The sequence below is a fragment of the Dicentrarchus labrax genome, unplaced genomic scaffold (assembly GCF_905237075.1).
Source record: "Dicentrarchus labrax unplaced genomic scaffold, dlabrax2021, whole genome shotgun sequence".
Taxonomy (NCBI): Eukaryota; Metazoa; Chordata; class Actinopteri; family Moronidae; genus Dicentrarchus; species Dicentrarchus labrax.
Genome location: NW_026136704.1, coordinates 7,204,323 through 7,348,501, shown reverse-complemented (window position 1 = coordinate 7,348,501; position 144,179 = coordinate 7,204,323). Strand labels below are relative to the sequence as shown.

At 40.5% G+C, this 144,179-nt stretch overlaps 7 protein-coding genes across 16 annotated transcripts; 1 reads left to right on the top strand and 6 right to left on the bottom strand.

Annotated features, from left to right (window-relative positions):
- Window positions 1-25,792: 25,792 nt before the first annotated feature.
- Window positions 25,793-30,703, bottom strand: dhrs13b.2 (dehydrogenase/reductase (SDR family) member 13b.2). Its single transcript, XM_051397593.1, has 8 exons — window positions 30,558-30,703; window positions 29,892-30,068; window positions 29,535-29,810; window positions 29,093-29,422; window positions 27,968-28,315; window positions 27,757-27,849; window positions 27,185-27,204; window positions 25,793-27,050 (listed from the first exon to the last, which is right to left on the bottom strand). Exons 1-8 carry the CDS (start codon window positions 30,601-30,603, stop codon window positions 27,036-27,038), a joined length of 1,305 nt encoding a protein of 434 aa, XP_051253553.1. The 5' UTR covers window positions 30,604-30,703; the 3' UTR covers window positions 25,793-27,035.
- A 118-nt stretch (window positions 30,704-30,821) lies between these two features.
- gemin4 (gem (nuclear organelle) associated protein 4) lies at window positions 30,822-38,028 on the top strand. The gene is made up of 6 exons (XM_051397574.1): window positions 30,822-31,349; window positions 32,149-34,194; window positions 34,695-34,851; window positions 34,965-35,235; window positions 36,663-37,421; window positions 37,636-38,028. The coding sequence occupies exons 1-6, from the start codon at window positions 31,340-31,342 to the stop codon at window positions 37,855-37,857; spliced, it is 3,465 nt and encodes a 1,154-aa protein (XP_051253534.1). The 5' UTR covers window positions 30,822-31,339; the 3' UTR covers window positions 37,858-38,028.
- Window positions 38,029-38,267: 239 nt separating this feature from the next.
- On the bottom strand, window positions 38,268-41,348 carry LOC127362179 (TLC domain-containing protein 3A-like). The gene is made up of 5 exons (XM_051397605.1): window positions 41,108-41,348; window positions 40,528-40,611; window positions 40,148-40,367; window positions 39,927-40,022; window positions 38,268-39,125 (listed from the first exon to the last, which is right to left on the bottom strand). Exons 1-5 carry the CDS (start codon window positions 41,227-41,229, stop codon window positions 38,829-38,831), a joined length of 819 nt encoding a protein of 272 aa, XP_051253565.1. The 5' UTR covers window positions 41,230-41,348; the 3' UTR covers window positions 38,268-38,828.
- A 2,090-nt stretch (window positions 41,349-43,438) lies between these two features.
- Window positions 43,439-46,163, bottom strand: LOC127362173 (GTPase IMAP family member 8-like). 2 transcript variants are annotated; one of them, XR_007884391.1, is made up of 6 exons: window positions 46,016-46,163; window positions 45,780-45,934; window positions 45,457-45,697; window positions 44,520-44,855; window positions 43,554-44,436; window positions 43,439-43,503 (listed from the first exon to the last, which is right to left on the bottom strand). XR_007884391.1 is itself a non-coding variant. In XM_051397592.1 (5 exons), the coding sequence occupies exons 1-5, from the start codon at window positions 46,029-46,031 to the stop codon at window positions 43,868-43,870; spliced, it is 1,317 nt and encodes a 438-aa protein (XP_051253552.1). In that variant the 5' UTR covers window positions 46,032-46,163; the 3' UTR covers window positions 43,439-43,867. The 2 variants fall into 2 exon arrangements, 1 of the variants encoding a protein (XP_051253552.1); XM_051397592.1 differs by having other exon boundaries at window positions 43,439-44,436.
- Window positions 46,164-51,617: 5,454 nt separating this feature from the next.
- On the bottom strand, window positions 51,618-95,937 carry usp2a (ubiquitin specific peptidase 2a). Of its 7 annotated transcripts, none has more exons than XM_051397577.1 (14): window positions 95,699-95,937; window positions 93,137-93,256; window positions 83,572-84,424; window positions 60,443-60,493; window positions 58,880-59,003; window positions 58,425-58,536; window positions 58,181-58,291; window positions 56,958-57,022; window positions 56,675-56,778; window positions 56,376-56,456; window positions 56,155-56,233; window positions 55,487-55,591; window positions 54,972-55,092; window positions 51,618-53,050 (listed from the first exon to the last, which is right to left on the bottom strand). In XM_051397577.1, exons 3-14 carry the CDS (start codon window positions 84,358-84,360, stop codon window positions 52,966-52,968), a joined length of 1,827 nt encoding a protein of 608 aa, XP_051253537.1. In that variant the 5' UTR covers window positions 84,361-84,424; window positions 93,137-93,256; window positions 95,699-95,937; the 3' UTR covers window positions 51,618-52,965. The 7 variants fall into 7 exon arrangements, with proteins under 7 accessions (XP_051253537.1, XP_051253541.1, XP_051253538.1 ...); XM_051397581.1 differs by having other exon boundaries at window positions 56,376-56,453; XM_051397578.1 differs by lacking the exon at window positions 95,699-95,937 and adding an exon at window positions 94,042-94,153.
- A 1,017-nt stretch (window positions 95,938-96,954) lies between these two features.
- LOC127362175 (tubulin-specific chaperone cofactor E-like protein) lies at window positions 96,955-115,336 on the bottom strand. 3 transcript variants are annotated; one of them, XM_051397597.1, is made up of 11 exons: window positions 115,262-115,284; window positions 114,127-114,253; window positions 113,889-113,959; window positions 112,281-113,618; window positions 111,143-111,282; window positions 110,798-110,979; window positions 109,059-109,315; window positions 106,704-106,830; window positions 106,430-106,546; window positions 106,209-106,320; window positions 96,955-104,244 (listed from the first exon to the last, which is right to left on the bottom strand). In XM_051397597.1, the coding sequence occupies exons 4-11, from the start codon at window positions 112,426-112,428 to the stop codon at window positions 104,038-104,040; spliced, it is 1,290 nt and encodes a 429-aa protein (XP_051253557.1). In that variant the 5' UTR covers window positions 112,429-113,618; window positions 113,889-113,959; window positions 114,127-114,253; window positions 115,262-115,284; the 3' UTR covers window positions 96,955-104,037. The 3 variants fall into 3 exon arrangements, with proteins under 3 accessions (XP_051253557.1, XP_051253554.1, XP_051253556.1); XM_051397594.1 differs by having other exon boundaries at window positions 112,281-112,460; XM_051397596.1 differs by having other exon boundaries at window positions 112,281-113,959; window positions 114,127-114,204; window positions 115,262-115,336.
- Window positions 115,337-121,749: 6,413 nt separating this feature from the next.
- Window positions 121,750-142,735, bottom strand: LOC127362163 (alpha-2-macroglobulin-like). Its single transcript, XM_051397571.1, has 36 exons — window positions 142,571-142,735; window positions 142,287-142,467; window positions 141,925-142,081; window positions 141,346-141,398; window positions 140,491-140,511; window positions 139,400-139,565; window positions 139,236-139,320; window positions 138,973-139,123; window positions 138,001-138,118; window positions 137,787-137,896; window positions 137,530-137,697; window positions 136,731-136,958; window positions 135,653-135,716; window positions 135,377-135,522; window positions 133,956-134,105; window positions 132,450-132,602; window positions 132,251-132,341; window positions 131,965-132,133; window positions 131,297-131,522; window positions 130,846-130,972; window positions 130,532-130,653; window positions 130,369-130,420; window positions 129,857-129,940; window positions 129,419-129,595; window positions 128,927-129,002; window positions 127,977-128,133; window positions 127,566-127,640; window positions 126,712-126,874; window positions 126,428-126,615; window positions 125,577-125,789; window positions 124,571-124,695; window positions 122,848-122,938; window positions 122,686-122,754; window positions 122,497-122,602; window positions 122,255-122,296; window positions 121,750-122,079 (listed from the first exon to the last, which is right to left on the bottom strand). The coding sequence occupies exons 1-36, from the start codon at window positions 142,654-142,656 to the stop codon at window positions 122,075-122,077; spliced, it is 4,395 nt and encodes a 1,464-aa protein (XP_051253531.1). The 5' UTR covers window positions 142,657-142,735; the 3' UTR covers window positions 121,750-122,074.
- Window positions 142,736-144,179: the final 1,444 nt, after the last annotated feature.

Below are 144,179 nucleotides of genomic sequence, written 5' to 3'. Positions count from 1 at the left end.
CAATCACTAGTTTCAGTCTTCTTCCATACTGCATGATGTTCATTTAGTAAATTATGGTCCAGTTTAAAAGTGAAATAGATGATAAAGCGTTGATTCCGCTGGCTGCCAAAACCCACATATCGACGACCATAATGCCACCTCAAGGCTTTAAAACGGTACTCCACAAACTAATGGGTGATGTCATGATAGGTTTACACTTGGTTGGCAGCAGTCCCTCAGCAGGTCGCTCATTTGTGTTTTCCGCCATCTAGGGGTGCCACCATTACTGCGGTGGCAAGTCGTAGTGACTCTGTGACTGCTGCTGCCTGCTGAGAGACATTTTACTTATTAGTTGGACATTTGTTATGATTTTAGCCAGTAACAGAGAAATATGGACCACTTGACTCATCCGCCACATTTCCAGTAACTAGCTAGCATAACTAATCATTTAATCATCACAGACCAGTTATATTAGTAAAAGATTAATACACATGAATAAGAGCTTTTTCATATGTATTCAAGATGATTTAATGAATTGCCTGGCATGTGAACATGGAATCTATGTAGTGTCTGGTCTCAGACAGGGCCACTCTTCATCAAGTAAAGGCTTGTGTGTTTCGCATTCAGTTTTCTTTCCAAAGTTAAAGATTGTCACTACTGTTGGAGCTGCTGATAACTGCACAGCTTCTTCCTGATTTCCTAGACATCATTATAAATGTGATGTTACATAAAAAGGGAAAAGTAGAAAATTGTACACTTCTTTGAATAGCTTGCATCCAAACGTGACTTCTGGTGCTATAACCAATCTGAACACACCCCTGACCTTTCTCCTTTCTTCCCCCGATCCCTCCATCTCTCTCTGGTCTCTTTTCTCTGTGTCTCATTATCTTTCCATCCCCTCACTCTAATGGCATTTTGCTAAGATAAGAAATGCAACTGGTGGTTTTGTACACAGAAATGCAGCGTTGAATAAAGATATAAAGTCTGGTCAGTGATCATCATGTGGCAAACAGCCACAGGTCGACACAATAGTCAACTCTATTACAGAAAAGTGTTATTGTTCAATTTCCACAAAGACTGCATCTTCATATATCGCTACTTATTTAACACATATACTACAGATACACACCACATTTAGACAGACAGACACTGTATCCCTAGATGCACTCTTTACATTTTTCTATTATGCTCTGTTCTATTGTAATTGAGTTTGATGGCAGGACGAGACAGACAGACAGACAGACCGCCACCCTCCCCCTTGTAACTGGACCCCAGCAGAGCAAACATTCGACACCAGATAGTGATTTGTGTGTGTGTGTGTGTGTGTGTGTGTGTGTGTGTCTGTCTCTCTGTGTGTGGGTGTGTGTGTGTGTGTGTGTGTGTGTATGTGTGTGTATGTGTGTGTGTGTGTGTGTGTGTGTGTGTCTGTCTGTCTGTGTGTCCATGCAACAGGGAGACTCATACAAATACTTTGACATTCCACCCTCCTGCTTACTGTCAACAGTGTGTGTGTGTGTGTGTGTGTGTGTGTGTGTTAAGAAGTGTGTGAGAGACAGAGGTGCAAGAGGGAGCGTTGGGAGACGAGGAGGGGGCCTGGTGAGGTGATTTACTGGAAGATTGTCCCCCCCACCTTTCTCTCACTCTCTCTGTCTCACACACACATACTCAACACCCCCTAAGGGTTTTATGTGAGCCTGCTGGGGGCAGTACAAGACACAGACGGCAACAAACCATTGCAGAGGTCAGAGGTCATGGGCGTCAGCATCATCAGTCATCGGAGGTTGACGGAGATGGCTGCTGTGTCTTAGATTATGTCCACATTACTGCTGATGAATCTGTGAATCTTTTCCTTTATTCACACAGTTTTTCAAATGTTCTCACATGGGGCTGTATGCTTGTATGGGAAGTCTTTGGGTGGAGAGATATTTCCATCAATGCTGAATGTTCTGACTGGATAAAAAGATTTAACATGATGCTGTACTCAAATAAAAAATAAATAAAGTTAGCAACTAGCTACCAAACCAGCCTGGTCTCACTCCCAGGTCTTTAAATACTGCTGCTTGGTCAGTGGGCATAGTATGAAGAGAAGCATATAGAGCTGGAGTAGCGTACATAAGTTAACTTACGAAACATACTTAACGTAACTTACGATCTTTTCCTAACCAAGAAGTTCTTGTGCCTAATCCTGACCAAACAGCAACCCTTACACTGTCAACCATGCAAGCTTTGTTTTAAAACCCTAACCGTATTCCATATGTATTGTGTCTAACTTGACCGGAAGTTGCGGACATTGAATATTTATTCTGGCTAACTTCTTAACTGAGGTGCCCTGACGCAAGAGTGATACCTATAGTGTCATATTTCGAAGCGGAGGGCCACTGACGAGTTGAGAGTGAGAACATGTTCGACACAACAAAGTTGTCAAAGTAATGAGCAGCTAAAGGACCAGATATTTTTCTCAAGAGTTGGTGTAGACCAAAACTGAGCTAAAAGAAGAGTGAATACTGGACAGAAATAAGACTACAAATCAACGCTAATGTTGCTTCACTGCTGTTTGCTATCACGTTCCCTATATCAGCTTTATAAGGTGATATGTCAATCTTGCGTTTACTGCTTGTTCCCTAAGTGGCAAAAAAAAGAAGAAATCTACTAATACTGCTGTGTCAAATACTTTTCTTGTACTTTTCTTTGTGTAGCAAAATGATTTTTTTTTTTTTACATTGGAATGAAACAATTCTTCATTTTGGCATTCTGAAAGTCTCTGCGGCCCCAGTGTGGGGCCCTGGACCCCACTTTGAGACCCACTGCTTTCCAGTAATAGTGAGTCAGCAGGTAATGTGGTATGACCTGCGTGAATCAGAGTGGTATGAAATGAAAAACTTCAGCTCTCGTCACAACAATAGATAGACTCTCTCTCTCTCTCTCTCTCTCTCTCTCTCTCTCTCTCTCTCTCCCTGCCTCCCTTTTTCACTGTTTTGATAATGACTGAATATGTTTTACTTCTGTGACGCTGGCTCCCTCTGCACAGAGCTGAGGTTGTAAACGTCCACTGTGATTACTGAGGAGGAGAGGTCGCACACTTTGATTTCTTTCTCATCTGGTCTTCAGCCAGTAAAACTGTGTGTTGATACTGAAGAGACATTTGCAAGCACACTTCTTCCTCTGTGCAGGGCGTCTGCCTCCACTGATTAAGTGTGGATTAGGTCATGCAACAGGCTGGTAGACATTTGGGGCTTGTGATATACAGCACACTTATGGACACAAATATATCACTGTTGTCAAGAGCCGAACATCTGCAAAAGGTAAAAAGCAAGAAGTGAAGTAAGCCATTGTTATTTCCTCACTGGTGCATTTGTATTTTTTTTAAATAACTTCCGAACAGATCTAACGCCAAACAGGTTCTGAACTACAGAAGCAGACTGTGAGCAGAAAGTCACCCTTACGTAAATCCAAAAACCAGTTGGAGTACATAAAGGATATTCTACCATGCCGCAAAATGTACTGCCCAAGTGCTCACAAGTAAGGCACTGGAGTGGAAACAAGTTGTACTGGAAGGATCCTTGACGTGAAGCTCAGTTTTATCTTTAGTCTTGCTTTAATGGGAAAGAAAAAGTGATAAAGCTCGGGGAATGATTGTGTTCATGATCACTTTCCTAATCAGCTTTAAGTTTAAAGCTGCACTAAACAATATTTTTATATTAACAATGGACTAAACGACTAATGTCAAAGAGGTCACATAAAGAGGTTGACAAAGTCAAACGATTATCACCCCACTCTGCAGATGGCCTCAGCTTAAACAGAGAATTTTAACACCTTTCAGCCAATTGTTTTGTTTTTTAACCGCCTGCAACTTTATGTTTTGGTTTCCAGCAGCAGCAGACAGCTCTTTACAGTGACACAAATCTCAGAAAACCCCACCGTACTCTACACAGCAACTAGCAACACACAGCGGACACAAAACGTTAGCAGCTAACTAGCTTACTTCAAGCACGCACATATTGATTTAATGTAAGTGTTGTGTAAGTTGTACATCATATCAAACTCGTAGTTCATATAACATATTAGAAATGAATGTGTGACATATGTTCAGAGCTTAGAAGGATTCTGTCCCACTATTTGTAAGCTAGCTTGCTTCCCTGCTAAAATCAAGCAGCCTTTGTTGTTTTTGTTCCCACATTTGTTTCCCATTTTCATTACTGTTATGTCTATTAGTCATTGTCACGTCATTTAAGCAGCAAATCTCCCATGAAAGACTAACATGAGCTGACAGAACTCCATGGAGAGTTGAAATCCTGACGTCACGTCTGGGCTAGCTTCTGTTCGACTTGCTTCTGTAACTCGGTGCAAACTCTTATTAAGCATTTTGATCAGAAGCCATTTTGAAAATATGAAGGACCAGTGTGTAGCTTTCAATGAAGTTGCAGATTGCAGACATTTGAATACAGCTCAGCCAGCGTCAACTAGACAATGTAGGTTCTAGGTAAGATGGAGGTTCAACATGGCGGACTCCTTAGAAGAGGACCTGTTCGCTCTGTAGATACAAACTGCTCAGTCTGAGGTAACGAAAACACAATGATTCTACTTTTCAAGTGATTATACACTAATGAAAACATACATATGATTACTATACTTCATTTATTCCAATAGATCCTGCTAAATGTTACACACTGGGCCTTTCAAACCACCCAGCTTCCAGTGCAGTACTTTTCTTTAGGAAGTTGAATCCTTTTTGTTACATAATGATTAATTTGTTAAAAACTACAGCTCCCATTATAATTGATCCACACAAGAATTATGCTGTTCATACTGCTGTTTACTTGATTTAAATTTTACATGTCCCATACTACCTAGAAGTAGGTCAATACTCTCTGACTGCAGACCTTTAAAACAACATTACAGCCACATTACAACAACATTACATCAGTGAAACAAAAGTGAAAGAACACTGATCTAATCAGTCACAACACAGATCTCTTATTCAGATAACTGACTTCAGGTGAACGAAACGTTGCACAATAAGTCAAAACAATGAGAGACAAACACCGGTCGAACTGATGACACATTGTGATGTAGTGAAGGTTCTCACACTGTTCTCTGTGGCTTTTACAGGAAGACATGATGACTGCATGATACAGTCCATAAAATGTCAACATGTATAGACAAAACAAATTGGAAGCAGGTTTTTGTATTCACAGGAAAATGTGATGAATCTGAATCTCTTCATGATTCAACATTCATATTGTTTTTTATTTTAAAAAGTCCACAATTACTCCTGTGCCAGTGCTAGTGTTGTTCATTTTAATATGCTGTATACAGTTTGTACATTTGCCTTGTCATTGAACTCACTAATTTACATCTTTTCAGGAAGCAGGTAAATGCCACATTTAAATCTTATTCAAATCAGTTTTTGGAAAGAGAACTATTCTCTAAAACACCAACACAGCTTCTGTCTCCTGTTTTTACAGTGTCACCAGTGGTTTTATTTCAACACATATTTTGGCATCAGTTTACAGCGGACAAGATGAAAGGAGAATTCAGTGCTGTATTTAAGTGAATAATGTTTGATAGATGGTCATTAGGGAATAAGTTGTTTATAATTAAGCTGTTAATTATAGGTATGTTAGTATGAACATAGTGAAACTGTAAAGATGCCAAACCCAACCACATTCCGCCGTGGTCCTCTCTAATTTCCCCTCCTTCATCCTCCACATCCCCCTATACAGTATCTCTGTAAAGGGGTTTTGGGTACACGCACACAAAACACATACACACAAACACATACACACTCAAACACAAATATACTCAAACACACAAACACTTACAATACCCTCTCTGCGTCAGCATTATCCTCATATCACCAAAATCAATCTAATTTACACACACGTGCACACATGCATACACACGCACACACACGCACACACACACACACACACACACACACACACACGCACACACCCTCTGTGACTGCTGGTTACAGACTGTAAACATTAACAAGAGGGCTCTGAGTTCACCCACAGAGAACGGTATACGTCACCGAAGCTTTAAACAGAACACAAATATGTCCATGCTCCCCCAAACTCCCATAAACACACGCATGCACTCTTACAGATGCAAACGCTGGCTGCAGAAGGCAAACTGCCAAACTGATCTGGGATATGTTTACACCTCGCATTAACATGCGTCTTGGGTGATCCCATCACAAGTGGACAGCTCTAAGTACAGGTGTGAATGCACCCAAGACGCAATGAGAGCCAATCACTCAGACTCATTCGAAGGTGGTCTGGGCCTCATATGGCCACATCCTTTTAGCAGTGTGTATGCTAGTGTGTCCACAACCACAATGAAAGACCACCTACTCAATTAACTTCCTCTGTGTAAGAGGAAGTACATTACATACTCATTTGTGTGCCAGTGGTGTCATATTAAAGTGCAAAACAATAAGAGGAAGCCACAAGAGGCTAAATGGATTCTCGTATATGGAGTAGAAAACACATTGTCCCATTTCCATTTGGGCAGAAGAGTCAGTAACTGAAACTGGATGATTCATATTGCTACCAGAAATGATGTACCAATCTCCATATAAAATGGGGAAGATTATAGAAGTTCCTTCAGTTGATTAGAGCCACTCCAGGTCATGGTGTTTATATTGACAATGGATTGACCAGTTACTCAGTGGCTGCACTTATAGATATATTGTAGGTATATTTTTAACCACTATTTGAGAATTTCTATTTTATCCTAATGTGTAGCCTACACATTTCAGAGTAAAGTATTGTACCTTTTACTATAAGATATAACATATGATGCATTATTATAGATTAATGTACCCACCAGTAAAGTAGCTAATGGAGGTATCAACCAACTACATATGTAGTTTTTATACCATTAATGACTTTGGATTAGTTATTTAAACAAAGGTCCTTATATCTCTTTGGGCTTCAGTGCTTACTAAACACATTGGCAGTTTTATCAGCATAACTGCGGAGTTGGTGATCATTCTCGATGGGTTCATCACTATGTACGACACCCTTTACATTAAACATTCATTCATTTGAACCATTGCTTATATACAAATATAAATTAGTGCAGTAAAAATCTGCTAAAACTACTACGTAACTTTATAATGTAGTATTGAACCATTAGTTACACAAAGGATCTGCATACCTCTTCAACCACTATCTTACTTAAGGCAGGTATTCATGGATGCTTAGTACTGTAGAAGAGTTGTCCATGACTTCTCTCACAGTCACTCATGGAAATTCATTAGTAAACCTTTGGCTATGTAGCTTCAGTTTAGCCTTTGTGAGGTATGAATCAGCAGGACAAAAAACAAGTTGAAAACAGAGGGAATTTTGTGGAAATTGTTTATCTGGCAATATTGTGAAGATACAGGAGTTGCATGCATTCTTTGACAAGTTTTTTGTTTTTCTGTTGTGGCTACTGCTTTTAGATGCTCTCTATCCCTGAACATCATCCAACATTCCAGGCTACAGGACATGAAAACACAAACATTATGCATTTTTGAGGATAAGATATTCACAGCTTCTAGCTACATGGTATGAAATCAACAAGTTTCACATCAGCTTGTCAACAACCTGCAAGTTAACACAGACAAAACATGTTGGCTCATAGCTATTAGCGCAAAAAAAAAAGAGTCATGTATTGTTATGTAGCATATCAGAAATACTTTTTTAAGGAATAGTTTGAAATTGTATACACTTGTTTGCCTTGTTGATTAGAGTCAGATCCCAAAATTGATATTACTTTCTTGTCTTGTTATGTACACATTTACAAATTAGATACATGTTAATCAGTGAGCCAGGCTAGCTGTTTCCCCCTGCTTCCAGTCTTTGCACTTTGAAAGGGTAGATGTTTGATCTATTTATGGCAGTTTCTTTCAGTGGGAGCACTTTCCCAAGGAATCCAGCCAGGGCATTTCTTTCTACATCAGTCTTTAATTCACACTCTGTAAATTCAGGACAACTTGGCTCTGATATTTCTCCCTGAAATCCAACAGTGAGACTCAATAGATTGTGCCAGTCAGTCCGTTGCACGAGTCCCCAGGTTGACAGGCTACCTGTTGGCTTTGATCCCAGTCTGCTGACACACAGCACTGTTCCTGTCTGTCTGTGTGTTAACACACATAACATTTCACCTGCAAACAGGCCTGAAACATCATCTACTCCAACTCGCCTTGCCTCGACCCCCCCATCATGACATCAGAGTTTCCATGGGAACCTGTCATGCCTAAACAGGGCTATGGGGATGGCAGCCAAGTCATGATGTCATTAACACTTTAAAGCGTAACTTTAATTAACTGCATATGGAGCTGAGAGAGGGAAAGTGAAAGAGAAAGAAATGCGTTGTTTTTGAGTGGAATTTGTACAATTTTCCAAAAGTGTTTTGGCAAAGTAGACTCAGTGCTAGTAAGGCCACCCAGATACAGATAATATCAACAGTCCCTTTTCTATACCTCTAATATGCAGTGACAATAACAAGTCTGAATAAAATGAGACTGGAAGGGGATGCTGCTGTGAAAGTGTTCAGTTGACCATTCGCTAAACCCCAGTCCCAAACAGAAAATGTCCAATCACAGCTTATCAATACTAACTTGGTGTGCATGGGCCTGTAGTGTAAGTGACTCTTTTTAGGTATCTAAAGAATTTGGAGAGTGGTCTCTTTCTTTAATCACACACAACTGAGGGCCAATATAGACACAGTTCTGCTCCCCTGATCCAGTGATAGTGTTATTGATTATATTTACATACACCCAGTCTAATATTTGGTTATTTTGATCCAGTTACAATGTCATATTTATATTTCTGTTGGGTCATAAATCCAACCACAAAGGGCAGTTACCTTTACCCAGTGTAATTTTATTTAAATTTTTATTGGATCAACTAAACCAATAAAAAGAGTAATTGTTTGACCCAGCGTTTTTTTTGTATTTCTATTGGGTTATTGACCCATAATAATAATATAATAATATTCTATAATACTTAAAATGTTGTGTTGTTTTGACAAAAATATTTTCAAAATATGAACATTAAAGCCTAAATTTAACCACTGTGTTGCTAGCTAAAGTTTTTTTTATGTTACAACAAATAACATTTTTACTTTACTTTACTGTACAGTAACACTAGCACTAAAAATCTCTACCCTGCAACAATGCTGCTCGCTATTTCATGTCTGTGGACATCAAATGGTCAGGATGCTGACTTTATGCCCAGGTAATGCAGCTCTAGCCTCAGTTTTATATATCCTGTACAGTCCACATACGTATTTAAGTTGTCTCACTTTAAAACAAGTTTTAAACATAAAAAAGTCAGTTGGAGTCTGTGTGTTTCTGTAGCTAGCTCAAGCTGATCGAATCTGCTGGCGACAGTTGTCATTATAGCTAACAAAGTGGGTCGTTGTCTAGAAACGAGAATTGTAAACTGCACAAGAATAAACTAAAGGGGGCGGGGCTTAGCGACTGGCCAGCTGACTCTTCCCTGGGATGGAAGGTTGCATTATTAAATGACAGGGGAATGGGTAAATGGAGGAGGATAACGTGAAGAAAGGTGAGGGATGTAGTGTGGGAGTTCCTGGGAAACTTTGGGGAGGAAGGAGGACGGTTGACGCTGCGCAGACGAAGGGAGGCGGAGGAGTGATGATAGAACTTGAGATTTGAACTGATCCAGGCAGAGCGCTGGGGAGGAGAAGGTGTGCCTGATATACATTTCTGGGAGGGTTAAAGAGAGAAACAGGATGGGATTTGTGTGTATCAGAAATATCAAACAACCAGGCAGATTCACTTTCAGTGTCAGCGTTTGGTTTATTTTCCAGCATCGTGCGTCTTTGCCTTCAAAAGGACAAAGAATCCTCTGCTCTCCGCTGATGTCTGTTTCACGTTAATCAGCCTGTCTAAGCTCGAGAGGCTTTTATTACTTTATTGTTTTAACAAGAGATGTGGATGAAATTACTGAACATGAGCTATCGCCATCTCCGCCGTGTGTGGATCACACTGTACATGAAACTGAAGCCAGCAATAAAATATTTTATGCTACAACTGTTTCCAAGAAACTCTTTTTTTCTATTTTCTTATCAGACTGCAAGTGTTCCCTGAGCCAGACTTTGAGTATTATTATAGTGTACAAAATGTAATAGGGAAGATGGGAGGAAGATGTGGGACAGACAGTAATAGGACATTAACAAGGAGGAGGAGTGAGGGCTTTAAGAGCAGGGGAGGAAGAGATGGAGGAAGAAGAGGTCCACATTCTGCAGACTGTGGAAAACCTCCTGAGATCTTCTCATAATTATGACTAGTTTAAGACTGCACGTCTGCCCACATACACACAGGCACATACAGTAGTCTATCCTTTAAAGAGCTTTATTTTCAATATCTTTTCAAGTGATTCCTTGCACCTAACCCCCTGCTCTCAGGCGTTACCCAGAAGACACACTAGGGAGGATTTTTATGAACAGCTAAAATCTCAAACTGTGCTGAAAATGGAGGAAAACTGGTTGTCCTTTCCACCGCTGTTTAACTGAGAGAAAATGTATTCACTTTTTCCATTTTGGAAAGTGATGACTAAATGAGCTTATCAAGTAATAGTAGGGGCGTGGGTTCCGTACGATGCAATTTATTGTGGAACAATTTGGTTAAATTTAAAGCGATTTTATTCAATGACATACGATGCAGTCTGATACAGTTCCTAACATTTGTTTAATGTAGACATTTATTTTCAATTCTAATTTAAAATAAGCCAATTCTATAATAGTGACATTGCTTACCTTCAAATACACATTATATATCGCATCTATGACATTAAAACTGATTTCTGACTCGTCTGGGTAAATCTTTACACCACTAACCTTTAGTCATGCAAACTAAGTGAATCCTTGAAGCTATTGTGGAAAACTGGAAACTATTTACTCCCAGAGTTTTGGTCACACTGGGAAAATGTATAAAGTGCAGCAGATTTTTATTTAGTGGCAACACGAAAGACCTTTCAACCCAAGTTTACGTGCTCTCCAGAGAGGAGCGTGATATCAGAGAGACAGTGAGCAGACTGAGGGAGACACACAGTGAATGAGTGGGGACTGGGTGTCCTCTGTGGGACGGCGTCAGGATAAGATAGGTGTGGAAGTGGACAGGCCCCTAATGTCAACAGTAGAGAGGATACTGGGGACTGCTGTGAGGATGTGACCTCAAGAACTGGATGGACACACACGGACCAACATGTGCACACTTAGATTTGATTTTACAGCACCAGTATTTCTTCGGATTGCAACTGCAAACATTTTTGCTTGTGCATGACGTCCTTACCTTGGACCATTTGAGCCAACAACAAAAAGGTTTTCCCTCATACACCTTCTACCATGTAGTTAATGACTAAAGTAAGAATAAACACACACACACACACACACACACACACACACACACACACACACACACACACACACACACACACACACACACACACACACACACACACACACGCAGTGTGAGAAAGTCATATACTTTTTCCCAGGAGCCAATGAACTTTGAACACACACTGATAAATGATGACTGATTCTCAGAATCAGAATGTGTATGTGTGTGTATCTATGTGTAAGTGTAAGATGATGTCATTCACGCACACTGAGCCAAAATACATCTCAGTCATATCCATCAATTGTTCCTTCTCTGCAATCTGCACACACACACACACACACACACACACACACACACACACCCACTCTGCCGTATCAAAACCTTGTTACCAGATCAGGCGTTCGGTTGGCAGCGAGTCCCTGATTCAGCATTACATCACCCTTTCCTCAGCCAGGCCCTGGAGCCGAACGCACACACAATCAACCACACGCGCTCACGTATACACGAACAGGGCCAATTAGCAAGGTTATTCAAGAACATCCATCATGCCGAGCCATTTTTTTCTCAAAGCTGAAGTTTGGAAAGTCAACATCATTAGCAGCAGAGTAACATGTAATCTGTGAGCACTTCTGAAAACACAGGAGGAGATTTGTCAAAGCTGCTGATTTCAAACAGACGTCAAGCGCTGCACCGCCACTGCTGCGAGAACAAAGGCCAACATTTTGTGTTCTATTAAAATACAAAGAACATAGCTCAGGACACATGGTGGTTATGAAAAGAAAATATTGTTGGATGTGAAATAGCTGCGTGTAATGAGAACAGGTGAAACAAAAACACACAGTGACGTCAGAGTGCAGTATGGGAAAAAGTGCTCTCATATGAAAAACAACACGTGTACAAAAAGAGTTTTGAACTGAAAGGTTGTAACATGTCGAATTTTCCAACACGCTCAGGTCATCAAATACCAACTCGGCTTTGTCACGCCCCATGACGTCTACGCACAAGGTATCCTTAGTGGTCTGGGCTGCGTATTACCACATTCAGTTAGCAGTGTTGTTTTTAACAGGTTAAGGTTAATATGGTTAAACACTTTCTTCTAACTACTTGGTTAGGTTTAGGAAAAGATAATGGTTTGTTTTAAAGTAAGTACATTACGTGACATACTGTATGTAAAGTTATGTAACTTAAAACATTGAACAAGTTCAGTCTCCTGAGTGAAATTCCTGAGTTTGTTTGACCCATCCATCCACCTCATCCTCCTATCATTGCAGACTTTGTTGCTCTTTATATTACATCACCTGACACAACTGGGTTACACTAGAGTTAGTTAAAGGCCAGATGCATCTCATACAGACACTAAGGGTACCTTGTGCGTCCTGCGCGAAGGCCGTAATAAAACATTGGTATTTGACACAGTGCTGTAATACTGGAATCTGGTCTTGGACTCATCTTGGACTCGTTGGTATTTGGACTCGGACCTGGCCATTAGTCACTTGCAATCATGTGCCTTGCTGCCAAAACTTATCTCACTGACAATGGCAAAAGCATTTTTTTCTGTCTTGGTCTTGTCTCTGTCTCTCTCAGTTGGACTTGCTCTTGACTTGGACTCAAACCCCTTTGGACTCAGTCAACTCGGTCTCGACTAGTCCTGGACTTGGACTTGGTGGACGAAGGTGAAACACAAAGGCAGGACTTTCCAGTAACACACATCACACTTAATACGCATAATTTCTGTTGTAAAACATAAATGAATGAACATCTGTGTAACTGCTGGTCAAAATGCCCTGCTAGAATCAGTTCAGTTTATAAGGTTAACCAATAAATATGCAGTATATTACCAGACAGTGGCGTGCACAGACTTTTTGATGGTCAGGGGCGGAAAGAAAAAAAAAGGCACATATAGCGCGTCCTCTCCACTGTAGAGGGCACTTTAGACACGTTTTATATGTTATGCAAATGGCACATTATATAGCCTTAAAACAGACTAACTAGACAGACTACTCAGGTTAGTTTGCTGTTAGGATCAGCATCCAAGAGAACTGTGTGGATTTCAACGTTGGACTGTGAACAACACACAGCGTCATGGATGTATGAAGGACATAAATACCTAGGGGGTCTGGGGGTCTTCCCCCAGAACATTTTCAATTAAGTAGATGCCATTTCCTGTATTCTAGTGCATTTTAACACCATATTAGCACCAGATAATCCAAACTGGTTCTGTGAGATATAGTTCTGGCTCAATATAGATCAACAAAGGGCCCAACATAAAAGTCATTGTAACAGTAATGTGTCATAGAGAATCAGACAATGTGCACTTTCCTCAACAGCAACAAAAGAAACTGAATTAAAATAAAACAATATCAAAGCTTAAGCCATAGCTGTTGAAAAGGTCTGAGACACATTTACTGCTCCGTGGAATAAATTGGGGCTCATTCATGTCCCTAAAATTAGCTAGCCTAAATGTATCTAGCCTTCACAAAATTCAGGAAATCTGCTTTGCACAGATGACTGCATTATCTATTTTTATTGTAAAGTGTATCCTAATATACACTAAAGCTACATTCACAGTTTATAATGCTCACCCAGCTCTGTTCTACTTAGCTGATCATCACACTGGTCTCTCTCTCTCTCTCTCAACTAGCTGCTAGCATTAGCCACTAGCCTACTCAATAGCATTAGCCTACTAACAAGACTTTCTGTCCTTAACTTACAAGCTGAAGTTTAAAAGGCATTTTCAAGAAAGCATTTTTAAAAATTATCCCAGATGCTTAGTCCGGCGGGGAGTCAACTTAAACCTGGCAGAAACCCTGATATGCAATGCTAACCCAACTTTTAACTTTACCTGCTAGCTTTGAAAAGCTATTCCCACAAGATGTAGTGAGGTAGCTCCTCCTTAAACATGCAATAGGCATCTCTACCTAATAATAGAACTTAGAAGAGGGCAGTTGAGTGTTTTTTCCACCCAAGAGGGTAATTTGGTGTATTTTGCCTCCCAAGAGGGCACTTTAGCACGTGTTTTTCAACAATTGGGCCATGACGGGGGGCGCCCTGCCCCCCCTTATGCCCGCCACTGTTACCAGATACTGACGGTCTGTCTTCAAGAGGGTCCCTGTTTGTTGATTATGTGTTTGATATATTCCCAAGTTAATTTGTGCTTAATGAAATTACCGCAACACAAACCTGTGTTGAGAGTGGGAGTAATGAGGGTTAATAGGGGCCCAGTAAAACATTTCTGCCCCTGGGCTCCCAGGCAGGTCAATCCATGCATCCATACAGTAGAAGCATTCAGGAACCCTGTGACATTTCTCTGAACTGATATCTGTCTCATCTTAAGCTGCTGCTCTTTATCTCTCTCTCTATCTGTACATTTTATTCCCATGTCCACATAAACTCCTGAGTCAAGCTGTACACACTTTACCGCCCCTTCACTGTCCACTACCTGCTAATTACCTTTATTACCTCCAACCAGAATAAATCTTCCCCATATGAGAGGCTGAACATGTGAGGAAGACAGAGTAAGTAACAGTTAGTATATGTGACATTTCTCTTCTACGATATATCTATTTTTATATGTATTTCATGACAGCTGCCATAGTAGCAACTAAATGCATGCACATGTACAACTACGCCACACACAACTGCGCACAGCATAACAAAATATGCTTACGTTCACTCTTATTGTCTATCTAAATGTTTTGTCAGGGTTGAACATGTCAGGGTTGAATATGTGTTTTCCTGAGACCAGCCAAATCCTGCACTCGCCCAGGCAAGATCATAAGTAACGTTGCGTCACATCACTTTGTTTCTAATATAATCCAGTGACTCACGGTGGGATCTGTAAACTGTGGAGGTTGGAAGACTCCTGGATCAACCCTTCGCTGACCCTCGGTCCTCTGCAGGCTGCTGCCGCTCACTGATTTATACCTCAGCTTAATGGGGAAGAGGAGAGGAGAGAGGCCAGTTATATAAGAGAAAACATATATAAATGCGTAAAAAAGGTCTGTCTATCAATCTATGTTATGTTATCATGTAAAACATCTTGTGGGGCCTTTCGCATTGTCTGCTTGTGTTGTCTGACATTTTTGGCCTCCAGTCAATTGTAGAGAAATTGTCCAACTTGGGTAATTTCAATCTTTGGAGTGGAAAATACAAAAATTCTGACCTTGCTGTGCTCTTCTTGGGCTGCTACATGTAATTTTGTTCAAAAACACAGTGTTGAGATGCATTATTTCAGCGATTTCACCACATTGTTACAATGTTTCGAGGTGTGCTTGCATGTATTTGGTCAGCCCATCAACACCAGAAAAACGGCCACATAGGTAATTTGTGGACGCAGTAAATTATGACCCAAACTTACGTTTATTGTTGGGCGGCTATCTCTAGTGGCTGTAGTAATTATGACAAAGAAGGAAGTCAGGTGACATAGTAGAAAGAGTGACTAAGTCCATGTATGGAGAAGGTGTTGGGTCAAAAACAACCAGACTTTCATTCAGGAGAAGCTTGTGTCACGTGTGAAACCAGACGTCAACGTTGACTTATTTTAAGTTAACTTACATAACTTACTTAACGTAAATAGCGTAAGTTAACATACTTATTTTAACCCAAACATGATCTTTTCCTAAACCTAACCTAGGAGTTTTGGTGACCATAACCAAACTGCAACCATTTCACAACAAAGGTCTGATCATTTATGTTTTGTAAGTCATTGGCAATGGACCATTTTACTTGTTGAGGCATGAGGGACTACTGGATTGGCCAATGCAGCGCCTTGCATTGCAGCAAATAATGAGCCTGGTTTATGTGGTTTTACTGAACAAAACTGCATCCTCTTCCAATTAACATTTCCTTTGGTTTCTTTGGTTTCTTTTAACATTTCTCTTATCTTAACCAAGTAGTTTTACTTGCTGAACCTTTATCATAGCAGTGACAGATCAGAAAATGTTCATATGAATCTGTTTTGTGAAGGTCATACAGGCTGCTGAGACATGCACTTTAGGACATATTGAAAATTATAGCTACTGCTAAAGGCTGAACTTTTCAAACAAAACTAAAATACTACATTAGCAGCAGTTAAGCTTCACTGCGGTCTTAAACAATCGCTTGGTTTAGGAGCGTTGTGTATGGAACTACAGTCGCAGGTCTAGGTCTTAAATGTTGAGCAGGGATTTGACCAGGACCAGTGGTCCAAAAGTCAAACTCAGGTTGGACATGACTTTGACATTCTAAGTTTTCAAGAAAATGTAAGTGTGTGTCTGAGAATATCTTCAAAAAAGTTTATTTTTAAGTAATTTATTCACCCATTCGTTTGAATGGGTGAATAAATGACACAAATAGAAACCACACTAACCAGAGATGGGTGTGAAGACATAAAACAGGAAAAAACAGAGGAGACAAACATGAGTGAAAGAGGACAATAAGTTGAGTCATTTCTAATTAACCAAAACACCAAGTGTTGCAAAAGAAAACACCTACACACACACACACACACACACCTTCACAAAACACACACACACACACACACACACACACACACACACACACACACACACGCACCCACACACACGAGCGCACACACACGCGCACACACACACACACACACACACACACACACACACACACAGTGGTTGACTGTCTGTTCCATCTTCTAGCAGTACAAATGAGGTCATTCAGGATGAGTTTTATCAGTTTTATCAGGGCCCCAGAGAGCCAATAAATCAGGAGTGTGTTGTCTTTACACCACGTGTGTCCATGTATTTGTGTGTGTGAGTGTGAGTGTGAAACAGAGACACACTGAGAGAGAGACTGATATGCAGAGAGAAAGCTCAACGGTTGTATTTCCCTGAACGTCCCTGTTTAACAGTCTGGGAATCTGTCCTGCTGACCTTTCCCGTATTGCGCTGTTGGGGCACTGCTCTGACTGTGACATCAAAACACACACACACACACACCACACACACACACACACACACACACACACACACACACACACACACACACACACACACACACACACACATCTGGCCTCCTCATTACAAATTACACTGTCAGCAAGGCTTACAGTGTGGTTGCTACACGCTGTATCACCACAAAGTACGCTTTCTGCTCTGAACCTCCTACCCTTCAGTTACTTAAATCATCTCGGATCCATCCTGAATACCACCTACTCATAAAATCAGCGATGGATTCCACTTAAGTAGTATTTCGACGTCTGCTTTTAAATTATACTGTACAACGTGCGGAAAGATGTTGTTTGGAAATGAGAAGACCATCTTTCAACCTCGTCTTTTTTTTGGACATCAGTCTTCCTGCTGACGGGGCTACTTTGATCATTTAATCAGAGAAATGTTGGATTGAACTGGTTGGAGTTTGGGAGGTTTCCATACAAGTCTTGGAAAACGTATACTGGAGATCTCTTTATGTCAGAGCAGAACTATGCACATACAGATGGAGGACGTACCCTCGGATAAGTGAAGAAGAAGGTCTGTTTGTCCATAATTAGAAGAGGCCTGACATATAGTCGATGTTTTTCAGCTGGAAAGGAGACAGACCTGATTTACTGAGCTGGAAGAGCTGGTAGTTATGGAAACCGTTGAATAACTCAGAGAAACATCAAGAACTATGGGGTTCCTTAATGCAGAAATATTGTTCATATAGCTTGTAAAAAATAAAAAAAGCATGTAGCATCAAAGTGATGGAAAATGCAATGCTTTCATTTAATTGGGAAACTCTGATCCTTTAAAAAGACACTTAAAAAATTATATACTATACTGCATATGAAACTCACTTGCCACTACATGTTGCACCAGCATCTCAGTCAGTGGGCTTTATGGCAGGCATGTGTGGTATTCAGTGGCATCCAGCCGTGTAGTTTCAGATTGTAACTTCCTCGCTTCACCTTCCCTTCCAAGCGTGAAAGAGGAACTACGGTGGCCAAAACCATCTCTCCCTATGTAGAAAGAAACGGCCCATTGTAAGACAACGATTCCTGATTTCAGGTGGCACTGCACTAAATAAAACATACCTACGGTTATATTGATGATGATTATATAGCCAAAATTTTACATACTGGACCTTTAATTCAAAGAGTTACATGAAAAAATAGCCTCAAAACGGGTTGCTATGGCTGCCATGTAATGTTAGCGAGCTAATCTTTGGGGACAAATGCGCCTGTCAAAGTCAATCCACTAAAAGTGCTTATTTTTGCCGCTGAAAGACTCAGATTATTATTCTCACAATATTATGGAAAGGATCCCGTCAGAGAAAGACCTTTTGTTAAACCAGAAACAGACATAATATCGCTATGACCTGCAACCAGACTCCATAGACAAAAACATAATTTTATCTCACGTATCATCATAACATTATCACTGAATTAGAGTGGACAGAAACAAAATAAAACTCAGCAAAACAAATTTAGTTTGTTTTTCCGCAGCAATTGCCAACTCAAAAGTCCAACATAGATGAGAAAAACAGCAGTTTCAGTCGCTCTACTCAGACCGGCTTTTAAACAAAGCACAGACAGGCTGGGATAACCACACAGGTGAATGTGACGTCATTCTCTCCCCAGGACACCATGACTCTCCTTTATCTTTACATAGCAAATAGTTGTTTTCTGATATATTAAAGTTTTAAATACCATATATATATATAACATTAAAATGATCCCCAGATTGGTCCTACTTTGGGCGGAAACAAGCACAACAACACAACACTGATACATTATCACCTGCAAGTTGATGTGATGAAACAGCTGTCTAGTTACACATCCAGCAGATACAGAGCAACATTAGCATTCATTTATTTAGACTCATCATATACCTGGCCAATTGGTAAGTCTAATATTAATTATCCTTTAGCTCTGTTTTGGTCTCCACCGTCTCCTGAGGGGAAAATATCTGGCTCACGAGTGAACGCAAATGTTATTCAATTCCACTTGACATCAGAGAGATCTAATGTCCCCTCAGAGTATAAGAGCTACGCTGAGAGACAGCTGGCATAATAACAGGCAACTCTGAGTTCAGTTTTCAAATGTTGATGACCAACATGCGCGGTAGCCATGGTTCCTCTTCGTTGTCTGACCTATTGCTGTTTCCCTCAGTGGGCGCCAGCCTTTTCAAACTATCCATGACACTGTGAAACCCAGTCCTACCCTGAGAGTGTTTACCCCATGTGCCCTGCAAGTGTGTGTGAGTGAATGTGGTTAACACCCACTCAAACTTGCAGCTGGAAGCAACCATTGAATGGTATGGCACACAATGGAGACATTTAAAACTCCACTGAGAAGCATATACACGGGGCAGTTAGACACTGTAAACAGGCACACACACTGACACACGGTCTCTGAGGTCCACTATCAATTACAGTTATTCCCCTTCAGTTACCATGTAAACACAAACAGAGGGAGGAATAAAAGTTAAAAATACTCAGTGTCATTAATCTCAATATGAAGCAAAACAGTTCCCAATCACATCCCACTTTGCCGCCCAATAAGTCGCCAATACTTATCTCCATCATGTCACCACATAAATCGAACTGCTTTGTTGTTGTGATAGCGCTACACAAACAGTTTCCCGAAAAACACAACCAAGAAATTCCCCTGTGTACTGATCCGGCTATTTTCCTCCAACATTTTCATGAGGCTCGCTGCATAGCTATGCAATGACACATCCTCGTTTTATGATCTGACTTAAATGTTGGTTTGCGGCATGCCCTATAAATCATATTTCACTCTCTTTCTCCCTCTCTTATGCAACTGTGGTGTTTCAACATGAAAACCCAGAGCGTCCAAAAGCTGCTGGCTGATAGCGGCGTGCCGTCAGCCAGGCCAGAAACTGCATGCATGAGCTCATCGCCTCCAAGCTGCTGCATGTATTTTTATTTTTTTTATCACTTGCTGATACTTCATGCAACCTGACCTCACAAGAGAAACTGGCAGGCCTGAGAGCTGAGTTTGAATATAAACTGAATGAGTCAAGGTCTGTCAGCGAGAACAGTGATGGCAATTAGCTGCTTTGCTTTTCCAAACACCCTTTGTGTTGGAAATCAGTCTGCTGTTATTCCAGATCTGTCACAACAGCTCAGGAGAGGAGAGCCAGACGGTGGGTCCATCATTACAGCTGTTTATTATTCAGACATCACAGGAGTGCTACGCCGCGAGCCCCGAGCTGAAGTCAAGAGACAGAAACAGCGAACGGCGAGAAAGAAATTAAACGGGGGCATTTGTGGTGAGGAGGAAATAGGAAAAAGGAGATGGGGAGAAAAGAGAAAAGAGGGGAGCTGTAGCCACAGACAGATGAAAGACCATGACACGCGCACTCTCAAAACACACTCAGGCAGTGAATTTTCCACTAGCTCTACATGGATCTTCATTATGCATGCAGTAGTTAAGTGTGTGGCCAGCAGTTTGGTCACTGGGTCTTGTGAGCTACACACACACACACACACACACACACACACACACACACACACACACACACACACACACTAATAGGACCTTCATTGCTCTTGACATGAAATTTCCACTGAGTTTAAGTTACCAGTTTATTGCTGGGACATAGCGGGATCAGAAGGTCAGTCTAGACACACACTGTGACACAGCCACCCTTAATAAACTATCCACTAACTGACACACCGGCCAATAGGAATAAACATGTGGTCCAAGCTGGTACAGAGGGAGAAGAAGAACCAGGCATGCTGACATAAGCATTTAGCTCAAATCATCGCTAATATAGCATCAAAAAGAGTGATGCAGTCCAAAAACCTGTAAATGAGTTTGCATTTTTGTCCCTCCGGTTCCCTCGCCTCAAAGTCAGTGTTTATTTTGGTTAGATACCTGAAATAGGGTCTGTGATTAACACAAGCTTAATACGTGTTTCAACATTTGTTTAACGACATAAAATACATCAGTAAATACCCCACTTGTGAATTTGGAGCTTTGCTATAGAGCTTATTTAAAATATAAAAATCCAAAAACACAATGTGTCATGGTGCACCATATTTTTAAGGTTGTACTTTTACGACAGGAGGTCCTTCTAAAAAGATGTAACACTGATCTTTCAATATTTATTCATGTAACTTTTCATCCTGCGTAGTACAGAGGTTGGTGAAGGTACTTTTGAACACAGGAACTATAACCGGAGAGATATTTAGATTCGGTCAAATATAAATGTCATAGTTAAATCATAAAAAAGACTTGTGGTTCTTTATTTATCCAGAACACTCAGACACGTCCTCACTTACCAGGTTATCTGTAACAGCACACCTGGGGACAAAAGATCATTGATAAGAATCCCGCAGTCAAACAGCAAGCAGGATAGCAGCATTAAATCATCTACAGCCTCCTGCAATATGCTGAGCTAATTGTTCTCTGTACAGTTACAACATCCAGGGATCAGAGTGTGTGTGTTTCACTGTATCAAACATCCTCCAGCACTGGCCCCGGCTTGCCTCCTGTCTTACAAACCGGCTTATCGTCTTAAGATCTGTGACTGGAGAAAGTAACTGTAATCATACCGAACTGATGAAACATGTAATGTCCCAACTGTCATGCTCAAATGTTTCCAACCAACAGTTGTTGTTTCACCCTGGCGTCGACCTACTTGACCAGCATGATCTATTTCTTTGCTTGGTGAAGTGAAGTTTTCCCAGCAGAGCTTTACGCTGTAACTGTAAACCTCTGTTCAGCCGTCAGGACCAACCAGCCCCACAGAGGACTGATATCAGTGTTTCTTTCCACTGAAGCTGCCACAGCCAACATTTCTGCTTGTTTTCATTATTTCTAAATTACACTATATTTCAGTATTGTCAGTATGGAAAAACCTCTCCAGTGTCGTGTACATCACAGGAAGCGACATGATCTGTGTAGCACAATTCAGTCTTCTGAAGTATTCTTATTGAATAACAGCATATTATTTAAATGTGTAACTCCATTCGTCTTTGTGTGCCATTTTGGATAAATGTGAAAAGCAGGTTTTTGTATAGTCTTTTTCTCAGGGATAATGTGTCATATTTAGATGTTGTGCAATGCAACACAGTGACAAAAGAGGCTCTGACTGTTCAACCATCAAATCACTTTGTGTGGTGTTAATCTGAGACTTTAGTACAGTTACTATATAATAGAGACACCATTGTCAAGAAGATTGCGTAATCATGTAATGATGATAATGTGTCATGTCACCCATAAGTTTCTGAAGCAGGCTTAAAGCTTGGGTTTGGTTTGCTCACTTTGTCATCTTTAGTTACTTTTTTGTTGGTTAACTTGAATGAAACAGGAGGAAGTCTGGATGAATATAGTTCTGTTTCAATTTTAATATTTTCTTAAAGCTGAACTAATCTATATTTTCATAATAACAATGAATCAACTGAATACTTGTAATGTTAAAGGGGTCACTTGTAGGGATGAACCATTGACAGTATAAATAGTGGAACGATGTTTGGGAAGTGAAGTCAACAAATTAGTGTCTTAAACCTGCATTCTGTGTAATGGTCAGCAGGGGGCAGCTCCATTGGCTGCAATAAACACTGATACTGTTTACTTTTATGGAAAATGGTTTGTTTAGGTTCACTGTGTGTGCTGGACGCAACAATCCACTGTATGACTGAGAATATGTCAATGTTGTGTTTACTGCTTGTAGTGCCACCACCAAGTGGCCAAAGATCTATTCATTCTGCTTTACTACGACTATGACTCTTAGAAAGAAGGGAAGTTAACTTCGGAGAGACACATATCTTGCGGGAGAAATGTGTTGATGCATTTTTATTCGGTATTCTGAGAGAAAAGCCAAGGCCTTTATGAATAGAGTGGCATCCGAAGGCCATTTGTGGTAGTGAATATAACATGCACTTTCTGCTTTTGACTGCGTCTAAGGTTGTGGCCACTGTTTTAATAGTTTCATTTGATTGATTCCAGTGCAGCAATAGACTTTATGGTAAAATTGTTTAATTTTAAACTTTGAGATATACTACAGCACTGATAATGGCCAACTTCAAGCTCAGAACAAAATTGTATTGTTGGCAGTATCTGTTCACACAACCAGCTCTGTTGATTTTGATTGTTTGAATGTGTCTTTGCAGTGATGTCCTGGTATCAGGGATGATCCAGGGCATATTTTAATGGATCAGCGGCTGAACAAAATCTGATCCCTTCTGTACTGTTTAGTTTATGTTGTCCGCCTCAGCCAGCTGGTGTTGTAGCACTTCAAATGTCAAACAATCCTGATTGTTTTTGTAGTCCCTCGTCTTCTCTCTAGCAGGTAGCCAGGAGTCGCATTCGGAAACTTAAAGTCATATCATGATAACTTTAAATCAGTGGTTGCCAAATGGTGTGATGTGGGATTTTCTACGACTATTTATTAATATTACAATATAAAACTACAAGAAGTCATGAGTTCATTTTTAATTTGCTATATCACCACTTTTAAAATAAAGTTTTAAATTATATAGTTAAAGGTCCAGTGTGTAACATTTAGAAGACTCTATTGGCAGAAATGGAATATAATATTCATAGGTATGTTTTCATTAGTGTATAATCACCTGAATATACAAACCAAACACTGGCTCTGGATAGGGGTTTATGCCTTTCGCATCCACCATAGTTTCTGCAACTACACCATTAGATGCCACTAAATCATACACACTGGACCTTTTATAGATGTATTATGAGTAATAGTGTGTCTAATTCTATTTGGCATTAGTAAATAAAAATGTTTGAGGGATAAAAGTGATAACACGTGTTATAGAGGCTATTTTGCACAGATATGAATACAGGTGTGACTTGAGATTCTGGCCTGCCTTTTAGTGTGCCTAGGGCACAAAACATTTGAAAAGCACTGGCTTTAATTATAGCTTATCAGCTTTATAGTTTTGAATCAGGACATTCAGTATTTGGATCAAGTAGCTCATGAAAAATAAGGTGTGCCGAGTTTAGAAGGCTACAGATGTTGTTTCAGTGTGGCAGATACATATTTAATCAATGTGTAGGTATATAGAGGTATTGGAGCGGACCCAGTACTTAAGGCCCAAAAAACTCGATTGGGACATCCCCTAGGCTTAAGGTGCATCTGAACTTTAAGGGCCGCCTTTTTGTTCTTTTCTCTTCTGTTTTGTCAGGACGTTTATTTAAAAAACATCCAAAGTCAAATATGTTGTCTTTTCTTTCTCCTTTTTCCTCACTGTACTCTCCTTTATGTCCTCTGTACCTCCCAGACATATATAATGCAAATCAAACCTAGGCCACACACACACACATACACGTACACACAAGAATGCACGCACTTACACACACACACTTCCCCCTTAGGACACAGGCTGCTGGCAGCACACATACAAACACACATCTGGTATCAGTCTAAGCAAGGCTCTGTTTATCCCAGTAAATGGACTCAGACCTGACTGACCAGTCTAGGTGTCCTCTGTATGGACTCCATCTTTAAGTTCCTCTTTATCACTGCTCTTCAAAGCTGACGGCTGACATATACGAGCAGTGAGATTCAGTATGTTTTACAAGAATGGCTTTTGTGCGTGTGTGTTTCTAATGAGAGAGCACAGAGAGAGTATGTAATACAAAAGCAGAGCATTTCTAGAGTTCATCTGGAAGTTTTACAAGAAGCTTTGATTTTACTTGTGTGTGTATGCAGAGCTGAGTGTGGGATTGACAGGAAGCAACAGAAAGAGAACTCATTAGGCCATTGTGGTCTGTGTTTTAAGGCCTATATTTATCGAAGTCCCAAGCATTAGACTTAAGAATGCTTTAAAGGGCTGATTCAGAATTAAGAAAGTTCTTTGCTTCAAGTGAATATACATTAAATACATTTATCAAGACCCAATCAGACAAAAGAATTAGTCTTTCTTTACCCTCACTGTTTGTTCTTTTAAAACATCTGTTTTCTCAGTGATTTAGTATTGTGCAATTTATTTATAGTTTTTATGTTTTTATGAACGATTTATTACCTCCAGTATCAATTGACACATTAAATTAATATATAAATATGGGAAAAATAAAAAAAACTTGAAAACTATGGAAGAAATTCTGGTACTTTTAGAAATAGGTATGTCAGAGAAAACAGAAAATTAGGGTAATTTAGAACCACGACAGGAAGTTCAGACAATAAAGATATATGGGCAGTGTGGCAGCTATCTGTTCTCTTTTTGTTTTTACAACCGAGGTTTGAATAAATATAAATATGGTGCAGTGAAAGTGTGTTTGGACATTACAGCTTACAAGGAAGCAGCAACTGCAAATATTCCCCCAAATTATTCAAATTGCATCAGAAATGTTCTGCGTATTCCAAAACATGTCTGTCAGTGAACGTCTATTGAAAGCTTTCACCATTCAGTAGAAGTAAAAGTGACAGATTTTTAATTGTAGCTTTTCACAGATTTTCACTCGGCAGTTGGACAGATAATGGCCCAGATCTCCTGAGAAATGAAAACTGGAGGAAAGGACATTTCAGACAATTTCTTACTCCAAGAACCTTTAATGTTCAATCATGTTGGCAAAAATGATGTAGCAACCGACAATATAATATGTTTTCAAATCATTGCAAGATAATAATAACAATAAAAGGTACCAAAGTTAATTATTTAAATATGAATTTTAACCCATTCATTCAATAGCTGGTGGGTGTATTATACTTCAGTGGTTATGGTTATTAACCTTATTATTACATTGTTGAACAATAAACCAGCTGTTTGTCTCACATTAAAGGCTCGCTGCAGCTACATTTCATTAAAGACAACCTGTGGAGTTTTCTTATAAATAAACAACAATTCTTGTTACATTCAGTGTTTCTCACTAAAACACACTGTTTGTGTCCTTGAGGTCAAACAAATGTGTTGAATATATTCGCTTCCTCATTAAAATGTTGATAAGATATAGTCTCACACACCTCCGTCTGATAAGACTTAGTTCTTCTATAACTGTCTCTACTGTACATTGGCCAGTTGAAGAGTGTGAAACCTATAAACAGTCATTCTTATACACTCATTGGGCTGCAGACATTTTATAATAAAACATTTTAAAAAACATATTAGAGCCTTATAATTCTAATTTCTTGCCGCAGATCAGTAAGCCAGCAGCAAACTAAACTGTCCATGCACTATTAAATTCTTTCTTTTCTTTTTTGGATTTGGAATTCATAGCTAACCTAGCAAGAGAGAAGAGTAGCCACCGCTATTGAGGTTTATAAAAATAGGTCAGGTCACGTAACGTTTGATGCATAAATTATTCATGAAACGTTAAAACATTTTCTAAAATTCTGTGTATAATGGATAAATTACAACTTGGTAAAAATCACTTTAGGCCCACACGGAGCCACTGCAGAGGGGCCTATAGAGCCACAGGTTGCTTTACCCTGCGCTAACCTCTAGTCAGTGAAATAATAGTGAAATTAAAATATTCCCTGTTTTTCTGGGGTCCTCCTGAAACACCTTCAAGGACCCATTGGTGTCCCCGGTCCCTGGGTCGAGAACCACTGGCCTAGGAGACCAATCATTTACTTCAACATCAAGTTTTTAGCCTGAGCAAAATCAAAGCAAAATGGAAGCCACATTCAGTTTCACAGAAACCCAAATTCATTGTAAATAAACCCCGAACCGAAATCAAACATCTGAGACATTCTAAAATAAAAAATGAGCAAGGGAGATGGAGTGAGACTCTTCACTGGTGCTTTCAGCTGATCTGCTCTGCTTCCAAGGCTGCTCAGTATGGTTTCTTCTGCTCAGACACACACACACACACACACACACACACACACACACACATATGCAGACAGAGAGATTAAATATTGGTTTCCATTGATGGTGATTGTTAAATCAAAAGATAAAGAACAACAGTTCATACAATCTTACCTGCACTGACTGTTTTCTTGCTGTGGAGAGAATAAATGATAACAATCAATCAACACTTTATATGTCAAAGGGAAATAATGAACATTGATTTGCATTGTCTGTTATTTTGTCTGCACTGCATGTTACGCCATTGTTGTACTGAGAGTGATACCTCTAATGAACCCTTCTTGTACATTCTTTAATCTCCCTTTCAAGGTACCGTGTTTAAATCAAAATGGACAGCACTTAAAGAATGCCTTTCTAGTCTTTCTAGCACTCAAACCATTTTACACTTTATACACCACTTCTCACATTTACCCATTCACACAGTGATGGCAGTGCCAGCTGCTCACCAGAAGCAGAAACTAATCCCACTCACACATCACCAATTTGAGAGGCTTTTTTTGGCAGTATCAAGGACACTTTGACATGCAGAAGGAGGAGTCAGGGATTGAACCGCCAACCTTCCTATTACTTGATGACCAACTCTACCTCCACCCATCATGACAGAAGCTAGGACTCCTCACACTCCAGGATCCTCATGTTCACACATACGTTTATCAGCCTGTCTCTGTGAGGGTCTCCACACTCACCTTGGTGCAGGAAGGACAGCATCACATACAGGATGACCAGCAGCACGAGCACAATGATGCCAACAGTGAGGGTGAACATCCAGCTGCTCGGCTCTAAGGAGAGAAAACAGACAACAAGTGTGAGGTTACAGTAGGTGTCAGATGTGTTCCTCTGCTGCCACTGTGTGGTAGCTTGTAATACTGCAGTGCGAAAAGTGTGGCCTTTTCTCACCTTCAACAGTGAGGATGAAGCTCTTCTTGATGGGCACTCTTAGTGACTTATGGGAGACGCTGCATGTAAACTGTTTGCCTGAGTCCCTGAGCGAAGCCTGGAGGTAGAAGAAAGCCGACAGCGAGTAGGTCTTGTCCTGGTTGTGTCTGTGGCTGGACAACAGGATGTTATCGAGCACCTTGGGGAGTGGAGCGCCCACCCTCTGGCCTGCTAACGCTGGGTCCTGCTCATACCAAACTATGTCCACATCCAGAGGGTAGTAACTCTCCACATCACAGACAACCTTCTGCTCTCCGCCCTCCTGCAGCGAGAGAGTGGGTCCAATGTTGAGGGAGACACGGGGAGCCTCTGAGGAGACAGCAAAACTTTCATGAGTTTGACTCCAGCTGCCAACATCAGTGATCTTTATAACAGAGAGAGTCACTTCTGTTGTCTGCTGGTCACACACTTTCTGACATTATTTAGAGCAATTAGTATCACATCTTGTCATCACAGTTTAGCTCCTAACTAATCATGGATATAAGCAGGTGCTGTGTGCAGCTACATAGCAGGCTGATATTGAAACAAAATATTACAGGAAAGACTACTGTTTTAAATTACATTTTGCCCATTTCATAGTATTTTCACTCCGAATTTAGCAGTATTTTAATAGTATTATATGTTTTTGAATTAATTCTGCATACCAGTGGAAAGCAGTCAAGGAGTGTGGCCTCGATGAAGCAGCAAATTTGTCTTTGTCTTTTTAAATGTTGATTGAACTACAGCTAAACACTATTAAGGGAATAGTTTTAGGAAAAACACTTATTCAGTCTTGCCTCTAGAGGTAGATGAGAAGACTGATAGCACTCTTATGTCCGTATGTTCAATATAAAGCTGGAGACTGTTTGGCTTAGCTTAGCACAAAGTAACGAGAGGAACAGCCAGCCTGGCTCTGTCACAAGATGGCAACATCTGCCCCACGTTATATCTTGTATTTGTACAAAAAAACAAAGTGTGAAAATGACAAGTTGTGGTTTAAGGGTTGTGTAACAGACTATTTCCTGGCTGGGCCAGTGATTCTGGAGACTCCTGTTAAAACAAGCACTGACATTTAATACTACTATCCTCTCTCTGGCACTTCCTCACCTTCGATATGCAGAGTTATGTCCAGACTGGAGAACAAAGGCATCACTGACACCGAACAAATGTACGTCCCTTCACTGCTCATCTTGGTGAAGGGGACGGTATAGGAAGCGTCTCCGCCAGCGAGGCTCTTCAGCCCAACGCCGGTCCCGTGGGTCTGCCCTGACCGGCTGGTATGGCTGAAGAGTCTGTTTCTCTCTCCACGATGCTGCCAGTACCACTCCACAGTCATGTTGGGCCCTTTGTGGTCAATAGCAAACTGGCAGTGGAGCTTTTGTTGGGACCCCAGGGCTGCTTTCACCGATGGAGATTGTGTTTTCATGACCATGACAACTATAGAAACAGTGGCAAGACAGAGATACATTTTAGTTCTTAGACATGAACACAGACTGGGATTAAACTCAGATATGGGACTGATATTAATACAGACTGTGGTGAGAGTTACCTGATGTGGTGAGTATCTCTCTGTCCGCGATAGCAGGCCAGCTCCGGTAGTCCTGCTTCCCTGAAGGGGGTTGGTCAGATGGGTGTCTGAGGAACCCGATGACAGTGGACAGGCCCTTGCTGTGTTTGAGGGTGCAGCTGAACCAGCGGTTGTACTCACTGGGCCCCTGGACCGGCCAGCGGACATGAATGCCTTCTGTACTGTACCTGCGCAGCTCACACTCCAGATGCTCTGCTTCCACTCCCTCTACGTACCGCCGCAGGTCCACCTTAGATCCTAGAACAGAGCAGAATACAATAGAACACCATAGGATACAACAGCGTTCAGTCTGTTACTCCTCCAGGCGACAGGTCTTACCGGTGACTAGGAAAGTAATGGCTTGTGGGTTAACAGGAGCGTCTCCTTTTTGACCAAACTGCAGCATGGCCTCTCTGTGGATGAGCTCAGTCTCAATGTGACCCTCTTTATTGGAAAACACATGTTCATCAGTGAACTTACAGGGCAGCCATGGCATCTGATGGACACACTGCACACCTGAGACACACAGCATCAAACAACACAGTCAGCTAACATATAGCATGGTATACTGTAGTAAAGTACAGTTACAGTGCATTATAGTATTACATATTACAGCACAGTGTAGTGTAGTATATTATAGTACAGTAATACTTTAGTATAGTACAGTATAGTATAATGTAATACAGTGTAGTAAATAGCATACTGCAGTATAGTAGGCCTATGTTACAGTGTAGTATAGTACAGCTCAGTACAGTACAGTATTTATAGTAATACTGTAGTATAGTACAGTATATCACAGTATACTGTAATGTATAGTCTAGTATGGAATATTACAGTGTAGTATATTACAGCACATAGAATAGTGTAGTATACTAAAGTATATCGCAGTAGTACATTACAGTAAAGTGGTGGCCATTTCATTCACGTCTTATGAGTTAATTCAATCCGACACAGAACCCGACAAAACCTCCACCGTGAGTAACACAGCTGCAGACAGTAACTCACCTGCACACAGGTACGAGTAAATGAGTATCTTTAGGATCAGACCCATGGTGATTTATCGGTACAAATATCTCCTCGCAGCTGGAGACCCACACCGAGTTGTTCAGTTGCAGGTTTACTTTCACTTTCATTTTAAGAGAAAAAAAACTTGCTTGGCCTGCCCCTCGCGCGCATCACGTGTTAGGCAGATGGTGTATCACTGACAAAACATTTTAAATATAGGCTGTACAATAGCCTATATGTTACGAAATTGTAAAAGATACAACGAGTGTTATAGATACTGTTAAATTAGTTATTTCTATGCAACATGTTCAGTGTACACTAGTGTATGTGTATACACTTTATGTTCCTCATAAAACCAGGAAAGACAAAACTTTCCATTCGCAGCTGCAGACATTTAGCGACTGTTCATGACGGAGTGAACCTAAAGGCGGCTTCGTTTTTACGCCGTCCACCCTGCAGTACTCACTCCGCCCTGTGGTGGCGCTGTGTAGACGGAACAGAGAGCAGCGGGTCCCTCTTGTGGTTGGACACGCTGACACGGAACAGCGGAAGCGCTCCATATGAAATTGTGAGCATGCAGCTGAGCTGTCGTCGGACTTTATCTGTTTGACAGGCCACGTTCCGTTTATTGTGGAATATTTAGGCTTTAGAGGACTGGAGAGACTGTTTGGGGCGGAACAGCTCTTGAATGGGAGTTAACCACCGGACTGAAAGCAGTGAGCTAAGTTAACTAGCTCACTGCGTTTAGCTAACGTTATACACAGCAGCAGCTCTGACTGACGATGAACAAAGGTAATGGACACTCTCTGTCTCTCACACTTTCTGTCTCTGACACTCTCTGTCTCTCACACTTTCTGTCTCTCACACTTTCTGTCTCTGACACTTTCTTACATGGGACATGGGACGCTACAGTAATTTAAAGTTATCTTTAATTATCGGTATGTCAGTCTATGACACTGCGTTGAGTTTGGAACAGTTGGTGAAGCTTTACTTCCTCCAGTAGTTGACACACACACCACACACACACACACACACACACACACACACACACACACACACTGCTCTCTGTCGGGCTCCAGCATTCATTTGTGGTGGGAAAAAAAATGCAACTGCAAGAAAAACAAAACCAAACATCTTGACAGATTATAAAACAACTTGAAACCAGATTTTTTTAAAATTCTTATTTATTAAATTCTGATACTCTAATAAACCAATGAAGATGGGTTTATTGATCGGTTAGTGGATTGACAGAAACTATACTGGGCTATTAAAACTCCCTCTGATTTCAACTTCATATATCAGAGGACGCTTTAATTCCTGTTCTTATTTCAGGATTATATAATTACTACTACATTTGTCATATATGATAGTACATTAAATATCCGGCTCTGGGGAATTAGAATGGACATTTAACACCATTATATGACATTTTATAGATGAAACCATTAGCCAAATGAATTGATAAGAATATCTTTCAGTTGCAGTTCCTCCTGACCTCTTATGGTTAGTTGCTCTACTTGTGTACTGTTTCTTTGAATGAATGAAATATTGTCTTTGCTTAGTTTGGACGTCTGCTCTCTTGTGCTTTCAGATTCAGCCGTTATTCAGGGTGCCTTCCTCCTGGCTGATAAACTATGTCTCCCCTCGTCCCTGTCGTCCATTCAGAAAGCTGACTGGAGCAGGGTGGGACATCCGGTCCTGGAGGCGGTCAGAGAAATCTGCGGACAACATGATCATCCTACCACAGCGTCCGACAGCTGGACGAAGAAAGTAGTTTGTGTTGTGTGGCTGAAGCTGTTGTGCAGGGAGACTGGCGAGGACGTAGAGATGGGCTGGAGGGAGAACCCTTTCTTCCCCCTCCAGAACGGCCTCCCTGAGGTCAACCATGTTGTCCTGCTGGAAGTGGTGAAGTCGATGGCAGCTGCTCAGACATTTGCCAATTTCCTCTTGTGTCTTCCTCAAAGTCAGATCTGTACTCAGCTTGAAAAGCTGGTGCAACACGTGAGCAGCAGCCCTACCAGAGAGGAGGATGTCCGACTTTTTCTGGAGGTGTGGTGGGAACTGTGGAAGGGCCGGGATGAGCAGAAAGCGGGAGGAGAGGATAGCATAGAGACGAAGTTCGCTAGACAATTTGCTCGTCTCTCATCCACATCTTCCAGTCTGTCCGCCCAGGCTGCAAAGAGGTTAAAGCTAGACCCATTAAATGTACCAGCATCGTCACCAACCACAGACATCCTGTACATTCTCCTTCATGCACTTAAAGATATAAAAGATCACATATCTACAACGGACCATGGCCTTCAGGCCCTCTCCATTTCTCTGGATGCTCTTTACACATCATTCCTGATAGAACAAGCAGTCGTACTTTCACCCAAAGAGAAGATGCACATCCTGTCTAAAGTTGTCAGCATCAGAGAAAAGAATGAAGAGAAACTGAGTCCTGAACTTATTTGGGAGGCTCAGAGAGATCTACTTGCTTCTCACGCACCATCTCAGTTTCAGCCCAGCAGGATGACGCTTAGAGAAGCCTTGAAGATAATTACAGAGCTTGTTCAGTTCTGGCAAAACAGTGGGCTCCTGAAGGCGTGTGACAGCACTAGTCCTAGCTACTCAGCATTCAAACTAGAACAAAGTGTCCAGAGAGTCCTCACAGCTCTACAGAGAGTGACTGAAATGGCCGATCAAGAGGCTGAGAAGAATATACTGAGAGGTTTACTGGAGTCACTGGCTTTCCCTGCGATAGAGAGCACCCCCGAGGTGACTGCGAGGGTCACCTCCATCATCATCAGTCACCGCCTGGATGACTATCAGAACTTTGCGGTGTTATTTGCCGGCGAGAAGAGCTGGGCTGCCTGCGACGAGCTATGGATGGACTGCCTGGAAAAGAACCGGGTAGCCTTCCAGCAGTGTGACACGCTCATCAAACTGACCTCCACCCTCATGAGTAAACTCCACAGCCAGAGCATGAGTGTGAGCCAGTGCAGGAAGCTGATGAAAGTCATCACAGACATTTTCTCTGCGCTGTCCTTAGAAGACAAGAACAAAGCGTTGGCTGCCATGCTGAGACTGTCCAGCAGGGGGTTCTTCGGGTGTTCCGTCCCCTCTGCTGTGACCGACGGCTTTGAACAGGAGCTCAACATGGCCTTCAATTGCATCATCCAAGGAGGAGGTGGAGCGTCGGCATCAGTGTCGCAGGGCAATCTGAACACAGCAGTGTCTTTGGTCGCGAGAGTTGCGTTTCAGAACCCCGAGGCTGCTCTGAGGTCTTGTTGTCATTCAGCCGTTTTCAATAAAGGTGCTTTCTCTCTTATGGCTAAGATCCTGCAGCAGCTTCCTGGACTCAGAGGACAGAAGGAAATAAAAGAAGAAGCTCAAAGTGATGAAGAAGAAGAAGAAGAGGAGGAAAGTATAGATGAAGGAAAGGATGCTTTGAATGGTAGCGGTCTACTCTGTAGGTGTCTGCAGGAGATAATCAAGACCAAATCATTGTCAGCCAATGAGAAGGAGCAGTTCCTCAAGTGTCTGGGTCTGCTGATGATGCCAGTCATGACAGTTGAGGGAGAAGAAAGGAGGCAAAGCTTTCTGCCACCTCAGGAGGTTGTGAACAACTTCGTCCTGCCTAACCTCTCCACTGTGGGTGAGTATCCTGTGGTATTCATGCTATAAAACTAATATATGTCTTTCCAGGATCAAATGTTGGTTGAGGAATCGTCTCTGTTTAAAAAGTGTTAATCAGACAGAAAGACCAGTATGATGCTGATATTTTCCTCTGTAAAGAATGAATAAGATATTGTGATGTTGTTATGACGGCTATCATCAGCTTCACTCCAGAAGTATCAGCATTGGTTTGACAAGATAATCTGTAACTCAGAGTCCACTCATTAGCTTTTTCTAGAGCTTTCAACCACGTCTCACCGCCTGTAGCTGTCCTGGAGGTTGGTCCAAGGTTACAGTGTGATTATTCTGTGGGCAGACACCATCACACTTAAAGCAGTATTTACAGATGTCTTTTCAGCCTACAATACAACAGTGACATATTATCAGTGTAAACAGTTGTGTATTTACACATCCAGCAGATGCACAGCCTCCCTACAGGCGTCACTTTTGTTCCAACATACCTTTCTGTTTTCCCTCCAGGTCACAGCTCCTTTGATATAGAACTGAGTCTGCAACTTCTCCACACCGCTTTGTCTGTGGACATCCAGGAGCCAGACTCATGTCCTCACTGGGTGTTGGACTGCTCTCCCTTTCCCCTTCTCTACATCCTGGCCCAGCTGCACAGCCAGACTCTCAGGTTTGCATGATGAGTGTTTTTATGGCCTACAATCCAGATCCACATACTTTCTTATTATTCTATAATAGTGACAACTTTAACTGTAACGTTCAACACATCAAAATCTCTGCCAGGTGTTGGGAGCAGACAGCAGAGGGCACTGTCTACCACTTGTCCATGGACACCAAGGAGCTGCTGCTGTCCGTGCTGACCATGCTGGGGCAGGTGGTGGGTGCAGAGGTGGCGGCAGCCCCCAGCAGCTGGTCCAGAGCTCTGTTCTGGCTCTACAACAAGATGGAGGAACTGGACTGGACTGTTCGTTTCCACCTGAAGCCCGTTTGGGGGGACCATTTTAAAAATGAGGTGCCCTCGTCTCTGCTGACCGTGTGTAATCTACCTGAGCAGGTAAGAACTCCTTTTAATTAATCTTGAGTTTCTTTCCAGGGGCAGTAAAATGCACAAAGACATCAAGGTATCATCCTCCATGCATAGACACATTACTAATTGCATGAAGTCCTTTGACACAGTGCATGCTGGGAAGTTTTCCCACATCTCTTCTTCTGGGTAGAGCTGGAAGGATTATTTGAGTCAATAATTTCCTTGATTAATCGATTAGTTGTTGTTGATCCTAAAGAGCAAAGGTGACGTCCTGAAAGATATTCACATTTGAGAAGCTGAAATTGTAGAATTTTTTTCTTGAAAAACTACACAAAAATGATTCATTATTGAATAATCAATTATTAAAATAGTTTACCTCTAATTGATTAATTAAATAATTGCTGCAGCTCTACTCCCTGGACACAGGCAGTAATGGCAGTATTTTAGCATCATTGTCTGTGATCACAGCAAGAAGAATCTGGGTTTAAACCTGGAGGCTGACTGCCGTCTGTCTTTGTGTTGTGAGTCTTCCTCTGCCTTTTTATAGACAAAATAATTAATTAGTTAATCAACAAAATTGTGTGCAGAGGACGAGACAGTTTCCAAGAGCCAACACACCAGCTCCAGACAGCAATACTCATAACACTCTTGCTACTAGAGCTAATATCTTCACTAACTAGAAATAGGCTGAATGTCAGTGGGCAAGTAATTTAACATTACCTGACACATAAATCCTGGCTGGAATAACAAGTTAATGTTGTGTGGCTCGGTCCGATCCACTTTGTTTGTTTCCTGTTACAGAGCCAGAGCTGTGCACAAACACCAGCAGTCTGTGAGGAGATATTTGCTGAATTAATCGCTGACCCCACCATTAATTAATAATAGGAATAATCATCTGTTGAAGCTCTTGAGCCTGTACATGCACAAGCAGGTCTTTTGAGGAATACCAACTTTATTGTTCTACTCATGCTATGATAAAGGAGTTGTAAAGTGCATGTAAACATGCATTGTTTCAGCAGGTCTGAATCTGGACTCTTAAAACAAAGTGACATCTGTCAGTGGCTCCATTGTAGACCCATGATCTTGTCCAGCCAAGGTCTTCTGTCCCCTACAGAAAGCAATAAAATAATCTTTAAAAAGTTCATAATAAGCTGTGTGAACTTTGAGCTGGACCAGACAGCCAGCAGGACTGTGTGCCAAGTTCAGTACAGCCTTGTTTTTGTTTCTCTCTGTATTTAAACCATTCCTGCTAATATGTATGCTGCCATTGCCAAGTGCTTGCTCATGGTGGGAACTGCTGGGTCTCTGTAAATAATTTTATAAGGAGTACGGTCTAGACCTGCTCTCTAAACTTGTCCTGAAATAACTTGTTATGAATTGGTGCTCTACAAATAAAACGGAATTGAATATCTTTGTTTATATCCTCTCTGGTCCCGTCTCCCCCTCCTCTGTAGGAGTGGTCTGGTTTGGACCTGCCTCAGTATGGCCAGGGTACAGGTCTTTTGGCATGGATGGAGTGCTGCTCTATATCCGACTCCCTGCAGTCCACCATGTTGTCCTGTCTCTCTCTGGACAAGCGCCGGCTGGACCACGTCAACATGTTCAGCAAAGGCCTGTTGGTGGCTCTGACCCAGACCCTGCCCTGGTGCTCCGTCTCCCAGTGGACCCGACTGATGAGAGTCTTGAGGGAGCTGATCGCCTCAGGCTGCCTCCACGTTCCCTTCTCGCTCGAGTACGTGGACTATCTGCCCCTTCTGGATCTGAGGAGGTTCTCATGTGACCTCCGCCTGTCTGTCCTCCTGCTTCGAGTCCTTCAGCTGCTCTGCGGGTCCAGCTGCTCCCACTGGCTGTCAGTGGACGGCTGGGCGCACGTTGGCAGGTTATACGCCCTTGCTGTGAGGGAGATGATGAACTCGGTTAGAGCCAAGCTTCCTCTCCCTTCATCTGGCGCTTTGACTGCGTCTCCTAAAACACCAGCATCTAAAGGCTCCAATCCTGTCTGCACTTCAGGCGCATCTCCTAAAATGTCCAAAGACTCTCTGGAAGACTGTAAACTAGCAGAAGGCTCTCCACTGCAATCAAAAGATTCACACATGGAGGAGGAGGAGGAGGAGGAGGAGGAGGTGGAGGCGGTGGTGGCGGCAGCGGCAGTTCCCAGCCAGGAAGTCCTTTTTGTACTCAGCCAGCTCTTCTGCCACGTTCAGCACATCCAGGTATGGACTATTAACACAACCATGGACACTGCTGTAGGTGTTTGTTTACAGTTCTAAATCAATGCACCACTATTGAACTGTAAGTAAAGACAACAAAAAACTACTAGTTGAGAACCACCCAAATATAAGTTGTTGTGTTAGAATGGACTCCTCTGATGTTTTAATTTGTTTGAATCTGGATTAAAGAGTCAGTGGTTACATGTCTCTCTCCCAGGTGATGATGCCAGGAGGTCAGTGTGAACCGTTGTTCCTGTCCAGTCTGGAGATCCTCAGCCACTACGAGGCCATCATGGCTGCTTTCCCAGACAGCAGCAGCGTGCTGGAGAGCGACAACACCCGACATTTCTTTTCCACCATCACAGACAACCTGGAGAACCAGGAGATGAAGGCTGTACTGCAGCAGAAGATCGCTCAGCTTGTGTCATCGGCAGCTTAACACACTGATTGTCACGTTTTCCCCAGGAGAATGAGGCTTCTCTCTGTACATTCAGAGCACGTTTGCTGATAAAATAAGGACATCTTTTCAGTTTTTCAATGTCATATGCTGTACTAATTTACAGATAGGTAAGGACCCTGAATGAATAAAAATCTAATATTTCACAGCAGATGTCTGTTTGTGCTGCCTCAGTCATTTCTACTGTGAAATTTAACTGTGAGAGTTTCTTGAGCGATACGTGGAGGCTGAGATAGTATGCTAATTTGAACTAGAGGAAAAATTTGCAATTTAATTAACAAACGTATCTACTGTACACCTGGGGCACCCTGTGTTTGAGACATGCATACTTTAGCAATTCATGTCTCCTCGCTGTCATCAAACCCTTAAGGAGCTCACAATTACTATCACGATGTAATTTAATATGTTTATTCATTAAAAAGTCACTTATATTTATACAAAAATATTCTCTGCAAATAGTGAATCTTTAATAATGTACTGTACTAGCTATAAGATTATGTAGTGCAAGACACTCTGAGGTGTCTCTATGACGGTATATTAGGGCCACAGTTATGGGGAAAAATAAAGTCCAAATATTTTGATGAAAAGCCATAATATTCTGAAAATAAAGTTGACCAGAAAAAAAGTTTAAAAAAGTAGAATCCGTTGGTTTAGAGAAAGAAGGAAATCGTAACTGAGAACAAAGTTTATACGAAAAAAAAGTATTTCAACAATAAAGTTGAGAATGTACAACAAAAAAATATATTAAAATATATATTTATCAGAAAAACATTAAAGTGAAAAATATAGAATTTCTGAAATTTTTTCTTGTAATTAAGACATTTTTGAACAATTTTAAATTACCACTATATTAGAAAAACAACTTAATTCTCAAAATATTATGAATTATTTTTCAGAACAGTGGCCTTAATACTGTCGTATCTATAGTCTCAGTGTAAAACCAGGTGGACTCTTCAGTCCGTTTTCGGCCTGTCTTTGTTTCCCTCCCCCTTCCCTCTCTTCTGTCGCAGGTAGAGTCTGTTAGCTTTCCTCAGCAGCAGGATAAACCAGTATATCTGTGGAGCCAGGATCACCAGATTCCCCACATTGCACTGCAGAGGCAGGTGGAAGGCCACTCTGTGCAGGGGAATCCCAAACTGCCGGCCGTACATCCAGTACATGAAGGGGAAGATGAGAATCCGGCACACGAAGAAGCTCAAGATGACAATGATGCCGTTGATTCTGTGCAGCCTGGTGTCATCGAGGCCCAGCTGGTTGTCAGGGGACGTGTTGGGGGTGAAACAGGAGAGAAGGAAAGAAGGAGAACAGGAATCTTCATTATAACACACACTGATGGCTGTCAAAGATAACATGCAGATGTTTCCTTTCAGATCTCAACCCAACTGAACATCTATGGGAGATTTTGAAGTAAGCATCTTTTTTAACTTGGAAAATCACAATGTGACATTAAAATGCTGTTTACACGTGAATGCATCAGTAGGAAAAAAAATCTCATATATATAAAAATACACCAACAGGTTCCAGTTCTGAACACTTATTATATACTTATTCATTACATTTCATACTTTAAGTACATTTATGATAATACTTTTATTTTTATCTAACAGTATCTTTATTGCTACTATAACTGAAGTAAATCTGAATACTGCTGTGCTCTGGAAGGTATGGCTAAATGGCTTTACATAACACTTATCCAAAGCACTTTACAGTTTGCCTCCAAGTCACATGCCGATGGCTGCGAGCTACCATTCACTGTGCTGACACTTCCAGCACATGGAAATCAAACCTCGAACTCTGATTAGTGGACAATCTGCTATACCTCCTGAGCCGCAGCTGCCAATTTTCCAAAGTTCAACTGGTGTTGAGTCACTGATGGGAAATGTGCCCACTGGAAAGGTCTTGTCAAAACATAAGAGGGAAATACTGTCCCTGCCCCACAGAAAAAGCTGGAATGTGCCACTAGGGGCTGTGTACCAGCTTTATGGTTGTAAATCTTACCCCAACGGTGTGAAATCAGTGGCTGTCTTTGTAGGGAGATTACGAAGGTTTACCTGGATGAGAATCTTTCCTATAGAGACGAAAGGAGTGCTGAACTCTGTTGTGAACATGGAGCCGATGAAGAAATCCCCCAGTCCTCTCCTGAAAAACTACAAATCAAACACAGTGCGCAGTCAGCACACTCCGTACCAGGCAGCCAGTGTGTGTTACCAAACAGATCAATCACATCAATAATCACACTGCGAGTATGACAGGGATTCCTCGCCATACTCACAAGAGCGATGGGCATGAAGATGAGAAGCAGGACCAGGTGGTGGAGGACCAACATCCTGTCCTTCACGAGGAAAGCCTTCACTGTCTGAAGAGAGTGGCTGCTGTATGACCCAGAATCCCCTCTGACCCTCTGAGTGTGAAAGTGGCTCAGATACATGGCGTAGATGTCGTAGGCCATATAGGGAGCTCCGAACATAACAAACCCATTGACCAGCCAGTGACTGTGTGAGACAGCAACAATAACATACAGACAATAAACAGGGTGTGAAGAGTAAAGTAACTGTAATGTATTGTGTGTTGGTCTGCCACAAAAAGACTTTAATCACGTTAGTATGAGATCACTGAGTGTAAATGCTGTTTGTGGGAACAGGTGACTCTTACCTGTCATTCATGGTGTCCCTGCAGGATGTCACAACTGTGACTCCAGCTGCTGTAGCCAGAGATGCATGGATGGCAGAGACCAGCCTGGAGAAAGAGAGTCGGCCAATGGCAATACTTTATTGTCATACACAAACTTAAAACTGGAAATAGACTGCACAAACAGTTACACCAAACTTCATTTAAGTACACGCTAGTTTATTTGTTTTCTTGCTTATAGGCAGCAATGTATACATCATAAAAGATTACTTAAATACCTAACCCTCTCAGAGGTAGAATTTATCTTCGGCCGACATATTGCGCACATATGACCCAATAATTGAGGGAAATTTCAGCCTTTCATACGGCTCATAACACCGCCTCCAATGTGTTTGAGGAAGAGAACGACTTTCTTTAAAAAAACTACTGAAACAAGTTCATTCTATCAATGCCGAATTGACCATGTCTTTTTATAAACTAATAGAAAATACTAAATGGACCTCCACAACGTATGTAAATTGATAAGAAAAGCAAGACAACATTAAAGTGCCGTAAGTCTTAAAGGAGTTCGGTGAGGTGAGCGGCTCGTGTCGGTGCTGCTGACCTCTCACTGACAGAAACCACGTCGGCATCAGTCCAATGAGTGAACGTGTGTTTCAGTATCCTCCTGAAGCTGTAGAAAAGACCCGGGAACACCACAGCTCCGCACACCAAGGCAGTGAGCATTATCTTGGCCGACCTCTTCCTCAGTCAATAAAGGTTACACAGCTCCAGTTACAACAGGAGCTAATGTGGCTAACGACAGCCGACAGCGACGTTAAACGGATAGATTCATGGAGGGTTGGACGAGGGCCGCTTTGGACCAATAGCAACGATTGACCTAAAATAACCTTCCATTGTTTTCATATTGAATTCATATAATATATAACTGTATTGTTGTAATTACACCTTATTGGGAATATTGATGAACAGGTATCTATTGACTATTTAATTTTACTTTATCATGTTAGAGTTTATGCTTTTAATCTAATGGCAGGTTCTGTTGCAGTAGGTTTCCCTCCCACTTCCTGTGTTTTTATATTTGCCCGTTGTTTATATTGTTTTATTGTGCTCTTTTACTAATACATGTTAATCTTACCTCCATGGAATAATGGTCCGTGTATGTTTTGGTCATTGGATTTTCCTTTCAGAAACGGGTATTAAAAGACAGAAAACGAGTGGTTATTTGAATTTCGTTTTAAAATACAAAAATTAAAATTGAAATACAAGGCGTTTTTCTTTTTCATGGTCAGAAAGGGGATGAGTGAAATTAAAAAAATGATTCGATTTTCATTTTCTATTTCATATAACAAAAAATAAAATCACTAGAAAACAGAAACGGAAAAAAGGCCTGTTTTTTCATATTCTGAGACCGGATGTTGTCATTTACAGGACGGTGCTGTGTAGAAGAAACAGTAGAGCAGTAGACTGCGGTCAATCCAGCCGTGAGTCCGATCTCCGTGGTCAAATCAGCCGCACTTAAATTTAGTGTACAAGTATTCTCAGCATTATGGTAAATGCGGAGAAACAGCGTATTTACTTCCGGTTTTCAAAATAAAGGTATTAAGAACAGTAAGCTATAATTAAAATATGTTACATTAAAGTGTTTCATGCGCCTCTGATGGATAAAAAACACGTTATATCAAGTATCTTTACTGCACCAGTGCTCAATATTTCCAGGCTATGGGTGAAGCATTTTCATTATACTTCAATAATGATGCAGTAATCATGACAAAAATCGTCTTATTTTGCAGCTCTACAGCTGTCACACTGAATCTGTAAAAGGGAAAAAGAATTAGTTTTAACTTCAAAACACCATTGTACCTACTGTCTCTTCCTCATATATTATTTTTCCCTTTTACAGATTCAGTGTGACAGCTGTTGCAGGTGGTTCCACATACAGTGCCTACAAATGGACACAGCAGAGCTGCAAAATAAGAAGAATGTGGACTGGCATTGCATTTTGTGTGAAAAGTAAACAAATTAGAATTGTGTAGGATTTTGTCATGATTACTGTATCATTATTGAAGTATAATGAAAATGCTTCACCCATAGCCTGGAATTATTGAGCAACGTGTTTTTACAGTAACTCAAATATATGAAAATACCACATGGAGGTACAAATATGGACGACTTTTATTGTTGAATTTCTCCAAATTGGTACAGTAAAAATGCTTGATATTAAGTATGCTTGTAGTCTCATATGTGTAAAAGTCAAATATACCATCAGTAGCCAGGAAACACTGAGCAATATGTTTTTACAGTACCTCAAATATGGTCAAATATGCAATCTCTGGAGGCATAAATATGAGGCTTTTATTTTGGCATTTCTCCACACTGGTGCAGTAAAGATACTTGATATAAAGTGTTTTTTTTTCATCAGGGGCGCATGAAACACTTTAATGTAACATATTTTAATTATAGCTTACGGCTCTAAATACCATTATTTTGAAAACCGGAAGTAAATACGCTGTTTCTCCGCATTTACCATAATGCTGAGAATACTTGTACACTCTAAATTTAAGTGCGGCTGATTTGACCACGGAGATCGGACTCACGGCTGGATTGACCGCAGTCTACTAGTCTACTGTTTCTTCTACACAGCACCGTCCTGTAAATGACAACATCCGGTCTCAGAATATGAAACAACAGGCCTTTTTTCTGTTTCTGTTTTCTAGTGATTTTATTTTTTGTTATATGAAATAGAAAATGAAAATCGAATTTTCATCCTTTTGAAAAGAAAAACTATTTCAATTTTAATTTTTGTATTTTAAACGAAATCAAATAACCACTGTTTTCTGTTTTTTACTTTTGAAAGGAAAATCCAATGACCAAAAAAACCACCTTGTATTTCAATTTAAATTTTTGTATTTTAAAACGAAAATCAAATAACCACTCGTTTTCTGTTTTTTAATACCCGTTTCTGAAAGGAAAATCCAATGACCAAAACATACACGGACCCTGGTTTCCTAGCAGGTTAATTTGACAATTCGATAAACCAAACCTGGAACCTGTTGCTGTGAGGCCACAGTGCTAACCAGCATCAACGTCCTCCATGGACAAATATGAACTGCATAATTTAAATCATTCAGTCATAAAACAGTATTGTACAGTAGAAATGTGAACTGCATAAGTCAGTGACAAGTACAAGACATATTCCAATAGATTGGAATCAACAATAATTGTAATAAAAACAGATACATATGAGAAATTGTCTAACAAATGGCTAGAGGTGGGCTAGAAAAGTGCAAGTAAATATAATATCTCACCACACTTTATTTCTTTATTGTCTATGATATTTCATATAATGATATTTCTATCATTTCTAAAGGTGCTCCACCATCTCCAGTAGCTGATTTACTTGAGTATCATCTCCTGTATTTGTATCAAACACATGATGCCGGTGGCCACATCTGTCCAGCACCCACTGCAGAGGCTCTCCCTTCTCCTCGATGTGTCTCTCCACTGTCCTTCCTCTCAGCTCCTCTCCGTAGGTGAACAGCACCACAGTTCTTGTCCACACATCGACCCCCAAAGTGCTGAGGTACGTCTCCACAGCTCTCCTGTCTCTCTTTGTGAACGAGCCCACCGGCACAGCCAGCAGGAAACACACTTTGCTCCTCGCAGGGCAGAGGGAAGGGCTCCGGCTGATCTCCGTCCTGACCTGCTCGGGGTTGGCCAGGCCAAACAGACTCCACCCGGGGGTGTCCACCACCGTGACGGGCCGCCCGGATACTTTTCCATGGCCGACAGAGCACCTGGTGGTCTTAAGGGTGATCTGAAACTCTTCTCTGTCCAGGATCATGTTGCCTGCTGAGCTCTTCCCTGACTTCCTCCTTCCCAGCAGGATGAGGCTGAGAGCAGGATTAAAACCAACCTGCCCTGCTGGGGATCCTGCAATTTTTTTATATTTTTAAAAAACACATATTATATGTCAGTTGTTGACATTATTGTGGGCAAAATGAATTCCTACCTACCTTGGGACATATGCATCCATCCTGAGGCCACTTGCTTCCTTTCTCTTGTCCTCCCATCATGCAGCACTGTCAATTCTATCTCCTCTTGTCTTCCCTGCCACCTTCTCTCCCCGTTCATGCTCAGATCTCGTCTCAGTTGGGTGTACATCCTGTCCTGGATCTCTCTGGGACGTTTGTTAGTCTCCATCATCCTTTGGATCTTCTCAAAGAGCTCTGTAACCTGAGCCTCTGAGGCCCTGGGGTTGGTCATAACCTGGTACCTGTTCCCACATCGCTCCAGCAGCCAGTTGAGGGTCCGACCTTGTTGCCTTATGTGCTCCTGGATCGGCAGGCCTCCTGTGGCAGAAATAACCTTACTGGTTGAGTTACACCTCAATGGATGGCGCCAAAGAGCCATCATTTTAGTAGTAAGTGAACAACAGCTAAATGCTAACATCAGCATGCTAACATGCTCACAATGACAATGCTAACATGTTGATGTTTCCAGCCAGTATTATGTTTTACCATGTTCACTGTAGTTTAGTGTGTTAGCATGCTAACATTTGCTGATTAGCACTAAAAACAAAGTACAGCTGAGGCCGATGGGAATTTTATTACTTTTGTAATTAGTATATGTTTTGAATCATCTTGTGATGATGTGAATTTTTTAAAATGTATTTTGGGGCTTTATCCTTTAATTGATAGTGACAGCTGAAGACAGGAAAGGGGGGAGAGAGAGGGGGATGACACGCAGCAAGGGGCCACAGGTCAGATTCGAACCCATGGCCGCTGCAGCAAGGACTCAGCCTCGGTTACATGGGGTCACCAGCTCTACTAAAGTTACCAGGGAGCCCCTGACCCCTTAACATTAACTTGGGGGCCCTCTCCTGGAGTGCCGAACCCCAGGTTGGAAACCACTGAGAACACATCAGACAGGAGTAAATGATCATCAGTTTACCTAACTTGTCTCCATGGGTGAAGAGGACCATAGCTCGCTGCCAGATGGGGGTTTGGAGCAGTCTGAGCTGGGCCTCCATGGCCTTCCACTCCTCTTGGCCGAAGGTGGAGGAGATGGGCAGCACCAGCAGGATGACATGAGGCTCTGGGTGGCAGAGGCTCAGACCTCTGCAGAGCTGCTTAGACACGCTGTCTGGAGTGGTGGAGTGGGACAGCCACCCTGGGGTGTCCACCACTGTCACCTGGTTTATGAAATGTGGTCAAAGTGAGTAAAGACAAGATTTAAAGTTGAAGTAAATCCAAACTGTAAACCTGTATACTCACTTGTATTCCAGAGACAGTGCCGTTCTCCTTGGAGCTGCGAGTGGTTTTCTTGTGAAAGGCTGGTTTTCCCAGGATGCTGTTTCCTGCAGAGCTCTTCCCACTTTGTTTCTTACCCAGTAACAGCACAACCACTTGGGACGGGCTTGGCTCTGGACCTGCCAAGCATTCATGATCTCCAATTCATACACACTCAAATACGGCTTTTAAGTCTTTTTAAACTGCTTAAAATAACTTACCATATGAGGCTGCCATGTTAAGGTACCCGTTGTTTATAATAATCCACAGATGGAGTGTGGGTCAAAGCTTCAGTCTGAGTGCTCTCTCAACAAGCCTCTTTCAGTTCTGCATTTACCTCCTGCTGCTGATTCAGTGTTGTTCTGTGGAACTGAATCTGTTACTGCACGTGCTTATAAAGGTTGGGCCAGTCCACATGGTTATCTCAGTGTTTGTTTCAAAGTTCACAACAGAAACCGTTCCATGGAAGTGGTTTTGGCCAATAAAATGACTCACACATGCCAAACACACATAAATAAGCTGAAGATAGAAAATATATTTACACACACACACTCACACATAAAAGTTATTCTATAGCTCTGGAGCCATCTTGTTTGGTGATTGTAGTGATGTCAGTAAAACTGAGATCAAACTCAGTCCAAATATGGAACTTTTCTCTCAAATTTAACATCACATCAGTAAATCTACTTTTTAAAGGTCCAGTGTGGAGGATTTAGTGGCATCTATTGGTGTAGTTGCAGATTACAACTCACTCCGTTCACTCTCCCCTTCCAAGTGCAAAGAAACTACAAAGGCTGCAGAATTGCTTATGGTGCTAAAATTAGTGGAGGAAACTTAACATAAAGTGCTGAATTTTAATTCTGAATCATTTCCCATTAATTCCCTGGAAAGACGTATGTAAATTGGTACTCGTGTTTGGGAATCCCGCAACTGTGTTTGGTTGGTATTGTCATGGCAAACAGAAAACCTATTGTGTCTAGTTGGGTGAGCTGAAGAGCAATATCTGTCTTTGTCTCTTATTCCAAAGGATTATTCCTTGAAAGAGCCACTGTGTGTACACTGTGAGACTGAAGAGAAACTGGTTATATTGCAGCTTATGCTCTCAGTCATTCTTTGTTACAAACGGGTGCATTATACTTCATTATGTTTTGGCAGCCACAAGCACAAAACCATTTTAATGGCAACAGTTTCCATAAGAGTTTGTTCCAATTAATAGCTAACTTAAGAGTCTTTTACTCAGAGCACAGCGGCTCAGCTGAAAATTTGTCAACAGGCTATCAAACAATTTGATTGTTCAGGAAAATACAATAAAGTACGGAAGCCCAAAAATGCCACCAGAGATCACAGATTCATTAATCTTGTTATCTCAAGAGAACCGAAGGCAGATATAGTGAGATCATTTCTCATGAAAAAAGAACTGGAGATCAGGGATAATTATGGAGAACTTGAAAATGAGTGTTTGCTTCATTTGATCACATCTGATTTCAGCCTTCAAGATCACTGGCATGGGGAGGAATCACCACTGAACTGAAAAGAGTTGTTACCAGAATGTGACAACTGAGAGTTCATTGAAGATATTAGTGTCCTGGTAATGCGATACAGCACTGGCAAAATATATCAGGAGACTGAGATTAATTAAAGGAGCTCAAAGATCCATGCACTTTTATCTGGCTGGTCAGTATGAAGGTGATTATTAACTGGTATTAACCTATGTCTTTCCTCCATACATTGTCCATTATGAGTATGAACCAATACTAAATCTATAATATGACACTCCTGATCTCTGATATACATTAGAAGTAATAAGGGGAAACAAGCTTGTTTTCTTGAAAAAAACTAGTACATTTTGTCATTATCCCGGGACAATGAGGCTTGTTTTTTCAAGATAACAAACTCATTTATTCAGTTCAATTAAATTTTATTTGTATAGCGCCAATTCATAACAGAAGTTATCTCAGGACACTTTTCAAATAGAGCAGGTCTAGACCGAACTCTTTAAAACATTAATTACAGAGACCCAACAGTACCACCATGAGCAAGCACTTGGCGACAAGGGCAAGGAAAAACTGCCTGTTAAAAGGCAGAAACCTAGGACAGATCCTTCGGCTCTAGGTGGGTGGTCGTCTGTCTAGACCAGTTGGGGTGAGAGAGAGAGACAGAGAGACAGACAGGCAGACAGACAGAGAGACAGACAGACAGGTGCACAGCAACAACAGTATTGGCAATGGCAATCTAGCAGGACCATGGCAGGAGGCTCCACCAGGATCGATAAGAACCTGCGAGACGAGAAAGCACAAGAACGCCGGGGAAGAAGTGAAGTTAGTAATATGCATTAATGGGACATGAATGAGTGCAGAAAGAGAGAGGAAGGGAGGAGCTCAGTGCACCATGGGAAATCCCCCGATAGGTACTATGAGCTCTTTAAGATATGAAGGGGCCTGACCATGAAGAGCTTTATAGGTAAGGAGGAGGATTTTAAATTCTACATTTTACAGGGAGCCAATGCAGAGAAGCTATTACAGGAGAGATGTGATCTCTTTTTCTAGTTCCTGTCAGTACTAGTGCTGCAGCGTTCTGAATTAATTGGAGCGTTTTAATGGACTTATTGAGGCAACCTGATAATAAAGAGTTGCAGTAATCCAGCCTCGAAGTAACAAATGCATGGATTAGTTTTTCTGCATCTGTCTGTGATAGTATGTGTCTAATTTTTGTAATATTACGTAAATGAAAGAAGGCAGTCCTGGAGGTCTGCTTTATGTGGGAGTTAAAAGACAAATCCTGATCACAGATAACTCCAAGATTCCTGACAGTGATGCTAGAGGCCAAGTTAATGCCATCTAGAGTAACTATATCTTTAGACAGTGAGTCTCTAAGGTTTTTGGGGCCAAGAACAAGAATTTCGTTTTTTTCTGAGTTTAACATCAGAAAATTGCAGGTCATCCAGGATTTTATGTCCTTAAGACATGTTTGTAATTTAGATAATTGATTAATTTCATTGGGTTTGATTGATAGATATAACTGCGTATCATCTGCATAACAGTGAAAGTTAATGGAGTGATTCCTAATAATGTTGCCTAAAGGGAGCATATATAAAGTAAATAGTATTGGTCCAAGTACAGAACCTTGTGGAACTCCATGACTAACTGTAGTATTTATTGAAGATTCATCGTTAACATGTACAAACTGCGAACGATCTGATAAGTATGACTTAAACCAGCTTAGTGGGGTTCCTTTAATGCCAATTTGATGCTCAAGTCTCTGTAAAAGAATATCATGGTCAATGGTGTCAAATGCAGCACTAAGATCTAATAATACAAGTACAGAGACAAGTCCATTGTCAGAAGCAATCAGAAGGTCATTATTAACTTTAACCAGAGCTGTCTCTGTGCTATGATGAACTCTAAATCCTGACTGAAAATGAGGAAGGGGAGGTTAGAAATCGGTCTATAGTTGGCTAAAACCCCTGGGTCAAGAGTGGGCTTTTTAAGAAGGGGTTTAATTACAGCTACTTTAAAGGACTGTGGTACATATCCTGATAATAAAGAAAGATTAATCATATCCAGTAAAGAAGTGCCAATTAAGGGAACAACTTCTTTAAGCAGCCTAGTTGGGATGGGGTCTAAAAGACAGGTTGATGGCTTCGATGAAGAAATGATTAAAGTTAACTGATGAAGATCGATAGCAGAAAAACAGTCTAAATATATATCTAAGTTTACATTAGCAAAAGTCCCTGAACTTGGAGAGCCACTGATAACTGTTGATGGCAGTTGGTGATTAATTTTCTCTCTAATAGTAATAATTTTATTATAGAAGAAGCTCATGAAGTCATTGCTACTTAAGTTTATGGGGATATGTGGCTCAATAGAGTTGTGACTCTCTGTCAGCCTGGCTACAGTGCTGAAGAGGAACCTAGGGTTGTTCTTATTTTCTTCTATTAGTGCTGAGTAATAGGCTCCTCTGGCATTACGGAGGGCCTTTCTATAAGTTTTAAGATTATCTTGCCAAATTGAGCAATATTCTGATAATTTACTCATGATCTTAAGATAACGACTATTAAAAAAATACAAAACATGGCCTTTCTTGGCTTCTGTGATAAAATATAAATCTTTGCAACTGACTGATTACTGAGTGGGTTTGCTGACAACTTGTACATGAGCTGTTCTTCTTTGAAGTATTCCGGTTTCATTTGTTCGAATGTGAGGACAAAGAAGAGAGCTCCACCTGAACCAGGAAGTTAATTCCCTTTGGTGTGTCACACTGAACTCCCAATCAGCTGAGCTCCTTTAATATCTGCTGTTGCACGTTGGCTCCTGTGGAATCAGACGCAATAAAGATACAGAGTGTAAAATTGAGAGAGAGAGAGAGAGAGAGAGAGAGAGAGAGAGAGAGAGAGTTTTAAAAACTATCCTAGCAGTGTTATGCAAAATTAAGCACTGCTACTTCCAATTTTGCAGATTGTGTGCCGCTAAGTGATGTGACACCAATACTTCAGTCTGATGATGTGATGGATGTTCCTCCCTGAACACCAACTAATCCATATTGAGAGAGTGTTTCACTGCTTGTCCACATGTATTCCTTGTTTTTTATTTTCAGATGTCTGAGCGAATGAGTTCTTTCAGTGCAATGTGGGAGCCTCCAGGGTGTCAGCCTATGGAACTATTCCTGGCTGCTGCTGGACCTTTTCATGGCATCAGATCACACTATGAGGCCGCAAAACCTCGGACCGCAGAAATAGGCCACGTACGGATAATGGAGCAGCAGGAAGTAGGCCAGGCCGCAGCACTTCCATAACGATTACTGAGCGATCCATCAAAAGAAAATGGTGTGTGTCTCTGCGGTGTTAAGCTGATAAGAGAGCTGGTTGAGCTGTCTCTACCCAAGATGGATTATATCACTAAAGTGTGATTCTACTATGTGCTGTAGTTCAGTTTCATTACAAAAGATTCGGCAGCCAAATGACACTCTCAGCTAGAATAAGACTTGTATGAATTTCTACAGGATAACATTTGGATTACAGTTAAAGAGGTAGTTATTATTCATATTAAGTAGGGCAAAACATGGCTCTGTATTAGTATTCAATGCTTCCCCTGCCTTAGTGTCTGAACCAAACTGTATTAAGACCTTTAGTGATACTTTCTACATCTATCTACTGCACTCACCTCCAAATTACTACCTGTTAGAGGAAAGGCTCACAGTCTGGTACCCACATGTACATTGGCCATCATCCCTTCCTAATGTGCTTCCAATATAAATGATCAGAGAAAGTTCTTTCTTTTTAGTATAAATTCTGTTTCCTGCAATGCAAGGATAGCAACAAAAAGAGAGAACTTTGTAATTAAACACTCACACTGTCGACGCTTCGAGTAACTTACGTTAAAATACATTATGATAAAAAATGAGGATGGTGGATTTTGTCCCCCATCACTGGAAGCGTATTAGAAAGGGCATTTAGAGATAATGGCTAGTATGAACAGGAGGAATTAATGTGTGTGCTGTTTTAACTCAAAGCTAAGGTGGGTAGTGTATCTCAGAAGCATTTATTGGTTTATTGGTTGAAATTCTTGACAATCGATAAATCAAATCTTCTGAACAAAAAGAAAAAAATCTGCTATCTAGCATTCACAGGCCTGTAATAAGGTTATTATTTTAATTGTTGGCGTCCTTTTCGGTTGAATACTTTCAAAATCTAGCTGTCTCCTGGTAGTTACCTTCCCATGTTTTACCCCCTGCCTTCTGGTGCACACAGGGCATCTGTTACTGTCACAGTGTCTTTACATTGCAGATTCTCCACCATAAAAGCTAAAAAAAGACAAAGAAGTAAAATCACTGTTTTGTTAACTTTTATTCATATATATATATTTATATACTCATGTGTTTGACTGCCACTGTTAAAAAGTGTGACTCATCACATTTTCACCTGTAAGCATAAATAATAACTTTTTTTTCTCTCTTGAAACCTGGGAAATAAACCAACTGAAAACAGTTATGGGTCATTTTCAGCACCATTGAATAGTACATTCTCTGTATTGCATCAGGATATAAAAATATACAGATATAGTGTGTTATAGTTTCTTCTTTAAAACATTCTTTCCGTGTTGTTCAATGGCATGAAACAAGAGAGGAAGAAAAGACCTCATGCTGACGATGAGGATTGTTACCATTATTATCGTCTATATTATTAATCCTTAGCAGATCGTCCATTCATCCATTCACAGCACTTTGAAAACATCAGTAGCAGCCACACGTGGGGGAAACAAATGTAAATAAAACACATGTTAGAGGGTCGTCCTCTGAAACATGTAGCGCTCACAGTGCCACCGGCCTCCCAACCACTGTTCAGACAAAGGAAGAGAGAGAAGATGTCGACAGAGACATGGGAGTGTTGTAGTGCAGTGGGAGGGCAAGCTGCGAAGCAGGCCGGTGGGCTGTAAGCTCCTTGTAACCATGACCAGTCCTGTTACAGTCACACACTAAGCACAATCTACCCACAGTCCAAAGTGGTGGTGGTGATGATGATGCTTGCGTTGCTGGGGTAATAAGCCCCCGCCCCGACAAAAAAACTAAACAAAACAAACAGAAAAAAAACCAGCATAAAAACAACATGAATTCAAAGCAGAAAAAATTGCAACAAGTCAGTTTTAATGGTTTGAGGCAAACGAGACGAGAAGATCGACAGTCCGAAGAAATAAAGAAGTGAAGGCGCGGTCAGGATGACAGTTCGGTTTGCAGTGCATAGAGAGGGACTTCTGAGATGGAGACGGTTTCACCGGTCGGATGGTCGGATGGGATTATTGCCCTGTGTCAGCCTTGTACACTCACACACACAAACAAACACACACACAACAAACACACACCTCCACCCAGAGTGAGCAAGACACGAGAGTAAAGACAGAGAGGGAGAGAAAGCAGGGCTGGTTGATCAGGTTCCTGTGGTTTCCAGAGTGTTCCCCTCTCCAGCTCTCTCTGCGGAGAGAAGCAGCCTCAAGGCTGGTGGGAGTGTGCGCCTTTGTGTGTGTGTGTGTGTGTGTGTGTGTGTGCGTGTGTGTGTGTGTGTGTGATATATGTCCAAATACAAGTCCAAAATAGGCCTGGCTCCACCAACACTCTTATTTTTCCATCCATCTGTCTGTCAGTCAGAGTGGTGCTGTGGCCCGCCGTCCTCCAGGAGGCTTCACATCCGTGAGGAGGAAGCCAGCTCGTAGAACAAGACGTAGGCGTCGCTGCTGCGCACTTGGCTGGAGGACATTGGCGTTACTCTGGAAAGAAAGACGAGATAGGTTGCATGGTGAGAAACAACAGAGTCAAGACAAAGAAGCCCATTATTTATCCCTGATATATGCTGTTAGAGAGACTATCCAAACTACATTTCAAATTCTGTGTGTTTAAGCCTCTGGACATCAACACTGGGATACTGTTGCACATTTCCAACTCCCTTTACTTCCAGACTGATGTTGTAATCACTACCTGTGTTTGGTGGTACTACACACTAGTTTTAAACACACCACACTCCTCCTCTTATTATTGTTTCCATTATTTGACACCAGGGTACCCATCATCCTTTTGTTGATGTGAACAGGAACTATAATGATGCCATGTGAGTCAGTCGGCATGTCCCAATCCTACTAATCAAATTAGTTTTTTGTTTTTCAAAGATCTTTCTGGAGATGTCTCATCAACACCCATCATTTATTCCCTTTTGTTAGCTGTGAGCAGTGCCTCCATTTCCAATGCAATGCGGGATAATAGTGTGCATCAAGAACATTTAGCATACATTCTGTCTATATTACATACCCAAACCCTGCTTACAATCATTATGTAGTCTGGATATGGGACACGAGCTGGGGGCTGCAGCTGAGTCCTTTTAGCTTAGCTATTACTTTACATCTTGATCAAGTGTACAACAAATAAAATATATGAAAAGAAAACAAGGAAAACAAAAACCAAAAACCCTCTGGGTTAACTTTGAAATGTCTAAATAATCTAATCCAGTTGGTATCTTTAAAAGAATCAAAGGAGGGTAATCTTTTAAGCCATATCCCTGTCAAGGATGTCAATCAAGTTAATTGTGTGTTTCATCTGCAGAGAAATTGGGACTTTTAAATCCTATTTTTATACGATATTTAAGTTACTAAGTGGAGAGTAGCACTGATTGTAGTACCTTATTCAGTTTTGAAAAGGTTTTCAGTGTACACAGCACACAGTATATAGCGTTTAGTCATTATTACAAACAGCTGGAGAAGCAGGCACAGGATGTGTGCAGTCATGTCAACATGGTGATGTACTGAAGCTCTGCTCCACTGTTACACTGGGGTACAATAACAGCGAGAGAGTGGGGAAACGCATTAGACCTGTAATATGTATAGTTCAGTAAGAAGTAAAGTGGCGTGTTCTGAGTGACTGCAGCGCAGCAGTAGGAAGCCCGGAGGGAGCGACTGGATGCTCACGAGGGAGCAGAGGAGATAAAGGAGGCGAGGAGGATTATCTGCACCTTCTACAATTATTCCTTCCTTTAATACTCTGCCGCTGTTTCACTCACTGCAGTCTGACTGGCTTATCTGCCGATCCACAGTGTGGTCATGGTAACTACTCATGTGGTCAGGTCACTGAATACAGACTGTACCACGATGTGGTAAAAAGTAACTAATATGTGACTCAGATCCAATACTATATAAGGTTGTTTATGAATAGTTTGAGGAGGTTTCATTAAGTTTGCATGAACAGCTGCTGTACAGTGACATTTAGTGATATATAGCAGCTACATGTTTTTGTTTGTTTGAAGTTACTTTGTAATAAATCATACTGTTGTATCATTATTCACATTTTAAATGGCTCTGAGGGTATTTCCTGTAGCAGAATTTTCTACCATCAATAATTCACAGGAAATCAACTTGGAAGATGTTTTATTACAAACACAACTCCAATGAAAAGCTATTTTATAGCAGTTTATTATTATACAGAAGGCAGCTGATACAACTAGAAAGCCAGACACTGGAGATCAAATTAGAAAAAGTCTGGGAAGAAGTAGCAATATTGTGCTGGTTGTAGTCCCAGTTTGTAATGATTATTTATCCATTGACATATATTTGGTGTATCTTTTTATCATGATGTAAACTACATTCATAAACTCAGATCTTATTGATGATGATGATGATGATGATAATGGGTGTTCACACCTACCTGGAGTCATTAAATGTGTACCATTCTCCCGAGTTGGGGTTGCGACAGTAGGCTGTGTAGTGACCGCCCATAGTGGTGCCTGAGTGGTTGGACACTGCATACAGGTTGTACACTGCGTTTACTACAACAGGACAGAAGCAAAACACAAACTTAAAGCCTGCAGTCACTTCTGTTTTTAACAAAAAAGAGGTCACAGTTTCTCTCAAGTAGACCTGTCACAGTAATTACCTTATTGACTTAACGTTGATTCTTAAGAAATTAAAGTTCATTGCTCTTTGAAAGGGTCTACTTATCCTTATATAAGTTGTTAACAATATTGTTTATGGCAATTATTTCTGAGACAAATGTATCATCCAACAAACAGACATACTCTCAAGTCAACTCAACAATATTTTTACATTACTGTCTCCACTGTTTCTTCATTATCCAAAGCATTGTAAGACTTCCAAAACATGAAATATATATTATACCCATATCAGTTACAAACCATCCTGGATCTTAGAATCAGTACTTACTGCTGTTTTCGGAGGCAAACTCCCTCAGGTCAAGATCCTTCATGGGGAAGTTAACAAAGGTGGACAGTTTGCTGGTTCTTCGTGCCTCAGAGAAGCGTTTCAGGTCTGGACAGGAGGGACAGTCAAGGAGCAACTGCTCTGTATGTACCTTTCAATACATTCAGCCAAGATTCTGTACAATTGACCCTTCATAAGTCGCACCCCTTTTTGCTCTGTGCTCCAATGACAGTTGAGTAAGCCTTGATCAACTTTCTCCTCCCTGTGCTTACATATGCCATGTGCTAGGTTCGTCTGTGTTAAAGACAAACTGATAGCAGTGCTTTTACATTGTCAGTGCAGCAGGTTAAAGGAGCTACCATACAGGCACTTAACTGGATGCTTTTAATTCTACATGGATGTGTGTGTGATGGGAAATTTCCACAAATTGTTCGCAAACTACACAAAGTTGTATTTATTCATATTATTCATCGCTCTGACAAGTCTAATGTGATTGCACATCCATGTAAATTCATGCAAAACAGTAATGACTCACTTGTTTCATGGCTCTCATAGTAATTTTTGATCTGTGTACTACGGTGTTGCCATAATCCATACACACTATCCCACAGACACCTTCATGCTCTCACAGCTACAGGCTCTCAGACCCTGACGTCCAGAGGAAAGGATACGCAGCACTAAGATCTTGGGGAACTTCTGTATTGTGAACTTCTTAGTGCATCTCCTCCTGGCTTTACACCTGTAGCACGTCTGCAGAGGAAACACAGAGTTAGTCCCCTCACGGTTTACAGGCTGCCAGTTTTAATCCAGCAGAGACCTACATATACAACATTAGTATTCAAGATGGATAGAAAAAACTATGCTCTTTAGGAAGGATTCTGTTGGTTCTTACTGGCTTCTCATCCCCGTCGAGGACGTCTTCTTTGGTGAAGAGCCGCATGCAGTCCATCAGACTCACCTCACCGTAGCCCTTCTGAGCATAAACATAGATGCATTCACATTAGCATGCACACAAACAAACCACACACACCACACACATAAAGCAAAGCACATACAGAGACAGGGAGGAAACCAAAAGCTCATGTTAGGAGCTGTGGACAGATGTTTACTATTTTCAGCTCCAATTTGGAGACCATTCAGAGGATGACCAACATCCAGCTGTCTATGTGACACCTGTGTGTGTTTCCTAACCTTGGCGATAGGTAGAGAGAGATCCCAAAAAGGGTCGAAGACAGTGGAGCAGAACCCGCAGTGGCTACAGGTCAGAGAGCTCTTCAGCTGCCCTACGAACAGGTCTAAAGGAGTGGGGAAAGATTACATGAAAAAAAACTATTATTACTTAAAAAGGTACGAAAATATATCTATTGTATTCTTCTTTATGCTAATCATTTGACAATTCCATCTTTGTTTTCAGACTAGACATAAGTTTGTTGTGTAAAACAAATATCAGCTATAAACCTATAAATCCACTTACCAACTATCTTACTGTCTTCTCTCTCTAAATATTTACTCCACATCTTCTTCCCTTTCTCTTCATCCCTGAACATGGAGACACAGAACACATATTAGACTGTTATCCATCCAAGATGGACAAGACATACTGATGAAAACACTCTGTTCTGGTTCAGTAAAAGGGCTGATAACGTAATGGGTAACAGCAGAGAACAGACACCATTTAGTGACCTGACCTACTTAAGTATAGGTGGCAGAATATGGGAATAAGGGATTAAAAAGACACTTTTCTACCCTGACACACATTTTCAAGCTGGAAATAAATAAATGTCTGCATTGTTTTTGAATGGACCCGTTTTGAGAGTAATACTTGAAAGTTGCAGAGATTAACTCTGACCCTTAAACAAGCTATGGTTAGATAACTGATAATTATGTCCAAGAAGAATTGGAGCATTAAGCTGATCTGGGCCCCAGAGAGGCAACAACTCGACCCAGGAGCTGAAACTGTTGTTAATTGAAAGCTTCATAAAGCTTAATGGTTCATGTTGCCTTGGCCTGGGCGTATACCATACATAACACATACAAGGCTTTTACTATGGCATGGATGTTTTTCCATTATTGTTTTCAAATGTGCCTCATTCTGCTCTTTCCTGTTGATCTTTAACCACTCAGAAAGGTTATTCGTGGTTATAAAACATCAATACAACATTCCTAGTGTCACCCAAACACATTCCTCAGTTTAGGATTCACTTTTCAAGATGCTAATTCAGCAATTTCATAATGTTTCTGTCTATTTCGAGGTACATCAGATCTGCTGATCCTGGCTACTGGTAGGAAACGTCCATTTGGTCAAATATGTGAACACAGCAAGCATGAAGAGGTGCATATGTTTATTGAGACTGGGATGTCTACATGACTGTGAGTTTGTATTGTAGTAACTATTCTGAACTTCTTAAATCTTGACCCTGACAAGTACCCTACCTATATTATAAAATAGAACAAACATTACAACTAACACTGAAGCTAACACAAACTGAACTAAAACTAAACATTTTTAAACAATAAAAATTTAACTGAAACGAACAAACTCATTCTCGAAACAAAAACAAAAAACAGAAGAAAAATAAAAACTAATGAAAAATCCCCAACTGTAATAACTCTGGTGCAGACAGATGTCAGTGGACGTACACACACACACACACACACACACACACACACTGTCTGTCTGTCAGGCAGGTTACTTACGGCAGGTGGTCAAAGTCCTCTACAGTGCCTCTCGGCCTGACGGTGACCCTGTTGACCTCGTTGTGCAGGCCGTCCAGGAGGAAACGCAGGAACTCCTGAGCATCCTGTTGGCTGCAAGACACAGAAACAAGTCAGTCAGAAGCAGAAATATCAGATGTTACTGCATTGGGACATATCTCTGCAGTTATATCATTATCAGACAGGGGCCACGGTAAGTGCTGCTAAAGGATGTAAGGCAGCTTACTTGTATCCCACAAATCTGGGAGCGTATCTCTGGATCTGAGTTTTGAATTCAGACGGGCTAACCGCCTCACTGCTGGACGACGTCCACATGGTCTGTATGAGCTTGGCAAATTCTACCAGGACAGAAACACTCAAGTTACTCACACACTGGGACATAAATGCACTTTGTGAATTCTACAAATGTAACAGTGTATTCAGGTGAATGGTGAACTGAACTCATTTTCTCATCCTGTGTCAGATTTTGTAAATCCCAAACACTTAGAAGACCTAGAAAAACATCCTCAGTGTCTCTGTAGGCCTACAAAACAAGAACCAGTTTGCCTCCTTTCCTAACACGTGTTCTGAAAGATGCAAATCTAATCCAGAGGCAAAGAGACAAACGAGTGTGTTACTTCCGAGCTGCTGGAAGAGGTGTTTGTTTTGGACTCTAGGGGGCCTGTGTGACACGTCTCTCACCTTCCATGAGGGCTGTGTTGGTGCGGCTGTTGTTGTTAAGGTCTCTGCGGTGCGAGTTGTGCAGGCAGTAGTCTCGCAGGCTGTGTGTGTTGCTGAGACACTGCAGAATACTGTTCATGAAACACTGCAAGGAAAAACATCACCAACAGTTTGATTCTCGTACAGATGAAATAACATCAAGCTCCATCCTTCCTCATTCACTGATGACTGTCATTTGCTTAAAAATCTCCCTTTGCACTTCAACAGAATTAACAGTTGTCTTGTAAACTGTCATATTTAATTTTCTTTGTCACATACTCAATAAAATATCTGATCTATAGAAATATCTACATATTTCTTTTGACATACATGGTTTACATTGTTAAAAGCTGACACAATCAACCAATATCCTTACAATCCCATTATAAATATGAATTGTCACTGTTTGACCTGCTTGTTCCCTTTATAACTCTTTATAACCCTTTATAAAGTCTGGCAATTAAAGCAACTGTTCATCACATTCTTGCCGATAGTTAGATGAGACGATTGCTGCCATTTCCATGTCTGTACAGTAAATATGAAGCTGCAGGACTGTTTCTTGGCTTAGCACTGTAACTTCTTGGAGTCTTCGCTGGTTGCCTGGTAACCTCACTGTGAGGCTCCAAGAAGTCACTACACCAATCTAAGAACTAGTCCTGCACACAACCTCCCATAAAACCACAATGTGCTGTTTTTAGACTTTACTTCTTGTGTGACTAAAAAACAAGAAGATGTTTCTCCCTGTTTACAGTCTTTATGCTGAACTAAGCTAAGTGGCTACTGACTCCAACCTCATATTTACAGTTCATTCATACTCATCAAACTCTCGGCAAGAAAGCAAAGAACCTTATCTCCTAAAAAGGGTGACTTTTAGATAGAGAGATGTACAATATGTGATCAAAATTTATATAGTATGGTGCAGTAAGAAGTATGTGTTTTAGATCTGATTTTTAAAAGCTTATAAGTTAAGGTGAAAGACCCCGGGTATGATTACTGGGTATAAAGAAGTATCACATGCAGACATGTTGTCACGGACAGTGCTGTGTATATACACTGCTCCCATCATGTGTCCACATGAGACACGTGCAAATTGGTGAGATCAAACCAGTCAGAGAGAGAGAGAACGAGTCCTCTCTGGTCCATAGTTCAGAGCTCTCTGATTACGTTACTGTACACACACACACACACACACACACACACACACACACACACACACACACACACACACTCATACCCCCCCACACACACACACTGACAGCTACACACACACACACCACAGCACACACTGACAGCTACACACACACACACCACAGCACACATCGTTTATTTTTGGGAGCCGTCCTTCTGCCTGTTGCCTGGTAGATACATGCTCTGCTGGACCACCACTCTTGTGTGGACTCCACCTGATATCAACAAACTGCTATCAGTGTAACCAACGGGATTATGGGAATTTAGAGAGAGCTTCTCCCTCCCTCCTAGTAAAGAATAAGATGCCACTATTTCTAGACAGATGTAATTAGATGTATATGTGGCTGCTGTACTTACAGTATTTCCTAGGTTCTTTAGTCCCACAAGGCCTTGGGCACTCTTTGAATTCTGAAAGACAAAAGACACAATATTTAAGGCATGAAAACTAGATTTATGTATTTAAATTCACCCAATAACAAAGAAATGTTAATCTGGTCAAAACATATTCTTCCAGCCATAATTAGGTTGCGTGTATTTATTGTTGTCTTTGGTGTACTGCTGTACATATGGTTTTGTTGGTATGTATTGTATTTAAGTTGACTACGGCTGTGTGTAGCACTCCATAAGCCAAATTTCCCACGGGTACAATAAAGTATATCTAATCTAATAATTAACAGTGAAAACCTTTAAATGTACCAAGCCTGGTTTTTATTCCAGAAGCCATAAGACATGTGAACAGTAAAAATCTACAACTTTAAACAGAGAGAGTGTTGCATTATGGTGTGTGATTAACTTGTTCCTGTGTATGAATAATACCAAAACTTTTAGTCTTTGTCTGCAGTGTTGATCAGTAAGATTGATCAGTAAGAGGGGAAACATTTTTTTCAACTGATCTGAAATACATAAAAGTCCAAATAGAATCTGTGATGCATACTTGCAAGTAGTGACTTCTGTTTTAATGAGAGACTTCCAGGACAAACCCCAGAGTACTGATGGGTACTGCTTTTATCTAGCTGTGACTAGAGTGTAGTCACAGAGTTAGGTTTTGGTGAGGCATTACCCCCCTTAATAACTTGTAAAGTAAACAATCTGTAGCACATACATCACTACATTTCTGATTACTGAAAGATAAAGAATGAATTAAAAAAACATAACAGAAAGATATTCTCATATAAATACTGAAATCACTGATTGTTCAACCACCGGATACATATATTCAGCACTATGTTGTTCCTTCAGGCTGTATTTGTACCTTAATGATATCCCAAGGAAGCTTGAGAAAGAGCAACATATGACAAAGATGTGATCTATGTACACTTTGCGGTTGAATCTGTGTGCTGTGTCCGTCTAGGAATGACAAGATAGGAGGCTTTTCTTGGTGAGCATTATTTTTAGAGAGGAACTTGTTTTTGTTATCTCGTAGTCAGTTCCTCTCCTGGTAATCACTCCCAGATGGCAAAGATCTGATCAACAACAGTAGATAACACGGAATCACCGCACCTTAAGGAGTTTCTGCACTGTAGCTTTTACTGTCGCACATTCTCAGGGCATCAAACCATGAAACACTGCACACACATTTTATCTCAGTGAAACAGATGGCGCAGCATATTATCATCATTTCAAAATCTTAAAATGGTACAAAATGCTTTGCAGAACTTATGACATCGCTTGCTGCTGTTAAATTTCATTATATAAGTTGAGTGGTTATATAATTGAGTAGCTGGAGGAAGAACTAACAAAGAACACGGGGGTGGATAAGGAATGCACTTGTGCCCTCGACTAAGGAGCAGAGGCTGCAGACAATTATGCTTTAGAAAACATAAGCTGTGCCAAATTTAATTCATTTTTCACATCATTCTATCCACCAGCGTCACTGAGCCAACTTCATGCCCTGTCAAAGGGCACATCATATCGGCCATGTTATTTAATTTTTTTGTAATTGTGATATTTCACAAGCTATTTCAAGATCAAACTACTGCCAAAAAATTTGTCGCAACCCTCATAATACAGTATTTATAGAGTGATCGGCTTCAGTTTTAATATAAAAACAAGCTGACTAGTGGCCAAGCAGAGAAGCTAACAGCATCGTAACTTGAGCTTGTATTTTCTAGGCAGAGAGCAACTCTGCAGGGCCGGCAGCTTAAAACCAGTCACCTGATCTCACTGGCAGTTGAAATCTATCTTACCCACATGCCCCTGTTCCCCCTTACCTGTGGTGAAGCTGGGGCACACTCACTGAGAGCACTATGTATCAGGACCACCATGAAAGCTGTCCAAATCCAAGGCGAGGCTACAGTCATTTAACTGTTCACTAGCTATATCAAACAGAGCGTGTAAAGATGAAGGGGAATTGGTTTTTAAAGTGTTAAAGCCCTAATTAGGGAAAAGGGACTGTATATAAAAAGTGGTTGTGATAACTTGTGATCTTAGTATGAGTGTGTTCCTACCAAAGTCCTCATCTCCTGGTTTGTAGTTAGATGATGTAAATAGCATACAATGCATGCTAGAGAGGTTGGACCCAGCTCATGCATACTGAGTCGTGTGGTCAGCAGCCTCACCACACCCCACATGTGACCTGACAACCAGCACTGTTCAAAAGGACACAGACTCATCATAAAGTGCGACTGACCACAGTCTGTACACTTGATGACCTCGCTGACCCAAAGGAGTAGTCTTCTGTGATCACACCATTCAAAAAGGTAATCTAATAGTCTAATAGTCTCAGAAGGTGTCATGTGAGTGTGCTGGGAAACTCTCTGTATTGTTACAGAATCCTCATCCTGCTGTGCATCAACATGAATTACAGGGTTGGGCTGATCTGGAGATGAGGTGAGGGAGATGAGGTGATATTAGGCTAAACATCATTTCTGTTGAGCAAAATGTTTAATATGAAGCTGTGAGATGAGTAAAAGCGGGTGGCCATAGTGTATGGATCAACATAACGTAGCAGCTCTATTTTTGGTCCCCACCAACTCCAGAGGGAAATATCTGTCTCCAGCTGCTGTATGTTCCACTGTGTTCACCAGGTAACTGCTGCCTTAGTCTTAGTCTGCTGTTTGGTGATTTTGGTGATTGGCTTTTCCTAAGTCCTGCCCCTTTTTGCTCTGTGCTCCAACAGTTGAGCGAGCCTCGGTCGGAACCGTGGTCAACTTTCTCCTTTCCTGTACTGAGATATGCTATGTGCTGATGTTTAACTAACATTGCCTTTATCTTTTAACCATCTTCAAAATGTGGTTGTTTTTTCAACATAGATAGGCCTAGCACATAGCATATCTAAGAACAGGAAAGGAGAAAGTTGACTGAGGTTCTGACCAAGACTTGCTCCATAGTCAGTGGAGCTCAGAGGGAAAAGGGGAGGGGCTTATCAAGGGCCAATTCTTTGTGGGTCACTATGAGCAATAATTAATATAAAGATAATAACATTTTGTTTCTACACGGAAGATCTTCAGCTGCATCGCAGGTTTGGACAAAGGACACTGAATGTGACAGCAGATATCAAAGCGAGTAGTCCTGTCCTCCTGCTGTTAGCCTTCTGGAGGTACACATAATTGGGAGCATGTTCGTTTGTTCATCAGTAACGTGAGCCTGCAGCTTATCTAGTTATGAGCACTGATAGAGGAAGGGCTTTTTACTATTATATAAACAACCTCTGCCGTCTGTCTCTTATTCAGGAGAGAGAGGCAGTACAGTATGCGCAAGGGAAAAAATCTACAGCTTAATTAACTATGGCTTATCTAAATCCTCCTTTCTGTAAATTCCACTGTAGTGAATGGAACACTTTATTTGCCACGACCATATAACATAAATACACAAACAGACACTTCCTGTTGTGTGACAAGCTCCACTAACTCAGTGATGCAGAACGCAGGACAAATCCTCTCTGGTCACCTCAAATTTTATTTCATGACAGAGACGCACACACACACACACACACACACACACACACACACACACACACACACACACACACACACACACACACACACACCTCTTGTCCCCACCGTTGGAATGTGTATGTCTGACTTTGCTGCACTCTGCTGAGTAATGCCACGGCCAGTCCCAAAAATAGCAGCTTTGCTTTTAATAACGCCTGCTTGTCCACTCGCAATTGGCTGATCCTTCGGCCAGCCTGGCTAACGTCACGGCGATGAAACAACGCGCCGGCTCTGTCTCCGTAGCAACGCTATTCTTATTTTTTTTTGCGGGATGGAAAGTTAGAGGACATGGTGACATCACGGTGACGAGGCTAAGCGTGAAGGGAGTGTGTGTGACTCAGTGTGTGAGAGAGTTGAGAGTGTGAAGAATTGGGAGTGAATGACTTGGAGCAGATGTGACTTTTAGACTCATTATCCCACGTCAACAGAAAGATTGATTCAGTTTTGAAATCAAAATTCCTCGTCCTTAAAAGAAGCCTTCAAAGCTTCATGGGGCACTAAAACTCTCCACTAAAAGCCACAGTAATGACAAATTTTTTTTGGTGAGTTAACAGCTCCTTAGGGCAGCTTTTATTGCAGCTTTTACAAACTGTTGAGGAAAATCTCCCACAGCACACTGAAGGGAATCGATTATGGGGATAATGGTTACTACATCAGGAAGCAATGGTCAGGGATGAGCATTGTTTATACTGGAAGGAAATGACAACAAAATTTAAAAAATGACATTATTTGTAAAATAGCAATCTATTGTGTATAAATGAAATGATTTGTCTCTTATTTATTCCTACTACCTCTACTCATTTGCCAGCCACTGTGTAAACTGCAATTATAATCTAAGTCATTAAGTCCTCATTTCTAAAGCGGTGTGTCGAACAGGATTCTTTAATGTATGTGTGACGATCCATGAAATACTAGCTCAAGCTCTGATCCCAGCCTGTAGCATGACTATAATGACAGCTAATTCCGTTATGCAAATTCTGCTGTGATTCCTCTGTATAAGTGTGTATGTGGGATTAAAGTCATGTACTAACAGTAAAGCTGGACCAGTGTAACATTTTCAATGACTAAGGACGGAATGATGTAATTCATGACTGATCAGTAAGCACCATAGCTGCTTCACTCATAGCACGCTCCATTATCAAGAGATATGATATGTTGTTTATGAGCCATGCCGTATCCTCTTAGTGTGATTTCTGATTAATGCATTTAAGTGAAACTATTGCTGTTGATAAAACAATAGCGATATATATTGCTACTGTTTAATTACCCAGGCCTAAAGATGTTTTTACTGTATTTTAACTTAAAGATAAATATCAAAGATCTGAAACCAAGTTTTCAGGGGTCTTAAAGTCAACACTACATATTCCAAAGGCTCTTTCATACTCTTATCCAGTAACAGTTAGCCTGGGACCTTCAAATCACCATCCCACCAAGTACCATCTTAATGTTATGTGAACTAAATATGACCATTCAGACACCACCACTAGAACCAAAACGCTGAAGATCCTGTGACTGCAGTGTCACATGCTCCTGGGATACATTCCCACCATTTTTCTCGCATTTCTACAACTGACTACTTCCCTACGGTGTAAAATACTAAAATTACTATTAAAAAAAATCCTATATATGTTGAATGAAACTGTTAAAAGATCTTTCAACAACAACAAAAAAGCAAAAGCAGAAAGATTTCTGTTCTGTTCTTGTGAATGTAACCCATAGCAAATGCAGCTACTGATTACTGATTATTTATCATGGATCACTTCAAATTCAGGTATTTAACAATAATAATATGGACTAATAATTATATCACTGCCTCATGTGACAAATTCATTCATCATTGGATCTGTGTTTTCACATGCAGTTATCCATCAGTTTTTAAAGCAGCCAGAAGAATCACTGTGTGCTAGAAAATCAGTTTTGCTTTTTGGTGGAGGAAGAGATGAAAGGTTGGGAAAACTAAAGAGAGGGGAGGAGTAGAGAGGGATAAATCAAACCAACAGTCACAAGAGGGAACATACATTAACTGTTCATATTCCCAGTGGTTCCATGTGAGTGGACTGATACGCACTGTACACAAAAGAGGCAGCCCAGGGGGATAACTTTGCATAAATGCTCTATTCATAAATGTCAGGAGCAGCTCGGGCAACTAGCGAGCTACTTTTGAAACCCTACTCTTTTGAGGCTAAAAAGCATGGCGAACAGAGAGGCCCCATTAAAAAGCATTCCACCGGCCAGGTTGAACTGCTTCCTAAAGCCGGGAATAAGAGACAGCGGAAATGTCCCTTTGGCGGGTACCCAGCTGGGTGGAAAGTAAAATCTGTCCATCCACTGTGCTCAATTAATTCAAAGATGTGGGACTGCTGGTCTGAGGGATGGAGGGTGGTGTTGGAGCAGAGGAAATGGGTCAAAGCAAGGTGAGGAGCCTGGAAGAAATGGATAATCCCTGATTAAGCTTTGCTTTCTAGAGTGACTTCCTAGGAAAACAACAAAGAGGACAACAACAAACTATATTAAGAAAGAGAAAAAGAGAGATTGAAATTCTGCATTTGTGCTCCTTAGACAGAAATCTTGCCACTCAATGAACTTTGGCCCCCAGCAGGGAGGTTAAACTGTCATAGCACGCATTCTGTGTTTACATCATACATAATCTAAGGAATGTAAAGTGTAATAAATGCCTTTCAAATGCCTTCAGCGCGGGACATCAGCTGATATTGATCAGAAGGTGACAACAAAAACGACAGGCTCCACTGACTGAAAGCTTTTTAAGGCCACATTCCTGTCATAAGGAAATAACTGTGAGGGAACGATGAATTTAGTGTGTTCATGCATTTGTCTGACGCCATCACAACGCTGATTAAAGGTATTTTTCTTCTTGATACCCTCGCACTTGATTAGTACAGTTTGTGAGACCCAATTGCCCTTGACTGTTTCATGAAGAAGATTCCCACATTTATTTATTATTGACATCTGAATTCAGGAAGGTTTTCTAATGTGAAAGCTGAGGCGAACATCATTTCTAAATGAGAAGCTCCAATCTATTGTCTTTTGTGTATGATGTGAATGCAGCATTAAAGGTACCCTGTGGAGTTTTTGACCACTGGTAGCACTACGGAGCACTGATTTTATAGGTGGGTCTCCATTTTGTTTGTTTGTGCAAACACACATAAAAACACAACTTTTTGTGGTTTACAATGAAGACTCTCTTAATTGCTAATTTAACAGAAAGGTTTCAGCAGAAGTGTCTGAATGATTTAGAACTCTGAATCCTATGCTAAAAAACTTTTAATGCATTGGCTGGTAAAATGTAATGTATTGTGAATTTGGGGACGTATTAGTTGCTAGGGCCAGTGGACAAAACATTTCTTCCTGTTTAAACTGAAGTAAAGTGAATATTAGACCTAACATTTTAAAGAGACTACCTTTAAACAACCTACTGCACGCACTTGTTGCTGCAGCAGCCTCTTAGTAATCTTAACTGTGTGGAGACTGGACACGGTGTGGAAAAACAACGAGCCCAAAGTACAAGTGATATAGCCCAATGAAATTCCAGAGGGGAGCTTATTCCAATCTATAAATGAGTGCACAGGAACATTCTGGTGATCTCTGTACCATTTGTGAATTGTCTATGAATTTTAACTACAGAGAATGCAGAGTTTGGTCAATTAAAAAACAGAAATGTGTGGACAGCTATACTATATATACAATATAATAATATTTTGGATTGAGACTGCTGATACTTCTACCAAGACCAATATCTTTAAATGACATTAGAAGTGGGGAATACCGATCATCGACTCTTCATATAGTGTCATGTAGTATGTTTTGGAAAAATCTGTGTAGAAAAAGGATGAAATAGCAAGCTAGTAATGTCTGCTTTTTGAATCAAGCAAATTAAATACCTGGCAAAGCAGGTATCTCATTACATTGACTGAAACATCATAGAAACATCTAATATTGCCATAAAGCATTCCTGCTCATTGAGCTTAACTGATCCAGAGAAATTAAATGGATAGATAAGATGCTATAAACAGTATAAATATTTACAGACATATACTTATCATAGACATATTTATATTATCTTATACTATGTACCGCAATATTGTCCAACACATCATTCAATTCTCAGAATTACAACGATTTTAAAACGCCGCTTTTCAATCATCACTGGACAATAAAACGCTCCAGTGAAACAAAATGTTAAAACACTATATCCATGCACAACCTGGGAACTCAAAAAGATGATTTAAAATCAATGTGGATGAATAATATCTATGTGCAGTATCAATGCTCTAATAATATGCCTCCGACACCAAAGCAATAACAAGTGACAACCCCCCCCCGCTCTGCTTGTGTCTCTGGGGCTGTAAACTAAACTTCACACTACCAGCAGCAGGATGCCTGGGTCCACCTGGCAGTGCAGAACGCCAACTGCTGATTGGCTGGCATACCAGCGTGAGAGAGCGAGCAGCAGAACAGTCTGTTCTGACCTGTCTCTCTATTTGGCAGATCATCATAAACAATCTCTCTCTCACTCCCTGTGAGCTACCTCTCTTGTCACTGTCCAGCTTCTCCCATGTGAGCAGAAGTGACACTTTCACGCTCACACACTAGCTTATGTGTGTGCGAGTGCGCACACACTCACGTTGGCACCTGATAGGGAAAGAGAGACTATTTATTTCTCTCTTCTAAAAAGCATGCAGAGGGATGAAATCAGTCATCAGAGCTTGCCTTGCCAGTGTTCGGTGAGGATCTCATTCACACACGCTTACATGCAAACAAGTAAACAGTGAGATCCTCTTACTGAGAAGAATGGCTGTCTTTCAGAGAAATACACATAAATATAGCCTATGATCCTATGAACTGGCCCCTTGGTTGCATTTCATTGGATCAAAGACTGTGAGAAGACACTCTCCACATGCCGTCTTCACCCACCGGGGGTGTCACACTAGGATCCAATATTGTATAGATAACAGCCTGAGAACATGTGACCATAAAGCCATGCATTTGCTTCTTATGTAACAGCTCTTGCCATCTTCACACATCTCCACTGGTATGCATGTCTCTACCAGGAAGAAAACTCAGCCTCAGTAACAGAAACGTTAACTACTAGCTAACAGACTGGTGTTTATATTATACTGAAGCCTCAGCCCCGGGGCCTGTGTCTCATCCAGCATACTACAGTGGAAGATCACACCACAGGCAATGACAAATAGACGGAAAATAACCAAATACTAATGTGTAACACCTCAGAATTGTATACTGTATAAATACCACACATGATATCCTCATATGAAAGATCTACTGCCAAGTTACTCCCACTGAAGTTGGTGCCAGTATGGTAAACTCAGGCTCTTGTCTTTGGTATGAAGAAATCACAACGGGTAGCATTCCATCTCTGAGAAGACTTATAACAAACTACAGACAAGAATCATAAGTGAATAAGCAAAATTTAAATCAAGTCTGAACATGAATTTATTGATGATCATTTTATGATGGACAACATGTGTTTTTCCACATATAAATTATTATTGTTATTATATTATTCAATTCAATTCAAATAAATTTTACAGCGTCAAATCATAACAGAAGTTATCTCAGGACACTTTTTTAAAATAGAGCATTGTCAAATTATTGTCATTATAAATTAAAAAGTTGGTTATTTTTAGCCATACCAGTTAGCCCTCCAGTTTATAAAACATTCAAAATAGTGAAAAGTGCACAAGTTTCAAATGTATTGTTTTTGTCTGACAATTTTCAGCACAAAGTTGAATTTGCTTAATATAATGCATGACAGCGTAACACAGTTCACTGCAAAGGATGCTAATTTAACATACATCCACTGTATCACATATGCTGAAAACATTAATAACAAACAACAAATTCATTTTGTTCTATTGAATGTAACCATATTGCTAAACTTACAGACATTATTTATTGATAAATGACTTAAATGATTAATCAATGATTAGAGTTATTGGCAAATGATTTTCTGTCAATCATCTAATCGATTCATCATTTAAGCATTGGCTTTAATACTACTGAGCAATTGTAGAGGAGCGTTTAAAGCAACCTTTAACCTTACAGCTGTCAGTGCTGGTGTGCTGTGAGCCTGCTGTGCAGAAACATGTGCATGATCACAGAGAACCACACACACACACACACACACACACTGATGTAAGTTCACTAGTACACACACTATCAGGCTCAACTTTACATATGCAATCACTAAAGAGAAAGACAGAGCACCATTCTTTGCCATGCATGCGGTGGTCTGCAGGGAGGGAGGGAGTAGAGGACAGATGATGAGCAAGAGCGGAAGGAGAAGGACAGGACAGGAGGAGCAGGTGGACGGTGACAACAAAACAGAAAGCGTGCCAAGCTGCCAGGCCTGGCCAGCACTAAAGTGTATTCTAATGTGATTTCTCATTACATAACAGAAGCTGGCACACAGCAGCTCCATTCCACGCTGTAGCTTGGAAACATACACACATATACAAACACACACACAACTGCAGCACCAAGACTCTGGTGATCACAAACTAAAAAGAGCTGTTCCTGTTTATCTTCTTATATTAAGACGAATGCTGACAAGTAGGTCTTTATATCTTATGTCACCCAACAATGCATGTGTAATTTTAACCTACAATCTACATGAGGTGTGAAGAGTCTCGACAGCTTTAAGCCAAAGAATACACACCTTTTCTCCAGCTGGCAGTGGGCTACAGGCTAACCACTGGACCCATTTCCAACCTCATCAGTACACTGTTTAGGATATTGGTTTGCTGCAATGAGTCGAACACTTCTGAAATCATTTATGCAGTGAATATATTTTTATAGTTTTTTGTTCATTTTTTACTCTTAATTACAGAAATTATTCCAGTGTGGGAGGACTTAACTCAGTGTAAAATGTAGAGTAAAATCAGCCTCCCCTTACTTCTTGGCTTTTGGATTTCTGGAGAATTGTAATGGTATTATAAATTATACATTATTACAATAATTTCACACAGGGAAAATCCTTATATACCTCTAACCTGTGAAGATATATGAACTTGTAAACAATTTCAGCACAAAACATCAACGGTAACTTCCAATTAAAGAGACTGCCATCATGTCTTTATGGAAAGCCAATGATTCTCTGTACATTGTGTACTTAGACCTACATTTATGTGTATATGTGTCCATATGGAAACAGCCAGAGGCAGCATTCATATCCTAGATATTTTTTAGTGCATAAAGAAAGCCCTGTCACAATGGGTTATGTCTTTATTCATTTCCATTAAAGCCTACAGTGGGATATGCAAGAGCAGTATAGTAAGAGCAGCTGTAGTGTATGAGGGGGATTAAACGGTGGTTATATAACCAGTGACCTGTCAGTGCAGGCCTACTGATCCTGGTACAGCGGAGTACAGCGGCTTAAAAGAGCGGCTTACCTCTGAAAATGACTCACTTCAACGTTCAACTGACATCATCTTTGACAAGATACATAACGCTGTCAGTGAAATAACCATCTGTGCCCTCTTTATAATGACCAAAGCCCATATTTCTGCCTGCAAGGAACCATAGAAGTCTCTTACAAAACCTGTGAACCGTAGTCCCAATTCTTGTTCACAGTTACACAGTAAGCTCGTATAACATGAAATATAACCTTTCAAACTGTATAAAGTAATGAGCTTTTCATAAATTCAGCATATTACAGCACATAAAGCAGCACTTTAATGTTTCTTATTTGTACTGTACGTTTACAGCGCTTGTTACCACCCACCGAGTACTGTGGTGACAGAAGATAGTGGATACCACACACGCACATATTCCTGAACACTGATACCTGCTATTTGGTATATTATACATGCCTCATTTCATAGTTAATGCCAGCCAATTCACAGAGCATGTTAACATGTAATAACGCGATATAAACATTAAATAGGCTGATTCATCAATGGAGTTTGGTGTGACGTCCTCTCTGAAGCAGAGATCACGGACCGCGGCGGGCACCATTTCTTACCTTGGCTTGGTTTATGAGGAGCCCTACGAAAGTTGACACCAGCACCGAGCCGGACATGCTGCCTTTTCTCCGCATCTCCTGCTTCAGGAACGGGAAAGCAGCCGCCGGTGGCTCCTCAGGTACGGTCACCGTGTACGACTGTCGCATGCTCGGCATGCTGGTGAACGAATGAAGCCGACGACCGGGTGCGAGTTATTCAGACTCGAAGCGTTGCTGAGCGCTCGTGCTCTTTTGTTGTTCAGTCGTTTCCTTTTGCAGGAAGGCGATATGTAGATGTCTCAGTCCGTTTCTGATAGGCTCCCTGCCTGTTGTCATTCATTCATTCATATAACGGCACCAAGCTCACAAATCACGCCGAACAGAAGACCTGTGGCTTTCCCTTTAAATCACTCTACGCACTGTGAAATAGCCTACGGGAAGCGATAAAGCACGAGTGAAACCGATAAAAAAAGAGTACAGTGACTAAAGAGCTACTGGCTGCTGTATCATTCCACGCAGGTGTCCGGACTGTAGAGTGGCTCTGTAAATGGTGATAACCGTATATTGTGTTCCCACTCCGTTTCACAGGACTGGAGGTCCGCCTCTTTTGGCTCGGGTAAAAGTCGGCCTACAACAAACGTCAGCGACCGCCTCCAGCCGTGCTGTCTACGTCAGAGTCCATCCTTCTCCACACCGCTGGAGCAATCTGAAGGACTAATGCTGTGCTCCAAGGAGACTACTCATCTCCATAATGACCATCGTGACAGAAAACTAACCTAAATCGTCCCAGTCATCGCTCATATGCCACAATATATTGCTATTAAATGCCATCTAACAGCATGGAAATAGCCACAAATGGCACACTGCTGTATAAATGTGACAACAGGGGTGTGCATTTACTAGTCTGACCTAGTGGTTCTAAAATTAGATTGTGCAGTTCTAAAAAGGGTGTTTAACGAGGTTCTGGTGATTCACTAGCAACACAAACAATCAGTTTTATTAGTAATTAGTTTCACTGTCACAATAAGAGGGTGAAGAAGAAGGGCTGCTGCAATTCTAGATTTAACCAGCATTACCCTAGTGCCGACAGCTACACTTGTAGTGTGTTAAATGGACCTGTACTTGTATAGCGCCTTTCTAGTCTTCCGACCACTCAAAGCGCTTTTACACTATGTTCACTCACACAGTGATTGCAAACTCCCATCAAACAGAAACTACCTCATTCATACACATTCACACACCGATGACAGCATCAGGAGCAATTTGGGGTTCAGTATCTTGCTCAAGGATACTTCGAGATGCAGCAGGAGGAGCCAGGGATCGAACCAACAACCTTCCAATTAGTGACCCGCGCTACCTCTGAGCCACAGCTTGTCAGATTGTCAATGGGTAAAAGCAACAATAAAGATCCTCCATGTGGGGTCTCTGGTAAAACATCAAATAGGGTTCATAATTAGCAGCCAATGATTTCTTCTAAGATATTGTTGTTACCTTACGTAAAAGTAAGTACGTAAAGCTCACACATCCATTTCACACTGCACAGTGTTCAACACAGTAAAGTGTTACAAAATCCTTTTAAATATGACCAATCATAAATGATGACTAAGGCCTGCATTTATTAATTTTAATCTTTATCTTAAACATGCATTCATTGTTTTTGGGCAGCAGAAACAAGCTGTGAATACAAAACGGACATATTATCACCTTTTCAGTTAATATGATAAAGTTGTTAGCATGTAGTAGATTATTTATGTACCCAGCAGTTATGGAAACTACACTGATTAGACTGAACCTAAATAAAGTTGCAGGCCAGAAAAACAAAACAGTCAGCTGAACTGCTCCATAGAGCTGGGTGATGGAGTACACTTAAAGGTTGAGTATCCACTTATTTCTCAATGCTTTACTCAGAAATGAGTAATAGGGAATAATGAGCACTGATAGGGATAATTCTTGCATCAATCAAAATAACAGACGGCTAAATAAAGACATGACACCAGTGGCAACAACTAAAAAAATATTGAATTTTGAGGGACATAACGATAACTTGTTGTTTCCTCTCAGTGCTAGAACAAAATAATCTCTCTCTCTTTAAACACATCTTGTTTCTTGCTAGAGCACCCGGAAGCAAAAATTGGACAACATACAGGTGTTGCATCAGTGTTTTTTAATTCAGTGACCACGGTCATGTGACAGGTGAATCCGGCTGAGCCAGGAGCACTTGGCAATGTGCTGTTATATCCGTTTTTAGTAAATGAGGGATATATTTCCACATTTCGGATAGTCCAAAATAAAACTCCTGAGGAAATATTAGGTGGAGCATGTTATGGTACTGCTGATGGTTACACAAGGCTGTTGACTACAAGCATGACGCTGTTATAGGTCTTGATGACAAATGGTCTGAGACTGGGCGTTTTAGCCATTTTTAAAGAGAAAGTAATGCAGTTAACTGGTAAGAAAGACAACAGAACATGCTGTACTTCACCTCCTGCTTACGGGCAGCGCAGTTCAGGGTCACCAAATTACCAAACTGTCAAAATTATGTAAAAACAGTGGCAGCCCTGCTATCTGTCCTGTCTTGTCATGAAAGTCGGCCCTTTGTTTCCTTTACCTTAAAGTAACAGCTACTGACCATGTCAACACATGAATTTCGGATATGTTAGAGGCGCTATTTTAAAAGAGGTGCAACATGTCCTCAGTAGCAATCTCATGACCCAGGCTCAAGCATGTGTACACAACAAATAGCCAAGGAGTACATTCCATCACCAGGCTAAACTGTGTGTGTGTGTGTGTGTGTGTGTGTGTGTGTGTATGTGTGTGTCTGAATGTCTAAATCCTTGAGGTGGAAAACTACAATGTGAGAGAAGGGGGCAAAGAGTCAATGTTTGCTTTCTGATATCTGATGCAAAGAGCTAAGCAGTCTCCCCTTAATAAAAATGGGACAAAAGTAGTCTCTGAGCAATGTTATCTAGGAGAAGTCAGAGTACAATTACCTAGGGATAGCTGTTCTATTCCCTAAGCTAAATTAGGCACATTAGACTGACAATCTCAAGTGTTTAAATTTAACCTAGGTGCAACCGACTCCTTTGGAGGGCAATTAAAACAATTCGCTGTTGTTGATGGCAGACCTGCGCCCTTCTTTCACATTCCTACAAGGTACATAGCATTCTTTTACTTGCTAGCACTGATGCTAAATGCTGACGTCACCTTATTCATAGTATGCGGGAGAGTTCAGGAGATTATGTGGGAGAGTTCCAGAACAGAATGAAGCCTTGTGTCAATGTTCCAGAACAGAATGAAGTCTTCTGTACAGTCACAGTAAGCTGGATATCAGGTCAAGTCTGAATGAAGTTGGCTATAAAATTATTAAGCTTGCAAGATGAACAAGCTATTCCTGGGTCTAACTGACTTTTATAGTTAATTAGACTAGATATCTGATCAGTTCATTATTAGGACTAGGTCTAAATCAGAGGTTTTCAGACTCTGACACTGTGGGCCCGACCTCAGACAAAACTGGGACAACTGACTGTGTTCAGATTTTACTGAATTATGACCCCTTCAACTCTCCTGTACCCCCCGGGAGGCAATCCTCTGGTCTAAATGAATAGAATAAAACATGGATAAATGCAATTTACATTTTTATTGGCAACCTCAAGGTTCATTTACTTTTCCTGGAGCTTTCATCTATATACAATGTATAAATATTTACACATTTCATAACCAAAGTTCCATACTTAGGTCAGTAGATGACAGCTGAGAAAGTTCCCACTGATGATGAAGACGATAAAAAGTAGTTGAAAGCCCTGAAAAGAGCTATTAAGTGGACAGTTAAGATTATTTTGTCAAACTACTATTTTTAATGTCAAGAATGAACTTCAAATATTTCCATTATGGCTAGGAGCAAAGAAAACAAAAACAAGGTGTGATGTAGGTGTGACTGGGTTTCGCCTGCATTAATGCAACCATTGTATCAGACTGTGGTAGTGAAGTGAAAGCTGACCCACAAAGCAAAGCTCTTGATTCATCCACCCTCGAGTAAAATTATGAGCTTTGGGTAGTGACCCAAAGTGGATTAGATAGGAGTCCTAAGCTGTTGGCTAGACTCATTGTGCACAAGTGGGTAGCCATTTACACCTCCGGTTCCCTCAGTCAGTAGGTTTTTGGTTAGATGCCTGAAATGAGGTCGGTGGTTAGCACAAGCTTTAGAGGTGTTCATGTTTTGTTCCACAACATAAAATATACCAGTAAATACCCCACCTGTGAATTTTGAAGCTTATATGCGTCTTGGAGATATGGAGACTTATCTACTCACCAGTCCACCTTTACAGCCTTGTTGTGTTATCGTGCTCTTGCAAACTATTCTAACTCAATCTTTCCAACTTGTATATTTTAATTATATGATTTAAAGGTCCAGTGTGTAACATTTAGGAGGATTTATTAGTGGGAATATAATATATAAAATAATATAATATTCCTAGGTATGTTTTCATCAATGTATAATCACCTGAAAATAAGAATAATTGGTCCACCATTTCAACTGCTATGCTTCTACAGTAGCTCAGAAGGGACACACCAAACACTGGCTCTAGATAGGGTCATTTTTCGGGGCCACCCTAGTTTCTCTTTCGCTCTTAGAAGGGGAGGGTGAAGCGAGAGAGTTGCAAATCTGCAACTACACAGCAAGATGCTACACTAATTACAAGTTTAGTGGTGGTAACATTGAAGTCATGCCACTGTGGTGTAGTTCCTTTTTTTTTTCTCCCTTTGCTCTTTACTTCTGGTGACATGTGTTCAGATTTGTAATTCATTTTCACTAATACAGTATTCTATTGACAGCGGTTTTAGTGTTTAAGTGCCACTCACTGACAGACAAACCCTCAAGCAGATCCATAACTGAGCTACTTAATATAATTAGCTTATTAGCTAGTGAACAAAGTAAAGCTCCAAATCGTACCAGACTGTGTGGTTTTTTTTTTTTTTAAATCAAACCATAAGCTGTCTGGCCAAGGCGGTGAACTGAGAGTCTGACAGTCTAAACATAGTGTTGACTCAACAGAAAGTCTAGACACAAAGCCTGAGCAGAGTAACTTGGGACAAAACCAATGCCGCTTTCACTCGGGCACGCCAACCTGAACTTACTGTGGCTGTTTGTTTGTTGGAGCCAAAGAACAAAGGTGTGAAAAGTGTAAGGTTGTTATTGTCTTTACAACGGGCTGGCTCCAAATTCAAGGTGAGGTAACAGTGTACCATGTCTCGGGTTTATAAGTCACACATAGCTCCCAAAAACTTATGAAGTTTGGATAGTCATAAACAGGGTTGGACTGAGTTTGAAGCCAACAATCAGATAGGCTGTAAACAAGCCAACAGTTTGGTCAGATTATCTAAAACCAAATTATTTGGAGGTAGAACTCAAAGTGAATGAAGCTGTAAAGGTAATACATCATTCATTGCAAAACCATGGCAAAGTTTGGGTAACAATTGTACTCCTCTCTTCCAAATAAGTTTGACTGACCTGAAAGTGTGTTTACAACTTGAATGGTCATCTGAAAGCCCAAGTTTCTGGCACTATTGGACCTATGTGATTTCTCTACATGTTTTTGTTGAGTACAATGTTAGAAACAATGGCCAGAGCTAAATGAATTTTAGTTTTCTTCTAAACTTGGTTGGTAAAGCATAGCTGTAAATCTGGTGCTTCTAAAATAATAGAAATGCTTACATCATGTGTTTTTTTTCTCATGAGTGTCCTGGTCTGATTTGAATATCATGCATGAGAAACAGGGAAAACAAGAACAATAGTCATGTTAACCAGCTTGCCTTACTCATAAACATGGCACAAGATGAACAGGACCATGTGGCACCAGCAGCTGCTATTTTTGTGTTGTAAGCTGGGACTGGGTTTAATAATAATGCTATTTCGAGACACCCTTCAACAGCCTCATAAGTGAGTTCAAACATTCATATTACAACAACCAGTGCTGTAATATGAACTAGTTATAACAGAGAACTAGTGTTAATTGAAGTCTAGTCATTCTGTACGACTGGTATTATCACGTTCACTGGATACTGGGAAACTGGAAAAACTAGAACAGCAAACAAATTCAAACTGAGGTCACATTGTACATGTTGAGCGTGGTGAGTATGTGGAGGGAGAATTGGAGAATTCTTGTCTAACATATTTGGCAACTCTATCAACAATCAAACTAAAGCTGTGTTGAATCAAACGTTGGGAGGACAATGAGGAGGTGATTATTATCATGGGAAAATAGGGAGCAACTGGGAGCCGATCAAACTGGGGTTGAGGGATATATAGCCCAAACTGTTTATATACCAAACAAGACCAATGAGTAGTACTGGTTATGGAAAGACATTTCAATGTTTATGGAGTAATTTAACTGTGTAGATCAGAGTTTTCCAAAGACTGAGACTGAGACCTCTCCTCAGAAAAAGCTTGTAAGTTTACTTCTAAAGTCTACTTCATTTTGCTCAATTCCTGGAGGCCTATGTGATCATGATTCTATTATTTGATCCAACAGACACTTAACAATTGAGCAAAGATCGCCTAACACTGCTGTTTGACATAACTTCAGACTACAGCAAATAAAAAGGTATTAGTGTATTAGTACATTCGGACTCTGGATAAGTGGGAAAACAGTAAAAATCTACAAAACGACTGTATTTTTTAACTTTCTTTTTAACCAAATCACACACTAAAGTCAGACTTTTTCACATCCATTCACTGAGCCTTCTCTGAAACACTTTGGAGGCCCCAAGGGAGGCCCACCTCCCAGTTTGAAAACCTCTGGTGTGAATCATATTATTTTAGCTGTGCATTTTTTGCATTTCAACATCTGTGCATCTGTTTCAAAATATTATGGGGTAACATTGTGTCAAGAAGTGGGACAGGGATATATAGAGACAGCTTAATACACACCATCTTGGAATTTCACTGATACAGATATCAAACATCAACATTTTAATATCTTGAAATGTTGGATTCATGAGTGCATCTTTAACTAAGAATATAGTAGTAGTATAATATTGAAAAATTATATTATATAATAGCAAAATTGATGGTTTTAGTTTGTCAAAGGTAAATATGTTTTATTTATTCACTTGAATACGTCACCATAGGCCCTGGCAACTTGACATGAGCATTTATTTTTATTGCTGGCACTTATTTTCTTGATCAAACTATTCATCATTTGATCAAGAAAATAACAAATACATTTATTTAGTTGCAGCCCAAATAATAAGCATTTCTAAATATATGCTAAAATGATTTCTGGGTTGATGGTGAGGTCTTATAGTCAGTATCAATAAAAGAAAGATTCCCTCCTCCTGTCTCCCTGAAGGACACAACAACAAAGCACCATTCACTGCCATCTGACCTAATGTGACCTGATGAGAGGTCACTAAGTGGTCATAAGAGCTGTCATTCTGACACTCATCAGTCATGAGATCATTCCTGACGCTTTCCCCCAAAATGTCTCAGCCAACATGAACACACACCCACACACATATCTTTGACACATGTCATTCTCTTGCTTGGAGGTATGTTTGCTGATAAGTAAAGAACTGCTGATTAATGAATGGAGTTTATGTACTGGTACCATCACACAGCATATCCATAGGATTATTTTGTTCTCCTGAAGAATCCATTGATTACTGTTCTGATTGGTGCATTCATTGTTTAGTCTATAAAATGTATAAGATAATGACAAATAATCATCAAATTTGAGTCGTTTTACTTGAAAGAATAGTTTGATAAGATCGCTCTCATGTCTGTATGTTAAATATGTAGCTAGAGTCAATCGCCAGTTAGATTAGCTTAGCATAAAAACTGGAAACATGGGGACACAGCAAGCCTGGCTCTGTAAAAATGTAAAAAAATATCTTCCTAGCAGCACCTCTAAAGGTCACTAATTAAAACCTTCCATCTTGTTTGTTTAATCCGTACAAAAACCAAAGTGCAAAAACAATCTGCCAGTCTCTGCTGGTTGCCTGGCAACTGCCCATGCAACGGCACATACCACCCATAAAACGATGATGATGAAATTATTACTTGATTAACAAAGTGACAAATACATGTCAATCAACTAATCTATTTAAAGTGAGATTATGTAATTTTTTAAAGAAGATATACAACATTCTTACTTACAAGCAACTTACTCTCACAAGCAAGAAGGTAAATTCATAAACAATAAAAGACACACTTTTACCGATACAGCCTACTTGGTCTGGTATGACCAGTAGCTTATGGTGGCTAATGTTAGCAAACCATAGACAGATATTCCTGTAGACAGTACCTAACTGAGTCAATTGTCACTTGTGGCCACAGTGGTTGCTGTTTAGCAAAAGTTACAGTTTTGCTTCAGCTGTCTAAATGTCTCAGTACTATACATCACCATTGTGAAAACATAATGCAATATCAAACTCAGAATGCTCACTGAGGCTGGTGTCTGCAGACTTTGCTCTAAAATGTTTATCAGTGCTTCCCTGGGGGAAGAGGGTGATTAAACGTGCCCGGAGCAACAGAGGTCTGGGGTTAATTAACAGTACAAATAGCCCAGCTGGTGACATCCAGTTAAAGCCCTCTACTTCTCAGTCCGTGCATGATGGATAGGTGTTGATTACTTGATAGGTTAAATGAGAATAGAAGTCAAGTTCAAGCTTGCCGATTTCCACTGCAGGAAAGGGTCAGCTATACTTCATGATGCTATGAGTTACTGACCTGATATTGATACATGGATGTTAGTTCATTGCCCATGGTCCCCACAAACAGTCTCAATGTGCTTCACAGTTATGAACTACAAGCTCATAGTACAATAAAATTAGTTTTTTTTTGCAAGCAACAATGAATTCTTTCATCCAGTGTTCAGATTTTAGTTTTAGTACAGCCCCCCTCAGTAGTCTCATGATAAAGATATCTTCATCTTTGACTCAGGAGATCTGAGGATTCTGTAATGTGTAGGTTGTGTTAGGTCACATTAATTGAGCATAGCGTTAGTTCAGGCAGGGCACGAAGTCAGGCTTAGCTTTCAGTTACAGCTATATCATACGAGCACAGCTAGTCATAAACATACATCAGCTGATTCCTCTAAGCTTCCCATTGGATACCATACACAGTCAGCTGACAGCTCACCTGATTTCCTCAAGCATCCAATTGGCAAACATCATGCATGGCGCCTTATTTAAGCTGCTTTAGCCTTCCTGCCTATCTCTGCTGCTCCTCTACAAGCCTTTTGCACCCACCTCCACCCCAGCTCCTCCTTTTTATGTTGTTTCTAATTAATCAATGTCATTTTCTGATTGCCATTGATGCTTGCTCTGTTCTGTACCCTGGGGGGTCTCTACTGCCGCTCTCCTTGTCTTAAACTTTTCCATGTAGGCACATGGAAGGGCAGGAGGTGTGCTCCTGCCTTAAGGTTTCACGAGCGTGGAAGGACAAGGAGGTCCCAGAACAGAGCCATACCGCCAAATGTAAATTCTGCTTGGAATATAAGATATTTTGACGAAAGTGGTCCTGACTGAAATCTATTTCTGAATGGTGACTTAAAACAAGCACCTGACTGATTAGAAAATGTACCTCTGGGTTGATTTTTTCCCAGTATACCTCATTATAACAACAGGCAGCCCCACCATGAGACCAGTTAGTTAATATTGTTAAACCTCCCTTATTTGATATGCTAGAGTCATTTGTGTCCTGAGAATAACAACACACTGTTCATCAGTCCAACATAAACACTTTTTGTGTACTAATAATGCAACAATTTCAGATTGCTGGCCCTGCACACGCATGGTAAACATACACAGGTCATTTTAATGAATTTAGCTGATTAAACCTCCTCTCTGGACTGTGTGGGTGTGTACAGACACTCTGATTACATGGTGTCCAGTGACCTCATATAATCCCAGTATAATGGCACCCACTTTCAACCTGAGCAGACGTCTAATCAGCCAGAATAAGTGAAAACACCTCTTTTTTAGAGCTAGGGTCTGAAGAATTCTGAATGTTACCATTTAAATGAGCCCTAAAATTGTGTATAATTTGGCAAAAAAACCCAACATATATTGAGGCATACATGGGCTGGACACAGAAAGGCCTTTACAATACAATGGGAAGTTCAATATCCAATAATGAATGCAAACTTTATAATGTCTGACTTTGGTTGAAAGTGTCTTAGACAGATTGAATCAATTGACTCTCGGTTGCATTTTGACTGATTAGCTTTTGATGTGGTTGTTTATGGCTGCAACCAACAATTCATTTCTTTATCAATCAATCTGCTCATTATTTTGACTATTTGTTATTTTATCTATGTAATGTCAGAAAATAATGTATTTTACCAGAGCCAAAGGTGACAATTTTAAATGGTTAAATTTAATTTACAATGATATAAAACAGAGAGAATCAGCAGAATTTCACAAACTGTGTGCTGGGACAAGCACATATTTGGTATGAATTGATTATAAAGATAAACATTTTCTGTCGACGCACTAATCGAATGGCCCTTCCTTTTATTGTAGTGAGCCATAATAAAGAGTAGTTGTTAGAGGACTGTGAACAAGTTAGTGGAGGCTCATCACTTCAGTCTGACACAAAGACATATTAATAAGCCCAAGGAGAGGTGGCCAATAATAACTACAGTGGTACTCATAAAGCATTGTGATTCACTAGAGTGTAGTGTAATGACCATAACGTGCAACAGAACTGAATGGAAACCTTTTTATGCCCCATTCAATATAATATTAAATTGAAATACTAAAGTGGGCTTGACCCTATGTTTACAAATGATATTTTAGGAATATTTATTTCTTGTTATAAGAAAAAGAAAATCACTTTTAAGTAAAGATTTACCAGAAATTCTCCCTGATTCCACTCCCCACTCCTCCACTCTCCCCACCCCCTCCACTGATGTAAGCGGTTATCGGGACTAATCCTGAGGGGAAGTGGGTCAGCTGTGGTTTCTGACCTGCATAGGGGAAGCTCAGGTCCCCAAACTGATCTCAGAGATGAGGCAAGTGGCCTGAAGACCCAGCTCATCATAGCCAAGCAAGCCACCATTTGAGAAATGTAAGCTAACTGCTGGGTTAGAGGGGGTCAGGTGTCCATGCTAAGAGCTCATTTGTCACACTGGAACTACTTACGTACACTGGAATAATGACCTCCGGTTTGCATATGATAGGTTTGTTATTATGTTGTATATGCTGTTTTTTATTTTTACTGAATAGCTTAAACAGTCTACTAAGGAACATGCTAAAGGCATGTGAGAGGGTGTAATGTCTGGTATATTATTGTAAACCAGGACTTCAAGTGCATTGAAATTAATTTAAGCAATAGTGCCCCCACTTGGTAAAAAACAGTACTATAGGAAGCCACAAAGCATTGTGGGGCTTTACCATGAGTATGAAACTAAAGAGATTAAAGCTAGTGTGCCTCTGTAGTGATGACTGCAGACTCCATTCAGCCTTACTCAGCCCCTGGATATTGATCCCTCTGGAGCAGTAACATCCTCCAATAAAAGCAGCAAGCTTCAAGCCAGCATGTGCAAGAACAGAGGACATTCTCTTACCGTGGAGTCCCTGGTGGGGGAGTCGGACAGCCCGTTACTGCTTGGCTCCCATGTCGAAGAGCTGTATGCTCTGCTGCTGCTGCTGCTGCTGAAGGCCTCCTGGGTGGAGCTCCGTGAGAGGGCCTCCTGAGTAGAGCTCCGTGACAGGCCTGAGTATCCCGGGCGGGAGCTAGTGCCGTACGAGTTGGCCACATCGCTGGCCCGACTGCGGTAGCTCCGCAGGGCACTGGTGGAAGAAGACGGGGTGGAGGAAGAGGAGGAGGAGGTGTCATTGAGGCCCAGAGAGGCCAGGTCCCTGCTCAAGTCACTCTGGGATACAGATTTTCGTCGGTTGAGCGAGATGCTGGAGGCCACCGATGAAGGGGAGAGGTAGCTAGACTGCACCGAGGACGAAGAGTAGGAACTGTAGCCAGTGTAGGCTGACCCCCCACTCAGCCCCGACCCTCCATAGCTCTTGACGGGGGTCCTGCTGAGGCTCTCGCTCCTGCGGCTGCTGCTGCTGCTGCTCCCTAGGATGTCGGTGCGTGGGATGGTTCGGCCCCGGTCGCGGTCGGGGTCGGAGGAGGTGCTGTAGTTGCGGCTGCGGGCGGCAGAGCTGCTCAAATAGCTGGACGAAGAGTAACCTGAGGAAGAGGTGGAGGAGGAGGACGTGGGGGACTTGTAGGAGGACAGCCTGTCCCGGTCGCTGTAGGAGCTAAGGCCCGGGGTCAGGGAGGAGCTGTAGGAGCTGTAGTGGCTGGTGTAGGAGGGGCCAGCGTAGCGCTTGGCGGTTGAGGAGACGCGGGACATGCTGCTGCTGCTGTTGCTGGTTTCTCAGCCACAGGGAGGGAGAGCCTCTGGAAGACTGCATCGACTGCACGCACAGCAAGAAGACACGAGTATTAGTTCATCAGCAACAATCGAATCAATACTTACACTCAATGTAGGCAGCAGTTAGGACATCATTTATCCTTGCGTCACTAAGCATTAATCTGGTGTTAAAGACACAAAATGATTCAAGAATGTGCATCAATGACTATAAAACTTCAACCTTTTTGGCCTAATATCAGCTTAAAATCTATCTATTTATAATCTGATATATATGTCAGACATACTGTGTGACATACCCAGACTGATACTGATTGTCCTGTTATATAAAGGATTGGATCAGCATTTTTTTATGTATCTTACTATAAATCACCTTTCCTTTACATTATTGCACCCCATTGTCAAAGCATGCTGCAGTGTCACAGAGTTTTCAGTGTGTTTTCTCTGACTTTCAGACAGCTAATAGCTTCCATACAGTGCACCACATTATCAAAATCAACTTACAACAACTTGCATCATTTAACACGAATCTATCAGAGTGAACATCACGTCACCTTTAACTGTCAACAGAGTCGATGTTATTTCTGTGTGGTACATAATGCAGTTCTTAGTGCAAATTGATCTGAAATGTCTCCACTGCATTAGTCTGCAAAGATAATGGAACTTTTTCACATTTTAAAGCCACAATGTATTTCTCACTCAGGCAACTCCTTGTGGTATTATCATAAAAGACCCTGTGGCAGACAGCAGCGCACACTCCCAGCATACATTGCTGTCAAAGTCTTTTGTCTTTCAAATGTCTTTCAAACCCCAAGCCCCCTGTTTATAATGCAGACTTTTTGTTAATAATGTGTACGTTTGTTGATATGAGCTACTGTTGCTCCCGGCCCCATAAAGATGTTGCTGGCCCCACTACAAAAATATACTGCCCCAGGGTAACAATTCAATTCATCCCAGCATCAGGCAAAGAAAATCCCTACAAGGTTGTCCCCGGTTACACCATGAATGTAATTTACATTCTAAAATGCCCTTTAAAACTTTTTGAGTTGTTGGAGGTGGAATTAAGGACAAGGGTTTGAATTATCCTGTAGTATGTCACTTTAATGAATCCTCTCATAATGTCTCTGCTTTATGTTTTATTAAAAATAAAAGGGAAGCTGTCAAGGGAATGTTTTTTTGGATCCATGTTGACCATGTTTCGTGTGTGTGTGTGTGTCGCATCATCTCAAGTGAATTTCATTATCGATTAATCTGTTTATTGTTACCCGGATTAATTGATTAGTTATTTGGTTCATAAAATGTCAGAAAATGGTGTGAATGTGAATTTGGACATTTTTCTTAAAAAAAAACTCAAAGCAATTAATCAATTAACAAAATAGTTGCCAATTAATTGAATAGTTTAATATATTATCAACTTATTATTGCAGCTCTAGTTTCTAAGCAAATTAATCAAGTGACATCATTACTCAAGTGATCCAATTTGATAACTCCATGCAGAGCCACAGCAGACATTATTTAATGTTTTTCACAGGCTGAGTGGTACTTCCTGTGAATATAAAACCACACATGTAAAATCAGTGGACAGCCCCTTTAAAAAAGTGATTATTTTAATCACATGGTTTCACTTTTATTCCCCTGGACTGGAACAAATCAAATGTGAATACTGTACATAAAGGTGCCATGGCTGTGTATCTAGGGCCCAGTGGAATGCATTATGGTCTATGCTGCGTATACAGGCTTTTAAAGTGCATGGCTGGTTAATAGCATAGCAGAGAGACGCCTACAACATGGATACTATACCATGAGCCCACATCACGCAGCTCTAAGGAGCATGATATATAATCCAGCAGAGACATATGACACAATCTAGACAGTATTTAGATATGATCTAATGCTCATGGAAGGCAAGGCATCTTCTACCGGGCTTGGAAACCCCCCTGGAACCCCCTTTCCTACCAACTATAATCCCGTTCTATAATCAAGGAGATGAATAGAAATATGGAATCAAATCTTTCTCAACTATTTTGACATCTCAAATTGCAAATTCCCTCTCTTGCAGGGCACTTTCCCGTTCCTCTTCCGTCCATTGATATAGTGTGCGTCTACCGCGGCTATAATGGGAGAGTCCAGCAGGGTGTTGGGAGGTAAAGGCAGGCGGGCAGCACATTGTGTTCCTACAGCCGACGCAGAGAGAGGCTCTTCTTCACATGCACAGCAGCGTCTGAATAAATAAAAGTATCTGGTGTTGCTGATCCGTGTTGAGTTCAGTGAGAGAGGCTCCTATTTCTTTAATCTGTCTCTCTCCCATCTTCTCTCCCTTACTGCTCCCTATCCTCTCTTGCTCTCTCTCTTCCTCCTCGGCACCCTGCCTTCTCTCAGAGTGCACCTACTTCTCCTCGGTGTAATTTCCCCTCCTTCTCGGTCTCTATCGCTTTCTCCCTCTGCCTCCCTTTCTCTCTCTGTGACCACCGGTCTATCAATAATTCAGCATATGGATCTGAAGTAGGCAGACAGGCAGCATGCTGGAGACGGGCCAACACGAGCTGCTCGCCAAAACACACAGAGGCAGGCGAGGCGGTTGAGGCCACTCAGTTGAGTACTGCTAGGCCAGCCAGGCTAACAGCACCAAGGAGCTGGCCTTGCTTTAAGTCAGCCAGTTACATCCAGGCTTAGTAGATGTACGAGGTTTGTTGCTGTAATTTGGCAGCAGTGGTATTCGGAGGGTTATTTTGGTTTTGGCGCTGTAATGAGGATGGCAACAGTAAAACATGGACACCGACATCACCCGAAGTGTTCTGACAGGATTAAGCCTGGATCTGCATTTACTGTCTACCCTCACTTTTGTTAGTTTTCACAGCCAGAAAACGAGCGGGTTTGTGGCTGAAGGCGGGAGTCACCTGTCATACAACGCAAATAAGACTAAAGGTGATCAGTACATGAATAACATTAGCTCCTCTCTCTGGTGAATGAAAGCAAACATAAACATCACTCTTCACTAAAGCAGTGGTTCTAAAATGAACAGTTGCACAGTAAGCATAAACAACAAAGACAAATCTTATCAAATGAAAGTCTGTGCTTTTCTTTTCTTGTGTATTTTGGGCTCGTTGATATTTTGGAACTCTACATCCCTCAAATAAGCGTAGCCTTTATGTCCTTTGAACCCTCATGCATGCACCTCTGTGTTCCCACAGCTATGCCACAGTCAAAGACCCAGGGCAGCTGAGTGAAACAAGCTCGGGCTAGCTTGGTGGGCGAGCGGCTGAGAGTGAAGTGCAAACAGCAAGTCACACCCGTGGGAGTAACACCACACAACATGGACACACAGGATTGATAAGATGATAGCAAACTATGGATTTCTGAGAGGAGATGTCTCCACGGAAACAACAACACACGCACAGGCACGAGCACGTGGCACAAACACATACACAAGAGCTGGCAAGCTCTGGCTACTCTGCATTTTCGGCCTCCCCTGAGGTTGTGCTAACCAATAGTTACCATAGCTACCATGGCAACAAGCTGCATTTGTTTGCTTGCAACCGACGCATTAAAGACTTAAAAGTAGCAGCAGGGCATATTCCATAGCCAATTTACACTTACTATCAGAGCTACAGGCTAGTAGTGGATGCACTCAATGCTCAGTATTTCTATACTTCCTTTAAAAAAACACCAAGGAAATGCAAAAAAGCTCTACCTAACAAGCCTCTGTGCTGCTGGGAATTTGCACACAGGATACTCAAATATGAGAGGTCAGAGAGTGAAAGTATAGCAATGTGAGGATACAACATACTATGAAAGAGTGGTTGGTCTGCCCAGCTTCTACTGAATCTGAATTAAGAAAGCTGTCAACAGGGCGGCAGGAGTGACTGCTAAGCGCAGTGGAAGAGGAGATTTTAGCAGCTGACTGCTGGCAATCCTTGGCAAGGAGCTGCAGAGATGAGGTTTCACTTACTGGGCAGGTTTCAGGAAACCAAGCTAAAAACTTTTTAGGAACCTCACTTTCACTACCTGGAACAGGATTTCAGAGCAACTGAAAGACAAGAAAAAAACAACTAAGAAAATCTGAACAACTAGTGGTTAAAGTCACAATTCACACCTTGCCTGTCCATCCACAGAGTCAGTGACCAACAGTACCAGAGCTCACCTGGGTTATAGCTGCACTTTTCAAAATGTTTATGATGAGAATAGAATAAATGGCTGTGTGTAATGTGAAAGGGGTTGCCTGTAGTGACAACAGATGTTGTATCACCCAACCCAGCAGTTCCCCTCAGCTCAGTGGACCAGTTTAGTCCCTTCCAACTCACTGTTCTGATTTTATGGTCCTCAGCTTTGACGTTTTGCTTCACTCTCATCAGCCTACTGACTACCGGTCTTACATTCACCTGGTGGTCAGCACTGTGGCAAGAACAAATTACCATTGATTTTAAAGCCCCCCTCCAGTCAGAAACCAGTGTTTCTTCTCATTCCTACAGTGTGCTGTTTGAATGCTGTCTGCACAGAGTTTGACACTAGAAGGATGTTTTCACAGTCATCTGCTGAAAGTGGAAAGTTTCTCTGTGCTCATTGAAAAAAAATCTGATTTTAAGGGGCGGGGCCTACCAGCAGGATTTGTGACATCACAAATAGTTAGGAAGTCAGTCCTGGTCCAGTATGCAACTTGTACAGTGTGATGTAGAAACTTGAAGCCACCAGTGCACATCCAGTAAGAATGGACTTTACAATGAAGGAGGAGACATCTAGTTGTTGAAAGCAGATTATTTGTGTCTTAATATGTGGCTGGAGGGGATGTTAAAGGTAATACTAAGATACTAAGTACTATAAAAAAGAAAGAAAGAAGGGGTTTGAAGATTTGATGTTTACCTGTGTGTTTTATAAAATGTAATAGGCATAGTATGAGCCCTAAACAAACTGCATCTCAACTGTGTTGGATGCAAAAGAAAATAATAAAACAAAACAAAAGGAAAAATTCTCTTTTTGATTGTGATTAGACCTATTAGCTTGCTCATGTGCTTCTGTTGAAAAACCATCATTCTAATGAGTCAGTGAGTCAGATCTCTTATAGTACATATTGTCCTCCCAGGTCTCCCTGTGGCCTATCAGAGAGCAGACTGAATCTTAAGTGCGCTAGTAGAGTGTGTGTGATGACGCAGGACGCCACAGCATCCGTGCCCCGGGGTGACATTTCATGAATGTAACATCAGCACAGATGATCCCTGGGGATTTGGAGTAAGAGTATGTGCGTCTGTGTGTGTGTGTGAGTGTGTGGAGAAGTGCTATACTATAGTAAATGGTTAGCGCACTCTGAGCTGAGTCAGTGCAGTTCTCAGGCGAGCAGTGTGATTGCTAATTAGAATGGATTGCCATTTTGCTTTACTTCATTCCTTCAGCCTGCGTCCACACTTCTCACTGAGGATGTCTGAAAACGATTGAAAAAAATCGGACCCTTTCTTTGCTGTGCTCTATTGTGTTATGTGTCTGCAAGTGTTGCAGCGCTGCTTTCCTTTACAAAAGCATACAGTGCAAGCATTTCGCTCATATATGTGAGTGAAATGCAGCAAAGGGCCGCAGGCTGTGATTAGAACTTAGTCTACGTGGGGGAACAGTAGTTCACCTGGTAGAGCGTGCGACCCATGTAGGTCCAACATTTCTCATTCTTAACCCCACCTTGGTTGTTTTGCCAACTGGGCATGTCAATGAGCACAACAGCAGATTTACGCCTGCTGAACCAATCGGAGATGTAGGCCAGTCATTCAGCCAAGCAATATTATTGCATACAGTATATATTATTACTCCTCCGCAAATTGTTCCTGTTAGATCTGATCTAATCCTCTAAGAAACAATATTATCATTGTTAATTAACACACCAGGACAAGCGCTAATTCAATTAATCACCAAGCCCTTACTTGGGGGCAGCACAACCAGCTGTGAACACAGTATTAACATATTGTCACATTATAAAGTGAAACATGTTAGCAAAAAGTTCACAGCTCATTTTGATTGATGGCTTTTTGGCCTTCTCTATCACTAAAAATCCATCTGACATTACATTGTTACCATCACCACAATGTAAACCAAAACAGCTGTAGCAGTACAAACAAACATTTTCCACCAGGCAAAAAACTAACATGATGTAGAGATAGTGTTGTTCTAATAAGGAATTATGTTAGATATCAACATGGGGGCTATTAGGAGGTCTCTGAGCTGGGTTTGGCTTGGTCTTACAGGCGGCTATATATACCCTGAAATGTGAGCAGATAAGAGACTGCTGATGTCTGTGAGGACCACACTGACGCCTCTGCCCTCCCTTTTTGCTCGTTACAACTAGTTGTCAAGGTGTTTCGCGCTGAATCTAGGCTTGACTACTTGGCTATTCTGACTAGCCATAGTTGGACCTTCTCCAGTCTTCCTTAGCTACTGGTTAGAAGCCATTCAACGCTTGTTTTCCCCTCAGCCAAGTCTAGAGTGCAGCAGTACAATGCTGTATATAATGCAGTATTTACAGCTAGACACAAAGAAGAAAGGAATGAGAGGAATGCACAGTGCTGGCACAAGGATAATTGTAAGGATTAAGAGTGCAAAATAAAACCACAAAATTAAAGTGCCATTAAAAACATTGTTCATTAAAATGCTAAGAAAGAAGAGAATATCCATGATCCATGTGCCTTCCAACCTTTTGATTGTAACAGCTCTGTCACCTTTCATTTTCCATCCTTAAACATACTTTATTAAAATTACATAAGCTATTTACACCCACAAAACACTGTATTCAAAGGTTGCAAGCGAAGAAAAAAGATGAAAAAAAATGCATTTTTTTTATGCATTTTCTGCTACAAGGAAATTCCCTCCAGAACTTAGCCCTCATTACAATTTGTTACTACACAACCAAGTTTCTACGATATGAAGTCCTGCAGAGGAGCAGCCAATTAGCATTTATCATTACCACCATCTGTTGGTGACTCACAGGAGAGGCCATAAAAGCAGCAGTGACCTCAGAGAGGACTGAATCTGCAGGCTACAGTGATTGATGCTTCAGCCTCTGCAGCTGACTGGCATAATTCTTTATTCATTGAGCTAATCATTTGGTCAATTAGATACCATTATTATTTGAAACACCTATCAATCTCTGCCATTCACACTAACAGATGCAGGATACACAGGAGTGGCATCAAAGCGACTAGGTTAAAGCATTTGTTCACACTGGTGGAACAATTTCATTTTTAAACACGCATTTCCAATTTATTCACTAAGAGCCAATCACCAGCAGCACTATAGCTCAACTTGGGGGTCAATAATTTGTGATTTTAAAGCCTAAAAACGTTATACTGTTAATGAAATGTAATAAACACTTCCTCCTGCACAAATTCTAGAACAATACAATATTGTATTAAATCAATTACTATCTTGTTTCTGCCGTCAAGACGCAATGGAGGCTGCTCTTCTTCATGTCACAAATGACATTCTGATGCGAGTGCACTCTGGTAAGTTTGACATTTTTAGGCTCAGATGGTAGGCTGGGATAACTGGAACCATATATTATACTACTTAGTATACTTAACTGATAAAACAGAAATTCTGATACTGGATTTTTGAGGGAGATACTGATAGCAATATTTGGTAATTAAATCCATTTAATTTGCAAATTGTGACCAAGATACATGTATATAAAACAGGCTATTTTACAGTTGTAAGTCAACTTGTCACTGCTTTCTGGTGGACAAACTATGTAATGGTGACACTGTTTTTAATTGATACAACTTCTGTACAGCATTTTGTTAATTATCAGCCGACATTACGCCAAAAACGATATTGAGTTGATATTGACTGATATATCGGTCTAGTTCCACCACGTACTGTTATGCACAGTTATGCTTCCCTTATTGTAATGCACTGACTCTGCCTGCCTTAGAAAATATTCTCTATCTCACCTACAGTTGTTACAAGAACAATGCAGTTTTAAACAAAAACTAAACATAAATTCCATATAACACTACTTTTATCTATCAGTGCAGTGTATTGGCTCACTTTTAAGATACAGAGGAAGTGTTGTGCCCTGTGACCTTTAGAAGATCATCAGAGCAGGGACTTCTGGCTGTTCCCACATAGAGGCTGAAAACTAAAGGTGCTTTTGCTGTTGTTGTTTCTTCATTATCACAGAGAAGCCAAATCAGTGCACATCTTTAAATAGCTCCTTAAAAACTATTTGCTTTCTCTTGATTTTTTCTCTTCAAATCCACTAGATAAACTGGACTGGAAGTCTGCACATCTGAATACCCACTGTATCATCTAACAGATGCATTGCATGGCAGTTTCTGTGTCTAATGCAGTGGATATGTGTTGATAATGCGTGTGTGCAAACAAAAGTGTTGAATGTTTTTTTCCCACTTGTTTATTTTTTTTTAAACGATACTGGCATCATGAAACCCTTTTAGCAGTGCAAGCTGCAATCTAAATGTCCTATTAGTGTCATAGTCTAAATGTCTACATGGCAGCACTGCTGTAAACTGAGAAGAAACTGATGTAAAGCATCACCATTACAGTTTAGTAATCACTGGTAAGCTGACACATAATAAATAACTTATTTTATTATTATTATTATCTTATTTTTCTGACTCTAAAAGGGACTAGTCAGTTGTGCTGTGATACATCTGAACCATGCAATCAGTAACGTAAAACAGGAATGCACTAAGTATGTACTTAGGATACTTAAGACTGTCACTGTCAACTGGGACAGCTTCTGTTTGTGTGTGTGTGAAGTAGTTACCTGCCGTATTTGTAGCGGTGTGTGTCAGTCCCTGCAGACTGTGATGGCTCGGGGGCGGCTCATTCTAGTGTTGCTACCCCACAGTGTACACACACACAGGCTTTGTGACACTGATCACTCCTGTAGAAACACACAGACCTGTTAGATGACATATACCACGCAGCACACAACACTGAAAACTTTTTCGTCTTTGTCTGTTGACTGGGGATTTTTTTTGTGTAGTCTGAAACAGGCGAATATAGTATCACTAGATCATGTGGTGTCAAACACCACTATCAAACTATCTAGTTGGACAGACGATAGCAAATGTTGCACATGAGAAATATCATAATGCCTATAGGCCTGTAAATGGACAAAGTTAGCAGAAATCAACGTCTCCGTGGCCTGTTTTGGGGTGTCTCTCACAGAAGACATGTTCGGCATGAAGTGAGCACACAGGCCACCGGGCAACGGATTCTCCAGATTTCATGTCCAACCATTAAAGATTGATGATGCATCCTTCAGCTCGTATTATCAAATCCGGAAAAGTTGCTCAATTATAAACCTCAGGTAAAGAGAAGGTTGATAGGTTGACTCCTCCTCACGCTGCTTCATTATGTGGCTCTTCCAGCACTTGTTTAAAAGCTATATTTTGCCATCACAACCAGCTGCTATACATATTTTCATTATCCGATGCAAAACTTCACACATATCAGCTGGTGATATGCCCTACCCGGAGACTTGCTCACAGCTCTTGTAGTCATGCTAGAAAAATCCAGAACTTTCTGAAACATTATCCCCTGTCCTCTATCGTTGTCTCCCTGGGAAGACGTACCCTTACAGCGGAGCAAACAGCCCACAAGCAGGTACCTAAAAGAAGAAAAGGGAGGAAGAGTGGCGGTTAAGTTGGTTTGTAAAAGGCTCACCCTTGTTGTTCTGAGCGGCCAGGCCAATAGACAGAAAGCAATGGGGTGCTACTTGGGAGGCTGTGGCCCCAGAGTGTGAGAGGATAGTATGAGCACAGCGATCCAGAATGCCACAGATCAAGTTACAGAGCCGGTAAATATAGCAGACGCCTATGACCTCTACAGGTCACTCAACACTCAGTGGCATTCCAATTTGCTCTTAAAGGACTAGCATTAAGGCTTTTTATAAGCCAAGCTGGGTAAGCATCAAGTCCAGCACACTGCTTTAGCCAGCAGATTGGCTGCTTTCACAGAAATTAAAATCTTAAGTGAGTGGCAAGCTTCGCTGGATGGATCATGATTCATCCTGAGTTCCTCCAGCGATAGTGCCACTGCATAGCAAATGCCATAGATAATGTATGGTGTACACAGTATCTCCAGACTATCATTCTAAGTAATTTGTTGGCTGTCCGTTGTTCTGAAATTTCACATATCAACACCAGTTTCAACACTGATGAATCTAATTACACTTCAGCTTTATGTCATATCTTCCACATGTAATCAAAACGTCTTCAAAATGTAAGTCATTGTCTACCATGTCTCCCTTATTCTCCCCACACATGTATACCATATAGCTGCAATGCTGGTGCATGAACAACATACACTACCAGTAAATTACCAAATGAAATGGAGTATTTCCTAGCACAGGAAAACAGTTGACGTATGTGTGCAGGACAATGGAAAAAGACAGACGTAGTACCGAGGTGGACGGTCTCTGTGAGGGGTATAGCATTACATGGCATTAGGAGGAGATGGGACGACACACTGGCACAGAAGCCATAGTTGATGCACTGCAGTGCGGCCGTTTGTACACGGCTCTGAGCAGCACACTGATATGAGGCAAATATCAATGCATTTGAATGGTTGCTCACACAGTATGTGGATAACGCTATTCCACACGGGATAAGATAAGCATTGCGTTGCTCGGTAATGGAAGCGGGGCAGCTTTGACAGAGTACTGTCCATGAAGGGGGCGGAGAGGAGATTGAAACAGCGAAAACTTATCGCCCCTCAAGTCCCTTTGACTGGGGGACAGCGAAGTACAAAGTTAATACAACGCTTATTAACTAACCTACGTGGTTATTTTGTCTGTGTAACCACGGTGAACGTCTGTTAGTTAACTAACGTTAGCTAACGTTATCTCGTCAGCTAACTACTGTATCGGTGTAGCCAGGACAGCAGCGGCGCTACGCCAATGTATTCAGTGAACTGTGGCACTGCTTATATGCAAACCATATACATTTCACGGGTAATAACATGGCTATGACCTTTAAACTTGCGAGGACACCATTCCTCTCTTATTCGTCGCTATGTCCGACAGAATAAGAAAGGCAAGAGCTGGACTTTTAGAGTTCCTTGAACACACCGCAGCTCGGTTCATGTACCTGTCTTGAAACTTGAAATTATACAGAAATAACGTACAGAGCTGTTTCGCAGTCGTGTCTCACGTCTAAATGGCTCATTGTGACTTCTAAAATGTGTTAATTCCCGACAAGCAAGGTAACGCAGCATTGGCAGAGTTTGGTAGGAGTTTGGCTGGTGCTTCTGTGCAGAGGAGAGCACAGTACCTATCAGGGTTATGGTGGTGTAAGGTAGCCAGTTAACTGCATTCACTCACCTCACAGTTGGAGATCATCCCGGTCCAAACGGGCATCGAAACGCCCCCAAAAAGTATCTCTGTGGCTGGGCTGTGCTGCTTTTTTAGACCATTACTTAAGTTGCTGTGAAGGCTGGTCGATAATGTTGTATATACGAAACAGCCGCCATGGGCTTTAATCAAGACTACGCTGGTATTCAGCCATATCTTCTATCCCCTTGCAGTTGTAGAGTTTAGCAACCAAGTAACGGTTCTTTTCGCTTTAACGGTGACGTCAGTCCGGTTACAGAGCTGCTCTCTGATTGGTTCATACCTCTCTGTGAGCGTCACCATCCAGAACAGCGAACCGCCTCCTACACCGTCGCCATGGAGATGAACGTAAACATCAGAGATTTCTTTCATTGAAAAAATGCTACGTTCATGTGTATGGGAAAGAAGGATACTCGTTTCCAATAAGGGGTCATTTTCAGCTTAGCTTTGTGGTAAATACTACTAAAACATAGTGCTTACTACACCCAATAAGTGCACACGTTTTACACGAGAAGCCTAGAGGAGAACTCAAATGTATGTACAGTATTTATTTAACCATAAGCTTTAACCAAAAATGGTGATATCGGTATCTGCTGTGTAAAAAGACAGATGACACTGTGATAATTTTTCCTATTCTGTGGCTCTTTTTTAGTAGTAATATAGGAACAATGTTATAACTAATGGGATTAAGTAATTAAATAAGAATAAATAGTGAATATGGAATAAGTACCTCATCTACCAAAGAGATGACTGTTCATCAGAGTACTGTTACATGTTTTACATCTGCTCTATTGCTGCTAAAACCTTATACCTAAACCCATTCTTAGAAGACATTATTTTGTGATGTTCAGAATCTCTCATAAGTCACGGACTAGTAAAGGAAAATGGAGTTAAATAAATAAATTAAACATTTTATATTATATTGAATTCATATGAATATTATTCAACATGACTTTTAATTGTACAATACTCAAGTTGAGTATAACATAGGCCTACATTTCACTGAACTAATGTTTGGTTGGGTCGAATATTGAACCAGCTCTCCTTATAGATCATGTCTGAGATTGTTTAAGTATTACAAGTTCCAGCACTCAAGTAGTTGTTCATGCTGGAGTGTGTGAAGGGCTGCATTAAAGTGAATCACTCATAAAATCATACTGCAGTATAACCATCTGTAACATAAAACACATCCGGACCCCGACATGCCTTCAAAGCTGCTGTTGTGAATGAAACAAAGTGTCACACACTGAAGAGGGAGACTGCCATTTATTACCATTCAGTGACGCATCTCTCTCTACATATACTAATACAAGAAAGATGACTCATTCTGTTCCATTTAATACTTCATATAGGTTCCTACAAAACAAATTATTATGCTTAAATTGCCACAGATTATGAACAGTCCCGTGTTACATATACTTGAGTGAACTGATTAGCTTAAATACTGGTGTCTATAAGTCTAAGCGGGGGGGAAACCTGCCCATTTAGCCCAACCAAAATCTATAACACTATAATCAAAGACAAATATAGCCTTCTGAGATCCACGTGAGCTCTGGTGCACCACTCTTGGAGGCAGATGATGACTCAAGGTGTGTATTTACTGATATAGCTGGAGTATCTATTTAGGTTTCCATTCAAACAGGATGTGCTCCTGCCAGATGTCTAGCATTATGTGTTGACTATTTAACCCCTTCAGACCCTGTGTCCATTACAATAGACGTCACTTGACAGGGGCTTCTTTTTTACTTTTTGCAACATTTAACAGACAAAAAATTGGTATGATGTTGTCATATGATGTTGGTATTTTAACAACTGTTTGGACCCGATGTCCATTGAAATGGACAAGAAAAATAACAATTAAATTTGTTTTATTGATTCTCATTTCTGGTTGCATTAAGGATGGGAATAAGTCATTATTATATTTTTCACAACCTTGGAACATAAGGCGGGTCTAAAGGGGTTAAGTAAGCAAAGGAAATATGGAGCTTTTAAATGTACAGTAAGAATTATCTCAATTTCAGCAGTCAAGCACTAATCTAACTGAGGGTTTATTTTTTTTAACTGCACTGAGGTCAGTTTATCACGTTTCTGAGAGGCTGTGCAGTATTTTTCTTCAACTTTCCTCATTTGCTCACTTGCTTCTTACAATCTGAACTGACTGCACAGGTTTTAAGTAATAGACAGGGTGTTAATAGATTATAGTTTATTACATTTAAAAGGGAAAATCCACCCTGAGTTACTCTTCAGGAGGTATTTTCACTACTCCAATTAATGAACTAATGATCCCCCAAGGACTCCTTTGAAGCAACAGTTTGATATTTTTGAAAATGTATTCACTGTCTGGCAGTGTGCAACTCTAAAGCTCATTACTAAGTGTATAAACAACAAGTTCAGCACATAACCACCATTAAACTGCAACCTGTCATATTTACACCATAGTTTTTTGTAAGGTTTGAACAAACAAGATATAACATGTTAATTTGTGCACTTTAGAGGTGCTGGTAGACAGATTTTGTTACCTTTGGACCGAGCCAGGCTAGCTGTTTCCCTCCGTTTCCAGTCTTTATGCTAAGAAAGCTTATAAGTATGGTATTCATTTCTGGATTATAAATCAATACAGTGAAAGCTATTGGATTGATAGTGATGGTAGAAGCAAAACGAGAGTTTAACAACACTTTTTACTCAAACAACCGTAATGCATTCTGTTGTATTGAGGTTGCTGCTGGTGGAATTACTATCTTTGTCTTATGATGAATGTCCCTGTACAACTGTTGAATGATAAATAAAATGTGACTCTAGAAGGACTCACAGTATGATTCTCTGAGAGTAATACCAAAATCTGAGGTTTACTGTTGATGGTCCAGTCAGTGAGAGTAATGTAACAATTGCAGCACACAACAGAATGACCAAATAACTACACACAGTGCACTACCAATGTGTGTTAAAGGATGTGAGGATGGAATTTTCCATAAAAAAGGTTGTATCAGCTTGTTACTATCAGTGTTACATAAACGCATTATTTTCTACTATTTTTACAAGAAGTTTTTGTATTTATTGGTTCTGTCAGAGTTCTATTCACTGGTTTGAATGGGTTGGTGTCAGCTGGAAAAAGTTTATGTCACAAAATTTACCAAAATGTGAGCCACTGTCAGTCAAATCTGATCAAATCACACCCACACATTCTTGATGAAGCGGATTAGGTGAATTATTGTTGCACTCTTCATAAATAATAAGTATTTTTTCCCTAACTTTGATTGTTGCTTTATTAGTCATGAATCTTAAATGTTACAGAGATAACTAAAATCAAGTTTTCAGGGGCTTTAAGTGCTTTAAAATGCCTTAGCCAATATCTTCGGCTTGTCATAGTTGGACAGTAATCAGTAGACACAATAAATAACATGATAACATATTCTTAAAAAAAAAAATCTGGATGAAATCAACAAGTAAACAATAAATTGACATCAAACTTCAAATGTTTTTCTTGGGCTTAATGTAAAACAAAGTTCCATCAAGTTCATAATTCCATAAATCTAAGCAGGCATTGTGACCACTTTCCTCACAAACACATAAAGTCAAAAAATAACATGCATACCAAAAACAATCACCCACCCTGCAAACAATAACATACCACATGTTCGCGCTTCAAACAAATCTCACACTGATTAGCACAGACACTATAATTCAATACTTAAGTCGGTGCCAGCACTGCACTGCTGACTCTCTCCGTGCTGGTTTCTATGGCTGTGGTTCATGCTATGCTAACATTTAATCAGCACTACTGTGATAAAATGGGGAAGCGAGTCCCAGTGTTTGAACTCTTTTCATCTAACCTGCTGTGTGTCATTGCTACACCGTCATACTTAAGTCCCTAGTCTTATTATCTCACACTTTCTAATATTCAAGTATAGCAGTTGCGTTATAAAACTGGTAAATTATAATAATAAGGAAGGAAATGTTGTGGCATTTACATACTTGAGATATCGATACTTTGGGAGGTTAAAACACTGTTAAAGAGAGGCCAAAGCACACTGAGCTGAGTTTTCTAACAGCAGATGAACTGAGACACATATTTGTTTCCAAACAGCCACTACATGTGAATGCTTGACCAATCAGTCCATAGCCATAACACTGCACACTGTCAGGAATCCCCTACTCTGCTAAGTTGCTTGCTATAGGAAAAATCAATAGCACCAAACATCAAACATCAATGCTCCTCATATACAAGGTGGAGGCTGTGTATTAAAATCAATACATACGGTACATATTCCACATTATATTAATGATACCCTAATGAGCTATCTTTGGTGGAAATATTTCTGTGCAGGGTGGAGCGAAATGTAGAATACACTAATGTGGAGCAGATGAAACGCGGATAAAAGGAAATACTTTTAGAAATACTTCACTGAATAATTGGCACATGCACTAAACTGAGATTTGTGTCCAACGAAAACTACTAATTATATGAGTATAGTATGCATTGATGAAGCATTTAAAGGTCCATAAAACAAGATCATGTGCAATTAATTACAGAAATTTTGCAATGATATAACTTACATGAGAAAAAATTGAGCATTTAAAAAATGGAATGCTAACCTCTTAAAAACATTTTAATAGATTCTAACATAGATAACAATGACAAACTCACAACCATATTTTGCTCCCTAGAAAGTGCACAAATGAATAAAAAAGGATCTGGATTAGCAGGTATAGCTAAATGATGGATTGATGGATGCATGTAATAATCCTACACTTACATGATGTTGGAATAGATAAGATGTGCCTTCATACTGCTCCTACGCAGAATGTGCACTGAGAGATTGTCTTTTACCGTAGTGTGTGTGTCACTTCACACCTCACAAAAAAACCCTCATCTAGTGAAGTTACTGTAGTGGCAAAGCAAATTTGTTTATGAAATATACAGTGTAGCGTGTAGGGGGCAGCACATATGACACAACAGCTGCTTTGTGGTAACCTGTGTGGGTATGTGTGAGTGTATACATGTGTGCATATAGTATTTGTTTTGTGGTAAGAAACACAATAACATGAACTACCTGAACCTGAACTACCTCAACTGGCTCCTTTCAATGTGAAGGAGGAGCAGCTCTACTCCGAGATTCCCCCGGATGTCTGAGCTCCTTCTCTAAGGCTGAGCCCAACCACCGCATGGAGGAAACTCTTTTTGGCCACTTGTTTCTGCCATCTCATTCTTTCGGTCACCACCCAAAGTTCATGACTATAAGAGAGGGTTGGAACATAGATGGACTGGTAACTTGAAAGCTTTGGCTCCTGGCTCAGCTCCCTCTTCACCACAACGGTCCGGTACAATGGCCGCATTACTGCAGACGCAAAAAGCCAATCCACCTGTTGTTCTCTGTTTTGCCCTCACTCTTGAACAAGAGCCAGAGACACTTGAACTCCTTCTACCTTTTCCAACAACTCGCTAAAGACTCAGAGGCAGAAATCCACTCACCTCTAGCAGAGAACCAATGGCCTTTTTAGTTAGTTTAGTTTTAGGTTCTGAAACTTATTCTGACCACACCATCTTGGTGCATGTTAAAGGTCATGATCTGATGAAGCCAACAGAACCACATCATCTGCAAAAAGCAGAGAAGCAATCCTGAGGTCCCCAAACCCCCAGCTGCACCTTTAGATCCTATCCACAAACATAACTGTGACAAGGGACAACCCTGACGAAGCCCGACACCAACTGAAAATACGTGTGACTTCCTGACTAAACAATAGACACAGCTATCACTCTGGTTATACAAGGACCAGATGCCTGGCAGCAATGGCCCCGGTACCCCATACTCTTGCAGTGCCCCCCCCCCACTTGCGGTCGTAAGCAAGTCCACAAAACACATGTAGAAAACACGTAACAGGAAAAGGAGATATCAATACACTGTTAGATATCATCAAGTTTGCACTCTTGAAGCCATTTTGTCATAAAGTGGTGTTAATTAATTTTTATTTTTTACAGCCAATTCTCCTTGAAAGTGACAGTTCACTTTAAAGTGGGGTTCTATGAGGTACTTGTTTACTTATCCATAGTCAGTGTATTACTTACAGTAGGTGGCTGTTGGCACAATCCATAGTTTGGAGAAGCATACAGGAGTACCAGCATGGAAGCTAAGCGATGCACTGTTGTGGACGGGGACAGCAACAAAACGTAATCTATATCAGTGCAAGTGTACGCTATATTTAGAATATTTTCACCACCTTACCTTGCTGCCAGAAAGTCCAAAGGGAAACTGAACCTTATTATACTGCTAACAGACAACTGACAAAAGACCAACAACTCCCATGTAGAGCGAGGTAAAATTACAGCTGTTCTCAAAGGAGTCTGGTGGCTCTGAAAGAGCACAGATGGATATAAAAGCTTCAGTTTCCTGTCAGAAAGGGCTGGATGAAAGTGGTGAATATATATCTTTGTAGGTAGGCCTTTTTTAGGTGGCTAAAATGTGTTTTTCTGCTGCCCCTGTCCACAGTAGTACACTGTTCTGCTTCCATGTCGGTTCTCCTGTAAGTACCTCATAAAACCCCACTTCAATTGCTTTAAACGCTTTAATCTGCCTCACCTATTGCCTGCCTGCCTTTCACTTTAAATGTGTCAAAAATTTGTTTTTCTTATTGTTACTTAACTTTAACGTTGAATCTTCACTGTGCAGTTTGACACTAGAAATAAACCATAAATCTCAGTTTAACATGTGTACAAACATGCTAGTTTGGAAGCCAATCCTGATGCAGTACTTAACTGAAAATGTGAAGCCTGCAGGGCATGTACACTACAAATGGAACTTAATAAGAAGATCTCATATCCAGCAGTTTAACTTTTGTAATTAATTAAAACATTTGCATATTTACCGATTTGGGATTTTTCACTGAGGGAGAGGGAGTAAATTGATCTATAACTTACTAACCTGTAGGGATGAGCATGAGTGTTCGTTTAGATGTCAGTATTCGCTCAACGTATCGAGTACTCGCATTTAGATATTCGCATCTTCGGCCGCAGATAATGTTCAACGCTTTCAGTCACACATCACTCATCTAACATTACAGGCAGAATGACAAAAATTTACGATATGAACGTGCGGTGCAACCAGTTAGATGATTAAACATTTGGGGATTAAACATAAGGAGAAATCAGCAGAGACAAATAACAGGCAACATTTCATCCCCCCATTTGCTAACGTTAGCCGTATTAGCTAGGGCCATTGTGGTGCTACTAGGACAGAGAAGTTTGGCCGGGTCATAATAAAAATAGTGACACACGGTCCTGTTAATCTTTGTGGAAAGAGGAGGCTTTGCAAGAGGATATTTTTTGCGAGTAGTTCACAACCTTAATAATTCAATGTGAGCACTCAAATATGGAAATGACTTTAAAGGCCCATCCCTGCTAACTTGTTTGTCAAAACTCCATATCAAACTCAAATTATTATTCAAAGTAGAATATATTTTTACATTGAAAAATATCTGGAGTGACCTTTCAGGATTTTTAAATCTGCATTTCCTAGGACACATTTCACACATTGCTGATTGTCATTACGGCTCTAGAAAGAATCCCTTGCTTTTTGATTCTGATGGTATTTTGTCAAACAATCTGAATATAATGTAGCATCTTCTAACTTTGGCAAATTATCCACAGAAATATGAAAAACAAACACCACCAAACAACACAATGAACCAAAGAAATGCTACTTTCATCACAAATCACTGCATTTACCAGTGTTTTGGGCATGATTTTTCCTTTAGCAACAGCTCTTCCTGATACTGTGGCCACTTTAAAAGTTCAGATGAGTGCAGCCCTGTTTCTCCACTCTGTAGAACTGCCTCACTACTAATCAGCGTAGCATTTGTGACTAAGTGGGCAAGTCAGTGGTGTTGGATACCTGCCTATGCAGGACAGGTGCTATGGTACATGCAGCGTACTAAGAGATAGAGCTGCTTTGCTGGTACAGCAGTGCCCTCCCCTCTGCTTAAGCTGCTAGCTGACTGCGAGTTGCTCTCTCAGCCTGTTCTCCAGTGTGACAGATTTGTCCACTAACTCCAGTGGATGCCCTCAAATAAAGCTGAAATAAATAAAGATAATATTCTTTCCAGACTGGCTGCATTTCCAGCCAGAGCCTCCCAGCAGCCCACTGTAGTCCACTGTGCAGTCTTCATGATGGTGTACACATCATTTTCTTGTTTTGCTCCCATTCCAAGTGGGCCGCTGATGCTGTTCCATAGGCATTTCCCAGTTATTTTGTGATGTCAGTTAACCAATCAACAAATAATCCAATTAATCAATCATTCAGTGAGTCACTCCAATCAGCTAGTTTGATACCAGCTGTTCACTTGGTCTTGGGCACCACCAGTATTTCATCACCGTCTTGGATGCTGTAAGAGTGGAGAGCCCGGGTGTTGTACCTCATTTCCTCCGGACCGAAGACGCTGCACTTGTCGATGTAATAGAGCCTCATACTGTTGGTGGACAGCTGGACCACTGTTGTCAGCTGCTTCTTCAGCTCAGCTACTGTCTGGTCCAAACGGATGTTCAGCTGACACAAAGACAAACAGTTTCTACATTTTACCATTAAACTGACACCCATCTCATTCAAAACATAATTACAAAAGTACAATAGGCCAAAGTCCGGAAGTTTAAATTCTGCACATGGTGGCTTTAAGACAAAGGGTTGATAGCTATGTTTATACAGGCAAACATAAGCCTGGCCATGGGTTTAAAGGTTATATATACACAAAATCTAGAATTAACTATTTGCCTTGTAAATATATATAGTGGAGTTCAGGTGTCCTGAGCTGAGAATTACATTCCTCTCCCTGATTTGCTCCTAGAACATTGTTCACTTCTCTGATCTGGCCATGTTGCATGTGAGTCTCTCCATGTGCAACTGTTGACTTTGAGGAAAGCAACTAAAATGGCAGTTTTTCTCCTCTTTCTCTGTAAACTAAGGATTTGTTTACGACCAAACCAGAGCTGGTGATTGTTGGAACAGTGGAAAGACAGCTTTGGTGAGTTTTATTTTGATTCAAACCACTTTGAATAAAGTTATGATGTTATGATGATGTGTGAGGTAAAATTACTGTTTATGTCCATTAAATTTGGTGGTGTGTGATAGTGATATTACAGCTGTTTCTGCTTAAACAAAAGGTTTGCCTCTGTAGGGATCCTTTCCATAATATTGTCAGAGGCTTAGAATAACAATCTGAGCCTGTCAGTGGCAACAACAAGCACTTTTAGTGGACGTACTTTGACATTAGAAGGATTAAGTTGTGGCCATAGCAGCCCATTTTGCAAATATTTTCGCATCTAACTCTGTGAATTAAGGGTTTTATTTTAAAGCTAGTTTTGGTGAGTTTTATTTTGTTTCTGTCCAGTTTGAAGTGTGTTTTACAATTATCTGCATGGTAAAATTACTGGTTCTGTCAATGGAGTCTGGTGTGCTGTAGCACCCATTTGTTATGGTGTGAGATGCTGTGTTCTGGTACAACATGTAGTAGCAATGAATTTCGTAAGATCACCTGTTCATCAAAATGTTCATAGTTTGTTATTAAAAATTAATGTTTACACTGTGGATTGTCCAAAAGGTGTACAGACTGAACACAAACAGTGTTAAACCATGACAATAACAACCATGTTTTAAAAAACGAAGCTCTCCTGTAACTCATTAACAGTACAGCTCTTTGATAAGATTTGTACTAAACGTCTAGTATTTCTTAAAATGGCACACAGGTCCTACTGGGGAAATGCACTACCACTTTTACTGACTGGTCGTAATTAGGAAGTTTTACGGACAACATGTTTACTGTGGCGTTGTGTTTTCCTTGGTGGTGGTGTCAGAGAGGAGGATGTTGCACAAAATGCATCATGGACAGTGACTCTCACCCTCTCCATGCCAAATCATGATTTACCATATACACTTACCTATATTTAAAGGGCCAGTGTGTAGGATTTAGTAGCATCCAGCTAGTGTAGTTGCAGATTGCAGCCAACTGAATACCACTCACCCTTCAAAGTGTAAAGGAGAAACTGTGGTAGCTGTGAAACTTGTGATAAACGCTAAGGGCCCTGTCTAGTGTTTGGTTTGTCCCTACTGTAGAAACATGTTTGTTCGTTAGTCATTAAAGAGGGGTTAATAACATCATGTGGATTCCCATGATGTGTTTTATCAATTAGTCTTTCACAATGGTAGGTCTCATGGAGGTTGCAGGAGTCATTGTGAGCCACCGACATAGGAAACTTTATCTGCTGGTGCAACCACGAGAAACTGAGAGCTAGATTGGTGCTTATACCAATATTGAAGATACCCTTGTGCACCAATTAGTGAAAGACACAGTACTGACGCAGGACAATAATTACATTTACTGAAGACACACTCAACAGGATTGGCACAGGAGTGACAAAAGGGAGTATGGTCACACGATATCACTTGAAGCCCTGCCTCTCAACTTATTCTACATTTGTGAACTACTCAGAACAATACCCCATTCATGCTTAACGCACCTGTTCCACTTTTTCCTCGCAGTGAACCTCCACCTGGGCACGACAGCGAGGTCGTAGGTCAATCTCAGCAAGTGGTTCCAGCTTCCCGTACTTGGTTACCAAGGAATGGTATCTGTGGATGAAAAGAGCGGGTTGTTCCATCGGTCGTAGCAGCACACACACACACACACACACACAATAAAAAGCATTGCTAGTGAGTTCAGTCAGTGAGTGCAGTGTACCTATAAGGCAGCTCCTCCTCAGGGTAGTCTAAGTAGTAACGGATGAAGAACCTCTCTGCATCCTCTCTCTCACTATCAGTCACAGCGCTGCCATTTAGCAGCGATATTGAAGGGAGTCTGAGGGATAGCACATAAGTACTGTATTATACAGTTGCAAATGTACCAGATTATTGGCTGGTGTCGGGTCCTCCTTAGTGTGCAGGAGAAAACAAAACAACCTCTCAGTCTACTGCAAAGGAGGTCCATTCTCACTGATGTCATTGCTGGGACTCACTGTGCTATCATGAGGCTGCGTCGCTCTGCGTTGGTGTAGGTCTGCAGTAAGGGAATGCCCTGCAGCCGCACTTCCTCCAGCTTCGGGAAGAAGTTCAGCTTCTCAATGTCGTCCCATCGGTTGAGACCTGACAACACACACACAAACACACGCACAGACAAGTCTGTTTCAGACATCTAGGACAAAGAAACAGCAGTGGTATGCTAGTTCACTTTTGGCATTAGAAATGCAAATAAATACGTATATACTTTTGGTTTGCAAAGACCAAATGTGTTTTTAACCAGCGGCACAACAGTAGTAGCCAACAGACACAAGGGTTTTTACACAAACAATGAAAAAACTTAAAGTAGAACATTAGCTAAGTTTACAAGAAGGCCCAAATATTTAAGAACTTGTTATAGACAGCATTTCATAGTAACTCACAAACTTGCGTAATTATTTGAGGGAGTCTAGGTACTTTCTCCACAGGCGACAAAGTAGCCTATATTAGTTACTGTTCACTGTATATGTGAAATTTTACATACATTTTTGGTGAAATCAGTTGAGGCAGTGTGTTCAAACACCTAAGAGCAGTAGTAGTAGAGTAGCTGACAGGCAGGTATAGTGATCTGACAGTGTTTTTTTACAAGGAAAATTTACAAGAACACAAATAATACACATTTTTGTTAAGTTTCTCCTCTCTCATCAGCTCACAAAATGTACCCTACAGAAGCCTAAATCCAGCTATATGATAGTTGGATCTATAGTTGTTGTTGCTGGACTTAATGCATAACATGTCAGCATACTCAGTCAAAGGCCAAGAGCTAGCCTGAGCTTCACAGCCTAAACCGTCCCAAATCCAAACCCCTAAAACCTAGACATTTGGCAGCCACATACAGTACTGTATGTACTAGACTGATATCACATTTTGTCCTTTGGTACTGATACACACGTGTTTCCTCACACTCAGCCACAATTGAGCTGATTCAGCTGCCTACGCTGGCCATGAAATCAAAATAACACAAATTTTATTTGATTAGGGTTTAACCTGACAAAGCTAGACACTAGTTCATGTCCTTCAGCTGACTGGTAATATCTAAAAAGGACAGTTAAAAAAAAAAAAAGAAAAAGGGAAAAGTATTCCTCTACTAAAAGAATAAGCAATAAAAGTCTGGTGATAGGCTATATTTTGCTTATTGTCAGGAATTGCCAAGACAAGATGAAAACCAACAATTAATGTATCCAAAGCCTGATATATCTTACTCCTCTGTGCCACAGAGCTCCAGTGTTGTCCAAAAACTATTAAAAACACACCAGTGAGTCACACTGTTGCACTGGGTGACGGGTTCCTTCATTACCACACACTGTTGTTTAGTTTGACTCAGTCCCACATACATACACATCCTGCTGCCCCAAATACTCACTACGCAAATTCATAACAAAAGTTTTCTCAAATAGAGCAGGACTACTCCTTGTTAGGGGTGTATGGTCCCATGCCATGAGTCCTTACTGCAGTAGCCTGGGTTCGATTCCAACCTGCGGTCCATTGTTGCATGTCATCCCCCCCCCCCCCCTTTCCTGTCTATCTTCACCTATCAGGTATAGGGGATAAAAAACCTTTCATTTAGCCTTTTTCCTAAAACCAAATCTTCAGGAGGAACTAACGGGACTGAGAGCAACAGACAGGGTAGGGAAGTAACGACAGATGGACATTTTTGGTTTTGGTCTTTTTCAGATTTGTTGACAGTAAAAAATAATCCTTTAAGTCAAAATCTTAATCCTAGGCCGCGATCTTTGCTGCCTTATTATTTCTTGTTTCAAGTCTAAAATCCCTGAAACAAGGGCAACTGCACTGGTGAAATCATCTCAGCCTGGGAGCAGAATTCATTTTTGTTTTAAGAAAAATAAGTCTTGGGGGCATAATTTGAGACAAAGCGACTTGCAAGAAGGATGTTTTTTTGTGCCTCAGGCGAAGGAGATATAACGCACTGAAGTCATTCTGAACACGTCTTTGGATATTGTTTTAGTCCCCTCTCAACAGAACTCTAAAAATAGATTCACCACTGATACCCCCCAAAATAGAAACAATTCCTGAGATAAAAGCTGACGTGGAGAAGAATCTATTGTAAGACTCTACAAATAACACAAAGCTTTCTAGGATACAGTGACATTTTTGCTTATGCTAACTTTATCACGTAGATGCTGATACTGTCATTCTGGACACACTCAGAAAAACCTGTAAACTGAGAATCTGAGGCAATTCAGTGTCTCCACCTAGAACCACACCATCTTGAGACACTAAAACACTAATTTAAAACTGTGTGTGTTTAAATGTTAAATCACACAAACAACAGGCCGACACTTAGCTCCACTGACCTGAGTTGTGCAGGTTCATGCTGCGTAGGTTGGGGAAGAGCCGTGGCAGGATATCCTTACTGTCCTGAATGGAGGCCAAGTTGTTATTGGCCATGACCAGAGTGTGCAGGCTGGGGAACATGGAGCCAAACTTGCGGACTTCGGCCCAGTCTTTGAGGCTGTTGTCGGTGATGTGAAGCAGGCGTAGGGTGGGGCAGGCCACACTGGAGGCACTCACACTAGTGTACTCATTATGGCACAGGAACAACTCCTCCAGCCTGCAGGACAACACAGGAGAAAGCAGGGTGGAGGGTGAGGAGGACTGTTGTGGAAAATAGAACAGGACTGCTGTGGCCCTACTGAGGACAATGTAGGGGCAGTGATTTTTAAAAGGGTTGATTGGGTATAAAAACTAGATGCACACAACCCATACCATACATCCAACTTTCACACTAGGGACACTCACCCACGCTCACTCTTCATTGTCCAGCTGATTAATTAATATAGTATATTGTATACTTTATACTATACTATTTAATATTATACTATATTATACAATACGATACTATGCTATACTATACTATATTATTTAAATTTATATTATATTATACTATACTATTTAATATTATACTATACTATATATACTATTTAATATTATACTATATCATACAATACTATATTATACTATACTATACTATACTATACTATATATACTATTTAATATTATACTATACTATACCACACTATTTAATATTATACAATACTATTTATTGTTATACTATACTATATTATAATATTTAATACTATACTATGCTATACCATTTAATATTATACTATACTATACTATATAATACTATATGATGTTATAATACATGTCATACTAAATTATTACATTATATACTATTAAATAATTATACTTATATTATTATGAATACAGACATAGATATATCATATTATATTGTATTCTGTTATAATAGTTTGTATCATATTATTACTTTAACTATAACTTACTCTTAAGACTTATAAAATTACAGTTCATTGTATATAGTATATATAGTATAACAGATATAGACATAATATCCAAGAAAACATCTGGTGTGTAGTATATTACACATACAACACAATTTTTTCACTGTTTGCTTTGAGGCGGTACTACACTATTAGGGTACTGTATGTGTACTGCTTGCCTTGTTATTTTGACTTAAATTTCTCTTCTATCGTTTTCATTTTAATTTCAATTCTTATTTTATTTTAAATTTTATTTTACTTATTTTAAAAACTGTAAATACTTCATACTATTTATCTATTCAGCCGTTGTTACTTCCCTGACTTTGTCACCTTCATTCCCCCCTAGGGATCGATAAAGGCTTATCTTATGTAAACACCTGTGAGTTATATATGTTTGGTCTAAACCTGTTCGGGGTGAGATGATTACTTTAATATCGCTCTGCATGTGAAAAAACAACATTTAAACAGAATATAAAACATATGCACTTTCAGTCTCTGAACACCACAAACAACATTCCATTCCCTTCCATTCAATTGGGGAGGTAAACTAAGTGAATTAAGCGCCAGTGTCGTTAAAGAATAGGCAGACGTTTTTGTCAGCCAATTACTAAACCAGCAAAAAGTCAGTGAAACTGTGAAGTTCCTTCAGTCTCAAAAGCACAGGATTGAGAACTGGTCCCTTGCTCTGCTTCTTTGAGACAATGACAAACCTGCGGAGAAACGGAGGAGCACTGATCAACTATTCTTCTTACTCAGGTATCTCCCTGGCGAGCAGCAGCACGGTGTCCCAGGACACTTGAGTGTTGTTGAGGACGAGGCGTCGGACCCGGGAAAAGGCTTCAGCACACCGCGGCTCAAGGGTCGTTCCTGCCAGGGGATTGGAGCTCAGGTTCAGGAACTCCAGGTTGGGGATGCTGGACACGATTTTACTGATCTAAAATTAAGACAATGACATGTTTTTAATTTTGTCTCTCTGCTATACGGTCAAAAGAACAAAAAATGACCAATTGTTGGTTTGGGTCTTTTCACTGGATTTGTTGACAGTAAAGAAAATACAGAATGTAACCAGAACCCTTTAAATGCAATTATTACTGCACCTCATGCCAATCCTGCAGCTTGTTGTGAGACAGGTCCAGCTCTATAACATGGGCACAGAAGGCAGCAATCTCAGCTTGGTCTCCCGCCCTGCTGATGCCACAGCTATTCAACACCAGCACACTGGGCAGGTTCAGACGGTCTGCAGGTGAAGTGGGAGATGGTGGAAGGGAGAATTAGTGAGGATTAATCCTCAGAGGCGAAGGTTCACACAGAAAAACGGAAGGTTCTCAAGGAGACATAATATCTAATTAAAGTTGTCTTGTGATTAAATGTAATGAGTCAGAAGAAGCTGTGATTTGTTAAAACAAAAGTTGCATGTCAGCTTATAATTCAGCAATTCAGCTTAAATGGGGAAACTCTTACAGTGTCACACAAAACCAGTTTGTGAGGGCCAGTAGATTTTATGATTAAATTTAATTCAAAAATGTAAATGAATAGCCATGTGCTGATCCTACTGTACAAAAAAGAAGGAGCCCCTAAAATTCCTTCAGGACATGACAAGTCCCCAGAATAAACAGCTGTGAAGTTTTAATGTCTAAAAAAAAGGGAGCTCAAGGTTTAATACTGCGTCTTTGTCAAAAACTGATGCTGCATTTATGGGTCAAATCTTTCCACTGCTAATATGGCTCAAAATACCAGAATGCAATGCAGCACATGACATGGACTAAATTCAAATGTTCAATATTCAACTTCCCCACCACTTGAGGACTCGCTGAGACATCTGTATTTTCATTTTTGATGTAGGCCTAGTATACTGGCATAGTGGGGTTTATATTGCGTACATTATCAGTATTAAAGCGGGTACTGTTAAAACTGTTAAGTCCCATCCAATAGTGCACTTTAGCCCCTCACAGACTTGACGTGATGATGGTGAACACGACAAGGTGCATATGACAAAATACCGCTCAGCCTTCAGGTCCAGAGGGTGCACATTTGGATTCATGTATTTAAGATATAGATAATTTTTTTAATTGACAGCTTTTTGCCTTTATTTGACAGGACATCTTGAGATAGACAGGGAAGGGGGAGAGAGAGAGGAATGACACGCAGCAAAGGGCCAAAGGTCGGACTCAAAGATAAGTAATGAAAATGACAGGCCCATATCTATCTGTTAGTCATTATTCACCTCCAGCTCACCTTTCATAGGAGAGCCTTGAGGACATATGGTGGGCACCACCACCACCCCCATGCCAGGCCCCCTGCGGCACGGAAAGTTCTCTGGACTATACTTCTCACTCATCACCTCCACAAAGGTACGACCTTCCATGTCCTCCGGTGGCTCCATGGCTCCGTCCCGCTGAACAGCCTCCCCCTCAGCTGGTCAGCATTGTTGGAAAGAGACAGAGCTGTCAGCTCATACACAGGCTCTGTTTTACCGCATTATCCAAGCACATTTGCTACTATATACATTATGAACTCAGACCTTCTACATAGCTGTGCCCATCTTGATAGTGCACAACAAAAAAGGCTCATCTGAACAAAAGAAGAGTACAGACAAGGGCTTGAACTAGGGATTGTTACAAATAATTTTCTCGCATGATAAATGAGTCATTTGCCCTCAACATGAAACATGAGAAAAATGCCTTACACCCAAGGTAACATTCTAAAATCTTGTTTTTGCCCAAAAAATAATCTAAAACCTGAGGAAATTCAATTTAATGATATAAAACAAAGAAAAGCAGCATATCCTCATAGTGGAGCAGCTGAAGCCAGAGAATCCTGAGCATTTTTGCTTGATTAATGACAAACAACAAAGTGATTAATTGACTTATGGTTGCAGCTCCAGTCAAGACTGGCTTACAGTATAACATTGTTGTGTCAGAAGTAGGGTAAAGTTGGGACAGAGAGAGGCTGAAAGTTGGACTGAAAGCTTGGTTCTCATAGTTTCCATTCAAATACTCACATTTCATTTCTATGTTTAAGTCAACTTTGACAATTGACTTAAACAACTGCAGCCCAGTGTTTTGACCTCAGTTTAGGTTCTGGTTTCACACAGCAGAACATCGGTCAAAAATGTCGAACACTAGTGCAACGTCAGAGCAGTCTCAAGAATTCACTTGCACACATTCATCATAAAAGCACATTTTGTCAATAAACATTGCCACACAGTTGTAGGCTGTATAGATCTGCCAACGCATACAGGAACACAAGGATGGCCAGGGCTGACAAATGACTGCATTTCTTTTTAAGAGAGGAACGAATGATAATGGGAGGGACACAAGGAGGTGCCCGCAGCTCTTTAGCAGCAAACCACAGAGTCACTGTCCCCTTTAAACATCCCTGGATCTGCCCGCAGGAGAGAACGAAAAAGCTGAACTTTTCAACACATTGTAGAGAAGCACCTTTTGACCTAACTTATCATTAAAGTTTCTATAATTAAAATGACGAGTAACTGTGTGTGTTTTGAAAGGCTCGGTGGGTAGAGCCTTGCTGTGGAATCTGCTGCAGGCAAGCATAAATTATGTAGTGGTTGTGCTGAAATAAAAAAATAAAAGGATCCTGTTACAATATCTTATTTGGCAAAAATGGGCTGCAGTAAATTGTTGTAAAGCACTTTGTTACTCTTTAGCGAATAAATCAAGTTACCCCATGGTTATTTTTACAGACATAAGACAAAATAAAAAACAGGTCCAATACAACACGCATGTGAGGTGTTTGACCTAGTGTCCTGCTTGAAAGGAGTCACACCTGTCCCTCCAACTGCATATGATTATAGTTAAAAAGATATGGCAGAAAACGTCTTACCTGAAGAGACGTTTCCCTTGATTTGACCACTATCACTGTTCACTGTCTTCTTCTGCGTTTGTCCTGATGGCCTGTCAAAACAAAACAGCCAGATTCATCTAGTATCCTCTGACAGAATGTATTTGTTCATTTATTTTAAGTGCAACTGAAACTAAACAGCATTAACTTTTGCACAAGACAATGCTGTCCATTAGGAAGATGAAAGACAATGCCTATATCACTGTCAGTAGTGTCTTACTCCAGAGTGGCTGGCAGAGCTGGCAGATGTCTCCAGAAGAAATGCTGGTCCCGCTTTGGTCAGCTGTCAGGATTTGCTCTGCATGGGCCAGAAAAGGGAGGACTTGGATGGCATTCACCACAGGACACTGGATAACAAACAAGGCCAAAGATCAGTTTCTGCCTTGTTATTCACTTGCCGATATCAATATAATCCAGAGAACATGGAAGCACATTTAGATTTTATAGAAGCAGAGACAGGAATTTCCCCACAAGGGTCAACAAAACAAAAATAAATGATCTGTCAGTGACAATGTAAAAATATACTCAATGATTGATGATGGTGTAGTAAGTCACCTGTATAGTAAAGACAATAAGTTAATAAAGATAAAGTAGCTCTGACTCGTTTTGTTAAGTGTGAAATCCGCTATGCCAAATGCCCTTTTAAAGTATCGTAATTTTATCCTTCTTTGCTTTTCAATAAAAGGTACACATCTAATAGTTTATAAAATATGACGACATGCGATTCAGCACCAAAGTCTTGTACGTTCGGCATATACTCCTCTGAAAAAGGAATAGTTATTTAGACAAAATGTGGACTTTTATGCCGTGCTTTACTAGCTACAGCATACATTCCGTGAAGTGGTCCTATAGCAATAACATGCAAACCGACTATAAAAGTTAAAATTGTATAGTCCGAAGTGACAATTCTTCTATTCAAATTACGCCGAATGTAAGTATAAATCTATGTGATTGGTAAAGCGTCTCACATTGTTATACATAGTTATACATAGGCCGATAAGGCACAGACAACAACACATTGACAGATTTTTGAATGGAGTTTGGGATTTTGATTAAAAGGCGTATAGCTAACCCTGTGCAGAGATGACAACACTCCCCCGACCCCCGTTATATCCCTGGCTAAGAACCGGTGGATGATTAGTGCAAATTGCCCCTTTTTAACGGGCGAATAGCAGACGGTGTCCAGTCCGGACTCGGCATCAGTGAGTCTGACCCCCAGCAGCAGCTCGATGGAGCCCGAGATGGATTACAGATGGCAACGATATAAATATACTTCCAACAACCACAAGCTAGTGACAGCATGCTAAAAGAGCGAATCAAAAACTGATAGAATAGAAGGTCGTCGTCCTACATACCTTTAATGTCTACTTTCAATTTTCCTTGTTGATAAAAACAAACCAGCTGTCATTTTGCTCTCCCATACATCCCGGAAGTGACGTAACATGTTTGCTGAAAAGGATTTATTTTTTTTTTTTTTTTATTTATTAACTTCATTTTTAGTAACACCGTTTTAAAGTTATACCATATGTAGTTTTTTTTTTTTTTTTTTTTTTTTTTTGCAGCCTGTGTTTAGGCGATGCTATCAAATTGTACAAAATAAAAAATAAATTCAAAACTGAGGTACCCCCTGAGGAGGAGGCCTATGATGTCATTGTTTTGCTGGTGTTACTGATGACATTTGTCCTATCCTGTTTCACACAGACACTCTGCAGATGTTGACATTTTGGCATGTCATGGTAGGGAAAGCACAGGTGCAACTAATGTCAGTAATGATGGCTCCGTGCATGCTCGATCACTGGAATGGTTTACTGTAACACTCAATGACACAGAGACATCGTTAACTGTATTAGCAACAGCTGTGTGCTCCCTGCTATAACCAGCCAAAATGTCTTCTCTGTATGTGGTCATAAACAAATAACAGATAAAGGAACACAAATGCAAGTTTCAAAATAATTGAACAGTGTAATATTTAGATAAGATCAACAAAGGAGAGTAAAAGCATTGGTTAAGGTCATACAATAAAAATGCAAAGCAGGCAGAACAATAATTGGCAATGCGACACACTCAAAGAACTATATATCCAATAAAATTAAACTATACCATTATGCAACACATCAACTACAGTCCAACCAAAATTTTTGACAGATATGAGACAGTTAGTGTCACATTAATAATAGTTATAATATATTAATAATAACTTTGTGTCATATTTGCTGAAACTTTCACTATATCCTGACAGTAGTACATGAGACAGATTGTCTGTGAATAAATCAGGTTCCTCTGGCTCCTCCTAGTGCTTCTAATGGCATTTACAAAAATCAACTGCATCGAACAAAAACAGCCAATCAGAGCCATGGAAGATTGTTGATTCTTGACTCTCATTCCCATCGTGGTATTTGATGCCCTGGGAATGGGAGTCAGGAATCAAGGGTCAAGGTTGTTTTCGTTCAGGCCCGGTGGATTCTTACAAATGCCATTAGGAGCACTAGTAGAAGCCAGAGGAACCTGATTGTTTCACAGATTATCTGTCTCATGTTCTACTGTCAGGATATAGTGAAAGTAGTTTCAGCAAATATGACAAAATGTTATTTTCATAAAAGTTACCTACTGCAGCTTTAATGTACATTAATCAGGTTTTGTTTAGGTGAGAGAATGAGGGCCTGCAGTACATCTCCTCACATACCATGGGTGACCTTTTATTGTTTGGGTCAGCAGCACCAGAGCACCACAGGGTACCGTGCTCTCTCCCGTCCTTTTCACCGTGTACACATTCGACTTCCAGTACAACTCCGGGCTGTGCCACATGCAAAAATACCCGGATGACACTGCGATAGTTGGCTGTATCAAGGATGGACGGGAGGAGGAGTACAGGAGCCTGGTTGAGGACTTCGTGAGGTGGCGCAGGTCCAACCATCTGCAGCTGAACACCTACAAGACCAAGGAGATGGTGGTGGACTTCAGAAGGAAGAAACCACATCTCCAACCCGTGTCCATCGAGGGGGTCGATGTGGAGGTGGTCAGGACATAGAAATATCTGGGGCTGCAGCTGGACGACAAGCTGGACTGGACAGCAAATATGGACACTTTACACAGGAAAGGGCAGAGCCGTCTGTACTTCCTGAGAAGGCTGGGGTCCTTCAACATCTGCAAAAAAACTACTGCAGATGTTTTACCAGTCTGTGGTGGCCAGCGTCCTCTTTTATGCAGTGGTTTGCTGGGGAGGAAGCAGCAAGAAGAGAGACGGGTCGAGACCGGTATATATAATACTTTATATTTCACCTTCTATTTTATTTTTAATTCTATTCTTAAGGTTAGGGATTTAAATTTTAGTCTAATGTATGTTTAATGTATACTTTATATTTTTCTTCTATTTTATTTTTAATTCTATTCTTAAGGTTAGGGATTTTAATTTTAGTCTAATGTATGTTTGATGTATGTTTTGTATTTTGTATGCTACTGGATACTTGAATTTCCCTCGGGATAAACAAAGTATCTGTCTGTCTATCTATCTATCTATCTATCTATCTATCTATCTATCTATCTATCTATCTATCTATCTATCTATCTTTTTTTTTTTTACTGATAACAAAAAACAAGACAACAGTGCCACCTACAGACAATCAAATGTCATCAACAGTAAATCGGGGGGCTGATCATGATCAGGCAGGCTGTAGAAAACGAACCAAAAAAAAGCTTGTTTTTTAAAGAGTTTTACAAGGACAAATTCCTATAGATGCTTCTTCACCAGTTACTCATTTACTTCAGCTCTCTGTTGTTTAATTAATGCTACAGGTGGTGTACACTTGGCCTGTCTGAGCTTGTTTACTAAATGGTATAATTAAAGCAGTGGAGCTTGATCAGAGAACCAAATCAATGTGTGTTGATTCTTGGGATGATGCTGCACTAATCATTATTTTTATATTAATAATAGATCTGTGTGATTTAATGTGTGATTGTAATGCCACTGCTGTTCCCCTCAGCTACAGCATTTTCCTGGTAGCTCACAGATTTAGTTTACGGGCTGCAAGTTTACTGTTCTGGTTCATTCTCACTGCTCTTATCAACCTCGTTTGATAGCGCTGATCAACCCTCCATGCACTGACAATTTTATTTGCTGGTTGTTGCTGCTGAAATGTGAAAACTGGAGCATATAGCAGCTGGAGAGGCAGATGCTTTGTGGAAACCAAAACAGAGCTCAAATAAGAGTATATATTGTAACTTACATTTCCCAGGTCGTCAAAAACATGAACCCAAATAAAAGCTTCATGCTTCATGTCTGCTGGATGTGTAAATTGGCAACACTTTGCTAATATGTTCAAATATCAACATTATTAGGTGACAATACTTTATGTCAGAGGATCTAAACATTTTTAACCTATAACCTTTTAACCTGAGGGGACCATGAAGGTCTGCACCAGATTTCATAGCAAACCATCCAGTTGTTGTTGAGACAACTAAAAACGCCAGCTACATGGGTAGGAAAAGTCAAGTGAACACCAATGGGGGCCATAAATAATGGAAAATTGCAGTGTAGCAGCAGCATTACACGCAGTAACAACACACAGACATATCAAAAAAGCAATATAAAATGCAATATAAAAAATTTATAAAAATGTATAAATAAGCGGTATAATTGTAGTGCAAAGTAAAAATATATGGTGCAGTGAACAGATTATGTAAAAACATATAAGGTGCTTGGAGACTGATCATTGTCTGTGATGGATAACAGTTTATTCAGCGTTCTCCTCTCCACCACGGACTCAAAAGACTCCAGCCTGAGACCAAGTACAGAGCCAGCCTTCTTGATGATTTTATCAAGTCTGTTGGTGTCGATGGCTCTGATGCTGCTGCCCCAACACACAGCAGCAAAGAAAATGGCGCTGGCAACAACAGACTGGTAGAAGATCTTCAACATCTTGCTGCACACGTTAAAGGATGTCAGCTTCCAGTGTCCTGTACTCACCCTCATCTCCCTCCCTTATATACCCGACAACAGCTGAGTCATCAGAAAACTTTCAGTACAGGAGTTGTACTGAAAGTCAGTCGTGTATAAGGTGAAGAGGAAGGGAGAAGGCACAGTTCCCTGTGGAGCTGCATCACTGACCACCACGTCAGACAGGACACTGCCCAGACGGACAAACTGTGGCCTGCCTGTCAAGTAGTCAGTAATCCAGGAGATCATAGTGTCGTCAACACCCACCACCCGCAGCTTCTCACCCATTAGCAGAGGCTGAATGATGATGTAAAGCACTGGAGAAATCAAAGAATGTGATCCTCACAGTGCCTCCCCCATGTTGAGGAATCTCTGTATTTCAGACACTCATTCCTCGCGCGTCCGTTTAATGAAGCAATATGAGAAGATTTAGTTTACTCAAGAATCAGCTTTATTCTTAACACCAGTATGTTGTACAAGTCTGAGCAACCTCTTGTTCCCAACATTAGTTCTTATATTTTTGCAGATAACACACATAGCACAAGATGGTAGAATCTCCACCCCTTGTCCTCTTGGTATTTTGTCTCCAAGGATGGTGTTGATGGGATGGCGTCGATGGGATCCCCACAACCTGGAACTCATCGAAGGGAAAACGGCCTCTTTTTCTGACATTCAATGACATGTAGTCTAAACCTACGCACATATTATTCAAACCTATGCGTACACTTCGTACTCTCTCTTCTAGATATGGAGTTGCTTCTCACGACTGGAAGGAGTCCGTCTTGTGTTCTATCATTGTTTTACGAGCTCCTGATACTGACCTCGGAGGCTGTGTTTACCGCTATCTCTCCCAAAGAATGTCATGTTATATCTGCAACTACCCACACTCTTCTCCCTTATACTGTGTCTGCTATTCATATTCATTAGTCAGTTACAATTCTATAACACATCACACAAACCTCTAATATTCATTACTTTATTTCTGTTATTAGTATTCCCTTAACAGCCCTTTATCAATGTAAGCATAATCAATGTAAGCACAAGTATACATATTGCTATACTAGTTAATAATCATACAGGTAAATATATAGAGTATAAATCACAGGATATCGCAACACCCACCATCCAGATGCACATGGGCTCGTTGCAGCAGGTAGATGACAGCATCATCAACTCCTAAATGGGGCTGATAGGCAAATTGCAAACGGTCCAGAAACGTCCTCACCTGTGGCCTCAGCTGGGCTAAGACCAGTCTCTCCAGGACCTTCATCACATGCGATGTTAGGGCGACTGGTCTGATGTCTGCCTGTCTTTCCCCTTCATCCCCGTGATGTGCTTCATTCCCGCCCACACATCCCTCACACTGTTCTGTTGGAGTTTGGCCTCCAGCTTTCTACTGTAGTTGTCCTTTCACGTCCTCAGCATCTCTCAGAGTTCGTGCTGCACTCTCCTCTGCTCTTCTCTGTCTCCCGACCTGAAAGCCTTCTTCTTCTTGTTCAGGAGTGCCTTCAGGTCACTGGTAATCCGGGGCTTGTTATTGGAGAAGCAGTGAACGGTCCGGGCTGGCATGGTGGTAGGAATGGCAGAATCTGATATAATCTGTAATGCAGTCGGTCATCTTATCGATGTCCTCCCCATGTGGCTCACAGAGTACATCCCAGTCTGTCGACTCGAAGCAGTCCTGCAGTGCCTCAGCGGTCTCCTGTGTCCACCTCCTCACTGTCCTGGTGTGCACAGGCTGCCTTCTCACAAGAGGGACATACTTGGGAGTCGTCATGACCAGGTTGTGGTCTGACCTGCCGAGGGTGGGAAGGGCTCTGGCGTCATATGTGCGTCCATGGCATTAACATATAATAAATCCAATGTTTTGTCTCTGGTGGGGCAGTCAACATATTGATGGAAGTTATTTAAAGTGTTGTTCAGTGAGGCATGATTAAAATCACCTGAAATGACCATAAACGCATCCAGATGTTCAGTCTGCAGTTTAGCGGGGGAGGAGCTGATGATTTCACAGGCCACCGCTGCATCAGCTGACGGGGGGATGTAGACAGCGTAACAATGGTGGACATGAACTCCCTCTGCAAATAATACGGGCACATTCCCACAGCCAGCAGTTCGATGTCTGGGGTACAGAGACATTCCTTCACGCTGACATGTCCAGGATTGCACCACCTCTCACTCATATGAAGTGCAAGCCAGCCACCCTTCTTCTTCCGACTTTTGGAACAGTCTCTGTCTCCACGTACCAAATTGTAACCAGGAACCTCAACGCTGCTGTCCGGGATGTGCGAGTGGAGCCAAGTTTCACGTTACTATTATTATTATTATTTCATTACTGTAAGGGGGGGAGTGCGTGAACAATATACAACAAAGGTCCTTGGCTAGACATGATCAGTGGATATGTCAGTGTCTTCACCCCTAGGCTTCAAAGGTGCCCAAAATCTGCACATGTAATGTAAAGAGAATTGAACCATTGGACTCTACTCAGTCTATTGGGATATTTCAGCTCAAAGATGAATGTGGTCAAATGATCCATCCCACATTAGCAATACCCTTTATCCTTCAGAAGGTTGTGTGTTGCAGGAGATAAGCCACTTGGCGAGAGGCAGTGTACAACCTGGACAGATGGCCAGTTAATCAATCAAAACACATAAAGACAGACAACCATTCACACTCACGTTCATACCTTCAGAGCCCCTGGAGAAAACCCAGGCAGGCACAGGAAGAACATATAAACTCTACACAGGAAGGCTGGCAGGTTCGAACCCACAACCCTCTTGCTGTGAGGCAACAGTGCACGGCCTGTGTGGCTTTAGATACCACAGCCTAAAAAACATACCATCTTCCAATCAGCAAAGTCTAACGTACATTATCTAAACCGTACTTAAATGAATGACTGCTAGGAAAAGCTGAAAGAACACTTGTTGCTTTATTGAACGTAGTTTGACTTTCCTCATTAATCTGTCCTGAACGACTTCTAGTCAGTGGATGAAATACAACATACAACAATACATAAATAAACTGCAGAGAGAAGAAACTTGAAAAACTGTTTTAAGTGGGACAATTTATTTTATTGTCCATTAATTTATCTTAAAAGCAAACACATGTTAACTGTTTGTGTAATTTACATAAACTAATGGAGTTACACACGGTACATAAAATGTATCTGTAATAAAATGCAGGGATTTCTGAAATTATACTGGAATCAGTGATGACCTGAGGACTGACCACATCTTCAAGCTGCAAAAGAAAGAATAAAATAATAATTCACTCTAAGACTTTAAGTCTACTTTAGCTGTTTAGTTAATTTACAAAACTGACACATTTTGTATTGAAATATTTCAATTTTTGGACATTAAATTGCTTTTGTAATAAATGTGGCAGTGCTTGTGTTTGTGATATTACAGATTGTTACCTGCAACACAAGGGAATATGTATTCTGTCTCAGCCTGGTCACCTGAGTGGATATAGAGATAAAAGAGAGGAAAAACAAAAATAGTCAAACTTTCTTCATGTGTTCAACTGTCTAAAATATTAAAAAAGGGAGTACTTTAAAACTACAACTCTGATAACTTCCAGTTTGTTTGTACAGCTCGACTAGGGAGCAAAGTTTGTCAGTGTGTACTGTGATATCTGTAAAAGGAATTAGGTATTTACTTGGCTGGTAGTAGTCATAGATCTTGACCACGGCTGGTTTCAGGTTCTGCACTGGCAGCTCCTGTATGAGCTCTAAGTTGTGGTTGATGGGTATGTCCTTTGATAACTGTTGGAATAAAAACAGACGACACCATCAGTAACGAATCTGAAGAGCATAATTTATTGGTCCTCAATGTGAATTCCTCTCACCTCCTGTATGTACACAAGAACATGGTCTTCCTTTTGTTCAACGCGATCCACCAGCAGAGCACCTTTGAGCTGTGAGGAGACCATATTCAGTTGGGTCGTTCATCAAAAACAGGTGAAAACTATTCAATTTCTACTCAGGTTGAATTTACTGTAATAACTCACCCTCCTCAAAGACTCTGGGTCTGGGACAAATCCAGAGAGCATTTTGATATCCAGGATCACCATGTTTGTTGTGCTTTCCTTTCCAGTATATCTGTAATGCAACCATAAAAATGTGATGTTACTCAGTAAGATGTCCTTCTGTCATAGGTTTACTAGTTGTATGTAGTTGTAAACATTTATTACATATAACTCAATTATCTATCACTCAATTTCACTCGAAATATACATAATACAATTGTGAATAGTTGCGATTCTTACCATTCAAAATGTTAATTATCAACAATTACATTCTCACACTTGCAAATGGTAATTGTTGATATCAATATAAAAATTCTTACTGGTGGTACAGCTGTTCTTAAATTACAAATATGATAAATGCAATTCTAGAGATCTGAAATTATATTCTGACCAGTAAAATGTATAATGTGATATGAGATATCTACAATTTCATTTCAGATATGTGAAATACAATTGTGTCTTGTGAAAATTATACTTTTATTTGAAATAAAAAACAATTGAAACAATTACTTTTGTAACTATTCAGAATTAAATTTTGGCAATCAAAAAAGGAATTTCCACTAGTCAGAATGTCATTGTAGATATGTTGAGATGAATCCAGTGTCTTCAGCCTGCATTCTATGTATTGACCAACAGGGGCAGCTTCATTGACATGACCCAACTTCTCATTTGACTTAAGAGCTCAGTAAACAGTTTCCTAATGGGTTTATGGTCTCAATCTCTAGTTTCAAGTCTTTTTCCATACAGCATGATGTTCATTTAGTAAATTATGGTCCAGTTTAGAGTAAAATAAACGATAAAGCAGGGTATGCTTTTGAGCATGACTACCTTGTGACTGACCAGTCATTCTCAGTGAGTCTGTCCATCTCAGCGCACCAAACTCAGATCAAATTGTCAAAGTAGGCAGTGCTGATCAAATACAGAGCAGGATTCTGTTACTGCCTTGAGTATTTCTCACCTAAAATTGTTTCAGAAATATATTTTAGTGTACTGTTTGTAATACAGTTGTAATACGAGATTATGTGTGACCAGTCCAGCCGTCATTATTTCCTGCTACGGACGAGTTGAAACTGTGCAGCCAATGACTTGTAATGCTGCAGACCATAATGCCTAACTTGAGGCTTCAAAACGGTTCTCCACAACCAAAGGGTGATGTCATGATAGGTTCACATTTGGTACATATCCAAAATGGATATGGTAATTTGGACAGCATATCCAAAATAATATGCCAATTAGGTGACATTTCCAAAAAGATTTGTTGATATGTCTGACATGTCAGAAATGCAATTAATGATATCTCAAAGGGCGAAGTCACATTTTCACTAGTCAATATCCTTCAACATGTGGAAATTCCATTGTAGATATCTGTAAAAAGGAATTACTGACATTTATGATTAAATTAAATATATCTGTAAATCAATACAGACCAGCCAAAATGTAATTTTAACGTCTGAAAATATATATTGTAACATGTCAAAATTATTTTACAGATATCTTAAATTACATTATGACATCAAAATGACAGAGCTAACAATATGTAATTTCCACTAAAAATAAACTAAATTGCTACTAGTCAGCCATACTGATTAATGTTAAAAGGGCATGCCATATTCCCAGATGTCCTTCTGCCAAAAGTTACTCAGTCAAAGCTCGTTGACAGAATTTCAGTATCGTGACATGGATGTAGTTGTTAAAGATTACTTACAAGGACTTTAATTTCAGAGTGAGTTTGGGTCTTTGAGATTTGCCGGTGCAGTTGGCCTCTGGTTTGACCTCCACATTGAGAGTGGTGACATCAGCAGGAGTCGGGATGTTGTAGTGAATAGAAATCTGTGATAAAAGCACACAAGGAAGGTTTAATATTCATAAAAAATGAACAAGGGTGTTTTAAGTAATAGTACTTAAACTTAGCCACAAGTTTCCCTGGCAATGAAGCTAGTGACTGCTGCTTTGAAGGAAAGTGTTGGCATAGGTATTTGCCATGCCTTACAGCATAATGTTTCACTTTATGCTGACGACATGTTGTTATTTATACCTGACACTTTCTTATCCTTCAAAAGCTTAAAGGTTAAATATTTGGATGCATCTTCAAAAAAGTGAACCTATGCCAATTGGAGATCTAACAAGAGAAGAAGGACAGAGTTTAATTCCCAATGTTTATTTATGTTTTTCAATATATCCCATATCTTTTTAACAAAATCCTTTCATAATAATTTAAATAGTTAGAGTTTACCATTTCTTTGGAACAAGAAACAACCTTGGATTATCCAAAGCATACCACAGGGATCTATAAGATCGGGGATATGGAACTTCTGGAACAGTTCTGTATTACAACTGGGTTGTTAACATTAGGCAGTCCCTTCGTGAATTTTCAACCGCCAAGAATTAAGGAAAATTCACAGAATTCCATGTGAATTCTGTGCGACCAACACCGGAGTACTGCCTTAGATTTTCTCATGAATTATACAAAAGAATGCAATTACTGTTGCAATTTTCACCTCTGCAATTTGATTGAAAAAAGATGTCTGAAAACATTGCAACATACATTCACAATTTTTTGGAAAAACTGCTGTGAAATCAGGAATTTTAGGCTGCAACAATCTCAAAAACAGCCTGTGAAATCCTGTAGGGATCTATTAAAGCATAGTTACATTGGCGTAGTGTTGGTGGTGTATGTATATCAAACAGGAAGCACTGCAGTGACTACTGACCTGCACTGAAGCGCATGCATTTCCCTGCACCACCAAGCTGTATTTTCCTGTTATGTCCTTCAGCACCTCCTCCTGGTAGAGCAGTTTGTTGTCTTGATTCACACCAAATGTCAGCTGGCCACTGGGAGACTGGACAGTCACTGTGCTTGAACCCCCTGGACTGAACACCAGAGTGGAGTAGAGAGCCAGAGCCTGAAGAGCCACCACTGTGTCCTACAACATACACACACAATAAATTAAGTTTTATGACTCGGTTCGGGAACAAAGACCACGCCCTGCAATCATCTCATTTCCTCTCAAACTTACTTAGCACACCTTATCCGTTCACTCCCTCCTTGACTCATTTTTCACATCCCCCCCCCAAACCATTTATTTTTCTTTCTCTCTCTTATCCATATACAGGAACCACTGGGGCTCTCTACAAGAGATACGAAGAGACAGCCTCCCCCACTCAGAGTCTCACAACCTACTCAGTTCCTTCTTACTTCGTGCCGAACCCCTCCATCCATTCATCCATCCGCCAACAAATCTTCATTACCCGACCTTGATTCCTCAACCTTCATTCTCGAACTTTATCCCTCGACCCTACCCTCATCCCTCATCCCTCATCTCTCATTATACCACGTCTGTTTACATTTGTTCATTATGTGCAATCAACTTTTCATATTTCATACATTTGATGGTGTGGTTGAATAATTCATGTGCTTACATTTACATGTACATTAAATTGTTGATGAACATTTAAAAGCTAATTGAATCAATCATTGTAATTAAGACAAAAATAGGGCTTCAACTAGCTTTGTTATCTGTCCCAGAAGAGAATACTGTGCCTTTCATCGTTTGGGCTGTACCTGTGTGGAGGAAAAGCCTCCATAATAGTTCTGCTGCCCTGTGAGCCATCTGACGATGCGGGCAGCGTAGCCCAGGTCTTCAGGGGTAGGAGAGGCACTGAGTTTGGCCAGCAGCACGTAGGAGCTGATCTCCACAGATAGAGAGGCTGACGTTTCTGTTGCTGTCTGAGACCAGTGGAGGAAACCTCCTACAAGCAGCCATCCACAAACAGACAAACAGACAAGAGGTCAGCTACATTCATAGTAATGAAGCCAGAATGATTTCCTTTAGGAGCATGACTCACCTTGGTTTAATGCGACCGTGTCTAGATGCTTCAGAAGGTGAGCACGGGTCTCCATGTCTCCTGCCAGGGTGAAGACGTAGGCCAGCAGAGCTGTGGTGTACGTGTTGCTGAGGTCACTGAAGGACTCTTTGAGGCAAGAGAGGCTCTTATTCACCACTGGATCCTTTAACAGATTAAAAAGAAAACATTATAATAAATTAATGTATCACATCAACTGACTTTATTGATCTAAACACAGCAAGTTCATTCTATTTTATGATCATTTTGTCTGTCATTGTGTGAACAAACTCCTATATTCATGGAAACTTTATACAAAGGACTTGGATGAATGGAGGCAGTACCATTAAACATCAGCACAAAGGGAGAAGACGGTAGGCCAGGAATCAAGTGTATACCAGTCCCACTAACCTGAATGATGAAGTAAAACTACCAACACAGACCAAAATAAATAATTTCCAAGAAATATCACTGAAAAGTTGCAACATAATACTGAGGTTTTCTGCCTATATTCTAAGCTAAATTGGTAACGCTACTACCACCATATTTTATTTCATTAGCATTTTAAAGGTACGGTTCACTGCATTTGTGGTACTGTGCTATAGATATTTAATTAGAAATAAAGTATATTCTTGAAATTTTGCTTCATCTACCACCAGGTAGTACTCAAACAGTATATGATACATTTCAAATAAATTAAAACAGCTATAATTTAATAAACTGCAATGCAGGAAGAATCTCAAAATAATTTACATTAAATGTGTGGAATTACACCAACTGTTTTCTCCCTTCTTGTCTTTGTTAACATTCACAGTTTACATTTAAAACAACATTTATACTGCAAAGAGTTGACTTACCTTTACAGGCGTATTCATCTCCAAGAAGCCAGCAGTGATGTAAGCACTGAGAGTCACTTCATCAGACACACCACCCTGTAGAGAGGAAGCATCATTCAGACATTATCAACACTGTTCCTCCACAACCCAGGGGCCCCAAAGTGACACTGTTTACATGCAGATTGCAAATGATGGCAGTGTGGGCTCCTGGTTGCTCATACATGAATCATAATAATGCTGTTCGTGGAAAAACAGTGAAACCTGTCTAATGTAACACAAGAGGGAATTACCTCATGTTGCAAATGTTGTGGACCGAGCCACAGGTTAGCATTAGTTACAACTTAGCCATGAATGAAATAGGTGCTGAACCTTCTTCAGTGTCAGCTGTCATCAGTCATTTTCATACACTCTCTACAGGGACTGTCAGCTTACCTTCATTCGGTTGTTGAAGAGTTTCCCCGACTGTTCAAAACAGCCATTCTTTCGTTGTTTGCGCTTCAGCCAAGTCTTCGACTCTTTAATCTTTGTTGGGTCGATGTAGATGAAAGACCGCGCTTTGGCAAAAGATCTCAGCACAAAAGCAGTCAGCCTGAAGATATCAGAACAACGTAAGACAATAACTGAAAAAAATAAGACAACAGGAAACACTGATAATACAATAAACACTTTATGCTTAAGGTCATTAGCTAAGCTAATGTTATTTTTGTAGTATTGATGTGAGAAACTACTAAACTATAATAGGATTAAAGGCCCTGACACACTGGGCTGACGATCAGCTGGTGACCAGTGTTGGGTCATTGGTGTCTTTGGCTGTCGTCGGCCCTTGTCTGTGGTTTTTCTGGCCAACTTAGGATGTGGTGGCAGAGGCCATCCATGACAGAAATCACTCTGATTGGCTGTTAAGCTTAAGCTTAAGCTTAAGCGCAATCGGAAACAGAAATCAGTGAAGCAGCAAACAACATTGTTTGTTGCATTTTTCAACTCCAGTGCCATTTGCAACTTCTTATAGATAGATAGACTTTATTAATCCCCGAAGGGAAATTGGGTAAAAAACAACTAAAAACCGACAGTAATACCCTGAGCAACTACAACAGGCTCCCGCTAGGACGGAGCTATTTTACAGGACATTTTAATAATTTTAATTGGCCATTCGCTGTAGTTGTTGTGGTGTCTTATTGTGTCTTTTTGGCCAACTTGGCTTTTGTCAGTGCTAGTTCTTTGACATTTTTGCAAACAGTGTCCTATCATCTACTCTCTGCTTTAAGTATCATGTTTTTTCTTTCTTAAGCTAAACTGAATGTCATAGTATGATACAATGATGGTAAATGTTGAAAAGCATGTTTGATTGATTATGTTTGATTATTGATCAGTAACATTCTCACCAAGTGTTCCCTGCTCCTGATCCAAATGTGCTGTAAGCACCGTTTTGATGTTTGTAGTTCAGTTGTCTCTGGTAGCCTGTATAACAATAGAAATAGAGCATTATTGATACACATTATTGGATTTTATAGGATTTTTGATGAATTTTGATTGTAGGGAAAATTAGTTTTTGCTGTCTGTAACAAAACCAAAACTGTTTGAATGTACAGAGATAAGGAAAAAACACATTTGGAGAATATTGTGCCTTTATTGCATAACTGACAGTAGAGAGATGACAGGAAATGAGGCGAGAGACGGGAATGACATACAATAAAAGTCACCCTGGTGTCCGGGAACTATGACGGGGACACGGTCCAGCGATTATGCACGACAGATCTTCTGCTTATATTTTGTGCAGCAAAACAGCAACACATTGTTACAGATGGTACGTTTTACATATCTGAAGGTCTTAAATCTTTCTTTTTAGTTTCAAAGTAAAACCAACAGAGACTCACCACTGGTCAGGAAGTTGGTAGCCTTTTCTTTGATAGCTGGGGTCAGCTGCTGTGTGTTTTTCAGGTATTGGAGGATGTAAATGTTGGGGGCCAGAAGCGCCATGTTCTGTTCACCACATCCATATGGCATCCTCAGCAGCCCATCCAGGTTGTTCAGAGCTCGGCCCAGAATGTCACCTGCATGAAAACACTGACTCCTTAAGACCAAACATGTAACTAACTTGACCTTTAATTTCTTAATGGACTTGAAAGACAATCAAATCAAACATTATGTTGTTACACTACCCACAAACATGCTGAATGAAACGTACAAAAGTCCATTTTTATTATTGAAGCCTTTAATAATGATGAGGATTGAAGGGAGGTAAGCCTGTTAACTTGTCAGACACTGGATGGTTAAAGCAACCCTCAATTCAAATGAATTTAGTTTTCTTTTACCCAGGACTGAAAGTGTAGCATGGGCAGATCCATCAATCATGTTGTCAGGGAGTTGGACGTCTGTTTCCTCTGTCAAAGCTTCCCCTGTGTACAGAGACAGAGAATAATCACCTTATAGAGAGAAACCTTAAGTATAGCCCAGTACTAAAACAAAGATGTTATTGGGATTTAAAGGTGCAATATGGAAGAATTGAGACGACTCTACACCTGTCAAATTCATATTTTATAAAAATAGAGGACAGCATATCACATATCATCATATACTAGCTCAGTTTGATTTCAGTTCAATTTAGCAGTCCTAGCATGGCAACTCTGAACAGCCAGGCGGAGCTTTTCAGTGGTGAGGGGCACAGTGGGGAACATTGCCAGATGCTAAATCAATCTGAGACAATAAAATTAATTGCTACCTGCAAGCAGTAAATGTCCCTATTACTATTATTATTTTTTATATTATTTGATCTGCTCGACTCCTCCCAACCTATAGCAGCATCCCTGGTGTAAACCATACTGACCTTTTGGGCAGAGCAGCCAGTTGTACGTCTTTGTCATCTCAGTTCCCTCAGCCTGAGAGTGAAGGAAATAAGGTGAGTTTCAGAGTCTCCATTTTGTAAATGCTATGCAATAATGGTTAATGGATAAATGTTTTCATTGTTATCTGGTTCTTGAGGTACCAACCTTTACTATGAGAGACCGCGTGACCACGTCAATACGACCTCTGTCTGGCACACTCACAATCTCATTGTCACATGAAGCTTGGGAAGCCAAAGCCTCAGCACTCACTGACACATTCATAACCCCTAAAACATATCAACAAGAACGACGTGAAACTTGATTAACTTTAGTTTCAGATCCTGTAAATTCTATAAAAAGTATCAAAACATTTCGTCACTCTGGTGGATCTCACTAATTCTATAAAGATGAAAAGATGTTTTCCTGGGGAAAGAGGGACAGTAGTCCTCAACCTTGGTATGCCTACTCTTGACCCTTACCCAAGGCTGAGGGAGCCATGGTCCAGCTGAGGGTCTTGCGCTCATTGCCACACAGACATGATGTGTACTGGTCACCAGAGAGGGGGGTGAGGGTGTAATCCAAGGAGGGTGTTGGAGTCACAGTGACCTGTTCAGTAGAGACAATAATATTTATTTTGTAACTGGGAATTTATGGCAGATGCCAACAACTGTTCAACCGGGAGCAAAATAAGGCGATTTTGACCTTTGGGAGGTGCATCTTCCAAACAGTTATCTTCCAAATAAAAGCATCAAGTTATCAAGTAGTACTTAACTTTAGTTAAACTTAACTAGTTAATAAAATGAGGATTATTCCAAATATTTACCTGTCATCATGATTGATATGGTAAAAATGACCCGCTAAACACCAGCATGATAGTGTTATCATTATGAACTGACATTTGCAGTAAGGTAATGTGAAAGCATTCATTACCATGATGCAGCTGGACAGGTAGTTGAAGGTGGTTGCCTTCAGCTCAAAGTGCTCCCCCCGGATGATGGAGTAGGGCAGGCTGAGCTCGAGGAAGAAGGGCTGGAAGACCTTGATCTCTTTACGAGGAGCCAAGCCAAAACCCAGAGGGGACAAACAGAAAGCCTCTGTTTCCCAGGTGGTGATGGTGTCTGGGACAGTGAGGGACACATCTTTCGTTCCAGACTCTCTGGATTGAGAGATACACAAATACAATTTGGTGGAAATACGCACTTACATAACACAGATTAGTTAAAGAAAAACAATGTAAGAATATGATTAATGTGTAAGAATTATTGTACCAATAGCAACACATTAGAGTTACTGTGACCTTAAATAGTCTATGTAAATGTGAAATAGTTTCTTCTATGCTGTGTTCTTGAGTGTTTAGAAAGTCAGAAACTGCAGTAATACAGAGTTCCACGTTACTGAAGTTTACACAATCAGGATCAGTGTCACTAAATTATTTTCACGCTATTCATGTGTGCAGGGAGACAGCAGGAAGTCAAAGAGAAGCACTCTAGTTCACATGTTCTATTCGAACAAAAATGAATACACATTAATAAAATACACAATGCATTTTGTTTTTCCCTATTTCATGACCATCAACACCCTTGCTGACAGAAACTCACCCAACCTCAACCAGGTCCCATATCCAGGTCTCAGGGAAGAAAGTGCGGACTGTTTCTATTGGTGGAAGTTGAGGAGAGAAACCACTGCCTCCTCTAGCACTACTACCAGTGACCATTCTCACTGTTGGCTCACTCATTATGGTCCTTTGACGTGACCTTTGAACCAATCCTGTACAGAAACCAGAAAATATTCCATCAGAAGCAGAGGGCAGCATTGATACAGGGAGCTGTTTTAATGCTGGTAAATATTCAGAATGTGTCACTTGATAGAGCAAAAAAAAGTCACCATAGTGGCCTTGGTGGTATTCTCTTCCTTTGAACTTGAGACATGAAGGCACTCGGATAAACAAGTTTGTTGCCATCTTCAGACCTACATTCTAGATAATCCAACAACATACAGGCATCACATAAATGTTAATTAAATGTAAACATCAAAATTCTTAATGTATTATTCTTTTTATTGTATATTATTTTTTGTGCAGTACCTGGAAAACTGTATGAGCATCATCTTTCTCGACATGGTAGGGGTATGGTAAAACATATCTTCTAGGTCTCATCCAAACACGCAAGCATTCTACAGGCTCTTGAATGTCATGTGGAATAGAGGTTGCTTTTCTTACAGGTAACAATCCAAATATCTGGAAAAAAGGGAATAATTCATAGTTATAAACTGCTAAATGTTTGTTGCTGTATGAAGATCTGACAGTAGGGATGTCTTGAGATTTAAAGGTTATATATACCACCTGGGTACCCTAGTGGTCATAATGTTATGCAGCCCCATACCAACAGACTTTAATGCACTGTGTGTTGACACCGTTCTATCAGAACCAGCATTCACTTTTTTTAGCCGTTAGAGCTACAATAGCCCCACGTGCATCAGCGAGCCTCGGCCCCCCATGAGCCTGTCTTCCTTCCTTTGACCCCTTTGTAATAGGTACTGACCACTGCAGACTGGGAACACCCCACAAGAGCTGCAGTGTTGGATATGCTCTAACCCAGTCGTCTAGCCATCACAATTTGGCCCTTGTCAAATCCACACGCTGTCCATTTTTCCTGCTTCTAACACATCAACTTTGAGGACAAAATGTTCACTTGCTGCCTAATATACCCCACTCCCAACATAATTATAACTGCAAACAACTATTTTCTATGTAAAGATATCATAGAGTCATGGTGTCCTGAGCAGAGAATGACGCCACGTTCCCTTTGCCTGTGTTGTTATCGCAGCCTGTCTGTGGTTTGTTTACAAAGCCAGTCTGGCTGTTCGTGCATGTGAGTCCCTCCATGTAAAACTGAGGAGAGCAACTGAAACTACAGTTTTTCTCATCTATGTCGGTAAATTAAGGTATTATTTAACCTAACCAAACCAGTTGGTGATTGTTTGGAAAGACAACAAAGATGGTTATGGAGCATTTCATTTGTTTCTGTCCAGTTTTAATGAAATCTACAATGATATGGGAGGTAAATTAGCTATCATTTATATTTTTATGTAAGATTATAGAAAAAGATTACGGCTGTCCTCTAATAGTCACGTAAACTGTTAGTTGACGAGAAACAACCCTGACCTTATCTCTTGTAACACAGTACTGCTGAACGTGCTAACTGTACAAGCTGCTGCCACTAGCTCCAAGTCCTATTAGATGACTGCACCTGGACTGCAAGCTCAAAATACCAGGCAGGTTTGTTTACAGCATAAAAGCTTTAGACTGCCAGGAGGAGGAGGGGAGTGTGACATTTAGTACCAGTGAATTTTGTATAATCACGTGGATAATGTATACATTATGTATACAAGGGATACACCTCACATATATGACCAGGAGTTTTTGTAAAGCATTTGCACAACAGTGTGCTTTACAAAAATAATAGCATCAGCACGGTTGGTGAAAAAAACTGGGAAGAAAAAGAAGAAAGATTACCCATGACATAAGGAAATTATTCAGAGGACACATAAATGATGTATGCATCTATTTGTGGTTGATTCCATCATTTACCTTGGCTGTCTCCAGAGTCTTCCCTGGCTCCTTGATGAGGACACTCTGGTCGACAGCGCTCACTCCGCACAGAGAGTCTGGCTGGGCCGTCACCTGCAGGGTGGTCTCCTCTCCTGGGACAGCTGAGGACGGAGAGAACTCCAGCGACACCTGATGCATAAGGACACATCGCACCATCTGGACTTAAGATGAGAATCTATTATCTTGTCAACACAAATGTGTATTTGACCCCAAAAAATCTTCATCCAGATTGATTTTTTAATCAGAGGGCATTTTAAACTAAATCAGTCCTTTTCATTGAGCTCATGCCATTATATTGGTGGTGTCAAGTCTCTAGCAGGGGAGTGGCCACACAGCTTCGAGTGCCTCAGCCCACACATAGAAGTCACTCTGTAGATGGTATAGTCTTCTTGTGGTCTGAGTTGTCTCACGGTACTTAAAAGTTATATATATGTGAGATTTAAAACATGAATATTGCAGAAAACAATGATCTGCAATGTAAAGATATGGTGGAGTTGTGGTGTCTAAAGCTGCCTATGTCTTGGCTTGAATGAATATTGTGTTTGTTTGTATTTACAGAGCCAGGGCTGTGTACAAACAGCCCATACACAGAGCAGAAAGCTTATTAACTGTGAGGAGATATTTGCCAATGATACACTGACACAAGGGTTAATGTTGCCTCAGTCATTCCCACTTTGTGGATCGGTCTTTCAGGTCAGGAAAAATGTGTAATGCTTTAGTTACACACCATAAACTATGACACTGATTAGGGGTTTTATGGAGAAACTATTTTCTGGTTTTCCCTCTGATATCCTCTGGCTGCTCCGCCTCAACCCTTGGTAATTTACACTTAGTTTCCTGATGGACAGAAAGCTTTACTTGTTGCTAAAGTAAATTAACAGCCGGGGCGGCCTATAGCTTGCCTGGTGGAGCTGGTGCCCCATGTGCCAAGGCTGAGTCCTCTAAATCCTTGTGAGAAGAATTTGAAGCCCAGGGGCTGGGGGAATACTAAAAGGGAACAGAGCCAGTGCCAGACTCAGAGGCAGCAACAAACTGCTGGACAAGAGGAAATCTCAGACTGGCTTTTTGAGTTATTGGCGAGAGCTGCAGACAGATGCTGAGCTGGGCTTCTTGCAGCAAGAAGCCATTGGGCTTGTAAGTAATATTAGCTGGCTTTTTGATCATAAGTAGTTAAATTGCTATAAATAAACATGTATTTGTATTAAATTGTTCATCATATCGCAAAAAAAAAAATCTTGAATAATGTTTTAAAATAATTAAACTGACAACTACTGTGGTCATCATTAATTATATAATTGTTGAAGGACTACATACTGACCTTTTGGGACACAAATTATTACACTTTGAGTCCTAACTCACATCTGACAATCACAGCTGTTGCCAAGTCTTCTTATACTGACCTTGTGACTGAAGCATTTCTCGGTGGAGAAGTCAGCACTGTGGGCGATGACAGTCTCACTGGGGAGGATGGTGTAGGCCACAATCTGGACTTCTGGTGCTATCTCTGCAGACACTTTCAACTTGAATGACACTTCGCCCTCATTCACTGAAACAACAGGCCGATATTAATAACAATCATCTTTCACTTGCATCCATAGATCAGTAAGTATGCAGTTCAGAAATTATTTGGTCATGCTAATTTAGAGGTTAATTTAAAGACGTCATTGTTTACCCACCTGATTTATCTCGAACTTCAACCTGTTTAAGTCCTTGCGTGACAATGGCTCCTCTGGATAAGACCTGGGGAATTTTGAAAAAATATGACACAAAAAAATTATAATGCAAAAGTAAAACTTAATTTCCTCAAATGAATACATGATTTGATCTTTTATCTTTGTAACCTGCGTACTAGTGGACCCCGCCCAGGGACTACAGATGAAAATGAGCTTTTAGCTGTATCTGGTAAAATACATGCATTGTGCATTGTCTCTGCTAAATAAACATGAAATCAAATAAATGATAAACATAAATGTCATATTTATTTTCTATTTGAGGTTTTAGTGATGCTCTTTTTATTTTGTTAAATGCTCTTCTTCTGCAATAATTTAATGTCATGTGACTCGAGAATTAACGTCATCATTTGTTAATCTTGAAGTGCTCAATTCCTACTATACAGATAAAAGCAGTGACTGGAAACACATATTCATTTTTATTTTCTTTTGCTGATTTGAATAAAATTTGCACAATATTTGGAAACTTTTGGCAATTTGCAGTGTGCAAATACAAATGTTATTTGTATGACAAATTATTGAGTCTATAAACTCAAGTAACTTCATAATGTTTAATCATACATTTTGTTTTATTGCTGTATGACACTACTTAAAGGACCAGTATGTAGAATTTAGTGGCATCTAGCGGTGAACTTGCAACTAACTAAACACTGCTGCCGTCTGTATCTGACGACCTGGGAATGAGAACTGGCTGTAAAGCGTGTAGGAGAAATTATAGTGGCAGTGAGACAACTTGAAAGCCAGTGTTTAGCTTCAATGATGTTGTAATAGTTAATTTTGATTTAATGAGTCTACAAAAATGTTTAACACCTAAATATTTTCGAAAAATCAAGTGAGAGCAGATTTTTGTTTGAAGGCCAACCAGGTTGTCATTATATCCATTACTATAACTCATCATAGTCCATGCTAACAAGTGTGTTCCTTTCAGACAGATGTCAATAATCAGATTTTAACAGGCAATTTTAACTTCCTGATGTGCATGTCCCTGGAAGACAAGCAGACAAATAGTTCACCCACCACTCACCAGATACATCACATCCACAGAGCCCTGAGCCTCTCCAACTACAGTGTATCGGATGGAGATGTTTTCATCACTGTCACAGGGAAGTGGTGTATCCTTCTTCTTCACCTCTAGGGAGCTGACAGTTTTAGTATGTAGAGAGGGAGGCTGGGCCAAAGACAATTTGTGATCTGCATCCTGATAGTATGCAGTTCTATAAGCAGAGTACTCCCGTGTCAGTTTGTTGCTAACCTAGGGTGCAGAAAAGAAACCAGAAAGCTTCGGAAAGTGAGTTCAGTCTTTACCGCTAAAGCAAATGTAAACAGTTCCAATATGGCCGCTAGCTATGGCGGCTCCATTTATGGTTTCAGCTTCTTATCAACTTCATTAAAGCGCTTGATGTGACTGACAAATTATATTTACAGATGCAGTTTTAGTGTCATTAAAAAAAATAAGTATTCCTTGAATGAACTTTAATTTAGTTGGGTTGATTTAACTAATTTCACAGTTGTAAAATTACACTAGTAAATCAAATTGATCCAACACAAGTACACTAAGTTGGCCCAACACAACTGCTTAATCCTGAAAGACTGAATAAAAACCTACAACAAACCACGTGGGGATGGAACAAAAGCCAACAAGTCAATATCACACAAAATAATTTGTTTCTGTTGGACCAACATGGGTTGATTTCATTCTTATCAATTATCTCTGATAAATCATTTAATGAACATAAAGACAATTGGTTCAATTAATACGAACATAATTCTAGTTTGCTCATCAAACACATTCCCTGGTTGGCCTTTTGAGTGTTCTTACTTACATGGAGGTGGATGTCCCCATTAAAGTCAGCTGTGCTAAATGAGAAAGTTGCGACACCGTCACTGTTCGTTGTGAGGTTCTGCAGCCGGCGTGATGACCATGAATTACCCTCAGACAGGTACACTGGCATGTCAGCAATGGGTGTATTATTGTAATAAACAGCTTTGACCTGTTGGAAGAACAAGTTTTATCACTGAGAATGAAACTTCCTTTGCACTTTGTGTAGAGAATCACACTCAAGAAGAGACATGCACTTACTTTTCCCTCCACATTTGATCCTCGGTCGTAAATCTTGGGTGTGTCAATGAAGGACAGCTTTCCAACAACATATGAAATGGTTATTCTCTTCTCTCGTGGGTGTGAAATACCTGTAAAAGAAGCCTCTATGTTACAACTGTCTATGCCACATTGTTTAAATTCACAGCACTGTAATCTTCTGTATGTACTAACTGTTTATAAATGTAAGACTTGCCTGTCCCCTCCTCTACCACTTTGGCACTGAGTTGCAGATGATCAAACAGAACCTTTTTGTCAAGTTTTGTGAATGTGGACATCTTGACAGTAAAAGTGGCACAGCCTTTCTTGTCCGTCTATAAAGTACAATAAAATAAAATAAAAAGAAATAAAATGAAAATGTGAATGGAAGTACATTTTAAACTTTCCCCATTTCATACCTATATTACTAATTAAGTTACAAAATGTGTACCCTAATTCTAATTCAAAACCTATGTTTCTATATTTCTTTAAATTTTTCCATAATACTTATATTACGTATTTACGTATACGTATTTTCCCTTTTTCGCTTATTGCAGTACAGCTTAATGTTCCTTCTGTAGGCCTTTTTGAAATGGTGGTGGTAATTAAATCTCATCCATTGTATCAGAAGCCGAGTTCATTTAAAAGTAACTCTGCTCCATTTACTTTGGCTTTACTATTGTTAAAGTGTTGGTGGAAGTTTTTTCTGCATGCAAGACTTAAGAAACGAAACATCAAACCTGGCCAAAACACAAACCTGTAATTTTCAAAATCTGTTTTTTCTAACAGGGAAACACACTTCAAAAGATCTCTGATCATGCTGAAAGAAATGGATACACACATGCTGAAACCTCCCAAGGCAAGACCAGCTAGTTGTCGTAATACAGGTTTTAGCTTATAAGGGAAGTGCTCTGACAAAGGCTGGTTATTTTAAATAAGATGTGAAGATGACCCCAGTCCTAAATGGTTGTTAAAACAATTCCCTCGACAACATGATTAAACAAACTGAAACAATGCAGAAGTTGCCTCTGCTCCACTTTTTTTTTTATTTTTTATGGAATACAATAAACACACACACACACACACACACACACACACACACACACACTGTATAGCACATGTATGGTCTACCTTTATATTCACATAGTTTCAGTAGAGAGAAATGAGACGGTCGCCATGGCAGCTGTACCTGCTTTGTCTCCTTGTAGCATGGGGAAATGAACTCAGGGACTCCCCCTGGATGTTCAGTGGTGATTACAGGGGTACCATAGAAATAGCGCTGAAGGGGTCGGCACACCTTAACATTAACACTGCCTGGCACAGGCTGTCCATATGTGTACCTTATTAGATGGACATAGACAATTGTGTTGTTGTCACTCACCATACTGGATCCTTTTTAGATGATTTAAGTGTTAAGTATTGAGTATAATGAGTGAAAGGCCTTTTACTTACTTTGCACATACTTCAGCTTTGATTTCTTCCTGCTCAATATTTGATTCATCAGATGAATCTATTTTTACATCAAATTTGGGCAAAACTAGAGACAAAATATGAATGTTAGCATTCTTGCTACATTACAAATGGATGGAAACAGAAGGGAATAAAAATCAACATACCATATTTCTCCACCTTGAAGCTGTGATACAGTTTACTTTCACCAATTGACACAATAACGCTGTAGCTTCCTTCACGGGCCTCAGAGTTCAACGAGTAAGAAAGCTGCAGTATTTTACCATTGGATGTTTGGTTCAGCCACTGTCCAATCCTGTTGCTGTTAGCATCCTGATTGATAAAATAAATGGGAAGAACTGGTACTAAAACAGAAAATATGTACATGCCACACAGAAATACAGTGCTAATCGTGCTACATTCAAAGAGTATCAAATTGTACTTGTTGTATGAAAAACATTGTTTTCGACCAATGTATTGGCAGGCTTATATTAGTGCCCACTTGCTGATATATTGACATCAGTGTGTATAGTGTATTTGTAGATATATGAACAAAGAAAAGCATATATAATTGCTTCATATCCCTTTAACATCAAGTCTAATGCAGTTTGACAAAATCTCCACTTACTAGCTTTTATATCACTGTTTGAATATAACAGTCTTGAATGGATTTTGTGCAGTACAAAAACAAAAAGAAAAACAAAACTGAGCAAACTATATCAACTGATGAAGACTGTAGCAGGATGCTAGAATCTACAGTACACGCTTTTAAAACTTTGTATGAATTTTTAGTTCAGTTTCTTTAGTTTCAATGGTCAGTTGACCTTTAATGTATGTTTTATGGGCTTTTTGGCTTTGTTGGATAGGTGAGCTGAAGATAGACAGGAAAGGGCCACAGGTCGGATTCAAACCCATGGCCACTGCAGCAAGGACTCAGTCTTGGTACATGGAGCACCAGCTCTACCAGGTGAGCTTTCAGGGTGCCCCAAAAATGAATTTTTAAGGTTGCATTTAATGTAATTTTTCAGGTATGTGTTGTTATGACATATAACAGATTAATTTTCATTGACGTTTGCTGTAGAAATCTACTGTTCTTACATTATCATTCATACATTTCATACTGTGAAATCTTGATGTCAGCATCGACATAAGAAATTTGGGAGTTGAGTTTTGAGGTTACAGCTCACAGAAAGTTTGGTTTGTCAAAAATTTACTGAATGTACATAAAAAAAACAATGTTGCATGAATAATATTTTACCTTAATTTCGATGATATTGTACTGCAAAAAAAAAAAAAAAGAAAAAGAGAAAGATAGGTAAAGGACAAGTCGGTTTACATTGTTATCATCACAGTGGGTCCTCATGAGTCCTGGTTAGACATTTTTCTGTAAGACATCAATGATGAACAGTCGACACTCAGATGAACTCTCCGTCTCAGTGTATGTAATTCTGATTAATAGTTTATAAAATTTTTTGGTATAAGGGTCTACAGATTTATTGTGTCAGCAAAAATATTTAAAAGCAGCACAGTTTAGTTTACCTAAAGGGGCCCTGGGTGTACTATTGACCCAGAGCTTCACCAGCAGCAGACTGGAGACTTAACTCTGGTTGAAGAGCACACACATTGATCACCAGTGTAAGTCAATATATTACATAACTGACTCCACTTGCTGGTGTGTATATTCCAGCTCACCTGCACCACTATCAAACAGTGTCACTAATACTGGTTTTCATTTCCACAATGTTAACTGATATTGATATGTAACTAAATATTGATTAAATATGTATGACACATTGATATAATAGATACGTCTGACACCATATTGTTTACAAGCTACTTGATCCAAGTACTGAAGGTCCTGGTTCAAAAGGTTACATTGACTTTTTAAGTTAATGTCAAGAGACCAGCTCCCTCTGGAGTAGTTGGGTCAACAGAAACACTCTGTTTGTAAAGTGGTTACATTACATTACAGGTTACTAATGAAAATATCAACAACGCTCATCTCTAGATTCATTTAAAATGCTCAGATCAGTCCCAATACTTGTCTTTAGGATCAGCACAGGACACCTCTAAATGAGATCTAAAAGAAAAGAGAGACAGTCCAAACACTCACCAGCTGACTGGCAGGTCTCAGTTTGGTGTCCAGTGAGACGACTCTGAAATGTACTGAGAGAAATGTGAGAGAAAAGAGATTAAATGAAGCTTTTACAGCTCATCTACGGCACTGACAAATGATCAACTTACTGTTATCTGTCTGGCATTATTTAACAGAACAGTTCTTAATCAAAGACAATGTGACACACTCCTTCAGCTATTCTATATGCCATTCATTTTTTGTCTTCTTTTTATCCCAGTTTATTGTTACAGGGCATCTGAATTGCAGCATGCAGTGAGCTGCAATTTGAGAAATTATAGACTGGTGCCTGAGTGAGGGATAGAAAGCAAACTAGTAAAAAGTAGTCTTTTAGTAAAAAGAAGTTGCAGAAAATGAAAGTGCTGCATACAGATTAACTTCTGGACAGTAATTTGTCTGATTTCCATTAACCCTAACCCTTAGAAATGCCTCTCTATAAGATATAATGACATAGTGGCGATGAGTTTTCCACCCAGTGCTGTGTGCACATCCACATATTTCTGTAAAGGGGATACTCTACCATATTTTGTAAATCATAGAAAATCAGCTCAGAGTTACCTGTTTGTCCAGGGAGGTAGATTGGTTTATCTGTTTGGATGAATGTCACTGGTTGATAGACTTTGATCTTGACTTTCCTGACTTCTTTGGAGTAAAATGTGTTGCCTCGTACCTTCACCTCTAACGTCTGCACCACTTCATTCTGCACTAAAGGAGCCTGTGACATAAGGATATTTTAGAGACACCAAGATTGATTTGAGTAAGTCAAACTGTTAAAACTTAAAATCACAAATGTATTCTGTATTACAAAAACATTTATTTATTTTCAGCATTGTGACTTTAAGTTTCCAGTTTAAGGAATGTTGCATTTTCAAAGAATGTTGTGGCATTGAGCAAATGAATCAAAGATCTGAAGAGCTGACCTGAAACTGCTCACAGGAATGAAATGCTTCACTGGATGTCTTCTGGAGGAGGGTTGTATTCTTCTCTTGGGACATCAAAGTGACGGTCATGACCAGAGTCTCGTTGGGCTGCAGGAGACTCGCACAGAACTTGGTCTCAGCTCCAGCTTCAAGAACCGCAGGTATGGCTACCATGTACTGCCTACAGACACAGAAACATACACACATACAGGAGATACCTCACTGGATCTGACAGCAAAAAAACACACTATTATTATTCTGTTAAATAGTACAGATAAACTTACGGTCCTGCCACTGCTTGACCCACACACATCCAGCTCAAGAGGACACACACGGTCCATGTCCACATCTGAATCCCAAGATGACCCATGACTGACTGAGATGAGCCTCAGACTCTAGTGTCTGTTAAACTAACATTGTTTGCTATCCCTCTTTCACCCATATCACACAAACAGACTCATCATTTCTGGGTATCCTTTAAGTCAATCATTTACAGAAGTGGTTACCCAACAATTTTCCTTGTGGGACCCCTTTCCTCTCATTGAGTAAACTTACAACCAAGGTGACAAATTTAAATTTTTAACAATCATCAAATCATATAAACTTCCTATATTTCTCTTTTATTGCCTTTAATTGATAGTAACGGGGGGGTGACACGCAGCAAAGGCCTGGACAGGGTCAGATTCGAAACCTGGGCTGCTGCAGCAAGGGCTTCCATAGACCTCGTTTTTGAAAGTCTTTTCTTGTCTTTGTTCTATTAACACAGATTGTTTATCCTAAACAAAAGAGGTCTATGGAAGCCCTTGCTGCAGCAGCCCAGGTTTCGAATCTGACCCTGTCCAGGCACATATATCTTCGCAGAAAGTTGAAAAATGTTGCGTTTATTTTACACAAGAGCAGCCATTTTCCTCCTGTTGCCATGGGAACGTTATGAAGTGACGTCATCGGAAAGCTTGTGTTGTGTTGTGTCTTGCAAAGAATTACTATCTCGTGGCCACGAGATAATAACGCGTGGCCACGAGATAGTAATGCGTGGCCACATGACTGCTGATGAGCTCATACAGTTTTTGTGAGGCGACGAAGGCGTAACCCCTCTGGAGGCCAGCAGCAAATCTAGTTGATGTATGAAGTAACCGCAGCAGTGCCCTGTAAACATTGATTTTGCCATATAAACAGTGATTATCCTGATTAGGCCATCTTCCAGTAAGCAAACCTATGTGGACTCTGTGGTCATCCTCAAACAACGATGGTGGGTTACAACACAAAAAAGTGCAACACCCACACATCTGCTGTCAAGGGTAAGGACAAGAGAATCAATGTCCAAAAAAACAGCAATGACCAGCAATGTAAAATGTGCACGTGTGTTGGACAGAGAAAACGAGGGTTTGAAAGTGAAGGCAGCTAAATATGAACAACCTCACTCAACAGAGTAAGCCATGTTCATGCTTGACGAGTCCCACCATGAATACCTACGGCATAGGTTTGGATTTTTAGCACCTGCAACACTATACTATGCACATAAAACCCAAAACCATGGCAAAGGCAGCCTGAACGTATGTGTTCAAATTAGACCTGCTGTAGCTTCATCTGTCAATACTATTCCTGTTATTTCTGATGATTTGACCCTTTTAATCAGCTGGGAGTAAGTTGGCAGGAGAAGAATGGAGATATGCTCTGAGATACGGTCATTGTCTTCACTATCAACAATCTCCACTCTGCCATCAAAGTTCAGTTTAGGAAACACAAGGAGCCAATCACAGTTCTTGTTTTCATTATTTAATCCCAATAGTGGAGAGATGACAGAAAAGAAGTGAGAAAGAGATGCGTGAATGAATTGTACCAGAACTTTCTTTATTTGGCGATATGAATTCAATTAGACGATGTTCTGAAGTT

Excerpts from the sequence above, each read along its gene's own strand:
- dhrs13b.2 (XM_051397593.1), bottom strand. The coding sequence starts at position 30,603 with ATGGGTCTGATCCTAAAGATACTCATTTACTCGTACCTGTGTGCAG. Across the intron at positions 29,423-29,534 it reads AGAGATACTCACCACATCAG|TTGTCATGGTCATGAAAACA; the intron begins GTAACTCTCACC and ends CTGTTTCTATAG. Across the intron at positions 28,316-29,092 it reads CATAACTCTGCATATCGAAG|AGGCTCCCCGTGTCTCCCTC; the intron begins GTGAGGAAGTGC and ends CTGTCTCCTCAG.
- gemin4 (XM_051397574.1), top strand. Across the intron at positions 34,195-34,694 it reads GCCTAACCTCTCCACTGTGG|GTCACAGCTCCTTTGATATA; the intron begins GTGAGTATCCTG and ends TTTTCCCTCCAG. Across the intron at positions 34,852-34,964 it reads CTGCACAGCCAGACTCTCAG|GTGTTGGGAGCAGACAGCAG; the intron begins GTTTGCATGATG and ends AATCTCTGCCAG.
- LOC127362179 (XM_051397605.1), bottom strand. The coding sequence starts at position 41,229 with ATGCTCACTGCCTTGGTGTGCGGAGCTGTGGTGTTCCCGGGTCTTTTC. Across the intron at positions 40,612-41,107 it reads GTGGTTTCTGTCAGTGAGAG|GCTGGTCTCTGCCATCCATG; the intron begins GTCAGCAGCACC and ends CTCTTTCTCCAG. Across the intron at positions 40,368-40,527 it reads AGGGACACCATGAATGACAG|TCACTGGCTGGTCAATGGGT; the intron begins GTAAGAGTCACC and ends TGTCTCACACAG.
- LOC127362173 (XM_051397592.1), bottom strand. Across the intron at positions 45,698-45,779 it reads GCACTGTCTCTGGAATACAA|GTGACAGTGGTGGACACCCC; the intron begins GTGAGTATACAG and ends TTCATAAACCAG. Across the intron at positions 44,856-45,456 it reads CACCCATGGAGACAAGTTAG|GAGGCCTGCCGATCCAGGAG; the intron begins GTAAACTGATGA and ends TTTCTGCCACAG.
- usp2a (XM_051397577.1), bottom strand. The coding sequence starts at position 84,360 with ATGTCCCGCGTCTCCTCAACCGCCAAGCGCTACGCTGGCCCCTCCTAC. Across the intron at positions 57,023-58,180 it reads GAGGACTTTGACCACCTGCC|GGATGAAGAGAAAGGGAAGA; the intron begins GTAAGTAACCTG and ends CTCCATGTTCAG. Across the intron at positions 56,779-56,957 it reads AGAAGACAGTAAGATAGTTG|ACCTGTTCGTAGGGCAGCTG; the intron begins GTAAGTGGATTT and ends CCACTCCTTTAG.
- LOC127362175 (XM_051397596.1), bottom strand. The coding sequence starts at position 112,428 with ATGGAGCCACCGGAGGACATGGAAGGTCGTACCTTTGTGGAGGTGATG. Across the intron at positions 111,283-112,280 it reads TCAAGGCTCTCCTATGAAAG|ACCGTCTGAACCTGCCCAGT; the intron begins GTGAGCTGGAGG and ends CTTCACCTGCAG. Across the intron at positions 109,316-110,797 it reads CTCGCCAGGGAGATACCTGA|GCTGGAGGAGTTGTTCCTGT; the intron begins GTAAGAAGAATA and ends GTTGTCCTGCAG.
- LOC127362163 (XM_051397571.1), bottom strand. The coding sequence starts at position 142,656 with ATGGGTCATCTTGGGATTCAGATGTGGACATGGACCGTGTGTGTCCTC. Across the intron at positions 129,941-130,368 it reads CTGGCTGCTCTGCCCAAAAG|GGGAAGCTTTGACAGAGGAA; the intron begins GTCAGTATGGTT and ends CTCTGTACACAG. Across the intron at positions 122,603-122,685 it reads TTCTTGTGTACATACAGGAG|TTATCAAAGGACATACCCAT; the intron begins GTGAGAGGAATT and ends TTATTCCAACAG.